This window comes from Barbus barbus (assembly GCF_936440315.1).
Source record: "Barbus barbus genome assembly, chromosome: 47".
NCBI lineage: Eukaryota > Metazoa > Chordata > Actinopteri > Cypriniformes > Cyprinidae > Barbus > Barbus barbus.
In genome coordinates, this window is record NC_136725.1 from 22600124 (window position 1) to 22712102 (window position 111979).

A 111979-nucleotide genomic window follows, 5' to 3' on the forward strand; every position below is an offset into this window, starting at 1 on the left:
GTCCACTTGGGACATTAAGCATAAGACATGCTTATGCCGACACATAATGAAAACAAAAAGATTTTAGATGAAGTTCATGTGAATGTATAAAGGGAAAAGTATATCTTATAGGTCCTGTACACTGTGGGAAATGATTATTTTTATTTTTTTTATTAGTGTTACTTATCATTTCTTTGTAATTGAAAGTCAAATTTACTAGCAATCTTTGAGTGAAAACTGTTTCTGCATCAAACTGTTTTATTATTTTTATCGCAATCTTGTCTTCACTGGTTCATATTCAAAGAACTGCAGTGTGAATTTATTTTAAAAAGCACGTCTAGTCTCATAAAAGCATAGTAATTGTAAAATAATCAGCAGAATATTGTTTGAAATGTTACACTGCAGGAGTATTTGGGCTACCCGTAAAATGTTATTTTTTATTTTGATTTAAATTTGAATTTTACCCTTGACTGTAAAAAGAAAAAAAAAGGCTTTTCTAGCACATTTTACAAGAAAATACTATTTCAGTCTCTCTGTTACTTGCTGTTTATTTGTAATTAATTATGAAATTAACTCATTAATGGTGAAATTAACTTTTTTTTGAGTGTACACAAACTAATTTGGTGTAGAAATTTTAATTTAGAAATTGTTTGTAAATTTCACAAACAATTATAAATACATGGCAAGCAACAAACAGACTGAATTAAACAAGTAAAATATATTTTCTCATAAAACATACTGCATTAATATTTTTTTACCTACTTTGAAAAATATTTTTACTGCTTACAATCTGTTAAAACACATTTAAAAATGTTCACGGTATATTTTTTTATACTGATTAAATGTACATTGTTCATAAAAATCCATCTCTTAATCAAATGTAGAAAAAAACAGGCAAATAAATATTCTTACCTTCTCGTGCTTTTATAAGTGCACAGTTTGCCACCATTGACTCAATCTCCATCTCAGCTGATGAAAGTCAACCAAGTTGGGATTTCTGCATTTACAACTGATTTTTTTCCTAAAGTGCACTGAATTATCGCATATTTAGAGAGGCAATTATTCATGCACTTAATTCTAAAGATGACTTAACATCCCCTGTGCGCTTTAATAAAGTGCATGCTGTCAGACTGAAGCCTTCAGTGAAAAGTGAGAACTCAACTTTCTTGTTCTGCTTTCATCTGCTGCGTCGTCCAATCTTGTTTCACCTGTACAGGTGAAGACTCAGATGTGTCACCGGCAGAAAAAGTGACGTTACAGTTTCAGGGATTTAGTTTAAGTGCAGGAGGAGTTCTCATTTAAACTGGCATTAAAGAGTGTTTAGAAAGCCTTTTTATGATAAATGTAATCCAACAAACTGTATATTGTGGTATCAAATAACTTTCATAGCCTAATTATGCATCATAAATTCTGAACAGAAACAAGACCATTCATATTACATTTGCACCATTTTCTTAAAAAAAGTAAATGTATCACACTAGTTTCACTTCAACACTCTGGTTTGATGCATAAGTTTGGAAACTGTGTTTAACAAGTAACTGGCGCCACCATCTGCTCCATTAATATTAAACAGATAGATGCATAATATAGAATTAGAAAGAAAGATGGCAAGAAAACCAGTATGCTTTAAAATAATCTTAAGATTTTTGTTCTAAATAGACAATATTGATCGTGCATTTAAGTAAAATCATTGCACTTACTGAAGATGATTCGAACAATTTGCATTATCTAATGCGTTTAAAAATAAATTAATTAATTAATAAAAAGTTATTTATCACATACAGTCAGTTCACCCAGTATGTTTTCAAAGGAATAATAAATTACAACTTAATATGTGTATTTTCAATACATCCTAATGAATTCTCAGGTAATTAAAGTATACTGACGTCAACCAGCTCGCTCCTAGCAGCCAATCCCGTGCCCTTCTCGCCGTGCGCTTCAAACGCGTCAGCCAATCAGAGCGAACCAGCAGGAATACGCTCACGACATTGGCTCGCAACGTCAATCCGGGCTCCGTCGTAAAACCAGTTTAGTAGTCGAAAGGTACCAAGATGGCGGAGGTAAGTTGGAAAATAGGGGGAAGGCGTCATATTTTGGTCGTTAATTTCTCTTACCAGAATACATTAGTTTGGGATTTCTATATCTGATTATATGTAATAATGTCTTATCTTTGGATAAAGGCTGGTTTTGTGGAGATACGAACGGTTTTGGCCGTCATAACGAGTGTTTAAAACGTCGATGGGGCCTCTTTTAGCGTCGAGCGTTGCGATATTTGGCGTCAGATCTCACTGCGAGCGTCGAGCGCGCCGCGATGGTTAGTTAGTCGTGAGGCAGCTAGTTTATTTTATTTCGCCCTTTTTCATATTTTTACTTCTCTGTTATTCGACTAAATACTTCTGTGTGGTTTCAGAGTGATTTTTTTTCATTGCTGCAGTAACGTTACCGGATTGATGCTGTGGAGTGACGACATCAAACCATTTATTTTGTTCCTTTTTAAAAAAATTTTATTAAAACATGTATTATTTTATAATTCCTCGTGGCTGTGTTTTGTTTAAGAGACTCGGACCCTTTGAATAAATACTAAATATTGCTTTGACTTGTTAGTGACCCACACAAACTGCTTCTGTTGTATATTCTGTGTATAATTTTCAAATATAGATTAATGTTAATAAAACATACAAATTGTCAGTCACTTTTATTTTTTTATGAATGTTTGTGCATTTAAATATTTTTGTAGTCGGTGACCGTTTTGGTTGATTTAATTAATTCAATTTAATTAACGTTCATTGGACTGTCATGGGTGCGAAGCATATTATTGTTATTAATATATGTTACGATTCAAATTACTTACAAATAATTGCTATGGTAACAGTACTTTAAAATGAGCTTTACTACAGTAAAACTGTGGTGATATTATTAGCTGTCACTCTCATCAAAACAAAATGACTTGAAAACTTATTACACATTTTGAAATGCATCCCATAGTTTTGCAACCATAACAATAATTATAGCCTGTGGAATTATATACCTGTGGAAATTATGGTTAACCACTATTCTTCATTATACTGTAAATTCCCTAAACATCTCATGCATGTTTTTCCTTTTGCAATTTCAGGCTTCCTTAGGAAGTACAAGCCCAGGTAAATTTTCCTCTGAATTTATTTGATAATGTCTATTTGATAATTATATATATGTATGTTTGTATATGTATATGCATGCACATAAATTACATATGCGTGAGTATGTATGTATATATTGTATGCTTGTAATGTACATAAATATAATTGAATAATACATTAAATATATAAATTATACATAAAATTAAATAATTTTAATTTGATCTTTTCAGTTGGCTCATTGTCATCGGAAGATCACGATTTTGACCCGACGGCAGAAATGCTGGTGCACGATTTTGATGATGAGCGTACATTAGAGGAAGAGGAGATGAGGGAGGGCGAGTCAAGCGGGAGCTCGGAAATTGCTGATCTGGAGAAGGTTTGCTTAGTTTTTTTTTTTTTTGTCCAACACGCATGTCGATTTCATTTAGGGATTGTGAATATTTTTATATTGTGGCTAATAACAAATATGACCAGGCTGACATTATCAAAACACAAATTTTGTACGTTATCAGTGTATTAATATTGGTTAATATTATCCAGCACTGATGTCATTACACATATTGTGCATCTGTAGTTTTCTGAATTGTCTGCAGTGATAAACCGTTGAGTTAAATGTCTGTGTCACAGGAGGGGAGCATGCCGTTGGAAGAGCTGCTGGCGTTGTACAGATATGAAGCTGCAGACATTTCTGTCGGAGGGTCGAGTGCGTACAGTTCGTCTGTAGAGCTCTCCGATGAGCTGCCCGATATGACGTTAGATAAAGTAAGCCACTAAAGTATAGATAGTTGTAACAAGATCTTAAGATTTATTTCATTTTCATTTAATTTTTTTTGGATGACTGGCTTCTTCAAATACACACAGTCAGTCAAATTTGGAATAGTTACGATTTGTTTACAAAGTGTTTTGAAAGAAGTCTCTTCTGCTCACTAAGGCTGCATTTATTTGATCGAAAATAGAGTAAAAACAGTAGTATTGTAAAATTTTTATTACAATTTAAGGTAACTGTTTTCTATTTGAATATAAATTAAATGTAACTTTTCAGCATCATTACTCCAGTCTTCAGTGTCACATGATCCTTCAGAAATCATTCTAATATGCTGATTTGCTGCTCAAGAAACAGTTCTGATTATTATCAATGTTGAAAACAGTTGTGCTGCCTGATATTTTTGTGGAAATCATGATACATTTTAATTTTCAGGATTCTTTGAATAGAAAGTTCAAAAGAACAGCATTTATTTGAAATAGAAATCTGTAGTAACTTTATGAATGTCTTTACTGTCACTTTTGACTTATTTAATCCAACCTTGCTTAATAAAAGTATGTAATAAAAAAAAAAGTTTTGAATGGTAATGTATCACGATGTCCACAAAATATGAAGCAGCACAACTGTTTTCAACACTGATAATAATCAGAAATGTTTCTTAAGCAGCAAATCAGCATATTCTTTCAAAAACATAAAAAAATCATGATTATTCCAAACTTTTGACCTGTTGTGTTTGTACGTGTATATTTTTGCTGTTCATTGATATTGTTACATGTCATCTTTTCTCGCAACAGGAGGAAATCGCTAAAGATCTGCTCTCTGGAGACGATGAAGAAACACAATCTTCTGCCGATGACCTCACACCGTCGGTGACGTCACACGAAACCAATGATTTCTTTCCCAGGACTCTTCGCTGTAAGCACAGATGTTGTTTACCTTTGCTATCGTTTACAGTTGTGCAGTCTGTCCTCCAGTTTCCATTATGAGTCTGGTTTTTCTGTAGCTCTCAATTCTGTTGTTTGCTTTCCAGCGAATACGCTGTACGATGGAGATAAAGAATCTGAGGGTGAGGATGATGGTTTGAGTCCTGAAGACACTCGCAAGGTGAAGAAGATAATTTAGATGTTTTTTCTATAGACTAGGCTTTGTTATTGTAGTCTAGAGTCAGATATAATAGATTATTTACAGTCTTTTCAAAGTTTGAGTTTAAAAGGGGTTTTCTTATCATTTATGTGTCGGACAAAGCTCAATGAATGTATATTATATTAATTTGTGTTTTCACAGGAGATCATGGTGGGATCTGAATATCAGGCAGAAATTCCTGCTCTCACCTGTTATAATGAGCATGAAAAAGGTGAGTCTTCGATATTTAACTGAGGTGCAGATTTGAGTGAGTGTTTACATAATTCAGATGCCACCAATGTTAAATACAACATGAAATGGGGTAAACATTGTTTACATGTGCTTCTTAGTGAAATGTTCTGTGCAAAATAATGTAGGGTGAGACTTGAGTTTATTCATTGGGATTTGATATGCTGAAAAATGTCACTGAAATCATTTTTCACCATCTGCACAGTTTTTATGCAAGCAAAAAAGCTGTTTTTTGGAGATGTAGAAAAGCATTTTGATGCAGGTTTTCCTTGAATGTGGTTTTCAGTGTACGTGGAGGAAGATCAGCTGCTTTGGCAGCCAGATGTCTTACCTGACTCAAAAGTCAAAAGCTTCTTGCAGGACGCTCTGAGTGCGGATGGAAAGATGGGCGGAGATGACAAATGTTCTCTGGTCAAAGACAACGAGCAGGTGAAGATCACAGATGTGTAGTTTTACACAAAACCAACACATTTGTTAGATTTGCCTGAACACTTCGACACTCATAGTGCTGTTATTAATAACACTTAACCCTGTAAAGCCTGACATGTGAAATAATGGTCAGAATTTTTTTAATGAACAGTTTATTGAAAATATACACAATCTAAAAATATTTTTTTAAAATGAGACTAAAACTGAGCAAAAATAGGCAATTTGGTGCAGATGCTTATTTTTAAATGGCCAAAAAGAGATGAAATTTTGATGCTTGTAATGTAAAACAATGAGATCTTGGTAAATCCATGAGAACAGTACAGCAGATACTTACATAAAATGATATATCACTCTATATCTCCAATAATATGTCTTAGTAAGATGAGATTGCATTATATGTTTGGATAATTTCAATGCAATCCAAAGATTATTGAGAGATGAAGAAATAAACGTTCCTCAAAAGATGTGAGATGTTTTGGAGGCTTGGGAAGATCATTCCTCCACTGAGGAATTCTGGAAACAAACGTTCTTATTCTTGCGTTTACTTGATACAAAGTTTTGACAGCAAAAAGACACATGAAGCACGAGCTGAAGGTGGACGTTTGTACAATTACACTAAAAGAGCTTTTACTTGCCGAAAAAACTATCAATTAGATGACAGAAGGCATGTAGGAGATTGCATGCAACAGGTTTAACAGCAAAGTTTTGGTCCTGTTGATTATTTAGAGACCTTAGAAAATGTTCAGTTGGCTTTTTAGGGTTAAATAACCTGTTTGTTTTCTCCAGGCTTTATATGAGCTTTTAAAGTGTAACTACAACGTCCAGGAAGCTCTTGAATGGTATCGCAGCAACGACAAATCCTCAAAGGGTAAGTGGAAATATTGGCGTAGTTATGCTTGTTTTGTTATAGTAGGCTTGTTGAATTTAAAAAGTAAATGTTATTATTTAGACGAGATGCTCCCGTGGTCTGAAGAGGAATGTCGGAATTTTGAACACGCTCTTCTGTTGTACGAGAAGAACTTCCACCTCATCCAGAAACACAAAGTAAGATGCGATCTTTTCTCCTGAGTTTTGAATATTCTATGGAAAATAATGCAGGGTGGGTCTTTATTTTTTCCATTGGGATTTGATTGGTTTAAAAGATGTCAGGCTATAGTTTCATTGAAATGATTTTCCAGAGTGTCTTTATGCAAGTAGAAACATTGTTTTGCATTATATTGCTCCAATAACTCTTGATTATTAAGCTGCATGTAACTTTTCTTTCAAGGTCAACACACGAACGGTGGCAGAATGTGTTGCGTTTTACTACATGTGGAAGAAGTCCGAGCGATTCGACTTTTTCGTCCAGCAAAACCGATTCGGGAAGAAGAAGTTTAGCAGTTATCCTGGCGTTACGTGAGTTTCGTAATGATCTTCTGTTGAGTGGATGTTAAAATGTTCAGTGTGAATAGGGTTGGGAATTCATTTAGAAGTCAAACATTTAGATATGAAACATATTGGAGGATGTAGTTCTCTCACAATTCTGAAGAATAATAAATATTAGACAACTAAACCAAATGAATGATTCAAAGACAAATAGCTAAATTTTTAACAGCCCCTTTTCACCACCTAAAAAAAAAAGATGTGCACACAGGAATTGATAGGTGGAGTTTTACGGTAAGCATCCAATTCCTGACCTTAAGTATTCGATTCTGGAATTGGAGTTGATTTTCGATTCCCAACCCTTATCTTGATACAAAGTATTAGATGTTTTTCTTTGTGAGCCTAGCCCAGTTCTCTTGAGCTTTGATGGCTGATTTCCTCTGCAGGGATCTGATGGACCGGTTGGTGGATGAGGCCGAGGGTTTGGTGGATGGATCTGCTTCTGTGTGTTCCAGCAGCAGCGGCAGGATAGAGCCTCCAACCGAACAACAGCTCAACCTGCTCAACTCCATCACAGCCAGTGACCTCTCCGGTACGTTACTAAAGGTTTTTACGCATGCTTTTACTTCATTACTGTTTTAATTCTTTGGGAACAGACTATTAATGTTTAAGGCAATAAGCCAGTGTGTTACAGTAATGCTTAGTGTGATAATAGGGATCTTAAACTGTAGTAAAGTGACTAATGAACTGCTTGTAGTGGGGTATTGATTTTATACACATTTAACTACAGCAGCAATATAAGATGCCAGTGTTCAATAAATAAAATACAAAAACTGATGGACTCATTTATACGCCATTGGCTGAGCCAGTCTTTCCGATAAAAATTTCCTGACATCTGACTTTTCTAATCAGCATATTAGAATGATTTCTGAAGGATCATGTGACACTGAAGACTGGAGTAATGATGCTGAAAATACACATAAAATAACATTTTACAACATATCCACATAGTAAACAGTTATTTTAAATTGTATTAATTAAAATTTTGTTGCAAAAAAATGGTGAGCAGACGAGTCTAACCTTTACCTCTTCCTGCAGCGCTGACGAGCACAGTGGCATCGGTGTGTAACCCCGCAGATGTGAGCTGTCTAGACTCCTACAATTTCTCCTCGTTAGACGGGCTGCACCGCGGACCCCTGAGCCACGAAGAGCCACTCAACTATTCCAGCGACGGAGACTGCCTCAACCTGCTGGAAACCGGCTTCTACCACTCGGACCTCGGCCAAATCAACGTGTGCGGCGAGGACTGCGAGCGGCCCCCGGCCAAGCGGCTGAAGATGGGCCTGTCGGAACCCTTCATAAATGATAACAGGAGCATGGGCGTGGATTTCGAGGGCCGCACGCACCACATCACAAGTGCCAAAATGGCGGTTTCGGTCAGTGACTTCGGCGAGGCAGACAGCTACATGGGAGCGCACACACTACATCAGCACACAGCGCTACAGTCGGAGTAACACGAGCGCGCCAACGCTCACGGGACTAGCTGCAATCCAACATGTACATATTCCTGCACATATGTGCTTTATTTTATTTTCCTGATTATATACGTGTGTATATATATATATGTACAGATTGATTCTTTTTAGATCTTTTTTTTTTCTTTTTCTTTTTACTATGACATCAGTGATGTCTAATTGTACAGACCTAAATCTTGATTTCTCAAGAGTTAATACAGCCATTTATTTTCCAGTCTTGAATTTTTGGAAGTGTCATAAATGTGTCTACGTCCGAATACTGTGGAAAACTGAACTGGCATACTTGGGCCTAGGTCAAGGGGTTTTTCTAAGCCATGATTACTGGCTGTGAGCTCAGCCTCTCCTCTGTGGTTCCCATCAGTGTTTACTCGGCTCAGCCTTCGTTTCAACGGCATTTACGACCACTTCGTTTCGTGCCATTTTGAGCACAAGAACCCAGAAGTTGGCGGGCTGCAAAAACAAACCTACGAACAATTGAAAGTGGTTCTAGCAAATATATAGGCCCTAAATACAATAGAGGTATTACGACGTGTGTGATTGAATTTTTTTCTACTTCTACGCATATTTATTAGTGTTCCTCTTGCTTTAGCAGTCAGCGTTTGGCGTATTTATTGCAATGAAGACCATTGGACTGCATCATGGTCGTTTTTGTTTGCCGAAATGGTTGAGATACTGGCACATGTTTTCTTTTTTGAGTTCGTTTCGATATTTCCAGATCACTATTTATTGAAAAACCTTTTTGCAGGGATTCCTCGCCGCGGGAACAGAACCGCTCTGCAGTTTTACCCGTATGTTCCCTTCAGTGACCGATTATGCAACGTTGTAAATTATTTTTCTGTTCATCACTGCCCGACACGGCATTCCTTTGCTGCAAGCACTGACCTGACGTTTATCTATGCATTGAGAATCGCTTGCAGATGAAACGGATCATTTCGGACCTCGTTTGCTTGTTTTTCCAGCTTTTCAGAGTTTCTTTACACGCTCTCGTATGGCAATAATTTGTAAATATGTACAGATACCTGACATACCTTCCTGTTTTTTTTCTTCCTCTGCAAACAGACTTCAACTTGAAGACTTGCTTTTGAGTCTGCGTATGCCACAAGAATGCCTTCTCGACTTCCTTTACAGTTCGTTCGATGCTTTTCCTCATAGGAGATTTGCTTAAGAAGAGAGTTATTTATTTATTTATTCACTCAACTGCAAGTGGGTGTAGTGTGTTAGCGTTCTGTACACGAGTGAAATACGGCATCCTCCTCTCCGCTGGAGACGAAGGGCCACCGTTGTCTTCACAGGAAGTAACGGCGCTAGCTGAATGTACAGTATTATCGCATCTTAGGGATTTACTGAACTCGAATGTCTCTCGGTTAAGGCAGAAGCCCGGTTTGCAGTGTTGCCTTAACCCTCATTCAAAACTTGCATGTTGAGTCGACCTGGAAACGCTTGGGAGGGTCTGTTGGACGGCTCGTGCTGTGTCTGTAAAATCGTGTTTCCTCGTACCTGCGGCCAGAATCCTCCTTATTTTTATTTTTGTCTTGACATACTTGAAGGATGTGTATTGATCGATTTAAATACAATATTCTCCAATTCAGTCCTGTAGGTTGTGCAATTAATTTCTTCTGTCCCCCCCAAGAATCGAAAAGAGCTTTAGGAAATTGTGTTGGTGCAGTAATTTATGTCCAAAGTTTGTAAAAAAAAAAGTTAATGGCTTAAAATTGAAATTGTAATGTAGTAATGGTTGTCTGCTTCCAGGAGAAAAAAAAGTACGTTGAAAAACCTTCCCTTATCTTTGGAATGTTTTATGCTTTGTTTCATATTCAATCGGTTTTCATTCACTTTTATGCTTTTTTTGGAGGGGGTCAAGTTACTAGGTAAAGTTCAGTTTTTCGACAAATTTTGATGTAATAAGATTATAGTGTTAAATAGACAATCAAATGGCGATTAATATTGGAAAAGGAAATTTTATCATAATGTTTGTAAATAGACACTGTTCTTGTTTCGTTTTTTTTTTTGTATCTTATGTTGTACTTAACTGGCAAACCGTTCTGGAGATATTATAACCATGTTGATGAGTTTATCCAAATACTTGATCAAATTCAATGCCTCTGGATGTTTATTTGCAGTAATAATGCATCATAAAAGATTGCCTTCATTGATTTTTGTTGATGAAATTAGGATTTCTGTGGTATAGGGCACAGTTTAATTATCTGATCAAAAGGAACCCAAGGAGTTTGATTAAGCTTCCTCATGTTTTCATAAATGTGCGATATGCTAATTTTATGGAAAGAGGAACCGATAAGTAAACATCTCAGGAAAACTTTCATTTTCAAAGCAGATTTTCTTTTACAAAAAGACATCAGAATTTACTAAGTGTTTCACTTTGAGTTGAGACACTACGGGTAAAATATTAAAGGAATAGAAATGTCTTTCCATCACTTGCTCAGTAATGGATCCTCTGCAGTGAATGGGTGCCGTCAGAATGAGAGTCCAAACAGCTGATAAGAACATCACAATAATCCACACCACTCCAGTCCATCAACTAACATCTTGTGAAGCCAAAAGCGGTGTGTTTGTATGAAACAAATCCTTCATTAGGATGTTTAATGTTGTTTCTGGCTAAAATATGAGTCCTTTATAATGCTTCCTCTAGTGAAGAAGTCCATCAGCTGTTGTCCTCGCATTATAATTCACCCACATTTGTTTAGAGCTGTTTTGGCTTGTAAATGGTGCTGACCTGTGCAGATTTCTCCCCTGATTCAGACCAGATGACTGAGGCTTGAGGACATTTTCAACAAACACATTTTTGGGTAAACTATGCCTTTAAATCTACAAAGTGTTAAGTAACAGATACAAAACAACTGTGACCTGTGCAGGCAAAATCATTTTAGAAAGACCTTCAAAAGTATAGGACTAGGGTGAAAAATGATTGAGCTACACCTGTTTGAAGTAGACGAAGTCAGCAAAGTTTAAGTTGTCCGAACGCTCTCGGATTTCATCAAAAATATCTTAATTTGTGTTTTGAAGATGAACGAAGGTCTTAGTGGTTTGGAACGACATGAGAGTGACGTGACAGAATTTTCATTATTGGGTGAACTATCCCTTTAAGACAAATTCCTTCATGTTTCTTATGCGCTAAATGCTCAGATTAAATACAAGCAAAAGAACTATTAGGCTGGACCACCACAATTTTTGTTACGTGTTTACCCCGCTTCGCTTTAGAAAATAATTTATTTCAAGTTTTATACGTACAATACAAACTTTAAAAAAAATCAAATCTACTTAATGCACAATTGTGTAGTAGTTGGAGAAGAGCTCTTCACAATTAATATCTCTACTACGCAGCGCAAAGGTCTGAAATAGAAACAGATGAAATAAGCAGATGTCAGTAACAATGTCCTAATAATAATAATGGCATATGAAGTCTTGCCTTTGAGTATCAGCTCTGTAGTTGACATTAGGCAGGAACTGGCACGTCATATTTTTTTGTGGAGGACAAGACAAGTAATAGTCTTATGTTTTCCTTTATAACTGTGGACGGTACAAACTGTAATCCTGACCGTTAGAGCAGTTGTTGACGTGCTGTCCCACTGCGAGAGGGTTGATGGGGTCAGAGGTCAGCCAGGAGCAGTCAGTCAGAGGGAAGGGCCCGTCCGCTACACGATCTGTGTTCATCAGGCAAGACGTTTGATTTGTGTTCTGTGCTTCATAATGCTGAATGCTCTGAATGCTGCTGCTCACCGGTACATCCGCCTGATAGATGGTTCCTGTGAAAGGAGAACATCACAACAGCATTCTTACGATGAACGACAGATAAAGACAGATCAGTGCAAGTAACATTAATATTGATGACAGACATAAGTCCATTAAAAGATTAAAATACATTCAGGTATTAATAACTAAGGAAAACTACAGGACAGTAGTAATAACCTGACCTTCATTATTATGAAATTGAATAAGATGTACACATAAATTCACAGAAATTATTTTATAAAATATAAAATTGTGCATTAAGTTTTTAAAACACTAATAGTATGAAACGAATTAAATAAAAATGAATACTACTATTATTATTATGTTTAGTAATATGAATATACTATGTATTAATAATAATTAGCTATTAAAAATTTATAATTATTGTTATTATTAATGATCAAAACATGATATATGATTTAATAACAATTAACATTATTGATAATGTAATGTAATATATATTGTAATAGTAATATATCATTTAATATGAATAAATATCTATTACAAATAATTATATATTAATAATACTTAAATAATAAATAACAATTATTATTATTACTATTTAATATTAATAATAATTACAACCATTATTATCATTGTTAACATTATTAATAATTAATTATAATTAATATTATAAATAACTATTTATTATACAACTACTAAAGTCACCAATACAGTTGTAAATTAATAATATGAATCATATTAAACATAATTAGTACTTCTACTACTAATAATTGTTATTCTTAGTGGTACTAACATTAATAATAATCATTTGTAATAATATAATTTTAATAATATTAATTATTATTATCATTATTTGAAAATAAAATAGCAATTAAGTGTACATGGAGTGGTTGCTACTTAAGTAATTAATTAAGAACTGTACGTTTAAGTCGGATTTCAGTAAGTAAATCATATTAATAATTTACATCAGAGCTTCATGTGCAAACAGCTTTAACTAGTGATTCGCGAATGTGAATCTTCTGGATGATTCAATTGAATTGATTCGCTTAGCGCTTGATAAACGCTCGACTCTTAGCGTGAACACTTTACATAATCAACATGTTGTGTTCGGAAATATATAGATAAACAGTGGCATTCAACTACTTATTTCTTCACTGCAAAAATAAGGCATTCAATTTCTCGCCGGGACTTTTGTGAACGGTTCAATGAAACGAACCGACTCTCTGAAAATGAATCAGATTTCACCAAGCTATTCTACTCTACCGCCACCTAGCGTTTAGGAGACCGGTGCAGAAAGATGACAAATATTTCATCTCTCAAATGTCACATGTTCCTTTATTTGTTTAGATGTAAAAATTATATATGTGTGTGTGTGTGGTTTTTGTAAAAAATGTATACATAAGTGACATTAAACACGTTCAAATACAGATAATACAGTTTAAACATATGTACATACAACTATACAACTGTACAAATGAGGACATTGTAGAAAAATAAAGAAATAGATAAAGTGGCATAAGGCGCATGGCAGAATAGATAGAGTGCAAACCAGTTAAATAAAAACAAAACTGTGCAGATATATTTGTAGTGCAAAAATAGCTTATCAATCTGAGGACATTGTAGAAAAAAAAATAGTAAAAAAAAAAAAGTTTTAAAATATAATATTTGTTATTATGAATAATTATTTTGAAATATTCTAACTATTTTGCAACTGGAAAAAAAATCTCCTTTAAATATGCATAGTCTGAGACCAAACTGTATAAACTGTAAACATGAGACCCGTTTTCATATTAATCATTTTTATTTATTTATTTGTTTTTTTTTTATTGAATCATTTAAATTCAAAATTGTACAGTAGCCAGGGGGTGAACACACACATACACACAAAATTACAATAAAATTGAAAAAAAAAATAAAGAAAAATAAAATAAAACTACAGAAAAATATGGAAATGTTTACATATATTAATACATTTAACAGCTTTCTTATTTATCAGAGTGTAAATAGATTTTAGGTATTGCTTAACTTCTGACTTCAAAATGAGAAACAATGGTTTGTAATTGCCGTACTTACATTTATGTATACTAAACCTTGCCAGCAAAAGTAATAAATTAATCAAATAATATTCTTTATGAAATGACATGTCGTAAGCAAAAAAACCAAATAAAACATTTTCAAAACAAAGTTGAAAGCTAGGCATGATATGATCTCTAACAAATGAGCAGAAGTCTGACCAAAAATTGGCTGAGTAAGGACAACTCCAAAATAAATGAAAAAAACGTTTCTGTATGTAGACCACAAAATGTACATAGTATATCAATATCACAGTTAAATCTGTTTACAAGGAAATAGTTGCTGGGGTAATATTTATAAATGAGTTTGAAAGAGATTTCTTTTACTTTATTTGTAATTAAATATGTATGAGGTAATTTCCAGATTTTATGCCATATCAAACCATCAATACAGCTATTCCAGAAAGTTACAATAGGAGGTCTAAAGACAACATCCTTTTGAAAAAGCGCTCGAACCTGTCGATTATTGTTTTTGACAGAGGAAGAAGAAAAACAAACTTGACCAACAGCAGTGTCAACAAGATCTAAAGACTGTATAGAAGATTGGGGACATGTATTTTTACAAAGCATTTTTAATCCAGAGGGGACAGCATCCATAACAATGGCATATTCTTTAGGAGTGATAGGGATTTTAAATTTAGACAAAAATTCAGAATAAGTTAACAGAACACCTTCATGGTTGAAAAGTTGGCTCACCAAAACTATATCATTAGAAAACCAGTTTTCAAAGAACAGTGTTTTAGATTTAAATAAAATATGCTTATTATTCCATATGAAACATCTATTAGGTGAGAAATTATGTTTATAAATTAGATTCCAGGAGAGAAGCATTTGTTTGTGAAAACTGGATAACTTTAACGGTAGTTTAGAAATGTTGTAGTTACAAAGCAAAAGAAAATGAAGACCTCCAACCTGTGAAAAAATACAATGAGGAATAAAGTTCCATATACTAGTTGGTTTTTTTAAAAATTGTTTGATCCAGTTTACTTTGAAAGTATAATTAAGAGTGGTTCAAACCTCCATTTTCAGTTGTGTTCATAACCACAGATTTCTTAATATAATGGGTTTTGTTTTTCCATAAAAAATTGAAAAGCATATTATCAATAGTCTTGCAAATATTATTGCTGACTGCTAGAGAAAGAGCTGAATATGTGAGCCTTGAGATGCCCTCTGCTTTTGTAATCAATACCCTCCCCCTCAAAGATAAGTCTCTTAGTAACCACTGATTAAACCTTTTCTTCGTCTTATCAATAACAGGGGAGAAATTTAGCTCACATCTTCTCTCTTCATCCTTTACAATCTTTATACCTAAATATGTGACTTCATTTTTTATAGGAATACCACAAATGGATTGTCCTATGTAAAATGTTGCTATAATAATCGATCACAGTGACTTGCATCTGCTCGCATTCTGATTGGAGGATACTATTGCGTACGGAGGAGAAGGCGTGCCCTCTGCGAAATACAAAAATGTGATTGGACCGCCTTTAGTCCCGCCTCCACCGGCAGCAGCAGGGATGGAAGCGCTGGTGAACCGCTCTACTGCGTCGCGTTCATAACCGTTAACGTACGGGATCCTCTTAGCGCGTTTGATTAAAACAGACGCATTTCGTCGCTTGTCTCTATCATAGGATCTCAAGCCAGCAGGATGGCAGGCGGCGGTGGCAGGGGCTGCGTGATGCTCCGCGGCGCTCAGATCCGGGACCTGCTGGACGCCCAACACAACGTGCTGTTCGACTGCGACGGCGTCATCTGGAACGGAGAAACGGCCGTTACCGGAGCTCCGGAGGTGGTCAGTCTGCTCAAGCAGCGCGGCAAACGCGTGTTCTTCGTCACCAACAACTGCACCAGGCCGCGGGAGAACTATGTGCAGAAGTTCAGCCGCCTCGGCTTCGCGGACGTCGCGGAGGAGGAGATCTTCAGCTCGGCGTACTGCTCCGCGGCGTACCTGCGCGACGTGGCGCGGCTGAGGGGGAAGGTGTACGTGATCGGCTGCGGCGGGGTGATGAAGGAGCTGCGGGACGCCGGGGTGCCGGTGGTGGAGGAGGAGGACGCGGAGCCGGGCGCTAGCATCTACACCTGCCCGCTGGACCCGGATGTGAAGGCGGTGCTGGTGGGATACGACGAGAACTTCACCTTCATGAAGCTCGCCAAAGCCTGCTGCTACCTGAGGAACTCTGAGTGCCTGTTCCTGGCCACTGACCCGGACCCCTGGCACCCGCTGAAAGGAGGCAGGGTCACCCCGGGTAAGTTAGGGCTGTGCATGGATAAGGGAATCTTATTAAAATCAGAAGCAGCGAATGTGGATGTCATGGGTTATCTGAATATTTTCACACCCACCCACATAACAGATTTAGCTGATTTCTTTCATAAATTACAGTGACTGCTCTAAAATATGAAACACAAATGTCAATTGAACACTAATTGTTTGATAACCGTTTAATTTCCTATTTGGTTTTATGTATATGCTTTATTTTGTAACAGTTTTTCCAAGGCTTTGCTAGATGCCTGTGTTTTCTGTCATAACTATGCAAAGATTTGATTTCAAAATCAGTATCATAGCTAATAATAACTATTTCTTATGGTTTTAATCCTGTATTTAACCTCAGAATGATCTCATAGTAAAACTAAGTGCTAAAGTCTGATTTTGTGGTGGCTGTGCTTTAAAATTAAATGATTATAATCTTAATTCAATTGATGAAAGATTTTGAAAGTCTGATAGTAATCAGTGTTGAGTAATGTAAGGATAACTCTGCCTGCTGTACATGTCTGAAAATTATTAACAGTAGGAAACATTAGAAATTTAGAAATGTAATCAGTTGCATTACTTTAATAAAGTAATTGAAATTGTTACACTGCTTAGATGAGGTAATCGGTAACCTATTATATTTCCAAAGTAACCTTGCCAACATGAAACATGTCCAGGTCAAACATCACCTCAAAATCAAAAATGAAAGTCTGATATAGAGTGGTATAGCCTGTGGTTTAAACTGAAGATTTGTTTTATGTGATAATGTGCTGCCATGGTTTGTTCTCAAATCATAGTTTTGGGTGTAATTATGCAAACAGAAATTTCTAAAAAGCTAAATATTGGGTTCCCATACAGTCCTGGAAAACATTACAAATATGAACAATTGTCAAAATCTGTTCTGAAGGATTGCATCTGTTCTCTCATTCGTTAAAATCTGCAGCATCAATTAAATACTTTTTTATTTAATGACAATAATTAATTAAAATGACGAAGTTTTGGGTGCAAAATGTGCTTAGTTGGCATTAAAATACACTGTGCATATCATTTCTTAAAGCAAAATAAAAACTTACAAATGTGGAAGAATCAAGTTTTTTTAGAAAGAAAATAAAGCCAATTTTAAGGACTATTATTTATGACTTTCTGCATTGACATCATTTTGATGTTTAGTTAATTCAACACTTTTCTCCACTAAAACTCTCATTGCTTGCAATACAAAATAAAATAAAATGTTTATTTATGATATAATATTTTTTTATGCATTCTGGCTTTTAAAATCATGGTAACTGAGCAGAATTTTTTTGCAATAAGAAAGTAAATCCTTTTTTTTTTTTTTTTTAAATGACAGTAGTGAGAGTTTTGGGTGTAAATGTGAAATACACTATTCATATAATTTCTTAAATCAAAAAACTTTACAAATATGGGAAAATTAAGCTTTTTTTAATAAAGGAAATAAAGCCTATTTGAAGGACTATAACAACTTTCTGCATTTTGACATTTTATGTCAATTCGACATTTTCTCCACCAAAACTCTCATTGCTTGTAGAATAAAATAAATAAATAGTTTGTTTATAATATCATATTTTTATGCGTTATGGCTATTAAAATCATGGGCACTATAAGCAGGAAAAAAAAAAAAATTGGGAAATAAGAGAATAAAGTCTGTTTTAGGTTAATTGAGATTTTTTTGCATTCTTTTTAATGACAATCCAACAACACTCATTGCTGTAATGCAAACATTAAAAATACATTATTTATAAAAAATAATATTTTTCTGCTTCGTTTTCATGACAATTCAACACTGCTGTAATCCAATAATAATAATAATAATAATAATAAAATATATATATATATATATATATATATATATATTTATTTATTTATTTATTTATTTATTTATTTTTTTTTTTTTATTTAAAAAAAAAAAAAAAAATTCCCATTATAACATTAAAGGTATTTTTTAATGACAGTAATGAGAGTTTTGGGCGTAAATGTGCTTAATTGTCATTTAAAAACACAATTCAAATCATTGCTTAAAACATTGTCCTAGCCTTGATTCCAATCCTGGAAAACATTGTTGTCATAAACTACTAGAAAGGGTCAAGCAAAAAAACATGTATTGGTCAGAAAGTCTTTAAACCTCACATCAAAATAAACCATTTCGATGTGAAATGTGACATGGACATGTTTTCAAGAGGTTTATTCTGTCTAAAATCTATCCAAAATTCCTCCAGTCCTCAAGCGTTTGAAGCTTTAGCTCTGCCGAGCTGTTATTTAGGCCTGTTTGAGTGACTCTAGAAGCTGACTGTCAGAAACACATTGACTGATTCACAATGAGCGTCAGCGAATGAGGTTTGAACGCACTGTCAGAAGAGAGTGAACGCTCTCTGTGATTGATTGGTTCTGCCTTCCAACATTTGCTGTGTTCAGATGAGCAGGAAAATAGTTCTATCCTACACAATAATTCGCTAACAATATGCATTCGTCCAATTTAATGCATATTGTATGCATTATTTTTTTTGGTTAAACATTTGAATTTTATCCATTCTGATTCTCATCGATTCCTAGTTTCGAATCCAATAAGATAAATCCAATGTATAAAAAATTAAATCAAACATTTATTCTGTGTCTTTTTACAAAGCATTCTGCTGTAGCTGAATAACATGAGCAAAAATCTGCAGCCTACCAGAGGAACTTTTACCTATGCTTTTTCAAAAATACCACAGCAAAAACAAGTACGCTAATATAAATTTCAAATATTAAAGTGTTAAAGACTGATGTAGTTTTCTGCATACTGGTCGATAAATATGAAATAATTCAGTTTCGGCCGAGACCGGTGCACCAAAGACTATAGAAATACAAAGATGATTCACTCCTATACTTATGAATGGGAGAAACTGCAACGTGCAATATGGTGGGATAGTCCCTTCTTCTAAATGAAAGACCCATTCACTGATTGGTCAAGTCATTGCATCACTGCAACAGCTCTGGTTCCCATAGAAACCTGAGGCTAGAGCAGCCGATGCTTGTGCGCAGTCATAACCATATTGGCTGATCTAGCCTGAAAAATAAGCTTTTTAAACGCTATTTGAGCATAAGAAACGACATTCATGGGGGCAGTTCATTTCAGATTTTGTTGCTGATTTGAAATATGTCATTTAATCTTGAGTTCAGGGAGCCGATTTTTTAGATTTCAGGATTCCCCCATTCATCTAGATAGGACTTGGTCTTGTTTGAGCTGCCCGGAGGTGTTGCAAATATGGCGCCCGAGTGAACAGACAAGGCAAACAAGGCAGAAGTTCCTTGTGTTCCTGCACTTTAATCAGTTTGAATCACATTAAAATGCGAATGCAGAATCGAAATGCACGCGTCTAAACCCCGGGCTCACACTATAGGAGTTTAAAAATCTTTTAATTATGAAACCTGGTTGTAGTGTGTGATGTGCCACGATTTTTTTTTTTTCTTGTAGTGTGTGCATGTTTAAGATTTGAGGGAAGACAATCTGCTAAGATTCTCCTTATGTGTGTGCTGCAACCAGATTTCATAATCGGTTAGGATTTTAAAACGCCTGACTTAAATATCAAACATGTTTGATATGATCGGGGCAGCCCTGATTTGTGTGAGAGCAGATCTGGAGGTGCAAAATACGATCGGTGAACGCCTCACATTACCAGATCATCTGCGCCGAACATCAGAACTGATCGAGGTGCTTGACCAGATTTTTGCTCTGATTCTCAGTAGGGAGAAATCAGGGCTAAATCGTGCTAAAACTCCAGGCTTTATCAAATATCCAGTTCTTGGAAATTTGGAACCGGTTTTCGATACCCAACACTAAAAATCATTGATAAATAAAACGCCTTAGTATCAATATTTTTTATTAAGAGTATCGATAAGAGTTTTAAGAGTTTTCTCATCGATACTTTAGGATCTATACACCCATCCGTAAGCTCAAACACAGGTTTGAATGTTCCGGACTTTTTCAAAGGTTTAATAGACACGGGCGAATCGTTGTCATTTAGAGATGAAATGGTGAGGGTGTTTACTGATTAATGGTGCAGCTCTAGTGTGACTGTGACGCAGGGTCCGGCAGCCTCACGGCCGCTCTGGAGACGGCCAGCAGCAGGAAGGCCACGGTCATCGGGAAGCCCAGCCGCTTCATGTTCGACTGCATCGCCAGCCAGTTCGGTGTGGACCCGGCACGCTCGCTGATGATCGGAGACCGGCTGGAGACGGACGTTCTGTTCGGCAGCAACTGCGGCCTGACCACGGTGCTGACGCTGACGGGCGTCTCCACGCTGCAGGAGGCGCTCGCGTACAGAGACAGCCAGGAGCCGCAGCAGAAGCACTGCGCACCCGATTACGTGATGGAGTCTGTGGCCGATTTCCTGCAGGTGTTGGAGGACTGACAACTACACCGTTCCTCAACCGGACGCTCTGCTGGCGTCTGAACAAATCACCACAGAATCCCACTTAAATACATGTGACCCTGGACCACAAAACCAGTCATAAGAGTCCGTTTTTTATACATCATCTGAAAGCTGGATAAATAAGCTTGTTAGGATAGAACAATATTTGGCCGAGATGCAACTATTTGAAAATCTGGAATCTGAGGGTGCAAAAAAAATTAAATTTAAATGAAATTCTTAGTAATGCATATTACTAATCAAAAATTATGTTTTGATGTATTTACGGTAGGAAATGTGTAAAATATCTTCATGGAACATGATCTTTACTTAATATCCTAATGATTTTTGGAAAATGGATAATTTTGACCCATATTGTTGGCTATTGCTACAAATATACCTGTGCTGCTTAAGACTGGTTTTGTGCTCCAGGGTCACAAATTTTTCCCATTTTATTTCATTTTCCTGAAAGGTAAGAATATATAAAGGGGTTTCATTTTTATTTAATTCGTTTTTCATTTTAAAGAGTTTAAAAAAAAAAAAATTATTTGAGGACTCAAAAAAATGTTCATTAATTCATTGTTTTATATTTTCCTAATTTGTAAAGAAGATATAAAATATTAAGGAAATAAGGAGTGAAAAAAATTAAATCCCCCCCCCTCAGTATAATTACCTTTCAATAATAAAATCACACAAAATAATTAAATCCCCTAAAATATCTTTCAATAATACAAACAATTACAAAACTTTTTTGTTTGTTTTTATTTAAAAATAATTATATATTAGGGGATTTATTAATTTATTTTATTGTATTTTATTATTGAAAGGTAATAATATTTAAGGAGATTTGTTTTATGTCATGTTTTAATGTAATTGTAGTTTTAATTGTAGAATGTAGTTTTTTTTGTTATTTTATTATTGGTGACTTCCATTTTTTTCATGAATTATTTCATATTTTCAGAATTTAGTAAAATATCAAATAACATATATTAAATTAATTGATATTTAATTGAAAAATGAAAATGTAATTACCTTTCAGAAATCAAAAATAAAAATCCCTTTCAATAATACAAGTATTAAATATTTAATTAATGCATTTTGCGTTATTTTATTTTTGAAAGGTGATTTTATATTTGAATGGGTTTTATTTTATTATTAAAAGGTAAAACAAATACGATCTCCTTAAGTAAAAAAAAATCTATAAAATTTACATTGAATTAGAGTTTTTTAAATGTTCTGCTATTATTTAATTGTTTGATGGATCAAAAGGAATGAGATGAATCCAACAGTTACAGTGTCTTCAGCTTGTGTTGGTTTCAGTTTAGCTTCATCTATCAGACGAATCTCACAGTAAACACAGCCCCTCAGATAAGACTCATTTATGCAGCACGTGCTTTCAACAGACAAAGAGCAGTATATTAAAGAAGATGAACTTGAATATGAATATGACTTCCTTTCTTCCCTGTAACTCAACGGATGCTGTCCAACTCCAGAAAGACAAGCCGTCTTTGAGAAGCAGTCGTGCATGAGATGAGCTCTGTATGACTGCAGGAGGCGTTTTGTCTTGTCTGGACTTTAATGACACTCATCCTGATTTCCTCGTGTGAATATTCTGCTTCAACCTCTTTTGTGCTCCATAGAAAAAAATAAAGTCATCCGGGTTTGGAGAGAGAGTAAATGATGACGGAAATCTACTTATATTGACTGAATAGATATCTCCCCTTTTACTTGATTTTGAGGGGATTTATTTATTTATTTGTATATAATTGAATGTTTTTTTTTTTTTTTACTTTATTATTGAAAGATATATGGGGATTTTATTTTTGAATTCATTCTAACATTTTCCTAATTTTTATTTTTTGTTATATATAGTCCCCTTAAATTGGATTTGTGAAAGGTAATAAGTGGATTTTTTTTTTTTCATATATCAATCATTTTAATTGATATTTCCTTAATATCTTGCAACAAATAAAAAACTAAGGAAGTGTAAAATAAAAAATAATTCCCCTAAAACTAGCTTTCAATAAAGTTTTATTTTATTTAGTTGATTATTTTATGAAGGAGTATAATCCATAGCAGTATGTAGAGAACAAATGTGTTTTGAAGTGCCGCTAACAGTGAGATGAGACGTGTTTGTGGTCTGTGTTTGGTTAAGCAGCGAGTGTGTTAATGATTGACTGCTGACATTCAACTTCAGTCCTGTATTTTCAGAACGCAGCTTCATTCTCAGCCATCAGTCAGAAGACAATCAACTACCATCCCTTGACTCTAACATGAGTTACGATGAAGTAAACCGCATTGGTGATTAGTCAAGTCTAGTTAAAGCACTTTGCCAATCCAAATCTCTACTTGGTAATGGGACAGTTTAGAGCAGTTTGACCAATGCAGGGACTAATTTATGTGCCAATTAGTGTTTGTGTATTTATTTTGAATCCATTTTTATTTAGGTTTAATTGCATTAGTGTTGTTTGCCTGAGATTTGTTATTCAGATCTTGATGAAAATGTCTGACTACTGCTCACTTGTTTGTTGATTGGGTTTTAACTGCCTTTATTAACAAAAGTGACCTTTTTGGACTGGAGCAGTTGATGTTCGAGAGCCGTGTTTTATTCATTGGTTCGGCTTCATGTAAAGCTCAAAAACATTTTTTATTTGTCACATACACAATTATACAGAGTATAACCAGCAGTGAAATGTAGGTGTGAAATATGAAACATCTGCAAATCTAATGTAATCTATCCAAAATCATCCCACCGAATGTCAACCTGCATGAATGAGAAGATATTGTGGTTTTGATTCTAGCCAGTCAACCGTTCGTTGAAACTGGACCATTTTATTACAAAAACTGTAATCCTGAGTGATTTCTGGTCATGGTTTATTGTCTTTAGACTCTGTGTCCATTATGAACATCTAATTCTCAACGGCGATAATATTGAAGACAAACATGCAAATGCATCTGAAGTCAACTGTGAACTGCTTTGATGGATTTAATGCTCTTTGTGGTGTGAATTAACTTTTTTAGAAATAAAAATATGCCTTGTATCTTGTCATTATTATTGTCTGCCCATGATTCAATTTACAGTAGATTGATGCTTCATGGCTCAGTAACTAAAACCTTCAGTATAGTTAAGTGTTATTAAAATAGACTCAAGTTATTCTAACAGAAAATTGAGGATGCAACAGTTAATTGGCTAATTGCAACCTTTTTTTAAATGAATAAACTGTCAAACGCATATTATATAAAGATGTTTTATATATTATATAAAATTTAGTTAATCTAAATCTCAGCATTTACGCCTATATATGTTTAAAATAATGTTTAACTAGTCAATGCACGGTGAACATGAACATTTGTTTTATTATTAATACAGTATTACTAATAAAACGTCAAATGTTCATTGTACACACACACATTTATTTACATTAATAGAATTGTTTCCTATGTGAATATATTGTAAAAGCATCATATATATATACATATATGCATGCATTTTATTTTTCAAGCATGTGACAATGAAGATGAAAACCATGTTTGTATCAGTCATTATTATGTTATATATTTCTGGCCTATACAGTGTCACGTGATCCTTGAAAAATAGCACGTGTCTTCACTGTTTTTCATAAGATTGATGTTTTCCATTATAAACCCATTTTACATTTTTTTTATCAAAACAAAGTAACTTCATAAAACTAACAGCTATTTAATTCAACCATAATACAAGACAAGAAACTTCACCTTGAAGCGATCATTTATACTTTCTAAAAGCATTACAAACCTAATACATAAAACATTTTAAAACAAATTAAACTTTTTTTGTAAGAAAGTTATTTAAAATGTGTACAAAATGCAGAAGCTATATGCAAGATCATTGAATTAATTTGAAGACGTAGAAAACCATGCAAACAGAAGCAATGAGTAAATGTTTTCTTAAAGAGCGCGTGACTGATGTTTCAAACAGCAGAGGTGTTTCTCAGGCCGCGCGGCGTCTTCATCTTCAGTAAGATCTGCAGGATTCGCTCAAGTTTGGGCGTCGCGCAGTATCGCTTGTCTTTGGCATGGAGTCTGAAAGCAGAAACCGCACATTAATAACATCCTTCAGGAACTCATCATTCAATAACTCATATCAATAACTCACACGAGCGCGTCGATGGCGCAGACGCCGTGGCTCGTCTGCACCTCATATTTAGTCACTTTCATCAGAATCTCGAGAGGAAACTTCTTAGTCGTTTCAATGCAACATCTGGGTGTGACGCCTGAAAATCAAAACCACTTCTGAAAACATTCACACCACTAAAAGATCAATTCTCGTTGTGTAAAAAAACTACAATTAATAAATGCTAACACTTTAGTTTAGAGACTAATTCTCACTCAAACTGTGCATATTAGTACTTATAAAGCACATATTAATGCCTTATTGTGCATGACCATATTTATACTACCTGAACTTAACTACCTTATAAATTATTAATAAGCAGCAAATTAGGAGTTTATGGAGGCAAAAAGCCAAGTTAATAGTTAATAGTAGTGAGAATTGGCCATTAAAATAAAGTGACCAATTAGATATACATAAACATATTTTAACAAAATTTTGTAAATGTTATATATATTTAAATAGAAGTTTGAAAAAACAAACAAAAAAATGAATTCCTGTAGTGTAAAATATACACAGTATATATAATCATATAATTTAATATATAATATGTATATATTTTTTATAAGTTATATATATATATTATATTTAATATATTTTTTTATAGAAAATATATACAGCTTATAAAAAATATAAGCATTATATAAAACTGTTTTTTTTAGGTATTTGTTAGAAAGGAAGAAATTTAAATAAATGTAATTCCTGATTAATTCCTGTAGTGTAAATAACAGTACAAATAGTATATGCATTGTACTACTGTATATGTAAATAATATATTTATAATCTATAAATGTATTAGATGCACTCAATAAAATTATACAGTGTGTGTGTTTATGTATATATATATATATATATATATATATATATATATATATATATATGTGTGTGTGTGTGTGTGTGTGTGTGTGTGTGTGTGTGTGTGTGTATATACACAAAAATCATGACTGATTACAGTGGTTATTATTTGCGGTAATCGTCATTTTTACCTTGAACGGCGCTGAAGGTGACAGAGAGTAAAATCCCAAACACTATGAGCTCCATCTGAAGATCGGCTGTGAATCCTGTGGGTTTGTGGGGATACACACTCTTATAAGAGCCTTTAAACTCCTCCTATCAGAGCCACCCCTGATCATCCGCTCCAGCAACACACACACCACACACCACACAACACACACCACACACACGTTGGTTTTTGTGGTTTATGGGGACTCTCCATAGGCGTAATGGTTTTTATACTGAACAAACTGTGTGTGCTATTGCCCTACACCAACCCTACACCTAAACTTAGCCCTCACAGGAGACTTTGTGCATTTTTAGATAAAAAAAAAAAAACACCATTTAGTATGTTTTTTTAAGCCTTTTGAATTACGGGGACATAGGCAGTGTCCTCATAAACCACCTTCATATTGTAATACCTCTGTCATACTCATGTCATTATACAAATTTGTGTCCTCATAAACCACATAAACATGCACACACACACACACACACATCAAAGCCAGCCTCCCAGATACTTTTGGTCCATAAGAGTTCGCATACCTGGCAAATAACCTGGCTCTGAATGCTTCAAAAACCAAAGAGCTCATCATTGACTTCCGAAAGCACAACATAAACCTTACACCATTGCACATCAGCGGGGTCTGCGTGGAGAGGGTTCAGGCTTTCAGATTCATAAACATCACTGAGGATCTTTCCTGGAACACAAACACTTCAGCAGTGGTCAAAAAAGCACAACAGCGACTCTATTTCTTGAGGACACTGAGGAAGAATCATCTGCAAGAGTCCTTCTATCGCTGTGCCATTGAAAGTGTGATAACGTACTGCATCTCTATGTGGCACGCCAGCAGCTCAGCGGCAGACAAGAAAGCTCTCCAGTGGGTGATCAATTCAGCACAAAAAATTATTGGCTGTCCTCTACCTTCCTTAAAGGATTAGTTCACTTTTAAAAAAACTTTTGCTGATAATTTACTCACCCCCATGTCATCCAAGATGTCCATGTCTTTCTTTCTTCAATCGAAAAGAAATTAAGGTTTTTGATGAAAACATTTCTCCATATAATGGACTTCATTGGGACCCAAACGGTTCAAGGTCCAAATGACAGTTTCAGTGCAGCTTCAAAGGGCTTTAAACGATACCAGACGATGAATAAGGGTGTTATCTAGCGAAACGATCGGTCATTTCAAAAATAAATAAAAAAGTTTAAGTTTTATAAGCACAAACGCTCACCTTGCTCTGTTCTGTGATGCGCGTTCGTGACGTCACGTAATACGCAATTACGTGGAAAAGGTCACGGTTGATTTAGGCGGAAGTACGGAGTCAGTGTTTACAAATGTGCGGAAGGAGGACCATATACACATATTCAAATGTCTTTGTGTCAGTTTATCGTTTAAAATGCCCATTTCGTGTGCGTATCCTGGGTGTTTTAATATTAAAAAGCCTACTGACTCGGTACTTCCGCCTACCTCAACCGTGACCTTTTCCACGTAATTGCGTATTACGAAATGGGCATTTTGCTCATCGTGCAATATCTGACTGTTCGTTTTTCGACTATTTTTTTTGTTTTTTTAAATGTATAGATGTTTAGCTTGCACTAATTTATGTGTTATTGCACTGTACGGATTGCTCTAATTTCGCTGTACTTTTAGTATAGTGACAATAATAAAGAATCTTGAATACACACAAACCCAAACATTCACGATTCAATCTGCATCAAGAGTTCATTCATTCATGCATTTAAACTCCGAGAGAGCTGCAGTGTATCAAACACAACCGTTTATTCAATCACCTAAAACATCATTTACATTAAATAAAAATACAGAACATTACAACCAACAATACAAATTAAGTTAAACGTGTCAAATTACTCTGTAGTTTTCTCCTCATCAAAATTAAAATTTCACATTTACATACACCTAAAAACTGAATAAAACGAAAATCACAGATAGCAGCATCAAAAACATCTGTAGCTTCAATCTCCACAGTGTCATGCATCTGAAACAGACAAATACACAATAAAATAAAACATTTATTTCCTAAACGAACACATTAGATAAAAAAAAAAACTCGATTACAGGAATAATTCATTCCAAAACACCATTCTTTCTTATATTTATTATTCTTTTTTTTATGATGAAATCTAGGGCTCCAAAAATGAGAAGAACAAACTATAAAATGATCATAACAGTATTCCAAATCATATGATAACTTTGTGAAATTCATCAGCATATAAACAGTCAAAATGAGCTCGTTCAGCTGATATGAAGTTGAATACTGTGCTTACGGATGAAAGCCAGTGAAAGAAATCTGATTGATAACTCACCCGTCCTCTTCCACGAGCTCAAGGCTTTGCCGGAGGAGACTTGGATCTGATCTGGGCTCTGCTGGAAGTGCTGGAAAAAAACATGGGATTTGAAAGGACATGAAAAACTGGGGAAAATTCCAGATTAGTGACTTCAGTGTGCTTTTGTCTGAACAAGAACAAACACATGAAAACATCAGCTCAGACGGACTAGGTGGCATTTAGCCTGCAGCGCAGAGAGGAGGCTTTTCTGGCATCTTTACTGACAGTGATTATTAATAATAATAATAATAATTTAAATATATACTATGCATTTATGTATTCATTAATTCAAATGTATTTATTATATCATTATTTATATAAATAGCTTTTTTTAAAAGTAGGCATCAAATGTGAAATGAGCATAAAAATCATTTTGTGCATAAAATTGTAAAATTTCTCAGTTGAAACATTTGTTATGTTCTCTATGTTCTATTGTGAATAAAATATTGGCTCTTGTGATTTGAAATTCTTTTAGATTTCATTTTATTCAAATTTAAAAAAACGTCCCAATGTTTCCTGAATTTGGGTTGTATATTAATGAAGTCAATGGAATTAAAAATACCAAATTCTTAACCAATTTTAAAATATATTTGGAAACGACATCAAACAATAAAAATTTTATGCATTTCTGTCTTTATTTATTTATATATCTGAATACATCTGCATTACCCCTGACGTGTATGTTATGCTACTGTAGCCTTCATGTGACCCTGGAGCACAAAACCAGTCTTAAGTCTCTGGGGTATATTTGTAGCAATAGCCAACAATACATTGTATGGGTCAAAATTATAGATTTTTCTTTTATGCCAAAAATCATTAGGATATTAAGTAAAGATCATGTCCATGAAGATATTTTGTAAATTTCCCACCATAAATATATCAAAACTTCATTTTTGATTAGTAATATGCATTACTAAGAACTTCATTTGGACAACTTTAAAGGCTATTTTCTCAATATTTAGATTTTTTTGCACCCTCAGATTCCAGATTTTCATCAATGGAAAGTTTATTTACCCAGCTTTCAGATGACGTATAAATCTCAATTTGAAGAAATTGACACTTCTGACTGGTTTTGTGGCCCCGGGTCACACATGTTCTGTTTTAATTAGAAGTCAATTTTTAAAAAAGGCTTCAGAGAGATGACCAGTAGTGAACTGTTAAAATTTCAAAACAGTTATAACGTAACGAAGCCGCATTTACTGAAATGACGCGACTTTGACAGTTTGAAACACGACAAACAAACAAAAGATTCGTAAAGGTTTCGAAGCTTCATGAAGCAGTGTTTCGAGCGCACCCATCACTATCTGTATGCACACGTTTGTTTGTTCGTTCTTGAAGCGTCGCTGTGGACCGATCAAAAAAGACACCAAAGTAGGCGCGAGTGATTCGAAAGCATAAGGAGCCGCCTGCTCTGAACGATCTACCTGCACACTGCAAACAGCCTAAACCTGGATATTTTTGGCAATATAGAAATCCTGGCAAGGATGCGTCCAGTAAAAATGGCCCGTATGGTCACCCTAGACAAGAGGGGTCACGGAAACCTTTCCAATGCAAGTTAAATATTAATATAATAATGAGATAGGGCCTATTATTACATATGATTTGGCATTAAAACAATGTGTTGCACATTTTATTGGTGCAAAGATGAGTGGTGGTGATATTTATTTTGTACAATATTTGCAACTGATTTTCATCACTTAATTAGAAGCACCACAAATTAAATTGTGTCATGTTATAGGGACTAGTGAACAGACATTTAGAAGTTGATTTTAAAATGAAAAGAATTTAAATTTAAAATAAAGCTATGTAAACACTTGCATTTTTATAACACCAAGTGTGTCCCATCAGGTAATGAAAAGTTCGACACACATTTGTGGTCTTCATCCTCACTTGAACACTTGGACCAAATACAGGAAATACGTCATAAGTAGTCAAGGGTGTATCCTCTGTGCATGTGTGTTTGTACCTGTTGGATCTGCTGGATTTCTCTCATGGCCAGTCGTATGGAGGGGTAGAGTCGAGGGAACGGTCTGCTCTCTCCGGTTGGACCGTCGTCCTTGTGCTCCATCTGAGCAGCTTCGACGCGTCTGCGGCGGTCAGAGATGCGCTTGAGCACCGGCGGTTTGTGGGACTCTGTGTTTGTGCCTCCTCCCGGTGGCAGGAAGAGCCTCTGCATCTGTAAGTGCACATTATGTGAACCCGTGTCCATGTCCTGATGCTCAGCGGGATGCTCCACTGCCGCCGATGATGATGATGTAAACGCTTTGAGCTCCTCATAGTCGGGCTCCTGATCACACATCTGCACACACACAAACCAGCGTTACTCTCTCTTGACAATGAACACATGGCTGTGAATGGAGCGAAGTGTTGGGGAGTAACTAGTTACATGTAACAGAGTTACGGTATTTAATTACAAAATAAATGTAACTGTAATCAGTTACAGTTACTGAAAAAAAATGTGTAATTAAATTAGTTAATTATGAAAATGTTAACATTACAAAAGGGGTTACATCTGAATATTTTCACTAGTGCTGTCAAACGATTAATCGCATCCAAAATAAAAGTTTTTGTTTACATAATGTATGTATGTGTACAGTGTTATATATATATACACACACACACACACACACACAGTATATATATTGAAAATATTTATATGTATATACATTTATATTATTATATTTTGTATTAAATATTAATATATTTAATATATAAACATTACATATTTTTCTTAAATATATATATACATGCATGTGTTTGTATTTAGATATACATCATAAATATACACAGTACTCACTCATTTTATGTAAATAAAAACGTTTATTTTGGATGCGATTAATCGTTTGACAGCACTAATTCACGCACACACACACACACACACACACACACACACACACACACACACACACACACACACACAAACACACGAACACACACACGACACCAATGTTTCAGGAGTTTAGGACACATACTTATTCAATAACAATTTTATTTGTTTATGCATGTGTTTTATTTTTTTCCCCCAAGGCATTGTTAGATGCCAGTGTTTCCTGTGATAGTTTAATAGCTATGATACTGTTTTTGAAATAAAATCTTTGCATAACTATTTCTTGTTATGATATTAAATCTGTGTTTAACCTCAAATCAATCTCAAAGTAAAAGGCAGTGCTAAAGTCTTGTGGTGGTTGTGCTTTAAAATTAAACGATTATACCCTTAATTCAAGTAATAAGGGATTTGAAAGTCTGACAGTAATCATTGTTGAGTACTATTGTTAACCCTGCCTGGTTTCAAAATGATTAACAATGGAAAACATCCATTAGAAATTTAGAAAAGTACTCAAATGTAATCAGTTACATTACTTTAATTAAGCAATTGAAATAGTTACATTACTTATTACATTTGAAATAGGGTAACTTGTAATCTGTAACCTATTACATTTCCAAAGTAACCTTGCCAGCACTGAGTACAGGACACTCACCTGACCGCAGGGCAGCGTCAGCAGCTCCATGAAGGGCTTGATGCCCACCTGAGTGTGATACTGGACCAGATCTGTGAGAGAGGAGTGAGCCCGATCCTCCCCGAGAATCACATACTTCCCATTGCTCTGCATCTCCACCATATAGTGACGACAGCGATCAGCACCCCTGATACAGGCCATAAATCATAAATAAAAATATATACATAAACAAATAAGTTCAACATCAACAACATAATTAAACAAATTAATAAATATTAATTTATTCAATAAATTTTAATGACTAATAATAATAAAATTATTAATGAATAATTATTATTTGTAACACGTTTATACTATTTATTTAAATTTATTCATATTTAGTAGTATTATTAATAGAGATATTTTTCCATTATATTATCATTATCACATCATTACATTATTCATATAAAAATGAATGTTTCTATATAATAAATAGTGCTGGGCAATGATTAAATCGCATCAAAAATAAAAGTTATGTACATAAATATACACAGTACACACACATTTATTAAGTATATATAAGGACACACACATACAGTATATATTTATAAAATATTTACATGTATATATTTCTACTCATATAATTTATATATAAATATTTAAACATGTTTGTGTATTTATATATACACATAATGAATATACATAGTACACACATATATATTATGTACAAAAATCTTTTATTTTGGATGCCATTAATCATTGCCCAGCACTAATAATTAATAATAATATTAAAATTGAATATGAATAAAATATTGTAGTTTGTGCAAATTATTATTAATAACATCACATATATACCATTTATATTTATTCTTATGTATTTATTATTATTTATATAAATGCTATTTAATTTTTTTTTTACATAGACACACATACAAAAATAGCCGATTTGCATATAAACCGTACAAACAGGTTTTTATAAGCCGATTTGTACTGATGTACTCATGTACTATAAGCCTTTTTTTAGTGAATAACTACATTTTCAATTTAAACTACTTTAACTTGAAATATGCAGCACACGTCATACTAATGCTGGTGCTTTTGTAGTGGTTTTAGCACCTTTATCTGTGGACTAGGATGCTGATTTTGACATGCTTTGGCAGAACGCACCTGAAGGTCAGTGTGTAACCCTCCCGGCTCTGACCCACACGCACCAAGAAGCAGCCGAGAGGTTTGTCGATCAGGAGATCATCCGCTTGTCTGAGAAAGCAAGGTTACAGTCAGCATATCTTAAATACTGTATATTCAGATGCTGATATGTGACCCATGCTGGCAAAATGTCACCTGTCCAGCAGATTTTAAGCATGCTACAGTTTTCCCATTATTAAATAGGCCTAATTTGGCAATAGAGGATCCTAATAATTTTAGACCGATCTCAAATGTACCTTTTTTAGCCAAGCACATATCACTGTGAATTCAATTGGTGAGCCCTTTCGGTCGGGCTTTAAGCCCTGGCATAGCACTGAGACAGTGTTGGTCAAAGTGTTAAATGACATCTTTGCTTCACTGGATAATGGCAAACATGTTATTTTAATTTTGCTTGACCTTAGTGCAGGGGTCGATATGGTGGACCATGAGATTTTAATTAACACTGGGTTGGCCTAAAAGGTAATGTGCTTAAATGGTTTAAATCTTTATTTTTCTTTTAGCATTGGGGGCTGTAATTCTTCAAGATTACATCTTCCTTGGGGAGTCCCACTAGGGTCAATTCTTGCTCCAATTATTTTCTCCCTTTATATGCTACCGTTGAGGGACATTTTTTGGAAATATAAAGTATTAATTCATAATTCATATCATTATGCTGATGATACACATATTTATTTGCCCGTGAGATAGTTAAATTCAAATTCACGCTCTATCTGCATGCCTACATAATGTTAAGGACTGGATGGCTGCAAATTTGTTGATGCGCTTCAGTGCTTGAATGCAACTTCTTTGACTGGCTTTGTTTAATCTAGTGTAAAAAATCTGGGATTTGTTCTGGATAGTGACTTAAAGTTGGACAGGCAAATTCATACTGTGGTGAGATCTTGTTTTTTTTTATTTTTTTTATGTCTGTTAGCTAAGGCTAAATCATTTCTATCCAGTTTCGATTTGGAGTTGATGTTCAAGCACTTATGCGTCTACAGAAAATCCAAAACGCAGCAGCAAAAATTATCAAGTCGGCAAATAAATATGAATCTGTGACTCCATTATTAATTTCATTACAGTGGTTGCCAGTACGACTTAGAATTATTTATAAGCAGTGTTGGGTGTAACGCGTTACTAAGTATTAAGCGTTACTGTAATTAAATTACTTATCCACTGAAAAAGTAAAGTAAGGGATTACTGTTCATTTTTAGGTAATTTAATTACAGTTACTTATAAAGTACTTGCGTTACATACAGTAAATAATTTCAACAGTTCTAAAAGCAATATTGAATTTGAAATCTAAATTTACCGTCTAAAGATATTGAATGCAGCGGCTTTAACCCTCCGCGTGCGGGTGCGTTCACTTTCAGATTTTCCTGATTCACAGAGAAACCTTAAATACTCAAATCAGGGCCGGCACCAAGAAGGGGCATTCGCGGGCAGAGTTACGGTGCCCCCCACTTTCCATCCTCTCCCCTTCTTGCTGAACGTGATCGTTTCAAAAGCGAAAGTGAAACCGGTAAAACAGCGCACATAAGAAAGCGATTGCACGCTTTAGCGAGCGTCAGAAACTGCACGCAATCACAGATTGCACGCTTCCCATCCCACCCCGAACCCCCACCACCACCACCCGCCACACACACACACAAAACGTGATTTGTGCCCCCCCCAGAAATTCAAATGCCCCTCTGATGGAGGTGCCCTGGCGCCGGCTCTGACTCAGATACATATAAGACTAAAATCAATAGAATCTAAAAATCTTGAAGTGTCTACTTGACACTTGAACGAATTCAAATTAAAAACTAATGTTTCTGATTATGCAATCCGTATGAAACTAAAGCAAGGTACAGTCTTTCCCGTGTCTGAGCTCATTATATGCAGTCACCTGCGCGCATATGCCCTCACCTAGATACAAAAAAAAGTAAAATATTAAGAAAAGAAAAAAAATCATCTAATATTCATCATTTTTGAAAGAAGACCTGCTATGAGAAATTTACCTCATAAGAACAGCGCGATCTGACATTATGCAGCAGAGAAGATCATTTCTGTAATTTATTCTTTCCTACATTAGTTAACGTGTTATTTTGACATAAACCTGTACAGATTTTACTAGTTGGGCTTTTCCTGAACATCTTGCCAAACTGAAATGTATCGTTTAACTTTTAAGCCTTTTTGTTATTCAGATATTTTGCAGAGTATTTCTATTTGTTAACCAAAGGTGGTTACATTTTTTTCATAAAAATGTTTAAGTATTACAGTTGTTTTAAAGCTAAAAGGCTAAACTATTCCATGTTTGACTCGAATTGAAAGAATATAGAGTTTAATTTCTATTAAGGTTTATAGGGATTTTAAGATATAGCCTAATTAGCGATTTGAATAATTAAGTTACTTATTGAGTAACTAAGTTACTTTTCAGATAGAGTAATTAGTAAAGTAATTTAAATACAATATTGATGAAGTAATTAGTAACTGTAATTAATTACTTTTTGAAAGTAACTTACCCAACACTGTTTATAAGATCCTCATACTTGTTTTTAAGGCCTTGCATAATCTAGCTCCTGTGTATTTGTCCAGTATGGTGGCAATATACACCCCCTCTAGATCCTTGAAAGTCAACAACTGTTTTGCGCTACTACGACAAAATATAAACAGAGGTGACGGAGCTTTTTCTCGAGCAGGCCCTAAACTGTGGAATGACCTCCCTCAATCTATTCGATCTGCCCAATCCTTACCCATGTTCAAAGCTATGTTAAAACAACATCTTACAAATGGGGAGCTTTTTTAAATTGGTTAATGTTTACGTGTGTCTTTATGTGATGTGGGTGTATATATTTTTGCTGTCTTGTGTTTCTTAGCTTGTGATTGAGCAGCACTTTAGGCAACGTGAGTTGTATTAAACTGTGCTATATAAATAAATAAAGTGTGAATGTGCACGGTCTCATTTTGAGCTACAGGCAAAAGAAATGAAAAGTGTCAGTTTTGGTCGAATTTGAGGTTCACACAAAAATGAGTTCCTTAAGCCCTCTTCTAGCGATCCCAATGCTCCATATAGTCATTAAACATCTAAAATGATCTTTATTTGTAAGTTTTCCGAGAGGAGTACCTTTTTCTCCGCTCGCTTCTGGACGACTGCAGCTGCTTCTCACCACAAGTTGTAGGTCTATTGTTGCGAAGCGCAGCATTCCAGCTTTGTGAATATTCATATTAAATTCTTTGACATGAGTCCAAACCAGTGAAATATGATTTTCAAACCCATGATGAAAATAAAACGATCGTGCTGACTGACATTTGCAAAGCGCATGTATATCTACGTGCCTTTCCGCGAGCATGCAATCTCCCTATAAAGTGCATTATTGCAAAATATGTACTTTATAGGTCTATGCGAGATTCACACAAACATAATCTGTTATGTCTTACATGAACATTTAGTGAATGGTTGGAGAAAAATCTGATGTGACATCATATTAGATCTATGCATTACAGTAGTCTTAATATATAGATCTGTCTCAATGGTAATCAAACATTAAAAGAAAAGACAGAATCACTCGCTGCTCTTCATTAAACTACTGTTTATTTGCATCTTTGTTCTTATTTTTAATAAATAGCTATTTGTGATGAATAAAATAGTAGTTATTTTTAAGAAAAGAATCAGAGGAAAATATGCCACGTTGCTTGGTGATTTTGCTTTGGAATATTTAACTCTATTTTTTTCAAAATCAACTCTGATGATTCTATCGCCTTCAAATTGCTGTAGCTCAGTCATTTTTTGGCCAATTCCAACAAGTCATATATGTGACCCTGGAGCACAAAAGCAGTCATAAGTAGCACGGGTATATTTGTAGCAATAGCCAACAATAGTATGGGTCAAAATGATCGATTTTTCTTTTATGCCAAAAATCATTAGGATATTAAGTAAAGATCATGTTTAATGAAGATATTTTGTCAATTTCCTACAGTAAATATATCAAAATTTAGTAATATGCATTGCTAAGGACTTCATTTGGACAACTTTAAAGGCGATTTTCTCAATATTCTGATTTTTTTTTTGCACCCTCAGATTCCAGATTGTCAAATAGTTTCATCTCAGTCAGATATCGTCCTATCCTAACAAAATCTTATTTATTCAGCTTACAGATGATGCATAAACCTCAATAAAAAAAAATTTACACTTATGACTGGTTTTGTGGTCCAGGGTCAAATATCATTTTGGTATTAATGTATTTTAATGGAGCTTAATTTTAATTATTTGCTCATTCCGACTTTTTGCCAGCATGGGTCACATATGAATTTGCGTAATGAAGCTGACCTGCGCGTGATCATGCCGTGGAACCAGCTGGGGAAGCCACCGTCTCTGGTCAGCTTTCGCACCTGCGTCTCTTTGAACCAGCGGATGGTGTTGGTCTTCTTCAGGTGTTTCTCTTTGATTCGCTCTTCATCGATTGGCTGAAGCATCAGAGAAGCGTCCAGGTGAACGTTCTCATTCAGCTCGTTATCAAACGGAGTCGCCTGACCACAAGATAAAACAAACGAGTAAAACTCAGGGTTATTACTGTTAACTAAAACCAAACCAAAACCCAAACCATAAAACAATGAAATAAAATAAACATTAACTGAATTAAAATACATAAACATTATTTCAGCTAGTTACCAAGGCAACATTTTAGTTTAGTTTAGTTTCATTTGAAGTACTACAAGAACTAAAATGAACTGAAATAAAATTTATAAAAACTATATACACATAAAAAAAACAGAAACAAATTAAAATGATGAAAATGCAACAAAATTATTAAAACTTTCAAATTAATATGAAAAATCTAATAATGAAAACTGCTTCAATATATATATATAAAAACTATTTATAATAAACACTAGTGTATCAACAATAAGCAATACTGCTTAAAGGAAAAAATAAATGTCATTCCCGATTCATTTCACTTTTGTAATGTGGCCTATTACAGGTCACGAAGGAAATAACATGCGAAAAACATGTTTTAAGAAAGTGACTGAGGTCGTCTCCCAGGTTGTGTTTTTCAAGACATGCCGGCTTGGCTTCAGATTGAACACTCTTCATGTAAACATACTTCACTCCCAGCAATTCTCTATAGCCCAGTGAAAATGAGTAAAGTATTATATAATTATAATCCAGTGCTTCATCAATCATTAAGAATATGGAAAATAGTGATGAAAATAATTAAAGCCCCAAAACTGTACATAGATAGTCCAATTTGCTGGAATCATGCTGATTTAACTGATTCAAGTTTTCGATCTTGGAGGGAAGCTGGCATAGTCAAAATTAAAGATTTATATATAGAGGATCGATTGGCATCCTTTCAGCATCTTCAGCACAGATACCAATTTCCAGCCTCTAATTTTTTTCGTTATCTACAAATAACATTTTTACATCATAACATTTTTCTACAAATATTTTTTGAGAACATACATTGTACACTATGAGCAGAAACCTCAACATGTTGTATTGGATAGGATGGCAGATATTAAGCCTTTTGAGAAGGGATCTGTGTCGAGAGCATACAATGTTTTTTTGGAGCAGAGTCCGACATCCTCAGAAGCATTTAAACAGTCCTGGGAGGAGGAACTGAGCACAGATATATCAGTGGAGACATGGAAATCCTGCATTGACAACATTTATAATAGTTCGATAAATGCACGTTTGGGTCTGATTCAATTTAACGTTGTTCACAGACTTCATTTTTGCAGGTTGTCGAAATTCTCTCCAGAGATATCATCTTTGTGTCCAAAATGTTCGGCTGCAGAAGGGACACTTAGCCACCAGTTCCTCACATGTCACAAGCTCAATAATTTCTTGAACCTGCTGTTTGGCCATCTTTCTGAGGTATACAACAGAACTATTTTGCCGGATCCTATTATAGCATTGTTTGGTGTGGTGGCACCAGAAACGGGGCTGGACAAATATGAAGTACAAGCTGTTGCCCTCAGCATGTTACTTGCAAAACATCTGATTTTACAACATTGGAAGTCTGAGGCAGTGCCAACGTTTGATATGTGGATCATGGAGTTGGGAAAGATATTGCATTTGGAAAGGATTCGTTTTATTAAGGAAGAGAAAGTGCATGTTTTTTTGAGCATGTGGGAGTCATTTATTAGTTTGATGGGCAAATTTGCAGATTGTGCTGGTGCATCATAGTTGCTGTAATGTTTTGACTTAGATCTCTTTTGTTTTTGTCATCGTTGTTTGCTTTGCTTTATTTGGTTTGTTTATTGTCTCTCATATATCAGCTTGTAACCACCAAATGTAAGAAATTGTTGTATTATATAATATTTAATAAAAGGAAAAAAAAAGTAACCGAGGTCAATTTTGGTTTGAAGTCTACTTTAAATTTCAAACATTAAATAAATAGTAAAACAAACACAAAAACAACATAATTAGAATTGTGCAGTTTCTGTATAGTATAGTAATAAAAAATTATAAATTATTAATATAAATATTTTTGTTTATATTTATGTGTATTCATTATTAACAATTCAATAATAATATTATGTATTAGATATAATTATTATATTTATTATTTGTTAAAAAAATATTTATTTTTTATTAATATGTATATTATTAATGACTACTTATAGTAAACTAATAAAAAGTAAACTTATAAAAACAATTTGTATTAATTAAATATGCTAAAATTATCATTATTAATAATAATAATATAATTTATTTCAATATATCATCATCACCATTATATATTATATTTATTGTTTATATGAGTGTAATTATTTATTATTAATAACAAATGTGACTTACTATTTATAACACTAATAATATAGCAAACATACAAAATATATTTTGTATGAATAAAATAACATTATTATTAATAATAATAATAATAATAAAAAATATTTTTTCCCAATATAATAATAATAATAATAATAATTATTATTATTATTATGTATTTTATTTATTATTTGTATGAATATACTTATTATTTATTTAAATGTGACTACTTGTGACTTGGGACATAAATAGTAATCTCATAAACCCAGGTGTAATATTTGGATAAGTTACTGATGTCACACCTCAAACAGCTTGCTGCGTGGCCGCGGCACAGGCACAGGCTCCAGATGCGGTGCTTTGGGGACGATGTTCAGCACCGAGCGCGGCCTGGGCTCCGGCTTCTTCTTCCTCGGCAGGGGCACCGGTGGAGACGCAGGTCCTGTAAACACACACACACACACACATGACTTTAACACACGCCACAGCCATCAGCACTGACTGCTGTGAACACAGAGGACAGGTCTTACGCAGGTTCTCCTGCTCCAGCTCCAGACGCCTCTTCCTCTCGTCCTCCAGCTGCTGTCTCCTCCTCTCCTCCTCCTCACGCTCCTCTCTCTCCCGCTGAGCCTGCCGCTGCCGCTGTATCTCCGCCAGCAGAGCCAGATACCTCCTCCGGCAGATCCGAGCGCGGTAATCTACACAACAAGAGACGCAGTCAAGTATTAAACACTCAAATCAAAGAAGACAAACTCATCTCACTGTTAAAAGAAGCATAAATCATGTTTACAGTAATACACTTCAGACTGAATTCTTTTCATTCTGAGGCAATGAAATATACAAGGACAAATGTGAAAATACTGTACAAGCCAAAAGTTGAGAAAAATTATGGTGTTTTTAAAAACAACATAAAAAAAAACACTTCTGCTCACCAAGGCTGCATTTATTTGACCAAGTAATACAGTAGAAACAGAAAAATATAGAAATATTTTTACTATTTAATACAACTGTTTTCTAGGTGAATATATTTTAAGATGCAATTTATTTCTATGATGCAAAGAAAATTTTCAGCATCATTACTCCAGTCTTCAGTGCCACATGATCCTTCAGAAATCATTCTAAATATTTTTTAGTTGCTGCTCAAGAAACATTTCTAAATATTATCGATGTTGAAGTTATCGAAGTTTTAAATATTCCATTATTTAATAAATGTATTAAATATTTAAAGATTTAATGTATTATGCAATAGATATATAACTTAATAAATAATTATAAAATATGATTAAAAATAGAATTAAAATATAAATTAAAATACAAATAATAAATAGCCTACATTTAAACAATGTAAAAAATGTATAACTTACATAAAATCTAAATATATGTAATATTTTTATTACACATTATATTATTATTACATTTTAATACAATTTATATTTACTTTTTTTGTGAAACTGAAATGTACATTTTTTTATACATATATATTTTTTAAAAACTGTAAAATTGTAAAAAAAAAAAAAAAAAACTCCACAATATTACTGTTTTTGCTGTGCTTCAGAAAAAAAGAATGGATTATTAAATAAATATGGGAGGTTTATATAAATAGTGTATGACCTTCTAAATTTACATTTTAACACAAATTCAGTACTCTGCGATTTAACAATAATGTGAACTACGCCACTATGAATCATAACAGGCCATTTACACACAAAAGTCTTAAAGGTACAGTCACAAAAACAGCCTTTATAACTCTATGGGTCACAGGATGGAAAACAGTTAAGAAACAGCCATAATGACCTGTTGCAACAAACCTTGACATTACGAGTGAATGTCAAGGGGAAGAACAATATGGCAAGAACAGAAGATGTTTTATAATGTTCTCCCATTCACTGTGTGCCATTATTTACATAAGCCAAGTACGTTCACGTCTGAACTTGTTCTGATATGTTTTTAAGAGTGGGTTTCTGAGAGGTGATTCAAGCTGCTATAAATCAGTCAAACTTTGAGCCAAGAGTTTCAAGTGCAGTCATGTGAGCTCCGCTGAATTTAATAGACTCTTATTGAGGGATAAACAAACGAGTTTAATTGCTCCTCACTCTTCTGAATGACAAGCGCTGCTCGTCCCAGTCTCTCCAGCAGACGGGCCAAATCCTCCTGGTGCCAGTACTTAAAAAACAAGCGACTCGACCTGAAAGAGCAGCACAAGAGAACTGCTGTGACTTGCTCGATAAGTCAATATTATCTGAGCCATTAAAATATCTAATGCATCGGTTCATATTATTTTATCACCAGATGTTCAAGCCAAATTAAAGAAATTAATATGTTAGATCCTGAGACAAGATAACAAACCTAAACATCCTGACAGGACTTACGAAATCTAGATTTGAACATTTTATGAATATGAATGTGAATGTAGCATTTGGATTTGTAACGTCATGAGGGAAATAAATAATTATGGATTTTTTCCCATTTCTAAAGATAAATACTGCTTTTCATTTCAAAGTTCATTGTAGCTGTAAATGTGTATTTAATGCATATTTAAATATTCCAATAATTATTTAATATTTACAAAGTATTAAATATTTTTTTAAAATGTAATGTATTATGCAATACATATATTATTTAAAAAATAAAATAAATAATAATATATACACATACAATGTAAAAAAATTAATAATCATGGAAAATTTAAATATATGTAATATATGTTTTATTACACAGTCGTTTTAATTTTTTTATAATTTATAAAAGTTATGTATATTTATTATATCATGTTATATTATTACATTTGTATACATATATATATATATATATATATATATATATATATATATATATTATTATTATTATTTTTTTTGTGAAAGATTTTTTCTTAAATTTTTTATTTCTTTTAAATAATAAATATTTTTTTAAATGTTAAAATGTTATATATTACATATAGTAACATTACACACAAAACTTGTAAGTGTATCACACACAAACTAATTCCTGCTTTATACACACACACACACACACACACACACACACACACTATGTATTTATATATCTACTATATACTAATAAATCATTAAATAGTTCATTTATGTATATTTTATTGTTATTTATCACATTTTGATCAATTTTATATTTAATTTATCCTGACAGGTCTTCAGACTAAAAATGTGAATGGTTTGTTCAAATCATGACACAAGCATATGAAAAACAATAACAGTTATGCATGCCCCAAATACCACCAATAATGCATATAATTTGATTTACTTCACGACTTAAACAGGTTGCAACATGCTCAAACTTACCCGCACTTCCAACCAGAAAGTTCAGTGCTGTTCAGGATCGACATGCAACTGAAAATAACAACAAAAACATAATGCATTTGAATTAAATCAAATAAAAGGGAGCTTATTCCCCTCATGTGAGTGAACATTTAAACATACGTTAAATGTGCTGTTATTATCTTTTATAATTGCACATTATTATTACAAAAGTACATTATTATCCAGCTAGGTGGGAACTTTTTTCCTGCATTTCTTGGTGCACATTACTTTACAACTCTGATGTATCTGTTGTTCAGACCTGCTTTTGTCCAGCGGGAGATCTGGTGTCAGCAGCAGAATGTTGTACCTACAGGACAGAAATGTGAGTCACCACGCAGGGAATCTGATGTAATGAACTGAAAAATGTCAGTTTCCCTTCCTGCACACGAACCTCTCGGCAAACTCTCTGAACGCCGGACGCCACGAGAAACCGTCCCGCCGGATTCGGATGGTTTCCATCAGACCGTTGTATCTCAGCTGCAGAGGATGGGAACAGACAATCAGAACACCAATATGATGGACTGAACAGCTGAGATTATGTAAGGTGCCATTAGGTCACTTTTAAAGGGAGATTACACACAAATTAAACAGTTCTGTTATTATTTATTCACTCTCATAATGCACAAACGTCTTCCACGAAACAGGGAAAAAGGAAATCTTCATTTTGCAAATAAAAGTGGATGATTTTTACTGCCAAGCTTTCAAAAAAGGCAACAATATTACTGTATCAAAAATAGCATAAACCAGTTTATCCAAACTGTGAGCTATATTACACACACACGCACTAAATATAAAAAATATATACATATAATAAATATAAAAAAAATATATGCATTATTTTCCATATTCCTATACAGCCTGTAAAGTGCACTTCCACAAATTTCCAGAAGGTGCCAGTGTTGCACAGTCTTGTAATTTTTACTGTACTGTTTATGAATGAAACTCTACATTCCAAGACTGTACATCATCTGACCATGTGACTTAATAGCCGTTTATGTTATAAACATACAGAGATACACAGATAGAAACAAATGACGTCATTTGAGCAGGATGATCCGATCATACACGGAACAGAAAACAATAGTTGCTAGTTACTTATTACTTACTACTATTACTAACCATCCAACTTTAGCAACCACTAAGAAGCACCCTAATATAGTGGTGGCAAGTTTTACGTGTAAAAATCAACCTTTAATTAATATCTACACAACACACGAGTTTATAGTCAGTGTTAAAATCTACAATGCGTCATAGAACTAACAGCTCCAACAAGATAATCACTTAATACAGCGTTTAGTCCATATTGGCACTTAAACACAAACTCAGCGGCTCCTGAATCATTAGAGGGATTTGGATTGAGCTCCATCATAAACGGCACTAAAAGGCTTTCAGGTTTAAGTACAGCCCACAGAGCTCAGACTCCACCGGAGGGCAGGAAAATCTGAGAACGCATTTGGCTCCGCTGTGGAAAATAAAAGAGGCCCAAACAGGGCCGAACGCAGCAGAGCTCCGCTGCAGATGCTGAAGTGACTCAGCTGAACCCACCTGATCCATCACCAGTTTACTGTCCAGCTGATCTGGCTGCTTGCTTCGGTTGGGTTTGATGCAGCGAACAAAGTGCGGACCGGCCGCAAACATCTTCTCCATGAGGACAGCCAGAGAATGCTGCACGGAAAACAATACACAGACAATTAGGCTGTTAAATAAACACAGACAGGGTCAAACACACGCTTCATCATCATGACAATCACAATGCAAAGATCTTAAATGGTCCAAAAAACAGACTTCACTTTCTGAAAATATCATTTATCTTCATTATGAGGTGAAGAATAGGGAAACCTGTTTCCACCACAGAATAAACAAATACAGATAATTAAATAAAGGTCATTTTCATATAAACCTAGAACTGACATTTCTCCTCAGAAGTTCTGAGATGAGAGTTTATATCTCATGATTCTTAGCTTATATCTTGGAATTCTCAGTTTTTATCTCGCAACTTTGAGTTTGTATCTTGCAATTCTGAGTTTATATTATGCAATTTTCAATTTATATCTTATTTATTCAAATTTATATCTCGAAATTCTGAGTTTATATCTCAGAATAGTACGTTTATATCTCGGAATTCTAAATTTATATCTAATTTATATCTTGGAATTCTATCTCAAAGTTTATGTCTCGGAATTCTGAGTTTAAATCTTGCAATTTTAAATTTATATGCTATTTATATCTAATTTATATCTCGCAATTCTGAGTTTATATCTTGCCATTTTAAAATGATATCTTATATCTAATTTATATGTTACAATTGTAAGTTTATATCTCGAAATTCTAAATTTATATCTAAATTATATCTCACAGTTTTGAGTTTATATCTCAGAATTCTGAGTTTATATTTTGCAATTCTAAATTTATATCTTGCAGTTTATAGAAAAAAAGACAGAATTTTGAGATAAGTGGTCACAATTACCTTTATTCTTTTATTTATCCTGTGACGGAAACAAGCTTCCACAGAAATATGACCTGGATATGTTCTTGACAGTTTTTGTGAGATTAATCAATTTAATATTTCTGATACATGCAAAACAGATTTCTTGATTATTGGATGCATTAAATAAACCGACACATAAAACATAACAAATTTTTTAGAAGCAAGATTTACCTTGAATTGTGCGCCGACGGACTGCTTCCTGGTTGAGTTAAAGTTGTCATCTGCAACTTGTAACTAAAATGAAAATGCACACAGGATCATGTGGTGAAATGCTGTGGGCTTTAATTATCACTGGTTTCACAGTTAAGAGAGTAATTTGTCATTTGTACAGCTATAAATATGTTCAAACACCAGCCTATCTGGTGAAATATTGCTATGTGTGTTTTAACAGACACTCGTAAAGTTAACTGGTATGTCAAAAAAAAGAAAGAAACTTAAGATATAAAGTACCTTGGCTTTTCGTGGCATTAGTGTGCCTGTTCGGGAAATTGTGGCTGAAAAAATAGGAAAAAAAGACTATATGAACATAGAAAAATATATATCAATAATAATAAATAAATGATCATGGGGAAATGACAATCAAATGCTTTTGTTTATTAGCTGAAGTTTATGTATTTATACTTATTTACACATCTAATAATCTGTGAACATTAATAAATAAATAAAAATAAAATAAATAATAATAATGATAATGATGATAATTATTATTATTATAAAGAGACTGTAATAAATTAAAAATAATGCAATATAATACAACATAAATAATAAAAAAAAAACATACAAAATAACATAAATACCATAAAAACATTATGAAATATAAATAAAAAAATAAAACATAATAACAATAAATATAAATAAAAATATGTGTATTCAAAGCTCACAACAAAATAAATTTTTTGTGGTTTAAACACTGTGTGTGTTCAAACTCACAAGCAAATGCTTTATTTTGTTGGCTGTGGTTTGAGCATTTAGACTTATCTAATGATGTGTGAAGCCGGGATTGAATTCAGACCTGCGAACAGAACGCTGAGGAGAGGAGTGACGCTGTTGATGAAGAGCTCGCGAATGTTGGCCGGTATCGTGTCTCTGTTTTTCTCAAGAAATCCACTTGCATTGTACTGCACCTGAACAGACCACAGAAAGACACTTCATGCCGGAATAATGCACACATTATGAAGAAAAACACCCTTATTAATGAGCCCCCTCTGGGAAAAATGCATGATCATTTAATTATTAACCAGCACAACAAATACACTGTTGATCTAAATGAAGGTCACTGATCAGGTGAATTGTTAGGTAACAGTGATGACAATGCTTCTGTACACTCACCTTCCCTGCGTAGTGCACAATAGTGAACAGAGGGGTGTGGTTTCGCACAATCTCAAAGTTTGGAGCCGCTTTAAATTTGCTGTTTAACTTGTCAACAAAATCACGGTCAGTGGCCTGTGGGTGCAGAAATTATCATCACCACATGCTGTTTGCTATAAATACTGATTTAACGTGCTTGAGATTGACTACTCTCACAACAAATGCAGTCACATGACCGTAACAAACGTTACATAGTCCACAATTAATGCTAACTCCACAGAACAGGCAGAGCTAGCTTATTGTATTGACTCTGGAACGCTTTAATTGAATGGCTGTTAAAATAATAGTTCCTGGTTCAATACAACTTGAGCTTTATGTGAGCTGTTGATCATCACAGAACACATTTTCATCCTTTAGTTAAAAAATGCAGCATTTAAAGGATTTAAAATTGATTGATTGCTTCTTATGTCCTTATTTGTAAGTCGCTTTGGATAAAAGCGTCTGCTAAATGACTAAATAAATAAATAAAATGAGATAAGCTATAAATAAAAAAAGTTAATTATAAATAAAAATGAAATATAAATTTAAAGAGACTGCAATAATTAAAAATATATATAATTTAAATTATTACATTTTTATGGAGGATTACCACAGAAAATTGTTTTTTTTCCTTCAGTTTGTGAAAAAAAAAAAAAAAAAAAAAAAAAAAGCTGGAGGGTTTCATTTTGCTAAAGCAATTATATAAAATATAAATACACATTTTAAGTATAAATAATTATTTTAAATATAATTTTAAAATTAAAAGTGATTACTTCAATTTTTTTATTGAAATTATTACACTTTAGGCATATAATTATGTCCAATATAAAAAAAAAAAAAGAAGCTTAGTATTATTGCAAGGACTACCACAGAATTTGTTTTTTGGTCCTTCAGCTTGTAGGATAATATTTACTTTTTTTTTTTTTTTTGGTATTTTAAAATATAATTTTAAAGAGGTGTTTTTGAGGTGTACAAATATGTCCAATATAATAAAAATATATTTTTAAAGCAGCCCAATGGAGATGATCACATCCTTCAGTTTATAAAATAAAAAAAACCTGCTTTTACACTAATACATTTATGAGGCATAATTATATAAATTATAAATACAAAATATTAATCAAAAATGTAATGTTTTTAAATATAATTTTAGAGTTGGAATATTTAAAGAAAATAATATATTAAATTATAAAACATTTTGGTGTATAAATGTGTTAAATGCACTAAAAAAAGCATCAGTTAAATGCTGTGTTGCTTGTATTTGTACAAATAAATGTAATTTTGGCCCTATGGAGGACTTGGCACCATGTTTTCTTTTGTGTCTCAGGGTTTAGCAAGCAACCCCTCCCAGCATACCTGAGGGAAGGCGCTTTGCTCATCCAGCAGTGAGAGAATCCCAATGGGCTTGGTGAGGAACAGGTCCTGAAACAGAGGAACAAACCTTGCTTGGGTGAATGAGTTTTCCATGCTGACAAGCTAAACAGGCCTCTCTAGCTGACGGCGCTGCAGATTCATGCTACACTACAGCAGTGGTCACCAAACCGTCGATTGCGATCGACTGGGAGATCTTTATCACTGTCCCAGTAGATCCTGAAAATAACAGTAAAATAAGTACAAAAATGCATTGCATTTCTCCATTCTTTGTACTGTATTTTTTGTACTTATTTTTCTGTTATTTTTGGATCTACTGGGACAGTGATCACATCAAAAACACATCACGCACAGGACGTTAACGGGCCAAAGGCACTGAAGATGAGCACAAAGAGGAGAAAATACTGTAGCAGGCAAAGAACAAGCTCACTGGTCACGATGGTCGAAATATATGAAGAAAATATAAATGTGGGGTTATATTAAAGTGCCCCTATTATGGGTAAAGAAAGGTTGACATCCATGCAAGGTCACAAAACACTTTCATTGTCTGATCATATGCATTTATTTTTACCTTACTTGCTCAAAGACTCCCAAAGGATTTGCTCAAAGATTCATTTTTCCAAACCCTTCCTTTGCGTGACGCTAATCTGCAGTGACTGGTCCGATTGGTCTCGTTTTCATTTCATCATGCCTGATAAAGCAGCGTTTGTGAGCGCAGTGCTGCTTTGTACAGCGTTACCAGGGAAACCGCTATTTTACCGCTCTAAAAGCAGCACCCAGTGGCATTCAGACGCTAAAAGACCAACAAGTGGGCAGGCAATATGCTAACATTTCATGCTGAATTCTGGGATTCATTTTAAAAACGACTCGTTTCAGTGATTCAGAGTCGACTCTTTCTTTTGAGAGACAATAACTTTATACACGGTGCACTTTCAGATTTAAAACTTTGCAGGACACACTGTATGAAAGGTCATTTTCAAAAATCCATAATAGGGGCACTTTAATGCATCACTGAAAGGAACTTTCTTGAGAAACGTTTTGATGACAATAATGGCATTTTCCTCTCCTCTTATCTCTGTATAAAGTGCAGCTATGCTTTGCTTTGTTTACAGCAATAACCATTGCAGCTGGTTCATAAGTGCCACCTGCTGTCAGAGAGTGAATTTGCATCTCGTTCAGACCTGCTGTTTTCGTTCATGCAAATATTTCATGATCGGTGCATCACTAATTAAAGTACTAAATAAAGGGCCTCAAATTGGAAGTACAATCTGGGATGTCTTTTCCGATCAATTCTTCAATTGGTAGATCTTGTCTTTCATAAAGGCCGAGGTCAGGGATCTTGAGCTTAAAAAGGTTGGTGACCACTGCACTACATGATACGAAGCTGAATGTTAAATGAACGTGACATACATTTAATATGCAGCTTTCCAAACAGGCAGCTGCTGAATATCCATAATTACAGGGAAGAGTTTGTATTAACAAAGCAGAAATCTCACGTGAGAATGAAAACAAGCTTCAGGTTTCTTTAAGCTACACCATTCAGCAGCGCACCAAAGGATTCATGTCAGAAAACATGCAGAAATTTGAGAGATTCTCAAAGCTACGTGTCTTGCTTTGTCAGCACTTCCTGTGTTTGGGATTTCGGGATTTACCACACGGCCATCTGCCAAACGCAGAGCTCAGGGTTATTTTTGGAGTCAGAGAGAAGGAAAATGGAAAAAAAAAAAAAGAGTTGGAAATAGTGCACAATAATTACGGAGAGTGAGAATGGTTTTGAACACAGACTTACCAGTATGGGTTTGTTGTCCTTGTAGGTTATGGCCTCCCATGAGATGCCTTCCTCTTTATATTCTTTCTGTTCCATCAGAAAAATGTGCTGGAGGGGAAACGACATGAAAAATGTGATTATTACATTCATGGAGTGGCAAATAATGTCCTGTTGAAAGAACAGCCAGTGACTGTGATCGAATCTGGCATTAATGGTTCCTAACATCTGCTGCCATGGGTTTTCTTCAAGACTTTATTTGAAATAAAGTTAAATGACCGATTCATTTTACATCCCCAAATCAGAAAAAGTTTGGATGTTTTGTAAAAAGCAATGAAATCAAGAATCTGTGATTTGTTCATTCTCTTTAACTCTTGTTTAATTGACAAAAGTACAAAGACAATATTAAACAAACACATTTTGATTTTGATTGCTGCAACAATCTCCAAAAAAGCTGGGACAGATGTATGTTTAACACCGTCACATCAACTGTCCTTTTAATTACAATGTTTAATCATTTGGGAATTGAGGATACTGCAAGCAAAATCAATAAAATTATTATTAATTCTCGCTTGATAAAAACATGCTCAGCAGTCGTCGTTGTCTGATTATCCTTTTCATGATAGATTAATAGATTCATTTTGCAACAATAAAAAAAAAAAATTAATTTTGCTAAAGCAATTAGATTTTTTTATTATTTAAATTAAACTTATTTAAATGATTAAAATTGTAGGTGTACAAATATATGCAATAACAAAAATCCTAGTATTTTTAATGCAGCTCCATGGAGGATTACCACTGATGCCGTTTATTTTTTGGCCTTTTTGCCATTTTACTGACAGTCAAAAAGGAGACTTGAATCAAACTTTAGTATGTTTTTCTATACAAATAGCAAACTCATAACGAAGCACTATGAAGAACTTACATGGTTGAAGAAATACTGGAGCTGTTCGTTGGCCAGATTAATGCAGAGCTGCTCAAATCGGTTCACAGCAAAGTTTTCAAAACCAAAGATGTCAAGGATTCCTGTAAAGAAAGAAAGTATGTACAAAATAAGTAGGAAGTCGTGGCCTAATGGTTAGAGAGTCGGACTAGTAATCGAAAGGTTGCGAGTTCGAGCCCCCGGCCGGCAGGAATTGTAGGTGGGGGGAGTGAGTGTCCAGCGCTCTCTCCACCCTCAATACCACGACTGAGGTGCCCTTGAGCAAGGCACCGAACCCCCAATTGCTCCCCGGGCGCTGCAGCATGGCTGCCCACTGCTCCGGGTGTGTGTTCACGGTGTGTGTGTGTGTGTGTGTGTGGATTTGTTCACTACTCACTGCTGTGTGTGTGCACTTGGATGGGTTAAACGCAGAGCACCAATTTCGAGTATGGGTCACCATACTTGACAATACGTCACGACTTTACTAAGTAGTGCTGGCAAACGATTAAATCGCATCCAAAATAAACGTTTTTGTTTACAGAACATACACTGCCCTCCAAAAGTTTGGAAATGCCCAAGAAAAGTGGGGTTTTGGACAATATTGGCATGAATCTTTTTTAATTTGTGATAATTTTGCACTGATAAGGGACAACCAATTTTATTACATAAACAGTTTATACATAGAAAAAACTTAAATTTTCAATTCATCAAAATATCCAGCATTAGCAGCTATGACAGCTCTGCATAATCTGGGCATCCAAGCTGTCAGTTTATTCAAACATTGACTTTGAATTGGCAATCAATTGTTGAAGCTACAGTATTAAGGTGTGCTGACCCCAAACATCTTTTTAAAACCTGGGCCAAGTTTAAACCAGTAACCAGGCATCACAGCTGGCAAAGGGGCATGTCTGACTTTGACATCTATATATTGCCATTATTATGTTTTATTGCTGGTCTTCAATGATAACGTCAAGTTACTTTAATGTATTTGCACCAATAAATGATAAGGATTTATGCTGATATCGTCCAAAACCACACTTTCCAAACTTTTGGAGGGCAGTGTATGTGTGTGTACTATGTACATTTATTGTGTGTATATATAAACACACACACATACAGTATATATTTTGAAAATATTTACATGTATTTTCATGTGTATATATTTATATTCATATAATTTATATATATAAATATATTTAAAATATAAACATAACATTTTTCTTAAATATATACATGTATGTATACATGTATGTGTGTGTATTTATAAATACATAATTTTCTATCCAGTTTCAGAGAAATTGATGTTGTTAGTTGACATTTTAATAACAGCTAAGGCTATTGTCATTTCAAGAACAGTGTGGCACAGAGTTCATTTTCGACCATTAACACAGGAGGAAAATTAAATAACATCAAATAAAACAAAATAAAAAATGGATGGAAAAATAAAACCGCAATGATCCAGCTGACAAAGATGGCATTTAACAATCAGCCAGAAAGTGTTGAGCAGTTACAGGGTAGTTACATTCAGTCTGATAAATGGTATTTTGTCAAATTTCTCAGTCACAGCTTTACTTACCTATTTCATTGAGCTCCACGTCACAGTCTACTTTAGGAGCGAGCAGTTCGTTGATTTTACTGACGATCCAACCGAACACGCGGCCGTAGGCCACTTTAGCAATGGAGTCTCTGGCATCTGAATGAACATATAAAACACACCGTGATCAATATGAAGGGTGTCAGACGCACTAGTGACTTTGAAGTGAAACTGTGTCGCACCTTCAGCCTGCTGCTGGTTGTGGAGTCGCTGGATGGCCTCTCCTCGTGTCACTGATGTGGTGCAGGTCAGACTCTTCAGTAAATCTTCTTCCTGAACGCCAAACTGACCCTGGTTACAGAAACACACATTACTGTTTCGCCACATGTTTTTGACAAGAAGAATGCACTTCTCCTAGGGCTGCACAACATAAAGCAAACTTTAAATTGTGATTTGGCTTAGTGCAATTATCAAATCGCAAAAGCTGCAATTGAATTAAATAAATATATGCACTGTATGTTTCCGGGTGAAGCACGGTACGGTGTTCATTTACATGCGAGCAGCTCATTTTCACTTGGTCACTTTAACATGCATTTGAAAACAACCATTTTCCCAAATATGTAATGAAAAGAGCTTAAAGGGGTCATATGATGCTTTTTTAAAGATCATTATTTTGTGTATTTGATGTAACAGAATGTTAACATGCTTTAATGTTCAAAAAATACATTATTTTTCAAATACTGTACATTATTGTAAGTCCTCTATGCCCCGCCTCTCTCAAACAAGTAGTTTTCTACAAAGCCCCTCCTTCCAATAAGTGCAGTCTGCTCTGATTGGCCAACTGGCATATTGCATTGTGATTGGCCGAACACTACAAGCACGAGTCGGAAATGTAACGCCCCTTTCCATAATCGCAAGCTTTAGCTTTCAAAATAAAAGTAAAGACAGTTAATATGTATTTAATATGGTAATGTCCTTAGTTTTACCATCAGTTCAGCCCGAGAGGGGAACAGACATGAGTCACGTGACAGACACAGGGATGATGCTCATATGTGTTTGCACACAAGCCGCGTGTGACCGTTTCTCCCGCTCTCACACACGCAAGCACACACACACGACGCGCAACTCCGCATTTGAACAGTCAATAGCAAATACTTAACTAATAACAAAACATACAGTCGCTGATTCAGAAGCGCCAGATTGTAAAGTCAGTATTACCTCGTCTCCTAGGTTAACGAAACGGTCGTCCATAAAATGCATTACTGTTCTGTTGTAAGTAATCTTAATGATTCCTAAATGCATCTACTTTCGGAAGGACAAATAAAGTGCTTTTGCTTACGCCTAGAAACACACAGCATCTCCCAGTCATGGCTGCTTCAACACTACTGCGGTTACTGAAAACACGCCGCCTTTCTTTGCGTGAACATTTGGGCTCCATTAAGCAAATATTTCCACATTGTGATGTAGACATGTGGGGGCGTGTTTGAACGAGCTGTTTTAGGGGGGCGTGGCAGAGTCTTAACTTTGATAAAGAATACCTCTTTGGTTTTGAGACTTTAGTCTTTGCAACTTCAGGGATCTTATCTGTGCACAATCAGCTTGTAACACTCCAAAGAGAAAGGAAAACTTGAAAATCGCATCGTATGACCCCTTTAAAAAAAAAGAAGATTTAAGAATCCCAGCATTTTTCACCAAAATAAAAGTTTGATGCTTTCACATTTAAAAATAAAACATAAATTTTACTGTAAATTCAGAACTGTAACGGAAAATAAAATTATTGTATTTTTGTACTATAATACATTTATAATATTATTTAATTTTTATATTTAATTTTTATTTTTTATTATATACAGAACAATTAAAATGGGTATTTATTTTATTTACAATAGTAATATTTTGTTTTTATTTAGTATTTTTTGTTTTATTATTATTATTAATAATAATAATAATGATGATAATAATAATAACACTTTGCAATGTTTAATTTGTTAACATTAGATAACTATATTAGTTTACATGAATAAGACTTACATAATATTATTTATATAGTCCATTATTTACTATAATACTTAATACTTTAATACTATAATACTATAATACTTAATACTAATACTTTACTAAAATTAAAAGTTGTATCTGTTAACATCAGGTAATGCACTCTGAACTAACATGTGAACATTTTTATTAACTAACATTAACAAAGGTTAATAAATGCTGTAAAAATATATTAATACATTAATGTTAACAAATGAAACCTTATTGTAAAGTTTTACAATAAAAATATTTATTATTGTTATTATTATTATTTAATTATTTAATCATTAAATAATATTATTACTAATTAAAAACAAAAAATATTTACAAACAAAAGCAATATTACCATGCATTATAAATATAATATGAATAAAATAATGTATGAAGTACATACATATAATAATAATAATAATATAATATTTCACTGAAAAAAATAACAAATGAGCTTTGAGTAGTATTAATATTATTATGATTAGTAGTAGTATTTTATAGCCATATTGAAATAGTCCAAATTGTTACAAACAAGCATAGAAAACCTGGGATTTTCATAAGTACATTTTAAATAGTTTTAATCAAGACAAATAAAGGAAAATTGATTTTTTTAATTCCCCAAAATTGTTCAGCCCTAGTCTCTCCTATAACTTGCAAACTCTCCTGAGGTTAGTGTCAAGATTCTTTGTAAGAAATGAATTGTGCTACAAACACACACACGCACGCACGCACGCACGCGCACACACACACACACACACACACACACACACACACACACAAAAGAAACAGAACCTCCCATTTCAAAAAGAACAATGACTAGCCAAATGTGACCAAGACGTAAATGTCACTCAGGAAAGGTCAAGCTAATTTGTGCATTTAGATTCTGGAGGCCGTTTGTGGACACATATGCACTGGTACAACAAAAGACTCATCGAATCTAATGTGTCCAATCCGGTCCACAAGTTAAAGTCCACCGCAGTAGATTTGATATACGGAAATCATCCTGCGTCAGGTACTACTATTAACTGCCCCATGTGTGTGGGATGACCTAATAGAGTCTAAACATGGGCACTTCTGGGCTTTCTGTGCACTCCGTGTCTTATCGTAAAAGGCCAGATGTAGGCGGAGCCACAGCTCCTTCAGTTTGCCCTTAAAAGAGTTTCTTTGTGTGCACACTGGCCATAATTCACCTGATTAAACAGCAGGCCGCTAGAGGCTAACATTCATCACCTCCCTGGTGTATGTGTGGGCTTTCTAATCCAAGAGTCACTATTACTGCTGCTCGTGGTTTGGTGTTGACAAACCTATAGCAATAAGTATTAGTTCATTTGTTTCATTTCATATTATGTAAAGATCATGTTCCATGAAGATATTTTGTAAATTTCCTACCGTAAATATCTCAAAACTTCCTTTTTGGTTAGTAATATGCATTGCTAAGAACTTCATTTGGACAACTTTATATTTTCTCAATATTTAGATTTTTTTTGCACCCTCAGATTCCAGATTTTCAAATAGTTGTATCTCAGCCAGATATTTATTTAGCTTATTTATTCAGCTTTCATATGATGTATAAATCTAAATTTTGAAAAATTGACACTTATTTTTTTGTGGTCCAGGGTCACAAATATGCAATTTCTATCCAATCAAATCAAACTGACTGAACTGCAATTTTCATGAGAAAAATTATAATTGCAAAATTTGGCCAACGTTTTTATGTTTCTATATAAGACTATAAAAAACAATAACATTACTATTATAAATATAACAATTATTATTATTATAAAGATTAATTAATTATTATAAAGAAATATCACTATTGTAGTATTCACTGTGTATCCATATTGTAGTAAATATCAGTATTGCAGTTTCATTGTAGAATAAAAATAGTATAATACATTTTATTTTACAGTACAACAGTACTAATATTTATGACTGTCCTAAATTCTAATTTTTATTTAAAAATTTGGCCACCATTTATTGTGATTATATATTAATATATCTGTATTAATAATATTAATAATAATAATAATTATTATTATTGCTGTTGTTGTTGTTGTAGTAAATAACATATTAATATTATTAATAAATAAAAATACTCAACCAAAAACATTACTATTGTAATATTTCACAGTAAAATAAAAATACATTTAATAATAACAACAACAACAATAATAATAATAATTATTATTATTATTTTTATATACAACAAAATAAATATTACTAATATTATTAATAATAAAATGCATTTTATTGTACAATGCAACGATGCTAATATTTACGGCTGTCCTAAATCCAAAATTTTCTAATTCTAAATTCTAAATTGCATGGACCCTAAAAACGGTCTCTTTTGTTGGCAACAGCCGGTTTATAAGCACTTGTCATTACAAGTTTAGGAAGATGGTTGGTGAGTTGCATACCCAAAAGTACGTTATAATCAACTGAAATGAACCGAGATGCTAAAACCACCGATGGATAATGAGATGCTCACGTGGAAATGAACACAGTGCCACGTACAAGCACTGCATTATATAGAGGGGGATTCCTGCTCATATTTCGCGAGCTTGAACACCATTGGCCAGTTTCACTGGCGTGATTCAATAAGGCTTCAGTAGTATTCGAGGAAAAGGTATTTCCCATAGCAATGTAGAGTGACCGAATTGAAGGGGAACTATAATCCTTCACCTATTTACTAAGCATGTTCTGCTAAAGTTTTGTTTTTCTTTCTGACCGTCTTCACACTTCACACACTAAAAACAGCACTGCTGAACGTTTGGTGTTAAAAATACATTTCACAATGGCTGAGAGCTGTCGCACACACTTCTGCGTGTCAAGTCAACTTGTGAATTGAGACAGTGATGCTGCCACAACCAACATCTGTGAGAAACAAACAGGAAACTCACCGCAGTAGCTTTTAACCAGCCGCGTGACGCCTCGGACACCTTCAGAGCATCACTATCTGTCGTTTCAAAGGTGATGTTCCCCAAAGACAGAATGCCAGCTAGAATAGTCATCATGTCCACCTTTTCCTACAAACGAGGTGTGAATGTCTATCAGGGTTTCTGCAGGTAACTTTAAGACCAAGTAAAAAACATTTAAGGAAGGGTACACAATCTCAGTATGACAACGTCTTGTATTATCAACGCTACAAAGTTTCAGATCTCCATTACATTTTAGATCTCCAAAACCACAAGAATACAGAAATAACTTTTATTGTAGCTTCAGATCACGCTGCAAATAACTGACGTTGCTCCTCAGTAATTTTGTTGTCTCATTTACTTGAGAAGCAAAATGACATGTTTTATGAGAAATTGATCAAAATGAAGAGAGTTTTGATTAAAACAAGAACAAATCAACTTAATTCAAAGGGAAAATGTTTAATTGAATTAATAATTAAACTTTAATTTGTGGAAGGGGCAAATTAAGGCTCTTTATGTTGCACGGAAACTGGTCTGTAAACAAAACCTGAACACATACATTGCAAATGCTGTTAGGTTTTGCACCATTTTTAAACTCCTCTAACTTCATGGTACTGTGGTGCAAAATAATGATTTTTGAAGTACTAATACATAATGTAGCATCTTATTTAATGAGTAAATGTTATATAAAAGCATTTCAAACCACAGGACACAGACAAGGAAGGCTTTGTTCTTACCTGCTCCTCAAATCCCACCATGTCCATGGCGTTACACACTTCAGCATATTTCACACGCCAGGCCTGAATCATGTCTTCCTTCCCAAACCTGCCATTCAAATAACTGACGAGAGCAGAAAGATGTAAGCTTACTGCTAGGTTTGCAGGAATATGATTTATGTGTAAAGTTTTGATACACAGATATGCTATGAAAAGACAATATTTGGTGACTACAGTTGTGTTATGGGTCAAACAGGTTATCATGCAATTCACTGAAAATCAACACAAAAGAGCAGGTAAAAACCAGAAAAGCTGTATTGTAGCTTGTCAAAGACTAAAATATCAAATACATGAAAACTGGACATTTATTTGAAATTAAAGACTCACACTTATTTTCAGTACAATAGTCGAGTAATTGAGATCCAAAAAAAATAAATTAAAATTTCACAAATTTTTTAACTGAAAATATATGAAGAAACAGTGAATTCTCCTTGGCTTATTCATTAGACGAGAAACCCATTTTACCCTCACAGGGGTTTGAAAACCAGACATAAACAAAAATAAGAGGCTCTTTACCACAAGTACAAATAGCTATAAATTATATTATTAGATACTATTAATTCTATGTAATACGATTAATGCTTTATAACTGTATAACAGTTCATTTGTATAACAGTTCACTGTATAAGAGTCATTTTTGGTGATTTGCATAGAAACCAATAGGGGTCAATCTGATTTCCAACCAGGATTATTACAGTTAACTAAAACTAAAACTGAAACTAAAGTTAAAACCATTTTCGTTGCTTGAAATAAAATAAATGTTAACTGAAAAAAATATTTTTATTTTAAATTATTTTTATATTATATTTTAATTATTTTTATATTTTAAAATATTTTTTATTTCAGCTAGTTGCTAAGGCAATATTTCTATTGCCTATTTTAATTTAGTTTATATATATATATATACACACACACACATACACAAAATTATAGACTATATAAACAAAAACAACAAATACTAATAAAATGAAAAAACACAAAGTTACTAAAGCTTTTGCTAAAATTAAGATGAAAACGGAAAATATAAATAAGATTCAAAATATATATATAAAAAAACTATAATAATATGAAAATAAAATGACAGTTTCCAATACAAACGAAGTATGTATTTGTATGTAAAATGCTGTATGTAAAAAAAAAATTAAAACAGGAGGGTTAACACTGAATTAAATGTCTCGAATTGTATATTAGCCTAATATTGTAACATATTTTTACATATTTTTATTGAACAGAATATGTAACTCAAGCCTTGTGTGCTCTTGTGAAATCACTGTAATGCACAACCTTGAGTATTTTCGAATGCACCTCAGCCAGTCAGATCTTTGCATCACCTGACAATGTTTTGTATTGACCTTTTTTTACACAATGAATGCCGTACAGAGAAACATGCCGTTCGTGCTACAAATACTTCTGTAGGAGGCGCCGTGTGACACACCTCTAATAAACTGCATAGGTAAGATGCTAATCTAATCTATCATCATCGTAAAGAATGATGCTGATCCGGTTTCAAAAGCACATGACATCACAGAGGTGACTCACCGGTAGCGCGTTGGGTCCAGGAGCCCGTACATCTCTTTATCCTCCGTCGAGATGCCAGCCAACATGAAGTAGAAGATGTGGAAGTTCTGCTCTCCCTCATCCTGATGAACCACACGGGATTTCTCCAGGAGGTACTCGTTGATTTTGGCCCCTTTGACTACATAAACACAGAAATTGAGGTTAATGTTCAATCAAAGAATACGGAATTGATTTATTGGTCTAGTGACACACCCAATGCAAGTTATATGATCATTACGGTCAGGGGAAAGAGCTTTATCTTTTCTGTCTGTCGTAAACAAACCTGAAGAGTTCTGGAAGCGGAGCTGGATGTATTTCCCGAAGCGACTGCTGTTGTCATTCATGACCGTCTGTGCGTTTCCAAAGGCCTCGAGAAGTGGATTCACCTATTTAGACACAACCAGACGCAATCGTGTTAGGAAGAATCTAAACATAGAAATAGGAAGCTTTGCTTTTAAAAAGCATCCCAGAATGCACCACAAAGATGAACGGTGATATGTTTTGGTCACAATATCAATTTGTTCACAAGCATTTGTTTTCTTATCAAACTGCACATGATCAAAATGGATTATTTCATTTCAACACACACACAGTTTTTTTTTACTATTAATAAATGTAATTATTACTTTTAATAAATATATTTGTTTATATACATTTTTACATTTTAGATAATTGCATTTTTAATATAAACACACATGAATTAATATCTACAAATAAATAAATAAATAAACATTTAAAAAGATCATCCCGGATCATCATGAACACTGACTTTCAGCTCATCTATACAAGAACCTGAATAAATATAAGTGTATGCAGATATAATGGGCCAGGAGGAGAATATGAGGAACAATGTTTTAAACTGTGCACAATAATAACTTCAAGATTTATAGTAGCATGCTATTGACTCCTTTGTTTTTGTTAATTTTATTGGCCATTTAGACCAATTTATTAATGATATTTTATTTATTAATGATCAGCTCAGAAGAATTGAGCTATGAAAGACCAGCCTCTGAGCAATAAGACTCTCCTCTGGGACCATACTGACAACTTTGGCTTTGAACCAACAAGCAAGAGAGCAAAGGGAAACAGGGAATCTGGACTGCTGAATCTCATCTTTGTTTGGAAGATCCTAAAACCGGTTATTCCACTCCAAAGTTTGCTCACTTCTCCGTGCAAACATACTCTACAGTGTGACAACAGAAAGTTCTCTTCAAGACAACATTCTTAAACCTTAAAGCACTTCACACATCGTAGAAACAGGATGTTGAAATGTGTTATACGGAAGCACAAAAACAGAAAGAGAAGTCACATGGAGCAAAGGTGGCCTACTCCAATGCGCAAATGGGGGTCGATGTGTATCATGCACTGATGGGGTAATATAACAGCAAGATTTTCCTAAGTCACACCAGCGGGTGAAGTGGTCTGGCTGATGCAATGCATTATTGAGTCAAGGTCACTTCCTAAACTGCTCAGATGTCTCTCTGAACTCCCCCAGACATCCTGCCTTCCTGAAAGAGTTGTGAGAAAATGTTCATAGAGTTTAGTAAAGGTTTGGAAAGACTCTCAGGCATGTCAACATCTTGGCTTAACTGACAGTGAGAGTTTGAAATGGGTCTATTTGTCTGGCAGATGGATAAAGTGTTCGGGAAACCAGTTTTAGTTACATGTGCAGGGACTAGTGATGCAGAAAGTACATGCTTCACCTTTAAGAAATGCTCAAACGTAAATGTTAACGGAACATTCTTATGTTTTAGTGTAAGTATAAACATTTTAGTGGCCGACGAATACAGATTTTGTGTTTAATATATATTCAATTACTTGTTGTGTATTACTGAATGTTATCAAAACAAAAGTCCCACTCACAACACAAGACAAATTATATTATTAAAAAAACAAAAACAAATATCAGCTGATAATATCAGCAATGGCAATACATTTATTGACCGCTAAAACATTTCCCCAATGTTGTGCAAATTAGTTTGAACGTCACATTGAACTCAATGTTCGCACCAACAATGTCTAAAAACCTTTAATAATTCGCAAAATAATTGTTATAATGTTAAAATGCAAATGGTAAAGCCTAAAGATAAAACGTTTTAACTTGTGGAACGTTTATAGAACATTGTGCTAATGTTTCTAGAGAAACTGGGCAGCTTAACGTTCCCACAATCAAAACAGAAAATGTTTTGACAACATTCATTTGTTTATGATAGATCTCTGTAAACGCATGTAAAGTAGATCTACTGTTAAATTGCATATTATGAACGTAAACACTCCAGGGTGAAAAGATACTTTCTTTCTCAGGCTCTCTGCAAACAAGCAGGGAACCTACAGGAGCAGAAGTAATACCGCAGCAATTACAGTAACTATAAAGAAATATTGCTTTTCAAAATAACCAACCATCAGTGGTCTTCTTGGAAAAACATGAGCTTACAGAAGTCTAAACTCGCTCAAAAACACAGTGTCATTTACAACTTGCTTAAGCAACTTTCTCATTTCATCAGAAGTGATGACGTGCCAAAAGCAACTCAGGAAGAATATTCAGTTTATACCTTGTGTTTTTTTTTGGGGGGGGGTTAACCTTTTTTTTGACTATGTTGTGCAATCGACATTCAAATTTGCCAACCTACTGTTGAAATGTGAAAGATGTGACGTGTGCAGTGGAATTTGGGTGTTTTGTAATGTTTACACTGACGCAGTGGCAGACATGATGAACATGACAGCATGGAAAAGTGTTTTACTGTATCGGTTATCGCCTATAATTACAGATCTGAGCGGGTCAGATGGTGGAAGATAAGTACAATGCCAATGGCTATGAAATCACAACACTACACCCAACCAGGAAGTACTGAAGAAACAAACAGAAATAACATCTACCATGCACATATGTTCCTCAAACCAACCAGAGACCTCAAATTACAGACAGATGCTCAAAAATATTGCTGTCGCACCCACATATTTTCAGATGCCACATGAAATTGAGTATTTATACACCAAGTTTAAGAGGGTATAAAAAGAGACTTTTGCTCTCTGAACAACCTGATTTGCTATTTATTATTATTATTATTATTATAAGTGGCTGTTCTCATTCTAAAATGCATTTGATTGGATAAAAACGCCTCAACTTCAAGATAAGTTATCAATTTTGTTAGGCATTTTCCTAGAAGAAAAAGGTTTTGCATGTGTATATTTGCTAAATCTTTTAGGTTTACACTAGCATGAAGATGCAGGGTTTCTTTAGGTTTTATGAAGGATGGGTAAGACTTTTAAGAACCTTTTAAGACCAATTAAGGAAATTTGAAGAAATAAAATAAAGGTAACATAATTTGTCAATAAAAGTTGCATTAACCAACACTTTAAAGTTTCAATATAATATTTAACAAAAAATATGGTATATTGAAATAATTTTTGTTCCTTCTGATGATACAGTAAATAAAAAAAGTTATATTTCCACAGCATTGTCTTGTTTTTTAGTGCAAATGTTATTAAATCTCAAAAAAAGTCATAAGTTAACAACTCGTTTTCTGAGAAATTGGTCAAAATAAAGCGTTTAATATAAAGCGTTTAATATCTGCTCAGATAAATCAACTTAATTCAAAAGGAAAAACAAGTTTTTGTTCCCTATTGACAGATATCTGTTCCTTTTTTAAGCATAAACTCACGTAATTTTGAGCATTTTCTCAGAAAACAAGACTTCATATCTTCATTTTGCATCTTAAGTAAATGTATCTTGATTTAATGATATTTAGATATTTGTATTGGAAAGGAAAACAAAAATTCTAAGGAAGATATTCACTTTTTTGCAGTGCTTTCAACGTTTAATGCAATAACTGAATTTTTGCTCTGATGCTCTGATTTAAGACCTTTTTAAGGCGTTTTTAAGACCTGCAAGAAACTCTGAGATGACCTCAACGCTAATAGACACGGACAAGTCCAAGTTTGACTTCACGGGCTCTTTAAGCCATTCCAAAAACACATTATAACAAACAAATTAAACACACCCCATATACCCACCATTTGAATATGACAGAAACCACACATGTGCCTTTAACACACACACACACATAAGGGTGGGGCACAGTTTCAACTTCCTGTGTGTAAATCAAACATCCGACCACCTGAATGCAGCCGGAAAATCATGTCTCATTGCAGGCCTAATCTGTGCAAACCTGGTGGCTGTATTCAAATGTAGACGTATCTGACGGGCCGTACCTGCAGGATCTGCTGCTCTAGCTGTGAGTTGGCCTTGCACAACTCCATGATGTGTCTCAGCAGCAGTTTGGTGCTCTCGGTTTTACCCGCGCCGCTCTCACCACTGCGGGACAAATGGAAACAACATATGTTAGTGTTGTAGTAAAACTAACGCTGGTGTCATGGGACAAGTCCACAAAAGTGGAAAGGTCATTGCACACGGAGTCTGAAATTTTTGCACTTTAAAAAATAAATACGACCTCACGTTGTGTCAATCACGTTTGCACACTGCCTCCGAAACTTTCGTCCGTCAAAAAAAAATTTGGATCAGGTTCGATTTTCTGCGTTTTCGTATCTGTAGCATGCATTTTGATAGGAAAGGATGGGGAATACGAAAAAAAACGGAAAAACGCACGTGAAAATTTCAGACTCAATGACCTGAACTCAAGTGCGTCAAGATACAAGCGAACCGAAATATGTCCAGGTCATATTTAACACCAGAATTGAAAGACGACTTTATTTTCATGTCAATTAAGAACATTACAGACACGGATATGTTATGTTTTACAACTTTTTGAAAAATTAAGTTAGTATAAATTAAATGAGCTAAATTTAGTAATAAATAAGTAAATAAATAAAGTTATTTAAATAAACATACACATATATATATATATATATTCCATTTTTATTAACTTTATTTTTTATATTTCCCATTTTTATTTTAACCTAAAGTTTTTTTTTGTTTTTTTTTGCAGTGTTACTAATTACTACATTTTTTTATATTTAAAATTTTTAAATATATCTATTTAATTTATCATTTTTATTTCAGTTTTAGTTATTTTAGTAAATCAACTTAAAACTAAAAGAAACAAGAAAATATTTTTAATCTAATTAGTTTTTTGTATGTTTTATTTCACATTTAGTTGACCTAACTGTCTTGAAAATAATGAAAATAACATCAGAATTCAATGTAAAAAAATCGTAATGGTACAAAATAGGCTTCATTTTTTAATATACATTCCAAAATGTTAATAATATAATATATTCTTTTTTTTTACAATACAAAATTGTTTACAATATGATCCAAAATTGATCTCGACAGCTTATAAGAGCTTTACATACAATCCAAACTCTGGAACTAATCAATATTTTTCGCAAAAAGGTGCATGACTTTTGATCTGATTTCAAAGTCATTTTATATTGTCAATAACATCAAACCGTCTCTCTGCTTTCCAAATATAGCATTATTAATAATTGATGACACAGGCATACGTTTATGGTTGTGTTGTCTTGCCTTGTCATTGTACACATTAAAAGCATTCTGTCCCAGTTGCCTGAGTGATTATCAGCCTCCCTGCACTGGTACCGGTCTCATTCATGGATGGCTGTATGGTTTCTAAGGGTGATCATTGAGCTCTTATGATGGTTTACATGATCAGAGAAAGTCTGTTGCCCAGTGATTATGAAAGCAAAACCACATTTTTGTATTTTGTTGGTCTTTAGCATTGCTGAGAAATTTACCATGAGGCTCCATTTCTGAAAAATACATTAAGGCCAGCCTTTCTAATGGTAAAGCAGCAGTGCAGAGTCTCACAGGAAGGCTGCACGTAGGAAAAACCTTAAATATGATACTGCAAAGAGTACAGCTATCAACTATACTATTAAGTTATAGAGGAATCCAGGAACTAAAATCTATCTGAAACTTTCATGGTTAGTCCAATAGAGGACGAAACTGAAACTAGACAAGACAAGTTTGTCAAACCAAACTCAGAATAGCTAGCCTGACGGTTTGAAAGATTTAACAGATATATGCTTAAACAGACCAATTTTGATTAACTCTTGAATGTAAACCTAATCTGAATAATTGGAAAAGATCAACTCAGATCAGAAAAGGTTGAACGTCTGTGCCTAAAAATTCAAGGAGTCTCAAATTTGATCTCAGATTAGGGATTAAAACCCCAATTATACCACTATGAAAGTGGTCTTTCGCCAAGGGATTAATTTTCACAATTCAGACTTTTTTCTCGCAATTCTGACATTTTCTAACAATTCTGAGAAAAAACCTCAGAATTGTGGCATATAAAAGAACAGTGCGATATAAACTCAGAATACAATATAATTCCATTAATCATGATAGATTTTACATTATAATAATAATATTTGAATTTTCTGGTGAAAATTTAACTTGATTAAGTTTAATTGCACAATATACAATGAGATATGAATTCACCATTGCAAAAAAATTGTTTTATTTTTTCATCCTTGTGGCAGAAACAAGGCTTCCATAAATAACAGTACGTCAATAAAGTGTTGCTTGTGTTTTTCAATGAAACAGACACGAGGACTTTTATCTGATGTGTCAAAAATGTGAGGGTATGCTCCTCTTGTCTCTACATGTCTCACTGGAAAAACAAACATGACCGGGCAAGAAGAAGAGTCTGACACATGTCAGCATATGATCATCATTCTAGAGTTTCTAAATACCCCTCAGACGCGCTCTCCTGGAGAAACCACTGGTTCTGGTGAAGTCATTTGATTGTAACACAAACCTGATCACGATGCACTGGTTCTTGGGTCCCGTGGCCAGACGTCCCAGCATGGACTGATACGCCCGGTCCGCCACAGCAAATATATGAGGGGGCAAAGTCTTCTTCTCATGGCACTTATACCGCTCAGATACCTGCACAAGATAAATCAGTTTAATTATGTTTTCTTCTCACAAATCTTCTTTGTAACCAAAGAAACACATTCTTACCTCTTTTTCATAGATTGAAAGATATTTAAATGGGTTAATAGCCACCAAGATGTCTCCTATATAGGTCTGTAAATATATAAAAACTCATTTAGTCATATCTCAGTGATATAAAGCAGTAGGCTATTTACATACAGTCAGTGAATAACAACTGTCCCAGAGAACAAGAGCTCGTTGTTTTATCATCTCCAGAAAACACAGCTGGTTATCTTCAGGACTTTCACTGGTGTGTGGTCATTTTAGGTCATTTTACAGGGTTTATGTTACTCACATAGATGAGGTTCTGTGTAAAGCGTCCAGTCAAAACCTCCAGCAGACTTTTCTCGTCCAGCTCGGAGAGATTCGCCAGATCTTCAGGCAGTTTTTCCTCCATTCTTCGTCTCTAATGTTGTTCGTGAATTTAAAACCGTCAAATCTTACTGTCTCGCATCACAAAACAACAGCTAGTGTTTATATCCACGCTCTGTCGCGTCCACGAAGCGGCTGACTCAGTTCTCTCTCTCTCTCGCTCTCTCTCTCTCTCTCTACACTACTTGAGTGTCTCTCTCTCTCCGCCCTCAGCTAATAGACACTGTAGTTAACCCTTTCCTCACAATGTCACATTTAAAATGATAGTTCACCCAAAATTCCAATTCTGTCACCGTTTAATCACTTGTATGTGACCCTGGACCACAAAACCAGTCATAAGGGTCCATTTCTTTTTACTTTTTTAGATTTATACTTCACCTGAAAGCTGAATAAATAATGTTTCCATTGATGTATGGTTTATTAGGATTGGACAATATCTGGCTGAGATACAACTATTTCAAAAATCTGGAATCTGAGGATGCAAAAAAATCTAAATATTGAGAAAATCCCCTTTAAAGTTGTCCAAATGAAGTTCTTAGCAATGCATATTACTAATCAAAAATTACATTTTGATACATTCACGGTAGAAAATTGACTAAATATATTAATGGAACATGATCTTTATTTAATATCCTAATGATTCTTGGTATAAAAGGAAAATCTATAATTTTGACCCATACAATGTATTTTTGTATTGTATTGCTCCAAATATAACCGTGTAACTTAAGACTGGTTTTGTGGTCAAGGGTCACATTACAAAGCTGTACGACTTTATTTGAACACAAATGAGATACTTAGCAGAATGCTGACGCTGTTCATTTCCATACAATGAAAGTGGATGGGGACTGGGGATGTTGATCTTCAAAAGGTACAAAAAGTCCCTTTAAAGCAGTAATTCATATATTAATGTGCTATATTCCATGTCTTAAGAAGCTGTATGATATCTTTTTATGAGGAAAATATTGAAATATCTCGTATTCCTGTAGTTCTAATATCTAAACTATTAAAAGTATTTTCAGCAATTCAAATAAATCTGGAATTATAGAAAATATGATAAAGATGACTTGAACTTAACTTAGCAATGTTGGCTTGGAAATTAAATGAAATAAACAGGTCTAAGTTGAAGTATTTAAATTACTAAAAATGAAAAAAATACAAGCTGTATAGAAATATAGTTTAAAAAACTAATTAGAATTTAAAAAGTACACAAATAAAATGACTAAAACAAAAAAATAAAACTAATTAAAAGCTATAATAGTACTAATATATGGCATAATATATACAACAAAAACACTGCTGTAGTTAAATTCAAAACAGGTTTGAAGTGAGTCTGTAATCACCGTGCATTCAGATTAATGGTGGATCAATGCTGGGGGGGGGGGGGGGGGGGGGGTGTTCAGTGGGAGAATTTTTAATCTTTGGCATTTTATCCACACGCCACACATCACTATTACATGGCAGATATTATGGACCAGTTACACTAGTAGTTATGCACTACCGGTTAATGATTCTTAATAGCTGTGGTGTATTTCATGGAAGCAGGTCATCATGGGTTGGGATGACATATGCTGGTCATGTGATTAAATTAGACACTTCCTGCATGATCTAATAAATGAATGTTTGACATCACAGGCCTTCATATGTGACCAATACATATAAACAGGCCTACATTATATTTGAATCAATGCAATTTCTTTGATTGCCTACCACCTGCATACATATAAATGCATTCTTCTGTTTTTGACAATAAATTTGACTCTAATTATTAGAATATTATAAGACAGTAAATGATAAAATAAATAGATAAATATAACTAAATAGCTATTTGCACGTCTGATTAAAATACAGATTATGCTTCTTTATTTGAATGTAATCTATTGTTAATAACATTTTATAATACGTATTAAATATTAAAAACAAACAAACAGTAACTTTTTTTGGTCTTTATTATTTTTGGTCTTGATTTATTGTCTTAATAACAATATAACACACAGAAAAGTTATGATTTATCTTAATAAGTACAGTACACTTGATCAGGTACATCTGTGAAAGTCAGATATCTGCCATCATATATAAAAAAAAACAGGATTGCTTTTAGTATTTAACTGCTTTACATTGTTGAACCTTTTTATTCAAATAAAACATTATCACTAATAATATGCATCATTTAGATCCAATGGTTCTATTACTGTTCAGACAGAACTTGTATCAACGGTACAAAAGCACTAACGACATATGTACAGACAAATGTTGTGAACAAACATCTATTTCATTTCGATATCAGATGTCGGCACTGGCTTTCGTTCTGCTTTCTTGCTTTTCCTATGAATGAAAATAAACATTTTACATACTTTCTCAAAAAAGATAAAGTTTTAACAGGGGAATATGACTGCAAATGGGCATTTTGCTGTCAAAATTTCATCACTTGATACTTACTTTTGGAGCACAAACACCACAATCGCAGAAATGAGAGCACCAGCGAACACAATCCCACCCAAAACACCCACAATCAGCCCTGAGAGAGGAAAAAGGCATTATGAAAACATGTTTATATGGACTCTTGAATAAAGGCTTTTTAATGCACTGATGCAATGAACGATGAAACGTGCAGCTCAAGCATCAGCAGAGCTTTTAGGCCAAAAATTAAGATATGAAAATATAAATAGCTAGTGAGTTTACCTGCATTAACAGTCTTCTCATCAGGGTTTGGCAGGTCTGCAGCGTCCAAAAGGCGTCCAGACCTTGCTGTAAAAATACATTCACACAGTCAGAACAGACTGGCCTCTAGTGGACAATACATGAACACACACTGAACAAGCTGCTGAGAAATCATCTTATATTCTATGTGAATATTTGTAAAATAGAATGTATTCCTGTCATTTTTCAGCATTGGCCTTCAGTGTCACATGATCCTTCAGAAATCATTCTAATATGCTGATTTGCTGCTCAAGAACCATTTCTGATTATTATCAGTGTTGAAAACAGTTGAAACTCTTATAGGGCCTACATTTCATGCTCTTTTCAGGATTCTTTAAAGAATAGATAGTAAAAAACTGAATTTATTTGAAACCTTTTGTAACATTATACATGTCTTTACTGTCACTTTTAATCAATATAATGTGTCCTTGTGTCACAATGTATCATTTCTTTAAAAATAAAATCAATCAATCATTTGAAATGTAGTGTATCCTAAAGCTCTTTATAGATACTCTAAGTCATTAGTTGACTCAAAAAAGCCCCTAATTTTTTATATAGCAGTAATGTTGAGGACATCCTCTTCTTCATGTTTCTTCCGTGTTTATTTAGCATTCAAAACAAGGCTTTATTCGGTCACGTGCATTTAGAAGAACTTATGAAAGATGTGGGAACATAGAGCAACATCAGACTCATAACTTACAACCACCAATTGTTTGCTATCTTACAAAGAAACCCCCTGTTCATAGATCCGAAGTTTAAACTGACACTAACAACTAATAAACTTCCAGTGAAACTGGTTTGATTATTAACTCATGTGCACTGGCAGAAAAAAAGGTACAACAACTGTATAGTAGTATAGCCTACTCTTTTAGTACATTATTTTTATAGGCTACATTTTATGTACTTTTAAAGTACTAATATGTGATTTTTAAGGTACTAATAAGTTACACTCTTAAAAACATTTTTTTGTCTAAACGTTCCATAAAGAACTTTTAACATCTTTCTGTTTCACAAAAGGTTCTTTGTGCCGAAAGAAGGTTCTTTAGACTATAAAAAGATAAAGAGATGGTTCTTTAAAGACCTTTGACTGAATGCTTCTATGGCATTGCTGCGAAGAAGCTTTATTTTTAAGAGTGTGTGGGGGAAATTAGGTGTACCTTTTAGCTTTTGCACCGCAACAGTGACACCATTGTACCTTTTTTCCTGAGTTGAGTGGAAATCTCAACTGTTTAGTTGCATGTTATTTACATTATACTGATTAAAAATGGCGAAACGAGACTTGAACTGACCGAGACACATTTTCTGACAATCCTCTCGAGAATCGAAACGGTTGCCATTTCCTCGGCAGCCTCCATATAAGAACATACGGCACATCTTCTCTTCATTGTCGTAATAATACTTGGGAAGGATGGCAAAACAGGCGCCTACGTTCTTTGGCAGAGAACAGACATTATCTGAGGGACACGAAAGAAAAAGTATGAAACATCAATCACTCATGTCAAATCAACAAATGCAGTATTTACTAGTTAATTTACCCTCATCCGGGTAGATTTCTCCTGCTTTGGGTGAACATGCTTTCACACAGTCTCTATCGCTATCGAAGCGGTTGCTGTTGCCACCTTCGCCTTTATAGAAGAACGGGACGCAGTGCTGTAACTGCGGATCATAGAAATATTTCAACAGCTTTGCCTTTCCTTTTCCTTCATCACTGGACTCTGTGCACCGTGGGCCTGAAAAAGTCAAATGACTCATTAATATCTCATTAACTTCGTCAAGCATTTGGACACACCGAAAATCTTTTTAATTGCTTTTAAATGCACTATTATTTTAATAATAATTCATCAAATATATATATATTTTAAATGTTGCATTTGACAGCAAATTAGATTTTTTTTTAATTGTATTATTTTAATAATAATTTTAATATTTTGTCTGCATTTGACAGTTTTTGTTATTTTATTAAATAATAATTTAAATGTTGAAATATTTGTTCTGTATTTGATGATAAAGTTGATTTTTTTAAAGATGATTTTAATAATAATTTAAATATTTCAATATTTGTTCTGTATTTGACAATGTTTAAAAATAATAATTTAAATATCTGTTCTGTATTTGACAATGTTTAAAAAAAATAATTAATTTAATAATAATTTAAATATTTCAATATTTGTTCTATATTTGACAATGTTTAAAAAAACAAATTAATTTAATAATAATTTCAATATTTGTTCTGTATTTGACAATGTTTAAAAAAACAAATTAATTTAATAATAATTTAAATATTTCAATATGTGTTCTGTATTTGACAATGTTTAAAAAAACTAATTAATTTAATAATAATTTAAATATTTGTTCTGTATTTGACATAAAAGTTGATTTGATTTTTTAAAATAAATTATTTTTATTTTAATAATAATTTAAATATTTGTTCTGTTCGACAATAAGGTTGATTTTATTTTGTAAAAAATATTATGGTAATAATTTAAACATTTAAAAATTTGTTGTGTGCTTGACAATAAAGTTGATTTTATTTTTAAAACAATTATATAATTTCAATATTTCAAGATTAAAAACAATAATTAAAAAGTAAGATGCAAACAGCGCAATGAGAGCCATTTGCAGCACATTAGGCATAAGATTACAAATAAATGTGTGCACATTGTGAATGAATGTAATGAATTTGGTTTCACTTCCCTGATGGCCTTTCAGTAAATTCACATATTAACCTCAAACACAGATTATGATGAAATATGTAGCTTTGAAAAGTGTGTTTATAGGTTGTCAACATTTAGGCTATTAAAATTAATTTATTTGCAAATAGATCAAATGCATTACTTTACAATGAACCGTAGTTCTCTAGCCAAAATGTGTGTCCAAAATTTTGAATTACAGTGCATAAATTGTTAAAGGCAACAGGGATGTCTATTAGAATTATTATCAATATTATCAACACTTTTAATCCAGACACTTCCTAGTAAAGCAAGCATGTCTAATAACTCCAGAAATCACGGGTTCTGTCAGAACTCACCCACTGTTGAAGCAGAAATGCCTCCGAACCCCAGAAGCACCAGCAGAACATACAGTGTCGATCTTGTCATTGTGGGATTCCTAAGATTTGACTGGGTTTGGTCCAGTGAAGCTCCAGCAGCTGCTGCTTCTGCACGACTAGCTCAGCTTCAGTCCGGCTCGCGTCCTTTAGACCCTCTTATCAGCTCAGTTTTTATGATCAGGGTGTGTTTCTCTCACATCGAGCCCAGTTTCTGCCATAAAACCTGTCGATGACTCTTCTTATGGTCTCGTTGCACAGTTTCGAACTGAAATAATCTAACTACTCTCCCAGAAACCTGTTCATGATTGTACATAAAACTGAGAAATTATTAATTTGGGCCCAAGGGATGAGGCAGTAGGTGAAGTTTGTGATACAATAAACATATTTAGTTTGAAAACATTTGATATTTTATTGAAATGAATGGCAAGCGAGGTCTCATTTGCCCTGTTGCTCCTGCAGACCCAATTAACAACCCAATTAAAGTCCAACAGACAGCTTAACATTCCCAGGACAAACAACAAAACATTCAGTCTGACAAATATTAAATTATTATTTTAATATTTGAAATAATTTAAATATTAATGTTCACAGGACAAACAGCAAAACATTCATTCTGATGAATATTAAATGACCATTTTAACAATATTTTAAACATTGCATTAAAATATGTATTAATTCTAATAAACAACAAATTATTTTAACAATAATTGTAATCATGTTAAAAGGACAAACGACAAAAGATTAATTCTGATAAATATTAATGATCATTTTAAATAGGATTTAAATTTAAATATTGCATTAAAATTTGTATTAATTTTGATAAATAATAAATTATTAAAGAATGTAAATGTTTAAATATTGCTTTAAATTTTGTATTTGAATAATAATAGTTTTGAATAATTATTTGAATAATAATAATTTCAACATTTCCTGGAAATATGCATATTTTATTTGTAAACTTTTTTTGCTTATTTCAATTAATCTCATAAAACTAAAAAGACAGCAGTAGTACTGACGGTGTTATTTAAACATTGTTGAAGGAGCGAAAAGTGGAGAAAAAGACAAAGCGATTCAATTGAGTGAGTCATTTTAAGTCATTTCAATCGATTCACTATCAAAAACTATTTCAGAAGAGCCATTCATTTTTGAATTTCAACATCATTAGTAATGATTAAAAAAAAACAGTGATGTGTGAAACGGAGCTTTTCGAAACTACGTTATAAACCATTGCTTTGCAAAATGATTCACTATCATTTGATTCAGATCGGGACTTCAGAGTGCGGATCGCTAATTATCTGATTCAGATCGGAACATCGGAACGCTTATCATAAATCATTTGATTCAGATCGGAACTTTGGAGCGAATATGGGAAATCATTTGATTCAGATCAGAACTTTGGAGCAGGTTTGTTAGACATTATTCAGGACTTTGGAGTGCGTATTGCTAATAATTTGATTCAGATCAGAACTTCGGAGCGCGTATCGCAAATCATTTGATTCAGATCAGAACTTTGGAGCAGGTTCGCTAGACATTATTTAGATCAGAACTTCAGAGTGCAGATTGCGAATCATTTAATTTAGATTGGAACTTCAGAGCACGTATCACTAATCATTTGATTCAGATCAGGACATCAGAGCACGTATCACTAATCATTTGATTCAGATCAGGACTTCAGAGCACGTATCACTAATCATTTGATTCAGATCAGAACTTCGGAGCGCGTATCGTGAATCATTTGATTCAGATTGGAACTTCAGAGCAGGTTTGTTAGACATTATTCAGGACTTCGGAGTGCGTATTGCTAATAATTTGATTCAGATCAGAACTTCGGAGCGCGTATCGCAAATCATTTGATTCAGATCGGAACTTTGGAGTGTGTATTATTAATCATTTGATTCAGATCAGAACTTCGGAGAGCGTATCATCAATCATTTGATTCAGATCGGAACTTTGGAGTGCGTATCACGAATCATTTGATTCAGATCAGGACTTCAGAGCACGTATCATCAATCATTTGATTCAGATCGGAACTTTGGAGTGTGTATTATTAATCATTTGATTCAGATCAGAACTTCGGAGCGCGTATCGCGAATCATTTGATTCAGATCGGAACTTTGGAGTGTGTATTATTAATCATTTGATTCAGATCAGAACTTCGGAGCGCGTATCGCGAATCATTTGATTCAGATCGGAACTTTGGAGTGTGTATTATTAATCATTTGATTCAGATCAGAACTTCGGAGCGCGTATCGCGAATCATTTGATTCAGATCGGAACTTTGGAGTGCGTATCACGAATCATTTGATTCAGATCAGGACTTCAGAGCACGTATCATCAATCATTTGATTCAGATCGGAACTTTGGAGTGTGTATTATTAATCATTTGATTCAGATCAGAACTTCGGAGCGCGTATCGCGAATCATTTGATTCAGATCGGAACTTTGGAGTGTGTATTATTAATCATTTGATTCAGATCAGAACTTCGGAGCGCGTATCGCGAATCATTTGATTCAGATCGGAACTTTGGAGTGCGTATCGCAAATCATTTGATTCAGATCGGAACTTTGGAGTGTGTATTATTAATAATTTGATTCAGATCAGAACTTCGGAGAGCGTATCAGGAATCATTTGATTCAGATCGGAACTTTGGAGTGTGTATTATTAATCATTTGATTCAGATCAGAACTTCGGAGCGCGTATCGAGAATCATTTGATTCAGATCGGAACTTTGGAGTGTGTATTATTAATAATTTGATTCAGATCAGAACTTCGGAGAGCGTATCAGGAATCATTTGATTCAGATCGGAACTTTGGAGTGTGTATTATTAATCATTTGATTCAGATCAGAACTTCGGAGCGCGTATCGAGAATCATTTGATTCAGATCGGAACTTTGGAGTGTGTATTATTAATCATTTGATTCAGATCAGAACTTCGGAGCGCGTATCGCAAATCATTTGATTCAGATCGGAACTTTGGAGTGTGTATTATTAATCATTTGATTCAGATCAGAACTTCGGAGAGCGTATCAGGAATCATTTGATTCAGATCGGAACTTTGGAGTGTGTATTATTAATCATTTGATTCAGATCAGAACTTCGGAGCGCGTATCGAGAATCATTTGATTCAGATCGGAACTTTGGAGTGCGTATCGCGAATCATTTGATTCAGATCAGGACTTCAGAGCACGTATCACTAATCATTTGATTCAGATCGGAACTTCGGAGCGCGTATCGCGAATCATTTGATTCAGATCAGGACTTCAGAGCACGTATCACTAATCATTTGATTCAGATCGGAACTTCGGAGCGCGTATCGCGAATCATTTGATTCAGATCAGGACTTCAGAGTGCGTATCGCGAATCATTTGATTCAGATCGGAACTTTGGAACGCGTATCGCAAATCATTTGATTCAGATCAGGACTTCAGAGTGCGTATCGCGAATCATTTGATTCAGATCGGAACTTCGGAGCGCGTATCGCGAATCATTTGATTCAGATCAGGACTTCAGAGTGCGTATCGCGAATCATTTGATTCAGATCGGAACTTTGGAACGCGTATCGCAAATCATTTGATTCAGATCAGGACTTCATAGAATAGATCGCGATTCACTTTCTTATTAAACAGTACAAAACATCAAACCATTAAGGCAGTATATAAAAACAAAACAAAGAGAAAAGAAACTACTCACATACGAATTCCTTAAGAACATTTACCATGGTATTTGTAGTAAAACTATGGTTATACATAATCAATACGCCAAAAAACATGGTTACTACACCTTTACCATAATAAAACCATGGTTAATGTTCTTAAGGGACTCGTGAGTACTTTCTTTCTTTGTGCAGCAAAACCATGGTTAATTTGAGGTTACCATGGTTTAACTATGTTTTTTGTAAGGGATGTGTTGCCAGGTCAACAAAAAATGTAATAAATCATACATAGGATGAATATAGAGAAGTAGCCAAACAAACAAAAGAAAACATATTTAAAAGTCAGAAAACACAGAGAGAAAACTCACTTACAGCATTGCCAAGCAAGTGAATGACATTCTTCTCTTCATATTTAAGGGAAGAGGGGGGTGGATTTCCGCTGTCAAAATCAAACCTACACCCTTGATAAACAGTTAAATATTGCATAAAAATTTTTTCAACAGAAACTTATTTATATAAGTGAATATAGTATAAGTTCTAGTGTGAGTTCTATAGTGTAAAAAAAGGAAAATACAATTAAATTACATAAAATACTTTTTTAATGGGGTGCATGTAAAACACAGGTAGCCTAAAATGTATTATTATTCACTATATTAATCTTTTTATTACCTGAAATAGCATATATTCTCATCTTAATGTTGTATCTTAATTCAAATGCTTTGCTTAGTCAGGTATAGTCATAGTATGGTTGAGATATGAGCAATCATAATCCCACAGCTCATTTCTCTGCACAATATTCCCTCATTAGTCAGATCGGTGTTGACATACTGAAGGAATGGGTTCAGCGTGTGTTTTGCAACTGAAAGCAAAACAGATACGGATGGGGAACTGACTGCTGTGGAAAAAACACTCTCGAAGGACAATCTGTGAGTTTTAATGAGACACAGAGGAATAGGAAGCATTTAGATGTACCATAACAACAAAACCAGTAAACATCTGCTATTCTTCAAGTAACATCAGAGAATATGCAAAGATTCATATATCCACGAGAACATATTTATATAAATAAATAGATTCTTATAAAAGCAGCCGTACAAAAAATAAGTAGCAAAAGCATTCTGAAAATATGAAAATTAGCTGATATCATCATCACACTCAGGCCATCCAAGATGTAGATGAGTTTGTTTCTTCATCAGATTTGGAGAAATGTATCATTCCATCACTTGCTCACCAATGGATCCTCTGCAGTGAATGGGTGCCGTCAGAATGAGAGTCCAAACAGCTGATAAAAACATCACAATAATCCACAAGTAATAAAATAATCCACACCAATCCAGTCCATCTATTAATGTCTTATGAAACCAAAAGCTTCATGTTTGTAAGAAACAAATCCATTATTAAGACATTTTAACCTAAAATGTTAGCTAAAATATGCCCCATCCATAATTTCCTATATCCATAACAACGGTTTGAAGTTAAAAACGTTTAATGATGGATTTGTTTCTTACAAACACACAGCTTTTGTCCTCTAAAGATGTTAACTGATGGACTGGAGTGGTATGGATTATTGTAATGTTTTTATCAGCTGTTTGGACTCTCATTCTGACGGCACCCATTCACTGCAGAGCATCCATTGGTGAGCAAGTGATGCAATGCTACATTTCTCCAAATCTGATGAAGAAACTAACTCTACATCTACATCTCGGATGGCTTGAGGTTGTGTAAATGTTCAGATTTTTTTTTTTTTGGTGAACTATTCCTTTAAAGACACCACCAGTCAAATGTTTGGACACATCTGCTCACTAACACATTATTTAAAAATAATAGTAAAACTGCATTAAGTAACTTTTGACTAGTTGTGTGGGTAGTTGACCTGAAAATACACGTTTAAAGCTCTTGCACACAATTGCATAAGAATGTTCTGGCTCTTTTCTGCAGGTAAAATGTTGGTTTCAGCAGCCCTTGTGAATTCTTTGCAAGCTCCACGAGATTATCAGCCTTTAAAGTTCTGGAAGATCTCGGCCACCTCCAGCCAGCTCCGGAAACATGCCAGACCCTGGTCCCGGATCTGCTTTCGGCCTTTGTCTGTGATCACCTGACCATTCTCCTTCACGATGACCAGCTTTGGTACGGCTGTGATGTTGAATCTCTTCTTCAGTTCGCTGGAAAAACCGCAAAAAACACGTCAACATCACAAACACACGAATTTCAAATCACACAACTGACAACACAGAGTTATGCTTCGTAGCTAGTTTACATATTACATCATATCATTTTTTTCTGAAACAGCGGTAAATGTGATTTATTTCAAATCTAAATAATTTTGACTAAACAGGAAGTTGTTGCCATTTTATGGATTTAAGGTATAATGCAATAAAACAAAATGGTAAAATACAGTATAAAAAGTCTAGCTAAAAATAAGAGGAAACAGAAATGAAAAATAGTTAAATACAGTACAACAAGGGTTAAAAAACAACAAAGGAAATCAAAGGAACTATTGTTTTGACAAAACAAATAGCTGCTGATTTAAGATGTGTAATGCAATAAAAGTAAAATACAGTACAAAACCATCTAAAAACAATTCTAGTTAAAAATAATAAAGCCTTGTTTTCCATGCTGTTTTTCAAAATTATTATACAATACAATAAGTTTTATTTATATTGACATATTACAATATATAGCAATAAATAGCTATTTTTATATAATATAAGATGCACACAAAATCGTGATTTAAGGTTTCAATGCTATTTTTTCAAAAATAAATAGAATAATGACATTTATTTATATTGATATGCAAATATATAGTTATATACATATATATACACATACACACACACACACACACACACAATTGAAAATGTATAATGTATTAAAGATAAATGCATTATTTTGTATCAGGAACCATAATTTTGACCGAACAGAAATTGTTGCCAATTTAAAATATATAATGCAAATGCAAAAAAATCTAAAAATAGTAATGTTTTCCATGATATTTACATAGACAATAGAATAATAAAAATATATATTTTTTAATTTATATTGACTGATATTTCAATATGAAGTAATAATAGCATTTTTTATATATCTATAGATGGGTAGATTGATCAACAAGTCTACTTTGCAGTGTTTAAATTTACCATGAAATCATAAAAACTGCATGTAAAATAATTATAGAAGATTTAGCCAACATGTTGAAGTTCAACACCTTTATCCCAATGAATTTTAACAAGGTCGGATTAAATTTTATTAATAATTTCACAGAAAAACGAATAACATATTTTAGACTTGAGCATAATTACATCCATTTATTTTATATGCTACAGTAATTTATTAAATAGACTTTCAGCTTTTTTCCAATTACTTTTTCAGGCTTGAAAATCACATTTTTAAAATTGCCATAACCTTGATAACCCAATAACCTGATTAATGCAATAAAATATCACACACGTGCAGAGAAACTACACAGACTGTCTATTTATAACATAATCCTCCAACTCTCTATCTGTGTGTGTGTGTGTGTATTAAACCTCTTATCAGGGACAGACTGAAAGCTGTAATGAAAGGTTACTGTGGCAGAGACATAATAACTCTTGCATGCATTCAAACGCAATGCAACTCACTGTTTATAGGGATCCGTCCAGGGCAGAGCCAGCCAGTCCCCGTGCATGTCATGATAATACTCCACCATGTCTTCTGTGGATTTATCCGAGGATATGAAGACGATCTCAAACTGGGCAGGAGGCTCGCTCTCCTCCACCAGCTCGGTGTAGAAATCACACAGCAGCGGGGTGAAGTCTCGACACGGCGGACACCATCCGGCGGAGAAATACAGACCAACCACTTTATTCCTGAGCGCTTCCTCTGGATCCACCAGATCTCCTTCTTTATTCACTAGAGTTCGGCCTGCAAACACCTCGACCATCGCTCAGGAGTTACTGTCCACCTGGATAAAGCGCCTGACTTACTGTTCAAGTCTCGTAAAGTGTGGAAAACACCTCTACTCAATGTTCACTGCGCACTCTAGCGAGTCCTTTGACAGCGTTGCTCGTATTTCCAAAGAGTTCGGCTCATGAATATTAATGACGCACCGTGACGTTCGACTACTGATTTGCCGACAGCGGCGTTGGAATGCAGACGCTGGTCAGATGGTTTAGCTCATGAATATAAATTAGGCAAGCAGTAGACGCTCAGGGAAGGTTGCCGAGCAAAGTAAAAGCTACGTAATTAATATTCATTAGATAAGGGTACGCCGTCGTATGATTCGTCTGCTCAGTGTGATGGACAGCTGAGTCAACCAATCAAGATTTTGAGCGCAGTTGCCATCATTCATAAGTGGAATGAATTCCTTATTATTGAAAAAAGTTTTATCAATTCTAAAAAGTTATAATTAACATTATTTAAAGTAAACAGAAATTAAGTAGCCTACATAAACTAAAGTGAACCCGGATTCACCAATTATTAACCATAATCTCAGGTAAGGTTAATTATAAATATTAGCCATTACCTTAATAATACAATTCTGAACAAGTCCAAAAATTTCTTTAAACATTTAAATAGAGCTTGTATTTTCCAATAAATTATTTTAAGGATAATATAATTTAGAGACTATACATTTACAAATTTTGAGGTGCAAAACCCAATTTAAATTATTTTATTTTTTTATAAAAAAAAAAAAACAAACAAAAAAAACATTCAATTTATTTAATTTAGCTTGAATACTTTTTCTCAATTTTTCCAAACATTATTCAGTCATTCAGATAAAGATTCACAGACACACACACATTCACATGAACTTTTTTTAATCTTATAAGGATAGACTTGCATAATAATTATAAAAATTACTTAATGAATTAAGTAACATGTTTTAAAATGTGTTTATACTTAAATGAAAACAAAATGAACTATCTACATGTTAAAAAAAGAAAATAAAAAAAAACTGATTCGGTCCAATAGAAGCCATATACCTATACGTGAAAGAACATGAAATTTGAACTATACATGTATCTGCAACAATCATCAAATTGCACTGCATTTTTGTCAATTTTTTCTCTTTTTTTATACAAAGTAATTAAAGAGCAACAGCATCTTAAAGGGACCATATGTTCAATTCTCTCAGAGTAGTTTAAAGTGTGCGTTTGCTCTAATTCTATGTCTACACGCTTGAATTAGATATGTGATATTCAATACATGCACACATTAGCCCGCTCAACATATGTGATTTCGTCCCAATTTCATCGCGTAAGGCCTGTTTCTTCGTTAAATATGGCACTCTTCATAGAAACGTAGTAAGTTTGTCCTGTAGCAGAACTGTGTCAGAAGGATATGATCCCTCAAATGCTGTTTTAACACTGGTTCCTTGCCTTGGATTGGCACGCCACACAACACCAGTGCGTTTGTTCTTATAGAGCAAAGCAGAAAATAAAATACTTAGTTTAACGTTTGTTTTTACTAAGAAATAGATTCAAAAACCAGAACAGAAACGTCACAATTAGCAACACAATAAACGGAAACTTTCATTTAGGGAACGAATAGCCGAAATAAAAAGACAGGTACACATGCATCACACTAACATACGATAACAACTCTACTCATATCATGCAAAAAGAACGGTCTAGTTTTCGTCGTTTTTTTTCTTTTTGAAATTTCCCACGTCGACCTGACATCAAAACACAGTACAATACTACAGTAGGTACATGTAAAAGGCCAATCCCATGAGTATGTCTTTCTGAGGGGGTCCATTTGCATATTGACACATCCGTTGTCCACTGGATAAGACACGACTCTAGCGACGGTGAGCTCATGTGGACGCCTCGCAAGAGTCACCTAGCTCTTGTTTGGAAAGGAAAAGTAGATCAACGGTCCCAGGACGAAGCTTGACCTCTGCGTTTGGGCTGCTGCTTATTTGGTAGGCCGAGCAGGTTGAACCGTATTAAGGTTAACAGGGCAAAATATGGAGAATCACGAATATCTTTACACACTTTACTGGGTGAAGCTTTTGAAAAAAGCATCGGGAAATGTCCAGGTCACATTTAACCCCAAGATCATTAAAAAAAAAAGTTATATGCATATATATGCGCATATACATACATGCATGCATACATATATATATATACATATATATATATATATATATATATATACACACACACATACACCCACACAAACATACATACTAATATGTATATATATAAATGTGTGTGTCTTAAACGCGCCCCCCCCCTATGTATTTTTGCATTAGGCAATGAAAATTGTAATGTACTTAAATGTCTTGGAAATAAATAATTTTTTTATTTCGATCATATAAGTTCTAATTTTTTCATTTGATTTTGGAGAGAAATCTGACCTGTGCATTTCTTGGTGTCACCCTTCTAGTGTTGTGCATCAAATGCAGTAGACAGCGGCTTGAGAACAAGAGAAACGCTTCATGTAAGTGTGAAAACAGGAACGCCGTAACCGAAAGCAGCACAAAATAATGCAAAACGCATGTATCTGGGAGGGTTTCTTCAAACAAAGTAACATTCCCCAGAGGGGGCCTTCGGGTCATTTCGTACAAGTCTAATGGGAACACACAAACCTTCAGACAAAACACACACACATAAAAAAAACCCAGTGAAGTCAGTATCGAGGCACAGACGTTTAGGCTCGCAGAGAGACAAAGCAATAGAGAAATCTCCCCAAGGTTGATGAAAGAAAAACAACGCAAAAGTCACGGGGTGCAAATAAATTCCTGAATACTTTCTTCGTTATTGCATCAGCGTTTTCTAACCGTTACGGGATTAAACACTTTGTGCGATTAGTATTGTGTAACATCTCTAAATACTTCGGGGCATTGGGTAACCGTACAATTTTTAGAGCCAGAGAGCCAAAATCATGTGCTAAGACACAATAAACCCATTAATCTACACCAAGAGGAAATGTCCACACTACGCAATATGATACAATTAGTTGGCATTTTGTACATTTTAAGAAGCCCATTAAGCAAATTAAGTGAAATAAACGTTATAATCAACATTAGATCAATTTTAAATCAACGCTCCAAATATGAAATGCAAAAACTTCTCATTCATTGAAAAAAAAAAAAAAACAGGGGAGAAAAACAACTCTTGAAATTTAGTGCTTAAAATAATAAAAGCTGCATTAGCGTTTACTCGTGGTAATGATACATATATATATATATATATATATATATATATATATATATATATAATAAAAAAGAAGAAAACAAAATACGGTAGGGGTTCACACCACAAATGCCTATGTTTCATTGACAGCAGAGCTCGTGTGTGCAATTCTGGCGAGAACCAGAAGACGGAGGGATAAAACAAGAAACATCTGGCAACCGACTCAAACATGTCAAGGACAGAAAGATGTCTTATTTACAGACATTTTCTCCCGCCCTCCACCTCCTGGCACTTTTATGAGGTTTAGGACGTCCCGAACGCTCCCCATTCTTCACGGGCCGCCGCGTTTCTCACGTCTGAAAGGATAAATGCCTCGCGCGTTACATTTTCACCGTTTCCCCAGGATCGGCGCACGCCGCTAGCTTGAATTTTTAACCCAAGACGGAGCTGTAACAGTCCAACAGATGAACACTTTAACGTCCCAGAACGGCCAGATGGGATTTTCCAACCAACAGGAATGGGAAATGCTCGAGACAAACCTCTGAAATATGAAGCTACGTGTATGTCGGGGGATGTGATGTCCGTTCATCCTACAACGATAAGAGACACTTGACTAGCGGTAATCCACCGAAATATCCAGCGTTCCATTTCCAAAAGATGTTACGAGAAATGTTCCGAGAGAACTTTTGGCAAAAAACGTTTGTGTGGATCACATGGTTACATGAAACTCCTCCCCCTCTCCTCATCTCGTGCTGCGCCTTACGATGTTTTCACCAGGTCATAGACGTAAATGTGAAAGTCGTCATCAAACTTGATGAAGTAGACAGAGGGCTTGGCCTCCACCTGATGGATAACCATGCCAGTTCGTTTCGAGCCGTCCTCTTTGGCGTATTCCACCTGCTTCCCCACGAGGCTGTCTACCACCTCTCCGGGCTCACGCTCCGCCGGGGGCGAGTCGTCTGAAACACACGAGAACCATCATTATTAAAGATAGAAATTACCCTATGAATGATTAAAAAACGACTCATTTAACTGCACATCCCATAACACACTGAAAATAAATAAAATAAAAATAGTAGAATGTAACTTTTCAGATTGTTTTTTTTAAATCTACCAAAAGCCTTGACATTTTTTTGCCATTGTTTTCTTGAATTCTGTTAAATGTTATGAAGGTTGTTCCTGACAAGGGATGGTAGCTGTGATATTTTGATCGCACAATTCTGTCTTTTTTCCCTTGCAATTCTAGCCAAAATTGCTAAATATAAACTCAGAAATACAAGTTATAAATTTAGACTTTTTTTGTTTTGTAGAATTGTGAGAGAAAAGACAAAATTCTAAGATAAAAAGTTTTAATTACCATCCCTTGGTGGAAACAAGCTTCCATAATGTAAAAAAAAAAAAAACAACAACAAAAATTAAAAATAAACGTAATTCTGAGAAGGTCCAAATTATGAGATTAAAATGTCGCAATTATAATAATAGTAGTAATAAATGAAATTATACGCTAAATAAATATTAATATTTAATTGTACAATATTTTTTATATGCAACTTTATATAAATATTTTAATGTATATCTCTATCTATCTATGTGTGTGTGTGTGTATATATATATATATATGTGTGTGTGTGTGTGTGTGTGTGTAAAAACTGCAATATTGTGAAATATTATTACAATTTGAATTAACTATTTTCTATGTGAATACATTAAAATAATTTATTCCTTTGATGCAAATCTGAATTTTCAGCATAATTTTTTCCAGTCTTCAGTGTCACATGATCCTTCAGAAATCATTCTAATATGCTGATTTGCTGCTCAAGAAACATTTCTGATTATTATCAGTGTTGCAAACATTGTGCTGCTTCATAATTGTTTGGACACTGAGATACATTTTATTTTTCAGGATTCTTTGATGAATAGAAAGTTGAAAAGAACAGCATTTATTTGAAGTAGAAGTCATTCGTAACATTATAAATATCTTTACTGTCACTTTTGATCAATTTAATGCATCCTTGCTGACAAAAAGAGCATAAAACTAATGAAAACCTATATTGGTCCATCACTGCTACTAACAGTCCACTACAGAGGTCAAATGTAAAGAGCAGTTAGCACAGTTTAAACACATTATTTCAAGAGGAGCACTGAAGACACTCACTGGAGTCTGGCATGATCCTCAGATCTCCGTCTTTATAGTCGTCGAGCAGCTGATACATGTAGAGCACCGGGTCTTTCTCGTATGTGATGTAGAACCACGTGTTCATGATGGGCGCCCGGGCCAGAACCATTCCCCTCCACTCGTTCTTAGTGCCGTCCTCTGTCTCGAACATGTGCTCCACAGCTTTGCCGATCATGGTGTCAGCCAGGTGAGCGTCACTGATGCGCGTCGAAGCTGAAAAACACACGGGACAACATGAGTGTGAGTGGCAGGACCGGAAACATCATCCACAGCAACTCCATAATTCACTCCTGATTTATAGCTGTGCATGAATATAAGTCATGTTCAGAGAAGTCCATCAGAGATGCTTCATATTTATTGACCTTTAGCGCTGATTTGGAGAGAATCCAGTTTACATTCAACACCATAATGTATTTAACTGAACAGATTCAACAACATTTTAAGAAGAGTTTGTTGGATGATGAATCAGAATGTAATATAATTGAAGATTTTTTGTTATTTGCTTGTGTTTAAGAATATTTATTATGATCAATAGGTGTACAACATTTAAAAAAAATATTAACATAATATTAATAATAATTACCTAATATATAACTATGAAAAATATAATTATTAAATTCATAAATGTTATGGGCAATATGAGCGCAATATTTAAAAAAAATATTAATATCATTTAAATTCATATTCACACAGTCAGCCCTAAAACAAACAGAAAAAAATATGCTTCACCTAATATTTCACTTAGTAAATTAAGAAAATACATTTCATAAATATTTTATTTAACAAGCTTCATGAGTGCAACATTTAAAAAAAATATTAATACAATATAACAGTTTAATTAATATTCACACATTTAGCCCTAAAACAAAAATTGATTCATCATTTTTAATTCTGAAAATTATAATTAAATTCTTAAATTATATGTTTATTATGAGCAATGAATGCAATATTTAAAAACAATTACTATAATAATTAAATTCACACATTCTGCAAAAAATACTTCACCTAATATTAACTATGAAAATGATCATTTTTAAATTCATACGTTATATTTATTGAGCAATGAGTGCAACATTTTAAAAATATTTATACAATTAAAAATTTATATTCACAGATTCAGCCCTAAAACACAATGAGAAAAATGATGCTTCACCTAATATTTAACTCTGAGAATTATACTTATTAAATTAATTCAATAACTGCAACTTTTAAAAAAAATATTAATACAATAATAAAATTCATATTCACATATTCAGCCCAGTCTGAAAATAATTATTAAATTTATAAATGTTATCTTATGAGCAACATGAATGCAACATTTAAAAATATATTTATACAATACTACAACAACTAGCTACTACTAATAAAAATAATAATTAAATTCATATTTACACATTCAACCCCCCTCTGAAATGGATAATTAAATTTATAAATGTTATATTAATTATGAGCAATCGGAGTGCAACATTGAAAAAAATACAATACTACATCTACTAATAAAAATAATTAAATGCATATTCACACATTCAGCCCCACCCCCTGAAAATGATAATTATTAAATTCATAAATGTTGTAGTAATTATGAACAATATGAGTGCAACATTTTACAAATATGAATATAATTGAATAATAAAATGCAGGCCAGCTGCATTAACAGTCGATTAAACTGGTTTGCACTCTTCTTTCTACAGTATGTCTGCTGTCAGTGAATGAAGTAAAGCAGGTACCGAGTCTGTCTGGCAGGACCTCGAGTCCCTGCACCCTCTCGTCTTTATGCAGCTCCAGGCCGTAGACACAGTCGAAGCCGTCGTATTTGATCAGGTAGAGCGAGGGGTTGACGGGCACCTGGTCTAAAACAGTGCCTTTCCACTGCGATGCCGCGCCGCTGCCCTCCTTCCAGATGTGCTGGATCCGACAGCCCACGATGTTCCTCCGCGGCTGAGCCACTGCTTTGGTGGGGCCTACGCTGCTTTTGTGTTTCCTGTCATATCATCAACATTAGCATTAACATCACTCTGAAAATAGAGCATTTACATTCGCCAGATGCTGAATTCTGAATCAGTTACAAGGTGAAGGGCGTCGTTTCAACAACAACAACAAAAAAACGCCACTTGATCCAAACGGTATTGGTTGGGATAGTCGTATAGATCTCGTCCAAAACAAAGAGAAAATATTTTAACATTTAAAATAACTAACTAAATGATTGCACATTTCAGCTTTAATCTGTAATCAATTTTATGTTTTAACTAACATTCAACATTATAAAATAATAATTACAATGACTATTAAATTCATAAATGCTATATTTATCATAATCAATTATAATCTTTTTAAAAATATGAATATAACAATTCATTTTTAAGTGTTCAATCCAATACACAATCATATAAAAATATACTTCACCTAATATTTAACTCTGATAACGATAAAAAAAGAACAAATTCAGAAACTGAACTAAACATTAAAAATATTATAATGTAATAATTCATATTTTTAGCATCTAGAAAACTCTGAAAATGAATAAATAAAAATTTATTACAATCAATATTAATTAAACATTTAAAATATTAATATATTATAATAAATGATTACATCATATTCAAGTGTTCAATCCTACAAATGAAATACAGAAATATTTCACAATATTAAATTCCAAATTGTAATTTATGATTAATATGGACTAATATAATGTAATAGAATTCATATTTATACATTCAGCCATAAAACACAAGCAGCAACAAAAAAGCGCTTTACCTAATATTTAACTCTGATAATTATTATTTAATTTATATTTGTGTGTTCAATACACAATCAAATAAAAAAAACACACATCATCTTAAAATTTAACTATGTAATTATATTCAGAAGTGTTATATTTATTATGATCATTATGAAGAAAACATTTTATAATATTAGTGTAATATAATATAAATTTAACTCTAAAAATTATAATTATTAAATGCATAAATATTATGATTGCTGTGAGTGTAGCTTTTTTTTTTAAATATTAATAATATAATCCACACACTAAAACAAGAAAATACAATTATTTTTAAATTCATTGCTATATTATGAGCATAATATTATGTAAAATAATAATTAAGATTCGCACATTCAGCCCTAAAACTGAATCAAAAGAAAACTTACTTATGAGAATTCTTCTTCTTCATCATATTTGCAGAGACACCAGCATGCCCTTCAATCACAGACACAGCAAACATGGTTAATATTAAAAAGACATTTCAGACGATGATCTTCAGAAGGTTCAACAGAAATCAAAGGGTCGCTCTAACCTGCATCAGCTCTGGATCTCTGGGCTGCGTTCTTCCCGAATGGGGTCTTCATTCATCTGTGTATGGGGGAGCAGCCCGGCTGCCGCACTAGGGTGAAAATATCGTCTACTCTTTCTGATGAATGAAAGAGTATCAGGGGAGAGGGGATTCAACCTAAAGGGGGCAGTCAAAATAAAAGAAAAACCGCTGGCATGTAACGCGCTCGCCCGTCTGACGGGTCGCCCTCTCAGGGCCCGCGCAGATGGGTACTGATCCACACCTCCTTCAGAAGGGCTCCAGCAACCTACAAATGACAGGAACGCCAGCTTAAATGTTTAGAAAACGCTCTGGGAACACAAACTGTCACATTTTAATTGAATGAGAGTCAAGAAGCTTTAACGTTAATGAGCCACAAGAGCCAAATTACAAGTGTTTTATAGTTGAGGAGAACAACTTCACGAAGCTTAAGTGAAATATTAATAAATACAAAGTTGGATCCTAAAATGTAAAGAAAAAACATGGAAAATGGGGTCGAATGTGATTATGTTGACATTGAATGGATAGTTCACCCAAACATTTTAATTGCGTCATCATTTACTCACCCCATAAGTTGTTCAACCTCTATGAATTTCTTTATGTTGAACACACACACACACGTGTTGGTTTTTGTGGTTTATGGGGACTCTCCATAGGCGTAATGGTTTTTATACTGAACAAACTGTGTGTGCTATTGCCCTACACCAACCCTACACCTAAACTTAGCCCTCACAGGAGACTTTGTGCATTTTTAGATTTTCAAAAAAACACCATTTAGTAGGTTTTTTAAGCCTTTTGAATTACGGGGACATAGGCAGTGTCCTCATAAACCACCTTCATATTGTAATACCTCTGTCATACTCATGTCATTATACAAATTTGTGTCCTCATAAACCACATAAACATGCACACACGCGCACAAAATATATTTTGAAGAATGTTGGCAACCAAACAGTTGCCGTTGACTTCTATAGTATTTTTTCCATACTATGGAAGTCAATGGGGACCATCAACTGTTTGGTTTCCAACTTTCTTCAAAATATCTTTTGTTCAAAAAAAAAAAAGATGATAATTTTATTTTTAGGTGAACTGTCACTTTAAGGCAAGACACTACAACATTTTTCATGCACTGGTCAATTTTGAGATATTGGTTTATCTATTTATAATGTGATAAACCAATAATTTATAATGTGTTATTTCAGAACCCCTCAATATATCTGTTTATATTATATAACTTTATTTTACTGCACTTTATCAATTATTGCATTTGTAGATTTCAATTACAATGCATATTTTTAAAGGACGTTTTCTAAAAATGAGTTTGTTTCACCACTTCAACAGCACTCAACAGTTTTATTCATATCTATATTCTGAAGGTTTTTACTGAGGGGATTGTTCATATATCATTGTCTGGTATTATTACACTTTATCTATTTGCGTTTGTAGATTTCAATTACAATATATATATCTTTAAAGGGGTCATCGGATGCCCATTTTTCACAAGTTGATTTGATTCTTTAGGGTCTTAATTAAAAGTCTATAACATACTTTGGTTAAAATTTCTCAATGGTAGTGTAAAAAACACCTTTTTTGCCTGTCAATATCAGCTTTGTTTTCAGCAAGCTGGTTTTTAGTCCATGTTGCTTTAAATGCTAATGAGCACTGCTGACCCCGCCCCTCTCTTCCGTGGGGTGACGAGCAGACTGTAAATTTCAGCTGCGAAACGGGTTAACTAGCACATTATTAGGAAAGGCGATTTGCAAAGATTCATAAAAAACCCTTATACTCACTTCTGTAGGTGAGGCTGGATCACAAATGATTCGCACGAACAGACGCATTTAGGCAGATCGGGGATCGGCACATTCCCTTCAAAAACGAAAGTAATGTTAATCCTCTGTGTCTTCAGCGGCTCAGTTGTTGGAAGTTAATGACGACTGCTATGTTCATTATTATATCCAACAACAAAACATCTTATCTTCCCCTGCACCGGAGTCGACACAATGGTGGACGGTTCTCAGCTCACTCAGGGCGGGTCTAAGGTAAGACGGTCTTGTCAATCAACTCTCGTGGGAGTGGCCTGCGCAGAACTACGTCATTCTGACAGGAATCTCAGAACAGCCTGATTTCAGAAAGGAGATTTTAAAATAGGGATTTAAAAAAAACCCTGGGTGGATTTTTATCATTATAGGATGGATGTGTACACACACTTCCAACACACATTTATGTTCAAACAACTTATAAAGTGAATTTTGCATCCGATGACCCCTTTAAAGGACATTTTCACACAGTGAGTTTTTTTGTCCTCGTCAGTAATATTTACACCAAAATGTAGTGTTTTATTCATATCTATATTCTGAAGGGTTTTAGCCTATATAACATCTTATTCCTAAAAACAATGTGAAATTGTATTTGTACATGGCTGTTGACAGTATTTTCTGATTTATGGAGTGATAAAAAGAGAAATGGAAGAAAACCTTTAATATTTCAGCAAAATCAAACAAGAATTTTGAACCTGGCTTTATCCAATGTTCAGATCTATTCAAATTAATGCACATTCAAATATATAATGCCTTGTTTGCATATTTAAACATATCGTGTCAGAACACTTGTTGTGATACAAAAATGTTTGCAATTCTTAATGCAAGTATGGTAATATCTATTAGTTCATTTTTATTTTCCATTTCTACTCACCTGTGGTGTCTTGCCTTAAATGTTTATAAAATGCAAAGGGAATGCAAATAGTCACATTTTAATTATCAATTCATTTATAATGAAGACCCTTCATGTTAATGAGCCAAAAGTGTCAAATTACATAAATTTCTCAAAGCGCTTTGTAGTCGAGGAGAACAAACTTCATGAAGAATGTTGGTAAACAAGACATTTTTCATTGTATTCTTCATCCATGCGATGGAAGTCAATGGAAACTCAAACTGTTTGCTGGCCAACATTCTTCAAAATATCTTCTATTATGTTCCACAGAAAAAAGAAAATCATTCAGGTTTGGAATGACATGAAGGTGAGTAAATCAATGACAGAATGCCATTCCTGTGAAATAAATCTCAGACAATAACTTAATACTAGAAAAGTTGAATCCTGAAACAAAACAAAAAACATGGTAAATAGGCTCATGTGTGACTGTTGATGAAATTTCAACTCCGTGTTTATGCTTTGCAAATCAGTATTCATTAAAAATTGCACCCATTTGATGTTCCAATACTCAAAATGCCAAAGAAAGCAGAGCAGATGAGCCATGACATGAGACTTGCATTATTCAGGAAGCCAAGCAGACACCGTTATACAACACAACAGGAGTATGCTACAAGCACAGGGAGCTCGGGGCTTCCTTGCACCACGTCAGCTGGCCAGACGATGGCAAACTCATTTATTACCAGACCGTCCAACTGAATAAAATCATAACATGTTTTATAAAACAGTCCATTGCACATGAACATGACCTAGTGCAATCCAATTGCAATTTTCTTTTTTAAATGCATAAAAATACACTAGACCATGCATTTTTTGCTATTTTCCAACACAGCTGGACTCAAATAATACTGCTTCCATTTTCAATTGTACAGTCTGCAACTGCCATGAAAACAACGAGCTAGACAGGAACATTAACTCAAGGTCAGTCCTCCTTTTCTAAGGCATCCTGCCATGTTACTTTTAGATAAAGATGTTGAGATGATGCCAAAGTTACACTTGACCCGAGTATTTGCCATGTTTGTCCTCAATATATTTAAAATATCCCTCATGCACCTTTCAAACCAACTCTTATTTCAGTTTTTGCGGTTATATTTTCACAACATTGGGTGAAATTGACAAAAAGACATTTCAGCCCAACATACAAGAATTTAAACATGTCGTATTAAGAAAATAAAGATTTTTAAAAATTATGATTTTTTTTTTTTTTACGTTTTACTTACAAATCCACACAAGTATATTTTTGTAATTATTTTCAATGGTGGTTTTCTTTAGGTTCTTGTGCTAAATTAGTTTTTTTTCACTGAATTACTTCAATGCAACATCAATTAAAGGCAACACAAATACCATCATAATGCATATGCTATATGTTCTTTGTTTTCACAATAAAATCTAGGGTAAAACTGCAATGATCTTCTTTAAGCAAAAATATTTCTTATTTTCTGAGGTGAAACTAGACCCAGAGATGATCTTGACAGGTTTGGCCTACACTTTTCCCTGGCTAATATATTGTAGCTGAAGTTAACTATATTTTACATAAACCTACACTCATGATAATGGATCTCCAATACTGTCAAAACCATAGCTATAACTCGATGGTGTTGAGTTAAAGACCTGCGCATGGATGATGGAGCAATTCTGTATATGCAATAAATGCATTTTCCAGAGTATGAGAATCTAATATATTTTGGCTGTAGAGGCAAAAGTACTGAGCTGTATCAAATATTGGCCAGTGGCTGCTATAATGACAGTATCTGACAACGCTGAATGCAATTAAAGCAAGGGAATTTACAGCTCAATGATGCAGAAAAATGGTGTTATTGAACAGTATTCATAACGTGTGACTGACCAATTGAAACCAAGGAAAGGATATAAAAGGAAAATTATAGTTTTAGAGCCGTAAGGATATGTAAAGAGTCCAGCAGGACAAGATATATAAATAAAATTATACATATGCACACAGACGCATTTTACATTTACGTATGAATGTGTTTCGCTTTATTTGGAGTGGTTGGTAATGCAATTCAGAAGCTAAATAAAGGCTTAAATCAAGTCCACCGCAGTGGCTGTTTCTCTGCTGTAATCTCTCCTTTACAAGCCTAATTGATCAATTAATCCTCCAGAGGTGCCCTACAAAACTCTTCAGCAGACTGTCATGAAATACAAACAAGCCCCCCGAATGATTCATGTCATTGTTCCTCATGGAAATTTAGCAGACTTTCTCAATGCAACCTGATCATTGAGCATCAGATGAGACTAATGAATTCAAGACCTTACATTTCAAATTGGCCAGAACCTTCAACAATGCAGTGAGATCAGATGGCCAGATTGGGTTTCAGTGCTGCCATTAACAGCCAAGATGACAAGCAGTACTGCAAGTTGTCTAGTTTTAGTGAAAACGACCAAATACACACACATGAGAAACAGCTTGCATGTGTACAAAAGCATCCTTTTTGAAGAAAAAAGGCATTACAGAGAGATACCAGCTAACATGGAGGACTAAAGAAAGCATTGCATTACATACAGACCGCATTTAGCCATTTAACGATCAAAGCAAGGTAGAAAAGAGCAATAAGTGCGCGTTTTGTGAACACAAATCGCAGTTTGTCATTAGAAACATTCAAATCTGTCTGGCTAACTGACTCCATCTCGCTAACTCTCTTCATTAAACGCTACATATTCACCACCAACGCAGCCAGGTATCTTATTATAAATGCTACGACTGCATACAAATCATCCAAGAGGAACAGAAAGCCATAAAAGAGCGTTAAATGATAAAAGTGTGTGACTAAACGCAGTGCAATAGCTCATAGCTCGACGCAGCTCAACGGCTCCAGCCGCCATTTTGGCTCAAGCTCTTATTTACAATTCCGCAGCAGAAACAAAGGAAGCACAAGAAACACATTTTCAGCAGAAACGTCTGGATCCAGCGTCGCCCCAAAACCCCCTTCACTCCCTCCACTGCAGCTCTGAGCTCAATCTTGTCGCATTTCGCTTTTTTTATTCAAGTGCAATGCATAAATGTGGCATGGATGCTCGCTTACCCCGGGTTTATTTTAGAAATTCACGCATATTGCGGCATAAAAAGTATTTCCACTCCAGCTCTGCCTCACTGTGTGTTCAATGAGCAGCGTTTGATGAGCGCAGGCGGCCCCGAATGCGGCCGAGCTCTTGCCCTCCCCTCCTCCGCTGCCATATAGTGCTCCGCTGGCGCTGTGCGCGAAGCCTTCCTGCCAAATAGTGCGCCACCGACCGTTTCGCATCGGCTTTCTTCGGCCGCGTTCGGCTCGGCTGGGCGAGGATGTGTGCGCATGCGCAAGCACTGCGACAGGAGTTCGGAGACATGACTGTCCCCCACAAAAACCCACTGACAATAGACAATAATGTCTGTAATTAGATAGGCTGGACGTTGCTATACTTTACATAAAAATTAGTTTATGAATTCACCATTAGCCTACGCAATCTGTTTTATATAGCATAAAGGGCCGTGTAGTTTTTTTTAATTAAAAACTTATAATGAAATATTCACTCAAAATAGGTAAAATGAAATATTACGTATCAAGATGTTTATTAAGACTTGTTATTAAGATTTACTTTTGTTGATTTCATGAGAATTGTCAAATAAAATCAGGTCTTGTAAATTATAAGTTTAATAAAGCAGGATTTCAGATTTTTGCTCTTTTATTTTTGGCTTTTATAGAATTTTATATTATTATATTAATAATATAAACAATTATATAAAATTTATATTTTATAAAATTAATTATGTTATTTATATTTTGGATTGACTGTATAAGGTACTTTGCATATTATAAAATTATTATGTAATACATTTTTGTAAAATTGTCATATACTGTGTAGGCAATATATGTGTATGTATAATATATATATATATATGTGTATATATTATAATAATACAATTATTTATAAATATATAAATGCATATTAAAGTCATATTTATTTTATATTTATAGACGTTTCATTCTGTAAGGTCAGATAAAAAGTTTATTTCTACAATCATTAAAAATATAAAAGATATATATTTGGGACTGACTGTATAAGGTTTGCATATTATATATTTATTATGTAATACATTTTCATTAAATTGTCATATAGTCATATAGTGTTTTGCAGGTTGCTTTGAATAACAGCATCTTATAAAAAACATCTTATAAGTTTAATGTTATTACTTAATAAATAAATCCCGGACTACCATTTTTTCATAAATGATATCTGGTCAAGATTCAATTTAGTAACCTGAGGGCCTCGAGTTTCTCTCAACTGATATAAAACACAAGCTTGTGGAGAAACATGAAAATAAACGACATGGGGCTTGGTGGTAAACCTCTGTTTACTTCATCATGTTCATGTTCATCTTTTCACACGCGTCACAAATCATCCTGTGCTCTACAGGTATCTCTGGTAATGAGGTCGTCTAATGCATTGTGACGTTCATTAACACACACACACACACACACACACACACACGATGGAATAAGCAAATCATCATCCGACAGACGAACCCAAATCTCTCTCCGTAAGGGAGTGGCATCAATAATCTCGCTGTTTCCCAAACAAAACTCGGGCCGTCTCCCTCTGCGGTTGCCATGGAGACAGTATCTTCACATGCCTTTGAACTGCTGCATAATGGACAGGAGCTGCTCACTGCGTTTTTGGATATTGCACTGCTCCTCTTTCAGCCTCTCCTGCTCCTGGAGCACATCCTCCTGGAAAATTCACACCCAATCAATAAATAAAGACTGGCATGTTGAAATGTTAAACAGCTGTCATTGTCTCCATGCATAAAATGAGACGTTTGCCAGAGTTTTGAATGTGAGTTCAGTGTGAGCGGCTCCTGTAGAGACGATTTCATTCATTACAGTGAGAGAAAATCACTGTTCGTTCAGGTACGGCTGACTCGAAATGGACTTTTAAGAGAGTATTTCATGCAAAAATGCATTTTAGCTTTTGGCTCAAAAATCAGATAAAAAGTGTATTTCTAGAAAAAAAAACTATTTTTTGAAACATTATACATTATATTGTTTACAGTATATATAATCTCATATTTTATATTTTTCTAGAAATAACTTTTTTATCTGATGTGGTCATCTAGTCTGTCTGTCTGTCTATCTATCTATCTATCTGTGTGTGTGTGTGTGTGTGTGTGTGTGTGTGTGTGTGCTATGACAATTTCTTATATATACAAAGAATACAGAGTGAGAGATAACAAAATAGAAATATGAGAAAAATTATATTAAAAAAATTAAAATATAAAAAATAATTTTATAATAAATAATTAATTTATAAATAATTATTTTATTTATTGCTGTCGAATGATTAATCGCAATTAATCACATAAACGTTTTTGTTTACATAATATGTGTGTGTACTGTGTATATTTATTATGTATATATAAATACAAACACATGCATATATATATTTAAGAAAAAAATTATATTTGTTCATTAAATATATTTATATATATATATATAATATAAATTATATAAATATAAATATATACATGCAAATACATTTTCTAAATATATACTGTCTGAATGTGTATTTATATATACATAATTAATATACACAGTACACACATTATGTAAACAAAAACGTTTATTTTGAATGCGATTAATTGCGATTAATCGTTTGACAGCACTAAATTTATTTCAGCCAACTAACTGAAATAAGTTGAAGCTAAAGTACTAAAATGACAAAAACTGAAATAAAGCTAAATAGAAATGTTAAAAAAACTAAAAATGACAGAGGCACATAACAAAATAAAAGTAAAACGGAAACTAAAAATCTAAAAATAAAACCTAAAAATATTAATAAATACTACAATAGCATGCAAAATAATATAACACTGACATGCACTACAGTCTATTTGACTATTTTTAACTACTAACAATAGAAAGCTCTGAATATATATATTGTACACTATATATATATATATATATTAGTGCTGTCAAATGATTAATCGCGATTAATCGCATCCAAAATAAGTTTTTTTACATAATATATGTATATGTACTGTGTTTATTTATTATGTATATATGAACACACACACATACAGTATATATTTTGAAAATATTTACATGTTAATATTTTTATAAATTTATATAATTATATTTTATATTATATATAAATATATTTAATATATAAACATAACATATTTTTCTTGAATATATACATGCATGTGTTTGTATTTATATATACACAACACAGTAAGAGTAAGTAATCATATATTGTGTAAACAAAAACTTTTATTTTGGATGTGATTAATCACGATTAATCGTTTGACAACACTAATATATATATGTATGTATATATGTATATTTATTAATTTACTGTATTTATATATTTAACATTATAACACTAGCTTCTCTAGTCTTTTTATTTTTATTTATTATACAATTAACGAAAGCAAAAAAGGCCTCTAACACTAGCTTGCTTATTCTTTATCTATTCTAGCGGTTTTCTTTTTATTTATTATATAATTTAAAAAAATATGCTTTGTGTACTGCGTTAAGCTAACTGATAATTGTTATAGAACTTGCATTTTATTGCTCTTTTGTTGATTTTGATTGCTTCCATTATTGCTTTAAGTTGCTTTGGATAAAAGCGTTTGCTAAATGGCTAAATGTAAATGTATGTATGCATATGAATTCATGTCATTTTATTTAAAGTAATAATTCATGCAAAAAGTAAAAAAAAAAAAATCAGTTACTAAGTACTTACAGACAACAATCAGTGAATGCTACAGCATGATAACAGTTAATCAAATATGAAACCACTAAAACTATTTGCTCCAAGCTAAAAGAAGCTGGTGTCTCCGTCTGACAGCCGTTTGTCTGAAGTGAATGTTTGTGGTCACACACCCTCAGTTTACACAGCTCCTTCCTCTCCCTGTCATTCTCATCCGCTCGCGCGCGCAGCCAGGCCTCGTTCTGAGTCCTGTGTCGCTCCAACATATCCTGAAGTTCCTGTCCAATCACAACCGCAAGCTTCCATTAGTCATTGTGAAGAACAAGAGCAAACACGTCCAAGAAACTCAGTCGCATGACATCAGTTTGACCAGCAGCACCTGTTTCTGTCTCAGCAGATGCTGGTTTTGAGCGTCTTGCTCGTTTTGTAGAGCCTCTGTGTCTCGTGCAAGCGCTTCCTTTTCTCTGTTTCAGATGAGAGCAGATTCAGTTTTGCTTTATAAGATGATTTGTTTTAGACAGTTAATGTGAAATAAACAATAAGGCATAATCTCTACCTGTCTAGTTTTTGGAATTCCTCATCTAACAGGGCAAAAGCTTTGTGGATCATGTTCATGGCCTCGTCACGAACGGCACTGAAATCTCTGTGAATGCTCACCTGGATGACAGTGACACGAGTTTGGTTACAAAATCATACATTTCCTGACATATAAATAAATGATGCATCTAAAGCACATTTTCACTTATATCTTCATTTCTATGTAAAGCTAAAATCTCCACTGTTCAAAGTTTTTGAAGCTTTTGAAATAAGTATCTTATGCTCTCCAGGCCTGCATTTATTTGCTAAAAAATACAGTAAAAATTGTGAAACATTATTACAATTTAGAACAGCTGTTTTTTTATGTGAATATATGTTAAAATGCAATTTATTTCTGTGATCAAAGCTGTATTTTCAGCATCATTACTCCAGTCTTCAGTGTCACATGATCCTTCAGAAATCATTCTAATATGCTGATTTGCTACTCGAGACATATTTCTGATTAATTATCAATGTTAAAAACAATTCATATTTTTATGGAACCCCTAATAAAAAGAACTTTCAGGATCCTCTGATGAATAGAACAGCATTTATTTGAAACAGAAATGTCTTGTAACATTATAAATGTATTTACCATCACTTGTGATCAATGTGTTTGACTGTAGTGTCTGTGTTGATTGTAATGGAGGTGTGTGACGTCAATCACCTGAGCGTTTTCACTCCTGTAGCTCTTCACGGTCACTGGAGACTGACTCAGCTCGTATTTCACATTGGGAATTTTTGTTGGGGCGAAGCTGATCAAGTGGAAACGATTTGAATAACGGAACGTTACTTGTGAAACTAGTAATGAAAACTGTGTTTTAGTCAGAGAAACACACCCACCTATTACTGACACCCTGCAGTCCAAACTCAGACAAAATCTCCTTCATCACTACACGACAATCATGGATTAGACTCAGCAGAGATGAATACAGATGACTGGTATTTACAGTAGGAGTCAGGCAGAAGCGTTATTTACCTGGCTGCCTCTCCGAGGGGTTTATTAATTTCATGATTTTCAAGTCATTAAAATCTTGCTCTTCATTTTTGCCTCCAAACACATAAAGCTGCAACCAAGAAGAAAGACACTCACTTACATTTTTTTCAACTGCTTACACACAAAATCTATACTTGTCACACATTTTCTGAAAGCTGACACTCAAACACCAGAAGCACACCAAATCTGCAAAACCAGACACTAATTCTCAGACTTTTTTTTGAAAATGTGTGTTAGCTGTTGAAAAAAACAACTGTAAAAGCAATAAACTTAGATTTGAGATATTAAACACAGATCTGACACATGTTTAACATTAACTAAAAATAAAACTATTAAAATAGTTTTTAGTAATCATCATGAAGCTGAAATAAAATATTAGTTTAATCAAAAAAGAAAAGAACATTTATAAGTGAAATAAAATAAATTTAAGATGTAAATTTAAACTAAAACTGAAAGATACATACATCAAAACCCATAACAAAATTACTAAAAATGTTATTAAAATTAAAATGAAAACTGAACATTAATATTATATGAATAAATAATATAGTAGAATATAAATAATACTAAAATAACACTGCATTCCAATACATTTGCTCATTCTTCATCTGATTATTTTTCATATGTTGAATATTAGTAACATGGAATCTTTTTCCACCACTGAATAAAAAAGTTATTTTAAGTTAATTGTGACTTTTATCTCACAATTCATTTTTTTCTTGCAATTGTTTACGTTGCAATTCTGACTTTTTTCTCTCTCAGAATTGTGAACTCGCAATTGCCTGTTGTAAACTCTGAATTATGAGATATAAACTTGCATTTGTGAGTTATGAAGTCAAAATTGTGTGATATAAACTCACAGTTGCATGTTATAAAGTCAGAATTGTGAGAAAAATTACATCACATTTTTTATTTTTTATCCCTGGTGGAAATGGGCTTACATGGTAAAACTCTCTTATATTTGAACTTTTGCTTTGTCTATATTCCAGCTTTGCTCATTCAGGACATTCATCAACTTCGTGAGGTGCATCATGGGATGCTTTTAAACACTTTTGAAGGAGGAACATGAGCATTTGATGATACTTCCCTTCAATATCTTCACCATTTTAAAAAGTACAATAAAAATGTCAGTCATTTAAGCAGAAGCATTTAGATTTTTTTGTGATTATCAGAAACAGTTGAGTGTCTAAATATTTTAAAGGTTTTAAACACCTTTCAAACTGTATGTAAAACCAACATACACACACACACACACATACATGACTGTGGACGATGAAAGCCGTGTGTCCATGACGTCTGGAGGGAGGGATGCCGACATACAGCGGTACTTTCCATTTCATCTTTGCTGGTGAAACAGGAAGAGTGTAAAAGCGTTAGTGTCTGTTCATTCGCTGCAAACCTCTACGAGAAAAAAGGAGGTTCTTGGCAGCAGAACTTCAGTCTCAGTTTCAATTCTCATCTCACCGATGCTTAATTTGTGAATTTCATTGGTTGATGACACAACTCCATCTGGGTTAGTGATGGTTCCTCCGAATAAGTAAATATCCTGAATCCAAAAAATGTTGAAAAGTCAGACTTTTTTTTAAAAGTTAAACTTCATTATTACTTTCGCTCACACTTGGGAAGTTTGTTCTAAAACTCAAATAATTAATTAAACTTCAGTTTGCAATTGCAGCATTTATGCACTGATGTTTCCCACATTTATTTCAGAAAATATACACCACTTTTCAAAAGTCAAAAGATCGGCAAGATTTTTTTATGTTTTTGCAAGAGGTCAATGTGAGGAATATTATTACAATTTAAAATAAGTGTTAATATATTTTACAATGTATTTTATAACTGTGCCACAGCATCTAAAAAGCATACACTTTCTCTTATATACTCATTTATATTTAAAGCTAAAATCTCTAATGTTCACAATTTGGGGTTAAGATGATTTTTTAATGTTTTTAAAAGAAGTGTCTTCTGCTCTCCAGGGCTACGTTTATTTGATCAAAAATACTGTACAAATTGTGAAATATAATTACAATTTAAATAGCCTGTTTTCTATGCGAATATATTTTAAAATGTAATTTATTCCTGTGATCAAAGCTGTATTTTCAGCATCATTAATCCAGTCTTCAGTGTCACATGATCCTTCAGAAATCATTCTAATATGCTGATTTGCTGTTTAATAAACATTTCTGATTATTATCAATGTTGAAAACAGTTAATATGCTTGTGAAAACAGGCACATTTGATTTTTCAGGATTCTTTGATGAATAGAATGTTCAAAAGAACAGCATTTAATTGAAACAGAAATCTTTTGTAACGTTATAAATGTCTTTAGTGCTTGCTGAATAAAAGTTAAAATTTCTTTCAAAAGGAAAAAAAGAGAAACAAACAAAAAACAAACCTAGTCTTTAACCTGCCTCCAGTAAAATAAACCTGTTTTACCTTGTCATGGTGTGTTGTAAAGGCTTGACCGGCACAAACAACAGGAGCATCTCCTTTTACCTTACACTCTTCCCACACCAGAGTCTCTATTGGGAAACACATTCACTAATTCATTACAGTAAGACAAGCTGTGTACATTAGTCTTATCACTTCAATTGCAATCTTTACTATGTGGATAAATGTATTCCCACCTGTGTTCAGTGCGTACATGTCTTTGCTTTGAGACCCATCCTCTGAAGATCCACCGAACAGGAATATCTGCTCACCCACCACAGCTAATGAGTGATCATATCTACAGAAGAGAAGCAGAAGAGGACGGTCAGATGCAAAGACAGCAGATGCAGAGCTTAAATCACTGGAAGAGGAAAAACCACACAATAAACCGATGATAAAACTGCAGTTTTGAACAGATGGCCGACAATTACAGCTTCATTTCCAACAATCATTAAGTCTGATAAAGTTACAATATATGCTCTTTTCTACACAGTTTTACAGTTTAATCTCCTGCTCCAGTCAGATCAGTATTTACCTTGCTGAAGGCAGAGCTCCTGTAGTTTTAATAGGCATCCAATTTAACGACACTGAAAGAAGAAACGCATCAACATACTGTTACTATTAACAAAATAGTCAATGGGAAAATAGGCTTGGGAATATCATTCCTCCACTGAGGAACGGTGAATGTAAAGCTTCTGGAAACAAACGTTCCTCAAAAGATCCTGAAGATCAGATTTGAGACGGCCTGATTTTTCTAGAAAAAGATTGATGGAGAATCAAGTAAAGCTGAGCTGCTTCAGTCCAGTGAGTGTTCATCTGGAAATATGCCTACAGTTGATCATATGACTGACATTTACTTGATAAAAATCTGTCAAGATTAGACAGCAGAAAGACACATGAAGCTCAAGTTGAAGGTGTTTGTACAATTGAACTAAAAGACCTTTTACTTGATAAAAACTCTAAACTGTCAATCAGACGACAGAAGGCGTTCAGTAGATTGTGTGTGAGTGTGACAGGTTTACACAAATACAAATATCACTGAACACATCTAATAATGCAATCTAGTGTCTGAGACGGGTGAAGTCCTCACAGTACTGACCGGTGTTGAACATCATGAGGTCATCTGTAGGGACGCCGTCCAGAATCCCGCCGTACACATAGATAGTCTCTCCCAGAGCCGCTGCGCTGTGTCTCAGAGTCCGCAGAAACACTCCTCCAGTCAACAGCTTCTCCCACGTCAATGCCACTGACGCACAAGACAATCCAAATCAACATGACGACAACAACACAAGCTGTTCAGTTTCATCATAAAGTCACATGCATTTAGTCTCACCAATGTCAAAGCAATACACGCCTGGGAGACACTCTTTAGCTTCAGGATGTGAAGAACCTCCGAACAAGTAGAGTTTCCCTTTAACGACACTATAGGAAAAAAGGAAGCGTGTTTTGATGATGCACTTCTGATTTATTAACAAAATTAAGTGTTTTTTTTTTTTATGTACATAAAGGTTTGGGGCCAGTAAGATTTTTTGAAAGGAAATGTATATTTTTTATTCAGCAAGGATGCATTAAATTGATCAAAAGTGACAGTAAAGATATTTATAATGTTATAAAATATTCTATTTTAAATAATTGCTTTCTATTCATCAAAGAATCCTGAAAAATGAAATGTATCATGGTTTCCACAAAAATATTGGACAGCACAGCTGTTTTCAACATTGATAATAATCAGAAATGTTTCTTGAGCAGCAAATTGGCAAATTTAAATAAATGTATTATAAAATATAAAAACAATTATTTTTACATTTTAGAATAAATAATAATAAAACAATTAACACTTTAAATAAAAATGACAATTTTTATTTGTAGTATTTCAGGTTAACTTTAATTTTAAAAATGCACAGTAGAAAAAAATATATCACTACACACCATCTGTAGATATGGAGGGAAAAATACTCATAATTAAATAATTACATTTTGAAATATTTAAATAATAAATTGTAATAATAATTCCCAATCTTTTTCTGTATTTTCAAACAAATAAATGCAGCCTTGGTGAGCACAAGAAAATTTACTGACCTCAAATTTTGAACAGTGGAGGTTTTAGCTTTAAATATTAATATATGAACTCTCTCATTACCATAAAGTGTGTCCTTCTCTTACTGTGGGAACATCACCTTTCTGAGGCATCAGCTCCCATGTAACTCTATTAGGTGAAACTAAAACAGAAGAAAAATACACTAGAAAAGATGCAAACTCATGAAATCAATAATGCATTTAGGAACAAACATTCACTTATGTGTTAACAGCGAAATATTTCACCAAAGGTACCTGTAATCATGTAAAAGTCATTCAGATATAATGGAAGATCATCCTAAGGATGAAAAACAATTGCACAGACACTATGTTTGAATCAATAATCTTTATGAAATAAGAACATATGTTTTCAGCGGTTTCTTGAATTCACACACCTCTGTGATCGCGCTGGATGCTCCTCCAAACAAGAAAGCGATATTTCCTGCTACAGTCATCGCATGGCCATATCTGTAAATTATAATTATAATGTTTTTTTTCTCCTTATGGCATTACATAAACGTCTGCAAGCAGAATGAACTCACCTTGGGCTTGGTGGGACTCCTGCAATTTCCTTGTCAACCCAATGTCCACTTGCTAAAGCCATTTTACTGTAGTTATTGTCTTACAGTTAATTTCTTTAAACTACGTCCTGTGAAAATCAGCAGGGAGCAGATCATGTGCTAAATGTTTTCCTGTCCATTGGGATTCATTCACACACAGGTTCAGTGGTAAGATGAGCAAAGCGGTTGCCTAGTGATACAGATAAACAAACTTCAGCAGCTCATCATGCTAACAGATCTGCTGCCACTGAGACCCATTTAACTTAATTGATGCAAATGATAAAAATAGTTAAGTTTTAAGCCAAATTGCTTCAGTAAAACCCATTAATATTAACTCGATTGATTTAAATAGACTGATTTCTGACTCAATAACTTTAAACAATATATTTATTTATAAAACAATGCTATAAAACTACATAATCTGTCATTTTATTTTATAAAAGATCCTTATAACAGGCTACACAACGAAACATACTTTTAAATAAACACAAATTAAGTAAATTATAATAAATTATGTATTATTTTAAAGTAATGTGTAGCTTAGCTTTGCTTGCTTTTTTGCTTCTTGTTTTTATTATTTAATTTATTTCTTATTACAGATTATTTTTCAGGTCTACAGCATAGTTTAAGTAATTCCAGGCAAGAGCATATTTTAGGAACAGAATTTAGGAATGCTATGACATGTCCCTACAATATCCAGCGACTGCTAAATTGTCCCTAGCAATGATTATGATCAAAAGATGAGCTGTATGTAACCACTGTCGTTGTAATTTCGGCTGGATCTGATTGGTCACACCAGTGATATTACCTGAGAAGTTAAAGTATAGAAAACGCTCTCAAGGACGCATGTGTGAAGTAAGAAGTGTTTAAACATACAAGCACAGTTCAGCTGAATGATAAAGTTTACCCTCTTTAACTATTGTTAATGGAGTTCCCTTTCAAACATTCACTTCACGTTGTGTTTATGGGGAAAACTCCTGTTTTACTCTGTACTGAAGCCTGATTTGTTCACGTTTGTGTAGCTGCACAAACCAATGGCGCTTTAGCCCGCCAGAAAGGATGGAGGGTGGAGTGTATATAAGCCGGCTCGCAGCGCCATTTCATGAGATCATTCTCTTTCAGCGACGAGGAACATCTCTTCGCTGACTTTGGAAGAAGCCAAGAAGAAGCCGAGAAAGAAGAAGCTCCAGCTCTGCTCACCGCCGTTGAGGACCCCCAAGCAGCGAGGATTCCCTGCGGCCATCCAGCACATGAAGAGCAAGCCGAGAGCAAATTTTCTAAAGAGCAAATTTCAGCGCACGTTCGGCTGCGAGTGGCCTGGTCTCTTTTGGCGCATCTGAAGAGGACGTCATCATCGAGGATATTATCGCCGACGACTCCATGTTCTTGGCAGCATCTGATGCAGAAGAATGGGGAGGTTCCGGCGGAAAGCCTGAAGTTCTTCCCCCTTCTCAGACTCCAAGGCCGAATCCTCTTGCCTGCAGTTTGTGACGAGCTCACCAAGATGTGGCGCGTCCCCTACTCGGCCAGAGTAAATCCCTCTACAGCAGGGATCTCCAACCTTGCTCCTGGAGAGCTACTGTCCTGCAGACATCAGTTCCAACCCTGCTGGAACACACCTGTCTGTAATTATCAAGTAGCCCTGAATACCTTGAATAGCTGCTTCAGGTGTGTTTGATTGGGGTTGGAGCTGAAATCTTCAGGATAGTAGCTCTCCAGGAGCAGGGTTTGAGACCCCTGCTCTACAGCATCTTCTCTCACCACCGTTGACGGTGCTGACGACAAGGTATACAGCAAGCTCCCCCCTTTAGAGGAAGCAGTTGCTGCTCATCTGTGCCCGCCATCTGCCCACGCAGCGCATCCCTCTAAGCCCTGCAGGACTACCTCGGCACTCTCCAATAGGGCTTATGCAGCGGCCGGCCAGGCCAGGTCGGCGCTGCATACAATGGCGGTTCTCCAACTGTTTCAGGCCAAGCTTCTCCGCGGTATGGACGAGTCTGGCCAAGTACACCAGGAGACTTTCAAGGAGCTGCGCACAGCAACAGACCTGGCTCTGCGCGCTATGAAAGCAATGGCGCAGGCTATCGGCAAGACCATTGCCAGTTTGGTGGTGCTGGAGATCAGGGACGCTGAGAGGATGGCTTTCCTCGACTCACTGGTCTCGCCGAAGGGCCTGTTCGGCCCCGCTGTGGACGGATTTGCAGAAAGGTTTTCGGAGGCTCAGAAGACGTCGCAGGTGCTGCATCACTTCCTACCCAAGCACTCTGGTACTGCCACTCAGCCTGCAAAGCTGGCACAACCGCAGCCTCAGCGGAAATCTGAGCCTGGGCTGCAGCAGCACCCCGGATAGCGAAATTCCCCTTTCCAAAGTGTCATGGTCCCCGCCCATGAGTTGTGCTGGACCCCGAGCCGCCTAAACCATCCTAATGTGCTAGAGACGAAGAGGATGGACTATATTTTCACCTCAGCCGGAACGTCCCGAAAAACAGCTTGCTTTCATCCTACCATCCCTCCGAGCACATCCCTCCGAGTTTTGTTTCCAGCGGGTCATGTCCTGCAGGTGCAGCGCGTACCCGAATATTTTACCGCTGTGATAATGGACCCACATACAATAAAGAGCAAATTTCCTCTTCACACTCTCTTACTCACTCATGCGAATGCAAGTTCCCCCCCCTTCTCTGGCGAGCTCTCATTCGCAAAAGTAAACCCTCTCGCCTCCCATTTTACGGCTTGGGCAGCCATTCTGGGAGTGTCGAGTTGGGTTTTAAAAACAATTCAACAAGGTTACTCACTTTAGTTCGCTTGCAGGCCACCTCGCTTCAGAGGCGTCATTCAAACTGAACAAGAAGAAGTGCAGACATTGCTTGCAAAAGGAGCTGTGGAAATTGTGCCCCCAGAGAACAGTGAGTCAGGCTATTTCAGCCGCTACTTCCTCGTTCCAAAGAGAGATGGCGGGCTCAGACCCATTCTGGATCTCAGGCGTCTGAACCACTCACTTATGATCCTCGTGCATATTTGCCCCTAGGACTGGTTTTTGACTGTGGATCTGAAAGATGCACACATTCACATCTACATAGACTTTCACATCCACATAGCCACATCCATCACAGACCATTCTTGAGATTTGCGTTCAAGGGAGTGGCCTAACAATATACAATCCTTCCGTTTGGACTGTCTCTGGTCCCGCGCACTTTCACAAAGTGCATAGATGCGGCTCTTTCCCCTCTGAGACCGTATTTTGAACTACCTCGACGACTGGCTGGTTCTAGCCAGGTCAGAACGGGAGCTGTTACTCAGTACAAGGGTCAGCTCCCAGCTAGAGTAAGCAATACCATTTTGGAGGGAAGAGCGCAGTCTACAAGACGGCTTTATAGCCTAAAATGGTCGGTCTTCATTAACTGGTGTTCTGCATGACGTTTGGATCCGATATCATGTGACATGGCCCTCCTCCTTGCCTTGGCGTCGGTTAAGCAAGTGGGTGACTTGCAAGTGCTGCCAATCAGCACCTCATGTCTTGAGTTTGGACCTAATGACTGTAAAGTCATTCTTCAGACATGGTTATGTTTCTAAGGTGCTCTCAACACCGTTCAGCTCTCAGGAGATCTCCCTATTGGGGCTCCTGTTACAGATGGTGAGCAGGGTCCGAACATGCTCTGTGAGTATACCTAGAATGCTCTAGCCTGTTTAGGCTAGGAATCGATAACTGTTGCTTCAGTCGAATGATCTGATGAAATGGCGCTGTGAGCTGACTTATATACACATCGACTCCGTCCTTTCTGGCAGGCTAAAGTGCCATTGGTTTGTGCAGCTACACAAACATGAACAAATCTGCTTTCAGTACAGAGTAAAACAGGAGTTTTCCCCATACACACAACGCTTGTTCCCTTATCTCAGGGAACTGAGGTTACGTTAGTAACCGGAGCGTTTCACTAGTTAGCAGTAAACTGGTTACCTCACTTGAATATGTTTGTAGATTTATGTTGGATGCCTTTGACGTGGAAAGAAGTTATTCGAAATGGAAATATAGATATTTTCTTTGTAAATATCATACTTTTTCACTGATTTCTAAGCTGACAGCAGGGCCGCTGCTGGCCAAATGGGTGCCCTAAGCAGGAGTGTATTGTTGTGCCCCCTCCCTCAAATTTTATGGAATTATGGATTATGGATTATGAATGCAACCTATTTTATTGAATTTTTTCCTTTTCTTGGCGCCGGATCCCTGATGTCCATCATTTATGATCATTTGCATTCAGCCGCAAACATGAGGTGTGAGCGGTCGCGGGCGTGGGAATGGCGTGTCATGTTTTTTTTTTTTTTGAGCAATTGGGATGTTGCCCCCCCCGGGACTTGGTGCCCTACGCATATTGTGTACTCTGTGTATAGGGAGCGGCGGTACTGGCTGAGCGTGTCATATAAACATGAAGAACAGACAAACCGATTCAATTCAACTCAAGTCATTTACGCTGGAACCGCTCCGGGGTGCGTTTCCCAAAAGCAACTATGGTCGCAAGTTCCGTCGTTATCAATAGAGTTCAATGGAACTTACAACCATAGTTAGCTAACGATGCTCTTTGGAAACGCACCCCTGGTTGATTCAAATTCAAACTCGTGACTTCGATCATTCAAGCTATTTACTACCAAAAGCCAGTTATGGAAGCAGAATAATGACTATAGTAAAGTTTATTGTGAGATCTGAGGTCTTATATTAATTAGGTATTAGTTATATCACTGAGGCGCGTTACGCTTCGTTGGGGAATCCTGGAGTGTGACTTATGAGGGGAACCCCAGTATTACAGCACAGAGTCACACAAGCCATGATACAAAGTTACAGAAACTAAGCAACCGAAAGCAATATATGTCTTCCTCAGATGCAATGTTATTTCTGTACTTCAGCGTTGGGTAAAAGAGCATTATAATCTCCTTTCTGGTAGAGAAAGCTGCTTACATGTATGTAACTACTCGCTGGTCATTAAACAGTCCACGCTTCCAAGATACTGATGTCCATATGTTTTATTTTCCTGATATGGAACACCGTGAAAACTACATGCAAACAAACACAAAGAAATAGTTTTACACACAACAATTCGAAGGACATCAACGCAAATAAAGAAATATACAACCATTAACTCTTTTACCGTGTTGGCCTGATAACCAGCAGTAGAATGGTAAGGAGCTCTAACATGTGTCTCTGAATTCACATCTCGCCATTCAATTTGTACCAATACTTCCAGGTTAAACTAATCAGAAAGGGTCATGTGACATTCATTTTAGTCAAACTGAGAATACAGCAAAATAAAGTACAATACCAACGAAATTAGGAAATTAACACGCACACAAAAACACACTCTTAAATCGTGAAATCATAAAGATACAAACAATATAAACATTAATCCCTAAAATCGCAATACGGCCGTCATAACTCATAACTGACCTATCAGCGTCAGCTACAATGTAGGCTACAAGAAACAGCAAAGATGTTGAATTAAACATACACACAATCAGCGTTTCCACGTTTATACTGGCCCCGATAATCAAAACTTCTACTTAGCGCTTGCTCCATTTCTGCAAATCAGTTTTTGTGAATGAATGACTTGATCCACATTTGCCTGTTGAATATTATACATCGTATTTTTAAACAGACTGAATATTTTGGAAGTGAATTCTGGAAGGTGAATATGAATTATTGAATTTTTAATTATGAAAATGTGTGTGAAATATTTTGAATTGAAATATTCACAGCTTAAATAAACAACTATGTTAAATTTCAGGACCTAAAAATGCAAGTCCTGGAAATACAAGGCATTAAAATGTGAATTCAGCATGCTTTATGTTTCAAAAACTATTGCCATTATTCTGCTTCCATAGCCAGTTCAAAGAGCCATTCATTTTTCGAATTTCAACATCACTTGTAATAATTTTAAAAAGCACGTACTGATGGGTGAAATGGAGCTTTTCGAAACTCCTAATCAGTTAAAACATTGTGTCCCAAAATTATTAACTGTTAGAAGCGCTCAAACTGGATCGGGTGTCGCGAATCACTTGATTCAGTTCGGAGATTCGGAGCGGGTTTGTGAATCATTTCTTTATTAAACAGTACAAAACATCAAACCATTAAGGCAGTACAGTTAAAAGATAAAAGAAAAAGAAAGTATACAGATACAAATCACTAAATTTAACCATTATTATGGTAAAGGTATGGTTGTATAACCACAATTTGACTACAAATACCATGGTAAAACTATGGTTAGTGTAGCAAAACCATCTGGGTTAAAAAATGTAATAAATGTACTTGGATTAACAGAGCTTTGGACAGTTTCCATGTACTTGTCCAGATCAACTGAATAAAGAAAAGAGAGGTTTAAAGCAAGTAAATTTTTGTGCATGTGAAATTTCACCAGCATGAAACACAAATTAAGTATATCTTCCTATATTATCTTTTGAGCAGTCAAAATGGGCTCTAATACATGGAATAATTTCTGAAGGATCATCATGAAGTACTGAAAATTTAGCTTTGCCATTGCAGGAATAAATTACATTTTAAAATATATTCAAATAGAAAACACATAGGACGATAATATTATTTCACAATATTTTTGCAGCCTTTGGTAAAAGAACCAAATCGTTTCCATTAAAGTGAAATTACTGAACCTACACATATAGGAGCCTGAGAAAAATGCTCATTTTAGAACTACATTTCAAACAGCACTTAGAGGCGTTTGCATCTTAACTCTTCATATGTGAAAAACAGACTTTAAATAAATAAAGTT

General features: G+C 34.5%; 8 protein-coding genes across 13 annotated transcripts in view; 2 read left to right on the plus strand and 6 right to left on the minus strand.

Annotated features, from left to right (window-relative positions):
- LOC306866075 (G protein-coupled receptor kinase 5-like) overlaps window positions 1-1450 on the minus strand; it is a 17074-nt gene extending 15624 nt beyond the window's left edge. The window contains exon 1 of the mRNA XM_079411072.1: window positions 892-1450. Coding sequence (XP_079267198.1) covers window positions 892-943 — 52 coding nt within the window. The 5' untranslated portion in view covers window positions 944-1450. The remainder of the gene's footprint in view (window positions 1-891) is intronic.
- Window positions 1451-1994: 544 nt separating this feature from the next.
- Window positions 1995-10868, plus strand: LOC306865914 (mesoderm induction early response protein 3-like). Its single transcript, XM_079410765.1, has 13 exons — window positions 1995-2039; window positions 3095-3119; window positions 3329-3474; window positions 3726-3860; window positions 4656-4776; window positions 4892-4965; window positions 5146-5215; window positions 5519-5661; window positions 6448-6529; window positions 6611-6705; window positions 6929-7056; window positions 7470-7615; window positions 8122-10868. The coding sequence occupies exons 1-13, from the start codon at window positions 2031-2033 to the stop codon at window positions 8535-8537; spliced, it is 1590 nt and encodes a 529-aa protein (XP_079266891.1). The 5' UTR covers window positions 1995-2030; the 3' UTR covers window positions 8538-10868.
- Window positions 10869-15836: 4968 nt separating this feature from the next.
- On the plus strand, window positions 15837-24033 carry pdxp (pyridoxal (pyridoxine, vitamin B6) phosphatase). Of its 2 annotated transcripts, XR_013783892.1 has the most exons (3): window positions 15837-16587; window positions 20670-21464; window positions 23204-24033. XR_013783892.1 is itself a non-coding variant. In XM_079410498.1 (2 exons), the coding sequence occupies exons 1-2, from the start codon at window positions 15990-15992 to the stop codon at window positions 20993-20995; spliced, it is 924 nt and encodes a 307-aa protein (XP_079266624.1). In that variant the 5' UTR covers window positions 15837-15989; the 3' UTR covers window positions 20996-21550. The 2 variants fall into 2 exon arrangements, 1 of the variants encoding a protein (XP_079266624.1); XM_079410498.1 differs by lacking the exon at window positions 23204-24033 and having other exon boundaries at window positions 20670-21550.
- A 3866-nt stretch (window positions 24034-27899) lies between these two features.
- LOC306865594 (myosin-IIIb-like) lies at window positions 27900-67329 on the minus strand. 3 transcript variants are annotated; one of them, XM_079410298.1, is made up of 30 exons: window positions 67081-67329; window positions 66813-66878; window positions 66607-66737; window positions 64079-64181; window positions 60150-60252; window positions 59849-60005; window positions 58271-58373; window positions 57519-57644; window positions 52836-52944; window positions 52636-52752; window positions 51063-51163; window positions 50162-50248; window positions 48358-48423; window positions 46984-47097; window positions 46667-46778; window positions 46105-46148; window positions 45826-45888; window positions 44712-44831; window positions 43558-43643; window positions 43426-43473; window positions 43149-43196; window positions 41949-42040; window positions 40386-40553; window positions 40161-40297; window positions 37414-37613; window positions 33087-33176; window positions 31962-32127; window positions 30449-30781; window positions 28462-28531; window positions 27900-28133 (listed from the first exon to the last, which is right to left on the minus strand). In XM_079410298.1, the coding sequence occupies exons 1-30, from the start codon at window positions 67180-67182 to the stop codon at window positions 28126-28128; spliced, it is 3270 nt and encodes a 1089-aa protein (XP_079266424.1). In that variant the 5' UTR covers window positions 67183-67329; the 3' UTR covers window positions 27900-28125. The 3 variants fall into 3 exon arrangements, with proteins under 3 accessions (XP_079266424.1, XP_079266425.1, XP_079266426.1); XM_079410299.1 differs by lacking the exon at window positions 66813-66878 and having other exon boundaries at window positions 67081-67310; XM_079410300.1 differs by lacking the exons at window positions 27900-28133; window positions 28462-28531; window positions 30449-30781 and having other exon boundaries at window positions 32009-32127; window positions 33036-33176; window positions 67081-67316.
- Window positions 67330-69112: 1783 nt separating this feature from the next.
- LOC306866260 (BPTI/Kunitz domain-containing protein-like) lies at window positions 69113-72952 on the minus strand (the record flags this gene model as incomplete). The annotated part of the gene is made up of 6 exons (XM_079411353.1): window positions 69113-69479; window positions 69594-69672; window positions 69837-69902; window positions 71144-71308; window positions 71390-71584; window positions 72883-72952. 6 exons carry the CDS (start codon window positions 72950-72952, stop codon window positions 69422-69424), a joined length of 633 nt encoding a protein of 210 aa, XP_079267479.1. The 3' UTR covers window positions 69113-69421.
- A 4188-nt stretch (window positions 72953-77140) lies between these two features.
- Window positions 77141-80632, minus strand: LOC306865463 (nucleoredoxin-like protein 2). Of its 3 annotated transcripts, none has more exons than XR_013783867.1 (3): window positions 80178-80632; window positions 78178-78719; window positions 77141-77799 (listed from the first exon to the last, which is right to left on the minus strand). XR_013783867.1 is itself a non-coding variant. In XM_079410067.1 (2 exons), exons 1-2 carry the CDS (start codon window positions 80477-80479, stop codon window positions 78551-78553), a joined length of 471 nt encoding a protein of 156 aa, XP_079266193.1. In that variant the 5' UTR covers window positions 80480-80632; the 3' UTR covers window positions 77141-78550. The 3 variants fall into 3 exon arrangements, 1 of the variants encoding a protein (XP_079266193.1); XR_013783868.1 differs by having other exon boundaries at window positions 77476-77779; window positions 78217-78719; XM_079410067.1 differs by having other exon boundaries at window positions 77141-78719.
- Window positions 80633-83694: 3062 nt separating this feature from the next.
- Window positions 83695-95047, minus strand: LOC306865833 (spindlin-Z). The gene is made up of 6 exons (XM_079410661.1): window positions 94910-95047; window positions 89148-89430; window positions 89002-89050; window positions 87582-87835; window positions 85834-86067; window positions 83695-84637 (listed from the first exon to the last, which is right to left on the minus strand). Exons 2-6 carry the CDS (start codon window positions 89197-89199, stop codon window positions 84438-84440), a joined length of 789 nt encoding a protein of 262 aa, XP_079266787.1. The 5' UTR covers window positions 89200-89430; window positions 94910-95047; the 3' UTR covers window positions 83695-84437.
- Window positions 95048-96200: 1153 nt separating this feature from the next.
- On the minus strand, window positions 96201-105256 carry LOC306866261 (uncharacterized protein; the record flags this gene model as incomplete). The annotated part of the gene is made up of 18 exons (XM_079411354.1): window positions 96201-96592; window positions 98747-98851; window positions 98953-99037; window positions 99130-99230; window positions 99817-99904; window positions 99993-100041; window positions 100129-100216; window positions 101406-101491; window positions 101611-101692; window positions 102583-102668; window positions 102774-102874; window positions 103112-103163; window positions 103676-103822; window positions 103910-103998; window positions 104717-104795; window positions 104908-104950; window positions 105048-105120; window positions 105195-105256. The coding sequence occupies 18 exons, from the start codon at window positions 105254-105256 to the stop codon at window positions 96488-96490; spliced, it is 1521 nt and encodes a 506-aa protein (XP_079267480.1). The 3' UTR covers window positions 96201-96487.
- Between the last annotated feature and the right edge of the window lie 6723 nt (window positions 105257-111979).

Coding starts and splice junctions, on each gene's coding strand:
- pdxp (XM_079410498.1), top strand. CDS start 15,990: ATGGCAGGCGGCGGTGGCAGGGGCTGCGTGATGCTCCGCGGCGCTCAG. Junction 16,588..20,669: donor AGGAGGCAGGGTCACCCCGG/GTAAGTTAGGGC, acceptor ACTGTGACGCAG/GGTCCGGCAGCCTCACGGCC.
- LOC306865833 (XM_079410661.1), bottom strand. CDS start 89,199: ATGAAGACCCCATTCGGGAAGAACGCAGCCCAGAGATCCAGAGCTGAT. Junction 89,051..89,147: donor GAGATCCAGAGCTGATGCAG/GTTAGAGCGACC, acceptor CTGTGATTGAAG/GGCATGCTGGTGTCTCTGCA. Junction 84,638..85,833: donor GAGGATCATGCCAGACTCCA/GTGAGTGTCTTC, acceptor CGTGTGTTTCAG/ACGACTCGCCCCCGGCGGAG.
- LOC306865594 (XM_079410298.1), bottom strand. CDS start 67,182: ATGGAGGAAAAACTGCCTGAAGATCTGGCGAATCTCTCCGAGCTGGAC. Junction 66,738..66,812: donor TTTCAATCTATGAAAAAGAG/GTAAGAATGTGT, acceptor TATCTTGTGCAG/GTATCTGAGCGGTATAAGTG. Junction 40,298..40,385: donor GCTGGAGCAGGAGAACCTGC/GTAAGACCTGTC, acceptor GTGTGTTTACAG/GACCTGCGTCTCCACCGGTG.
- LOC306865914 (XM_079410765.1), top strand. Junction 6,530..6,610: donor CAACGACAAATCCTCAAAGG/GTAAGTGGAAAT, acceptor GTTATTATTTAG/ACGAGATGCTCCCGTGGTCT. Junction 7,616..8,121: donor CACAGCCAGTGACCTCTCCG/GTACGTTACTAA, acceptor CTCTTCCTGCAG/CGCTGACGAGCACAGTGGCA.
- LOC306865463 (XM_079410067.1), bottom strand. CDS start 80,479: ATGGTCGAGGTGTTTGCAGGCCGAACTCTAGTGAATAAAGAAGGAGAT. Junction 78,720..80,177: donor TGGACGGATCCCTATAAACA/GTGAGTTGCATT, acceptor CGGTTTTTCCAG/CGAACTGAAGAAGAGATTCA.